At 41.8% G+C, this 141,721-nt stretch overlaps 1 protein-coding gene across 1 annotated transcript; it reads right to left on the bottom strand.

The window, feature by feature from the left end:
• Nucleotides 1–28,908: 28,908 nt before the first annotated feature.
• LOC132827405 (protein HIRA) lies at nt 28,909–140,743 on the bottom strand. Its single transcript, XM_060844073.1, has 25 exons — nt 140,290–140,743; nt 128,529–128,591; nt 127,480–127,590; nt 126,395–126,485; nt 125,261–125,355; nt 123,221–123,316; nt 122,067–122,227; nt 116,976–117,143; nt 106,333–106,446; nt 102,712–102,782; nt 91,717–91,822; nt 90,053–90,265; nt 81,309–81,394; nt 75,950–76,141; nt 60,440–60,610; nt 58,147–58,351; nt 55,868–55,966; nt 55,186–55,334; nt 49,038–49,199; nt 45,785–45,843; nt 40,355–40,460; nt 35,057–35,179; nt 32,733–32,896; nt 32,559–32,647; nt 28,909–29,791 (listed from the first exon to the last, which is right to left on the bottom strand). The coding sequence occupies exons 1-25, from the start codon at nt 140,324–140,326 to the stop codon at nt 29,675–29,677; spliced, it is 3,048 nt and encodes a 1,015-aa protein (XP_060700056.1). The 5' UTR covers nt 140,327–140,743; the 3' UTR covers nt 28,909–29,674.
• Between the last annotated feature and the right edge of the window lie 978 nt (nt 140,744–141,721).

Genomic DNA, 141,721 nt, shown 5'->3' with positions numbered 1-141,721 from the left:
AATTTGGTTCTGTAAATGTGTAACGCCAGTTGAAACGAATCCACGGTCAAGTTTATATTTCACATGATTTATATCATTTCATAAACTGTCAATTTTAATCTCTACAGCTGTTGAATTGCTATTTAACTGCTTCTGCCACGTCCCCTGGCACTCCGTTCCAGATACCTACCACTCTGTAAAAACAATCCTGTCACACCTCCTTTAAACTTCTCTCTTCTCATCTTAAACGAGTTCCCCGTGTATTTGACGTGTCCACCCTGGGAAATCGATTGCAACAATCCACCCTCTTTTAATTGTATAGACTTATGACAGGTCACCTCTCAGCCTGCAATGGTTTAGCAAAATTAGTTCATGTTTGCCCAATACCTAATACATTCCAATCCAGGCAACAACCTGATAAACCTCTTTATTCCACCCCCCCCCCCCCCTCCAAAATCTCCACATCCTGTAGTGTGGTGACAATAGCTTACAATACTCCAAACATGGTCGAACTAAAACTTCAAACATTTGCAACATGACTTGTGAACTTTTATAATTAATGCCCTGACCAATGAAGGCAAGCATGCAGTATGCCTTCCTTATCACTTTATCCACTTATATTGCCACTTTCAAGGAGCAATGGACTTGCACTCCAAGATACCTCTGGAAATCAATGTTACTGTACAGTTTTCTCTTGCATTTGACCTCCCAAAATGCATCACCTCACAGTATTTCACAGAACATTAGAACATTGAACATCACAGCACAGTACAGGCACTTCGGCCCTCAATGTTGCACCGACCTGTCATACCAATCTGAAGTCCCTCTAACCTACTCTATTCCATGTACGTCCATATGCTTGTCCAACGATGACTTAACGTACTTAAAGTTGGCGAATCTACTACCGTTGCAGGCAAAGCATTCCATATCCTTACTACTCTCTGAGTAAAGAAACTACCTCTGACATCTGCCCTATATCTATCACCCCTCAATTTAAAGCTATTACCTCTCATGCTCACCATCACCATACTTGGAAAAAGGCTCTCCCTGTCCACCCTATCTAACCTTCTGATTATCTTATATGTCTCTATTAAGTCACCTCTTAACCTTCTCTCTCACGAAAACAGGCTCAACTCACTCAGCCTTTCCTCATAAGACATTCCCTCCATAACAGGCAACATCCTAGTAAATCTCCTCTGCACCCTTTCCAAAGCTTCCACGTCCTTCTTATAATGCAGTGACCAAAACTATACACAATACTTCCAAGTGCGGCCGCGCCAGAGTTTTATAAAACTTAGCATAACCTCATGGTTTCAGAACTCGATCCCTCTATTAATAAAAGCTAAAACACTGTATGCCTTCTTAACAACCCTATCAACTTGGGTGGCAACTTTCAGGGATCTGTGTACCTGAACACTGAGATCTCTCTGCTCATCTACACTACCAAGAATCGTACCATTAGCCCAGTACTTTGCATTCTGGTTACTCCAACCAAAGTGAATCACCTCACACTTGTCCGCATTAAACTCCATTTGCTACCTCTCAGCCCAGCTCTGCAGCTTATCTATGTCCCTCTGTAACCTACAACATTCTTCGTCACTATTCCCAACTCCACTAACCTTAGTGTCATCTGCAAATTTACTAACCCACCCTTTATACGCCCTCATCCAGATCATTGATAAAAATGACGAACAGCAGTGGACCCAACACTGACCCTTGCGGTACACCATTAGGAACTTAACTCCAGGATGAACATTTCCCATCAACCACCACCCTCTGTCTTCTTTCAGCAAACCAATTGCTGATTCAAACTGCTATATCTCCCACAATCACATTCCTCCACATTTTGTACAATAGCCTACTGTGGGGAACCTTATTGAATGCCTTGCTGAAATCCATATACACCACATCAACCAGTTTACTCTCATCTATCGTTTGGTCACCTTCTCAAAGAACCCAATAAGGTTTGTGAGGCACGACCTACCCTTCACAAAACTGTGCTGACTATCCCTAATCAAATTATTCTTTTCTAGATGATTATAAATCCTATCTCTTATAACCTTTTCAAATACTTTACCAACAACTGAAGTAAGACTCACTGGTCTATAATTACTGGTCTATACTCCCCTTCTTGAATAAGGGAACAACATTTGCTAACCTCCAGTCTTCTGGCACTATTCCTGTAGGCAATATAATTTAAAGATCAATGCCAGAGGATCCTAGGATAAATCCCATCCGGCACAGGGGACTTATCTATTTTCACACTCTGCAGGATTTCTAATACCTCTTCCTTGTGAACCTCAATTCCACTTAGTCTAGTAGCCTGTATCTCAGTATTCTCCTTAACAACATTGTCGTTTTCTAGAGTGAATACTGTCGAAAAATATTCATTCAGTGCTTCCCCTATCTCCTCTGACTCCACACACAATTTCCCAGTACTATCCTTGATTGGTCCTACTCTTACACTCATCATTCTTTTTATTCCTTAAATATCTATAGAAAGCCTTAGAGTTTACCCTGATCCTATCCGCCAATAACTTCTCATGTCTCCTCCTGGCTCTTCTGAGCTCTCTCTTTAGGTCTTTCCTGGTTACCTTGTAACCCTCAAGCACCCTGAGCCTTCACATCTCATCCTAACATAAGCCTTCTTCTTCCTCTTGACCAGAAATTCCACTTCCTTCGTAAACCACGGCTCCCGCGCTTTACAGCTTCCTCCCTGCCTGACAGGTACATACTTATCTAGGACACTCAGGAGCTTTTCCTTGAATAAGCTCCACATTTCTAATGTGCCCCTCCTCTGCAGTTTTCTTCCCCATCCTATGCTTCCTAAATCTTGCCTAATCGCATCGTAATTGTCTATTCCTTTCTATCAGGAAAAGGTGAGGTCTGCAGATGCTGGAGATCAGAGCTGAAAATGTATTGCTGGAAAAGCGCAGCAGGTCAGGCAGCATCCCTTTCTATCACTAAAGTAAACATAACAGAATTGTGATTGCTATCACCAAAGTGCTCACCTACTTCCAAGTCTAACACCTGGTCAGGCTCACTACCTAGTACCAAATCTAATGTGGCTTTGCCCCTTGTTGGCCTGTCTACATACTGTGTCAGGAAGCCCTCCTGCACACACTGGACAAAACTGCCCCATCTATAGTTCTCGTACTATAGTGTTCCCAGTCAGTATTTGGAAAGTTGAAGTCCCCCATGACAACTATCCTGTCTCTCTCACTCCTATCGAGAATCATCTTTGCTATCCTTTCCTCTACATCTCTGGAATTATTCGGAGGCCTATAGAAAACTCCCAACAGGGTGACCTCTCCTTTCCTGTTACTAACCTCAGCCCATACTACCGCAGTTGATGAGTCCCCAAATATCCTTTCTGCAACTGTAGTACTGTCCTTGACCAACAATTACCTCCCCCTCTTTTACCATCTTCTCTGTTCTTACTGAAACATCTAAATCCTGGAACCTGCAATGACCATCCTGTCCCTGCTCTATCCATGTCTCCGAAATGGCCACATCATTGAAGTCCCAGGTACCAACCCATGTTGCAGGTTCACCCACCTTATTCTGGATGCTCCTGGCATTGAAGTAGATTAAACTTCATCTGACATTTCTCTATCCAACGTTCCAACTGATTCATATCCTACTATATGCTTTGACAACCTTGTTCACTATTCACAACTTCACTAATTTTCATGTGACCTGCAACTTACTAATCAAACCACCCACATTTTCATCCAAATTGTTCTTTACATACATTTGATTTATATATACTGGCTTACAGAGATCCCAGCACTTATCTTTGTAGAACACCACAGAATCACGGATCTCCAATCAGAAAAACTTCTCTCTACAACTACCTAAGTCACCTATGAACATGCCAATTTTGTATCCAACTTACCAACTGATCATGGATCCAATGTTACTTAATCTTTTGGATAGTCCATCATGATGGGCCTTGTCAAATGCTTTAGTAAAGTCCATATAGACAGTATCCACTGCCCTAACCATATCAATTATCTTTGTGACTTCCTCAAAAACCTCAATCAAATTTGTGAGACCAGATCTCCCATGCACAAAGTGATACTGACTATCCATAATAAGTCTATTATTTTCCAAATGTGCACAAATCCTATCTCTAAGAACCTTCTCCAATAATTTCCCAAACACTGATGTAAGGGTCACCATCCTATAATTTTCTGGATTGTCCCTCATCCCTTCTTAAAAAAAAGGAACAACATTGGTTATTCTTCAGTGTTCTGTGGCTAAAGGGGAATACAAAGATCTCTGTCAACCCCCCAGCAATATCCTCCCTTTCCTCCCTCAGTAACCTGTAATAGATCTCAACAGGACCTAATGACCTATCTACCTTAATGGTTTTCAAGACCTCCTCCTTCTTAATTATAAGATGCCCTAAAATATCAACATACCTCTCCCTAATCTTACTATTATCCTTGCTTTTCCTTGGTGAATATTGATATGAAGAAATCATTAAGGACATCACCCATTTACCCTGACTCACACACAAATTCTTTCCTTGGTTTTTGATCTACTCATTGCCTAGCTGCCTTCTTGTTCCTAATATACATATAAAATACCTTGGGATTCTCATTATATAGATTCAATTTACATTTAATTAGAGAATGCAATCCATGACTACTTTGTAAGTGTGAATTGAATTCCTGCTCTCAATAAAATTGGCAAATCCAATATAGTTTACTTTCCTTCACCATAATTGAGCCGCATCTGTAGAATGGGACAAAGTCTTTCGCTGTCACTGTGCAACCTGTCTCTCTTCCCTTCACCAAGTCCCATAACACTCTTAATAGAGTCATAGAGATGTACAGCATGGAAACAGACCCTTTGATCCAACCTGTTCATGCCAACCAGATATTCCCACCCATCCAGTCCCACCAGCCCATATTCCTCCAAACCCTTCCTATTCATATACCCATCCAAATGCCTTTTAAATGTTGCAATTGTACTAGCCTCCACCATTTCCTCTGGCAGCTCATTCCATACATGTAACATCCTCTGCGTGAAATGTTGCCCCTTAGGTCTCTTCTTTATCTTTCCCCTCTCATCCTAAATGTATGCCCTCTAGTTCTGGACTTGCCCACTCCAGGGAAAAGACCCTATTCATGCCCCTCATAATATTGTAAACCTCTATAATGTCACCGCTCAGCCTCCGGTGCTCCAGGGAAAACAGCCCCAGCCTGTTCAGCCTCTCCATATAGCTCAAATCCTCCAACCCTAGCAACATCTTTGTAAATCTTTTCTGAACCCTTTCAAGTTTCACAACATCTTTCCAATAGTTAGGAGCCCAGAATTGCACACAATATTCCAACAGTGGCCTATCCAATGTCCTGTAAAAGTGCAACATGACCTCCCAATTCCTGTACTCGATACTCTAATCAATAAAGAAAAGCATACCAAATACCTTCTTCACTATCCTATCTACCTGTGACTCCATTTTCAAGGAGTTATGAACCTGCACTTCAAGGTCTCTTTGTTCAGCAACACTCCCTAGGACCTTACCATAAAGTGTATAAGTCCTGCTAAGATTTGCTTTCCCAAAGTACAGCACCTCGCATTTATCTGAATTAAACTCCATTTGCCACTTCTCAGCCTACTGGCCCATTTGATCAAGATCCTGTTGTAATCTGAGGTAACCTTCTTCGCTATCCACTACCCCTCTAAATTTGGTGTCATCTGCAAACTTACTAACTATACCTTTTATGCTCATATCCAAATAATTTATATAAATGATGAAAAGTAGTGGACCCAGCAACTACTCCTTGTTGCACTTCACTGGTTACAGGCCTCCACCACCACCCTCTGTCCTCTACCTTTGAACCAGTTCTGTATCCAAATGGCTAGTTCTCCCTGTATTCCATGAGATCTACCCTTGCTAACCAGTCTCCCATGGGGAACCCTATTGAATGCCTTACTGAAGTCCATATAGATCACATCTATCATTCTGCCCTCATCAATCCTTTTTTGTTACTTCTTCAAAAAACTCAATCAAGTTTGTGAGATACGATCTCCCACACACTAAGCCATGTTGATTATTCCTAATCAGTCCTTGTCTTTCCAAATACATGTCCATCCTGTCCCTCAGGAATCCGTCCAACAACCTGCCCACCACCAACATCGGGCTCACCGGTCTATAGTTCCTTGGCGTGTCATTAGCACCTATTCTTAAACCATGTTAGCCAATCTCCAAGTCTTCTGGCATCTCACTTGTGACTATTGATGATACAGATAACTCAGCAAGAGGCCAAGCAGTCACTTCCCTAGCTTCCCACAGAGTTCTAGGGTACACCTGATTAGGTCCTGGGAGTTTATCCACCTTTATGCATTTCAAGACATCCAGCACTTCCTACTGTTAAAAAAAAGCATCTAATTTTGTACAACTTAGTAAATAGTAACAATAACATTGGAAATAACAATAATTCCCTCCCCATGTACACACAAAAGGAAACAGTAAAAACACAAATTGTATGAGGGTGGGTAATACTCAGTGGAACACACTTGTGTATCACCAGTCAAAATCACAAAACTAAATGAAATGGTTTCAGGATCCTGTTGCATTTCTCCATGATGCCTTGAGGTTCTCTCCGCGGTGATGACTAGTGTTTACTTCACTAGTTGCTTAGTCTTTCTTATCCCTTTGGGTTTTGAAATGTTTTCTTTCAGAAACTCTGAATATAGTTAATCCCTGCTCTTTCAATAGTGAGTTGGAGTTTTATAGTGCAAGAGAATAGAATGATGGAAAGGTGATGATGCAAACCTCTATGCCTTCTGACCTGCTTGGTGTGCATTCCCCCTTATAGATTCTGTGCTGAACTGCAGCTATTCCGAGCTTGTTACTATTACCAAGCTCTCCTGAATCCACAAGTAGTGTCAGTTGGAAAGCTGATCAAATGACTGTCCCTAGGCAGATTTACCCTGAACAGGTTTATCTGGACAAAATATCCCAAAGGCACTGTTGTTTCATCTGTAGCAGTCAGCTTCACTTATTTATCCAAAGCTGCAAACATTCCTTGTATTTTATGTCCTTTATAAAGGACATAAAATAGATTAGATTACTTACAGTGTGGAAACAGGCCCTTTGGCCCAACAAGTCCACACCGACCTGCCGAAGCGCAACCCACACCATACCCCTACATTTACCCCTTACCTAATACTACGGGCGATTTAGCATGGCCAATTCACCTAACCCATACATCTTTGGACTGTGGGAGGAAACCGGAGCACCCGGAGGAAACCCACGCAGACACGGGGAGAACATGCAAACTCCACACAGTCAGTCACCTGAGTCAGGAATTGAACCCGGGTCTCAGGCGCTGTGAGACAGCAGTGCTAACCACTGTGCCACTGTGCCGCCCACAAAAACTTCATATGTTTGTTTTTTTCATTTACAGTGCATAGTTCAAACAAAAAGAGATTTGATTTCTTGCAAGTGGAATTTACATCCTTTCATTGCAAATCAATTTATGCATCTGAAAATTCATATTACTGAAGCCAATCTGCAAAAGTGGGCGTTCACTCATTTGTGTTGGTAATTTCTGAAATTTCTAAGCTGATGATCTCTAGAAGATAGGAAATTTGCTTTGCAGAGAAGATTTCATTTCATATTATTTTTCATTAGTTCAGGTTGTACAATTGAGTTCTGTCATTATAGGGTAGATTTGTAGAATACAGAACACATGATAGTGCTTCTTATGGTTGATAAAAAGGCAACAGGAGGGATTGGATAATTCATCCATTTTATGCGGCTATCTGAATTAGTCTATTGGTTCTCATCGCAGTCTTCACAATGTCTGATATTTTTAATGTTAGGTAAATCATTCTCCAATGTTTTATATTTAGGTGAGTTGTAGTGAGTAACAATTTATTTTACATTTTGGAAGCTTTGAATGTCTTCCTTCATGCACAAGCCAAAGGCAAATATTCTTCTGAACAAACCAGAGCCTCTTCCCATTGCCCTGGGCAAAAGTATTGAAATAAATTGCTCATTGACCGGGGTCGACCTGGCTGTCTCCTGGTACCAGTGAAAATCTGAGAATGCCACTCTGTACATAGCCCTCAAACTATGAGCAGGTATTCCAGCTAGAATCTCCAGAAGGAGTATATCATTAAGTAACACTGGATATTTAACCATCAGTCAACTATAGTTGGATGATGAGACCATCTATGACTTTGGGTTGCAGACTGACCCTGCCAGTGTGTATCTGTTTGGGACAGGGACCAAATTGCCCTCAGTAACTAATAGGAAGAGTGCACAAACATAATTTCTTCCTTCAGTCAATAAAATGCTAAACATTGAGAAGAGATGGCACAGATTGAGAAAGTCTATCGCATGTATCCAAATAGCATTGAAACCAATGGAATGTTGGGCTGGCAATAAATGTTGGCCAGCCAGCAACAAATGAATAAAAAAAAATGCATGTCCAAAATCTGGGTCTTGTGGTGCGGTAGTAGTGTCTTTACCTCTGGATTAGAAGGTTCATATTCAAAGCCTACCTACCAAAGAGGAACGTGGTAACGTGACCCAACAGGTTGGTTAAAAGTCCTTACATTTACTAACAGTTGCAGAAACTTACTGGTGTGATTGAGGGATTCAATATGTTCTGCCATATCTTACTCCTTGGTCAATAAAAATAAAAGGCAGTCACACTGTTCAAAAGGACTGCTCTCACATTAGAGAGACCGGTGGTGAGTTTAAGATGATGGTTACCATGCTCAGGCCAGAGGCAAGGTTGAGATGTAGAGTCCTTCATGGTAATCTCAGTCTGCAAACGAATTGAACCCAAGCTTAATTGACACTGCAAACCAGCCATCCAGCCAGTCGAACAGAATATTGCTGTTTCTTCACTATAGTCGGGTCAAAATCTTGAAACTCCTTCCCAGCCTTCACATTATGCCAAATGTGCAGCAGTTCAACAAGACAGCTTACCACTGCCTTCTCAAGGGCAATGACAGGGGGGAAATAAGTATTGGCCTAAGTAGTGTAGCCCACATCGCTTGAATGATGTTGTAAAAAATGGATGGGGGAACAGCAAGGTAAAGAAATAGGATCACAGGAAGATCAACCCAGCATTAGCCCTTTGTTTTGGTGTTTAATCCACCTCTTTCAGGTATGCCCACCTTGAAGAAGTCTTACTCCTCTCTCCAACAGGATTTTGTTTTAATCTTTCTTCTTGTTCACCATAATTATTTTTGTTTTTGTTTATTCCTGACTTACTATCAACAATCCCTTTGTCTGCCTACCTTCTTTTGTCTCTCTCTATCTATCTATCTCTCTGGGCTCAATCCCCACTCACTCCTTTAATGAAGGAGGGTCACCGAAACTCAGATGTTAACTCTGCCTTCTCTCCACAACGCCTCATGTTCTCTACAACCCTGTTGACTTGTTTCAGCAATTTCAGATGTTGTTGTGCAAGAATGTCATTGTGCTCTGTAGCTTGGGAAAAAGCATCAACGTTTAGTGATCTAAACATGTGCACCAAGTTTGAAACTGATATTAATGGAACCTGCTGTCCAGTTGGTAGCAGAAGATCTAGAATTGTTGGAGAGAGACCAGAGATGAAGTACCAGATGGAGTATCATAAGCCAAACCAGAAAGCAAGAACTCATAGTAATTCCATAAAGCCACTACCATGCTTTGATAAGTATTATTTCATAAATTCAAAAAACATTTATTTAGCTGCCCCAACAAGCTGTTAAATGGCAATACTGAACAAATCAATACTGGGATTTGGATTTAAATTCTAACCTAAAGCTTACATAGATCCTAACTTATTTCTGCATCTAAAAGTTTTTCTAATATTGTGTTTCCCTCTTTTGGAAATTACATTAAATCTGTACCTCTTGTTCATGATTCATTCATGAGTGGGAACAACTTAATCCTAGCTTTTCTGCCCAGACTCCTCATGAATTAGAAAATATCTATCAGATTTCCTAGTAGCCTTCTCCTCTTGAAGGAAAACAATCCCAACTTTTCCAATCTGTTTTATACTGATACCAAAAATTCAAATCCACACAACCATTCTAATAAACCTCTTTTGCACCTTTTCCAATATGTTCGAAGCCTTCCTGAATATTGATCACAGGGATGAAGAGCTTGTCATATGAGGACTGATTGAGGGCTCTGGGTCTGTACTTCATAGAGCTTAGAAGGATGAGAGGGGGTCTGATTGAAATGTGCAGGATACCAAGACATTTAGACAGAGTGGACATGGAGAAGATATTTCCACTCAAACGAGAGACCAGGACCTGAGGGCACAATCTCAGGGTTACAGATGACCCTTTAGAATTGAAATGAGGAGGAATCTCTTCAGCTAGAAGGTGGTTAATCTGTGGAACTAATTGAGTGTATTTAAGGCAGAGGAAGAGAAGTTCTTGATTGGTAAAAGGGATCAAGGATTGTCAGGGGGAAGGAGGGAGACTGGGGTTCAGAAGCATATCAGTCATGATCGAATGGTGGAGCAGACCTGATGGGCTGAATGGCCTAATTTTGCTCCTGTGTCTTATGGTTTTATGGGTGTTGTCGGAGGATTGGAGAATTCCAAACATTACATCCTTGTTCAAACAAAAATGTAGATTTAAGTGTGCAATTACAGATCAGTCGATTTTGCTTTTGTGGATGAGTAAGCTTTCAGAAACAGCAAATTGGGATGGAATTAACAGTCACATTGACTTGTAGATGTTTGGTTGTCAGGAGTGAGTTATGTACCGTAGAATTCCCAGCCACTCATTGAGTTCAGTTTCTGGTCAATGATAAACCCTCAGAATGTGAAGGATTCCTGGATAGATATGCCATTGTAAGTCAAGGGAAGTGATTAGATCATTCCTTCTTTGAGGGGGTCATTACCCAACACTTGTGTGATGTGAATGCTGTTTTAACTTAGCCCAAGCCTAAATCTTATTCAGGTTTTGTTGTTATAGACATGAACTGCTTCCATGTCTCCAAGCCTATTCAGGTCCTCTGCAGCCTCCCCACTTCCTCAACACTACCTGTCCCTCCATCTTTATGCCATCTGCAAACTTAATAACAATGCCCTCAGTTCCTTAGGCTCGAGCTAAGGGAAATTGAAAGCTGTGGACAGTGCCTCTGCAATTTCAGCCTCGCTGATATATCCTCCTTACCAATTTTGAACATTTCTCGGGACTTCATTTTTACCTCTGTTGCAATGGCAAAACATTTGTTAATACCTTTGTCATGCCCCCATCTCATAGGTAAATCCATTTTTTTTTGTCCCTAATTGACCCTACTCCTCTTTTTACCACCTTTTTAATATTTATGTGCCTACAGGTTAGCTGCCTGCCTCTTTTAATGATTAGATTAGATTAGATTACTTACAGTGTGGAAACAGGCCCTTTGGCCTAACAAGTCCACACCGACCCGCCGAAGCGCAACCCACCCATACCCCTACATTACCCCTTTACCTAACACTATGGGCAATTTGGAATGGCCAATTCACCTGACCTGCACATCTTTGGACTGTGGGAGGAAACCGGAGCACCTGGAGGAAACCCACGCAGACACAGGGAGAATGTGCAAACTCCACACAGTCAGTCGCCTGAGTCGGGAATTGAACCCAGGTCTCCGGCGCTGTGAGGCAGCAGTGCTAACCACTGTGCCACTGTGCCACCCACTGTTGATAACAGTTCAACCAAACCAACAGCACTCTCAAAACACCAGCAAGGAATGCTGTTCTTGCTCTGTTTCAGTGTAATTTGTCTGGCTTGAAAAGGTGGCAACTCTCCCAGAGCCAGCCCCAGGAATCTGAAGCCTTCCCTGTTGCCATGTCTTTTCAGCCATTCATTCATCTGCTTTATTTTCCCATTTCTGTTCTCACTGAGATGTGGCATTGGGAATAATCTGACAATGACTATATTTAGGATAATTATTGCAGCTATTCTACTGGAGACCCTAAATTCTGACTGCAGATCTGCATACATCTGCCTAGCTATGCAATTGGTACCAATGTGCACCAAGACCTCTGCATAAATACCTTCCCCAGAAAAATGCTCTGGAGCCACTCTGTGACATCCTTGACCATCGAGAGCAAGATATCGCCCTAGATTCACATTGCAGACAGCCTGTTGCTCGTGAAGTAACAAATTCTCTATCACTAAGTCTTTTCCACTCTGCTCCCTTTATTCCTGTGTAGTTGAGATGCCTGTAGGGCCGTGGACTTGGTCATTGCTGTATTCCTCTGAGGAACTACATCTTCATGGAAATCTGTTTACCAAGCAAAATAAACTCAGGAGACACCTATAATATTTGCCAGCTTCTCTTGGACTGCCTGGTGTTCACTCATTCGTTATCTGCCTGCACATCCCTATTTTGTGGTGTGACCACATCCCAAAGTGTGCTATGCATGTCATTCTCTGCCTCTAAAATGTGCAATAGTAACTTCAGGAACAGCTCAAGGTCTGAAACCAGACCTCAGGTTTTGAAGCTGGTAACATAATCTGCACTTCTCCTCATCTACGTTATGTGAAGTGTCTAAGACTCTCCATGTGCTGCAGGATGGGTAATCCACATGACTGAGCTGTCCTGCCATATTTTGCCACAGAATTCCAGCTGTAGCCTGACGAGTACCTTGTATATTTTTAGCAACCCCATCTACCCCCTTTCTTTTATAGTCCATCCCCTGTAAAACAAGGGACAACACTCTAGTTGCATAAATGCAATACTGTATACGGTGGATGCTGGAAATCTGAAACAAACACAGAAAATGCTGGAGAAACTCAGGAGGTCTGGAAGCATCTGTGGAGAGAGAAACAGGCAAATATTTCAAGTCGGATATCACTTTTCTTACAACTGAAAAGTGTTAGAAAATAGGTTCTTGTTTATACTTTTGACAGGCAGGGAGGAGCAGAGGGCAAGTGCTACAGAAATCTAGTGCAAAGGACAAAGGGTTTGTTAAAAGTGAAGAAAGGGATATAATATGGGTGTAAATTAAGATGTGAAATGGACAAGGTTAATCCTCTCTCCTAAATGCAAAGTAAACAAGACATAAATATGACATGGCTGAGGAGGAGGAGAGAGAGAATATAAGAAAAATGGAGAACAGACATGATGTGATTAGTTTCTGAACTTATTGAACTGAATATTGTGACCCTGAGTCTGGAACGTACCTAAGTGGAAAATGAGGTGCTGTTCTTCAAGCTTGTGTTGTGCTTCATTGGAATATTTTAGCAGGCCCAGGACAGAAATGTTAGTGAGAGAAAGGTTGTTTATTGAAGTGGCAAGCAACTGAGAGTTCAGGGTCAATCTTACAGACAGAATAGAGATCTTCTGCAAAACTGTCACGCAGTCTGTGTTTGTTCTTGCCAGTGTAAAGGAAACCACATTGTGAGCAGCGAATGCAATAGACTGGATTGAACAATGTACAAATGAAATGTTGCTTCACATAGTAGGTGTGTTTGTGGCCATGGACAGTGTGGAATTGAATTCAGAAGAACAGACAAACCAGACATAAAATAATTGAATCTGTTTCTGCCTCCACAGATGCTACCAAACCTACTGTGTTTATTTTGCATTCTCTATATTTGTTTTAAAACATTTTATTTGCCTTCTTTATAACTCACTGAACCTGGATGTTAACTTCTCGTGATTCATGGATGAGGATTACCAAATTTAATGTGGCTCAGTGGTTAGTGCTGCTGCCTCACAGCGCCGGGGAGGGGAGGAGAAGGGTCGATCAATTCCAGACTCGGGTGACTGTGTCCGTTTGCACATTCTCACTGTGTGTGGGTTTCCTCTGGGTGCTCTGTTTTCCTCCTGCAGTCGAAAGATGTGCATGTTAGGTGATTTGGCTATGTTAAGTTGCCCATAGTGTTCAGGTTAGGTACATTAGTCATGGCAAATGTCGAATAATAGGGTAGGGGGATGGGTCTGAGTGGGATACTCTTTGGAGATTTGGTGTGGACTGTTGGGCCAAATGGTCTGTTTCCACACTTTAGGGACTCTATGAAATGCATCTGTTCAATAGCTTTCTGCAGTCTTTCTCCATTTCAATAATATTCACCTCTTTTGTTCTTCTTGCCAAATACTACACTTCCTCACATGATATTCAATCTATCAATTTCACACACTTAATTAACTATAATACTTTGCAGACTCTGTTATCTTCACCACTTGCCTCCCCACCTATTTTTGTACCATCTGCAAACTTGGCTAAAGATTATTTACTTTCCTCATTCAAATCATTTACATAATGACCCTTATTCAAATAATTGCGGGTCAAGCACTGAGTTTTGTGCCACACACAAGTTACAAGTTGCCATCCTGAAAAGGCCCCCTTATCCTAACTTTGTGTTTTATTGGTCAGTCAATCTTCTATCCATGCTGTTGTAATACCTCAAACACCAAGGACTCTTAGCTTATGAAGTAGCCAAAAGTTCATTACCTGCCTTCTGTAAATCCAAATATATTCTATCCATTGCTTCTCCTTTATCCTGTTTGTTACTTCCTCAAAGGATTCTAGAAAGTTTTCAGATATGTTTCCCTTTAATACTGTCTGTTCTTGGTCACATTGTGTATTTCTAAATGCTCTGCTGTTGCACTCTTTGTAACAGATTTTAGTATTTTTCCAATCACAAATATTAAGCTAAGTGGCCTATAGTTACCTATTATTTTGTCCCCTTGTACTTTTAAATAAAAGTGTTACTTGGCAGTTTTCCAGCCCTCTGGGTCTTTTCCAAAATCTAAGGATCCCTGCAAGATTACTATCAGCATATAAACTAACTCTTATTATCCTAGAATGCATTCCATCAGTTCCAGCAGTCTTAACGGCCTTTAGCCGCATTAGTTTCTTAGCATTTTTTCTTGAGTGACTGTTATTTTATTTCTTCGCCTCCTTTGAATATTTAGTAATTTTGAAATATCATTATTGTCTTCTACTATGAAGGCTGACCAAGTATTTGTTCAACTACTCTGTCATATCTTCCTTCACCATGAATATTTCCACAACCTTATTCTCGAACTGGCCCATGTTCACATTGGCTCCTTGCTTCTTTCTCCATATTTAAAGAAGGTGCCATCCATCTTGATATTCCTTGCAGATTTACTCTCAAAAGTTTATTTTCTCCTTTTTTTTAAAAGTAGTTTTTGGTTGTTTTTTTCAAACTTTCCCAATCCTCTGGCTTACTATTAATATTTGCCACATTGTACAATTTTACTTTCAATCTGATCCTGAACCTCCCTAGTAAACCGTGGTTGGCTTAACACCCTCCTACAATCCTTTTTCCTTATTGAAATACATCTTGCTGTTGAATCCAATAGACATCATCCTCGGATCTTAATAACAGTAGCTCCTGAATAAGTAGAATCATTGATGCTAATGTTCCAAAATTTGCATGTTTTCTGTAAGGGAAATCTATCTAAATAGAATCCCTACAATGTGGAAGAAGGCCATTTGGCCCATCGAGTCCACCCAGACTCACCCCCTACCATATCCCCATAACCCTGCATTCTCCATGGCTAATCCGCCTAACCTACACATCCCTGGACACTACAGGCAATTTAGTGTAGTGGATCAACCTAACCTGCATGTTTTTGGACAGTGAGTATGTACAAACACCACAGCGATGCTCACCCGAGGGTAGAATCGAATCCAGGTTCTTGGCGCTGTGATGCAGCAGTGCTAACCACTCAGCATCATGTCACCAAACTGTGGGTCTAATTTATTGATATTCTTTCAAAGAATTACATGCCATGTAAAAGGGAAGTGCATCGATACACAGTACTTGAATTTTCAGGAGGTATTTGACAAGGTTCTACAAAAAAAGCTAATTTTGCAAAGTAAGAGCTCATAGTATAGGCAGTAAGATACTACTGTGGATAGAGGATTGGCTGGCTGGTAGAAAACAAAGGATATGCATAAATGTTTTTTTTTAATTGGCAAAGTGGGTCTGGACTGGACTTTCGACATTTTACAATGCTTACCAATGACATAGTTAAGGGGATCAAAGACACGGTGGCCAAATTTGCAAATGCTACAAAGACAAGTCGAAAAGTACATTATGAAGGTGACATAATGCGGACTCAGCCTGATCACTAGGTTGACTAAGTGGGAAAATATCCAGCAGACAGCATAAATATGGTAACTATGCTGGAAGAATAAATAACCAAACTACTACTTAAACAGTAAACTACAGAATTCAGAGGTAGAGAGTTAGGTGTTCAGATGCACGAGTCACAAAAATTTAGTATGCAGGTATGGCAAATATTACAAAGACAAATGGAATGCTATCCTTTATTATGAGAGGAATTGAACGTAAGGATATTATACTTCATTGTCTAAGTGCGATAAGGCGAAGAATGGAAGTCAGCCTGAGATTCTCAGCCGGGATCTTCATTTTTCATTCATTCAGATGGTTTGGATGCTGGAGTAATGCACACATTTATTGCTTATCCTGAAATATCTTTGGGCACGTGACGATTTGTTGCCAACTTTAACTGCTAAAGGCTGTGCATGAAATGTACTCTTATGGTTCTATTATATAGGAAGTTCCAGGATTTTGACTCAACGATGATGAACAAATGCTGATATATGTCCAGTTCAGTAGTGTGTGATCTTGTTTATCAGACTCTCATTTGGAATGTCTGGATTGAGGCCTTAGAAGGCTGAAATGGAACCAGAAATTGGATTTAAAAGAACACAAGATCAAATTTTCAGTTGAAGTGGACTAATCTACCATGTAAAGAAATTTGAGACTGATTGGAGAGTCCATGTCAGTGCACTGTTATTCACACTCGGTGAGGTACACCAAAGAAAACTTTTAATAGTATCTTCCTTCCCTTATTTTGGAAAAGTGTTTCTTTTCCTTTAAGATAATTGAACTTGCTTTGCTTTTGCTAATGATTGAACAATGATCATTTCATAAAAATGTTCTTAAAATACTTAGAGTCATGGATCCTTGTTATGTCCAAAATGCAGCTTGTAGCCCAATTGAAACTTTACACGAGGCTTAGCTAACATAACTGAGATACAGGAGAATAGAGGATGAAAATATCTGTTAAATGCAAATCCAAAATCTGAGAAGAGATGGCTGTTCATGAGAATGGAAAATTCTTCTTTTGAAATGGGCTGAGAAGTGGCAGATGGAGTTTAATTTAGAGAAATGTGAGGTGCTGCATTTTGGGAAAGCAAATCTTAGCAGGACTTATACACTTAATGGTAAAGTCCGAGGGAGTGTTGCTGAACAAAGAGACCTTGGAGTGCAGGTTCATAGCTTCTTGAAAGTGGAGTCACAGGTAGATCGGATAGTGAAGAAGGCATTTGGTATGCTTTCCTTTATTGGTCAGATTATTGAGTACAGGAGTTAGGAGGTCTTGTTGCGGCTGTACGGGATATTGGTTAGGCCACAGTTGGAATATTGAATGCAATTCTGGTCTCCTGCATATCAGAAAGATGTTGCAAAACTTGAAAAGGTTCAGAAAAGATATACAAGGATGTTGCCAGTGTTGGAGGAGGATTTGAGCTGTAGGGAGAGGCTGAACAGGCTGGGGCTGTTTTCCCTGGAGCGTTGGAGGCTGAGGGAGATGACTTCATAGAGGTTTATAAAATCATGAAGGGCATGGATAGGATAAATAGATAAGTATTTTCCCTGGGATGGGGGAGTCCAGAACTAGAGGGCATAGGTTTAGGGTGAGAGGGGAAAGATATAAAAGAGATCTAAGAGGCAACATTTTCATTCAGAGGGTGGTATATGTATGGAATGAGCTGCCAGAGCAAGTGGTGGAGGCTAGTACAATTGCAACATTTAAAAGGCATCTGGGTGGATATATGAATAGGAAGGGTTTGGAGGGATATGGGCCAAGTGCTGGCTGGTGGGACTAGATTGGGTTGGGATATCTAGTCAGCATGGAGTAGTTGGACCGAAGAGTCTGTTTCCGAGCTGTACATCTCCATGATTTTATGAGTCTAAAAGGAAAAATAGGATGTGGGAACTATACCAGGGAATAAGACAGTGAAGATGGAGAGAGTTCAGCCTTTAACACTTCTCCCTAAGTTTTCAGCCTGTACAGTAATCAGCATATCAAATTTCCCAAGGAAAATCTTGTATTGCTCCTCAGTGTTAAAATTTATCAAAAATTCACAAATAATCAAGGCTCTATTACAGAACATAAATTCCCTGGAGAACATGATTGCGGCTCTTTTTGTTCTCCTGAAAGCTTGGAGGGAAAAAAGTATAAACCATGAGAGACCAGTAGGTACAGGTTAAACCTATTTAATCAGATTTTTTCTTGTAAAATGGTTAGGAATGAAATTTTTTTTAAAAAATATTAATTCCTACCGTAAACTCAATTTTTGTTTTGGTCAGTGGCAAAAAGAAAGTTTCCCTGAACCTGACATTTTAAAAATCTGAACTATCCCCAGGCTTCACAAATTGAATGGGCAATGAGAAGATGTCACATTCGTGACAGTATCGGTGTGCTCCATGATTAAAAGTGACATGCAATTTTTTTGGTGACTTCATGCATAAATCTGAATGAAATTTTCAAAATCAATTTACTGTCCTTCAAAAGGATTTCTAAAGGTTGAAAATTTGAGGTAAATTCAACAGTGAGAATCGCTTACATGGTTAGCAATGAGTTAATAGTCAGTAATAATTAATAATCTGATTTTTCCAGTAAGCAACAATGCAAAACAATAGAGACTACAATAGAATAAAGTTAAAAATCACACAACACCAGGTTATAGTCCTACAGGTTTCATTGGAAGCACACTAGCTTTCAGAGCGACGCTCCTTCATCAGGTGCTCCGAAAGCTAGTGTGCTTCCGATTAAATCTGTTGGACTATAACCTGGTGTTGTGTAATTTTTAACTTTGCACATCCTAGTCCAAGCTGAAAACGTGTTGCTGGTTAAAGCACAGCAGGTCAGGCAGCATCCAAGGAACAGGAAATTCGACGTTTCGGGCCAGAGCCCTTCATCAGGAATGAGGAGAGGGTGCCAGGCAGGCTAAGATAAAAGGTAGGGAGGAGGGACTTGGGGGAGGGGCGATGGAGATGTGATAGGTGGAAGGAGGTCAAGGTGAGGATGATAGGCCGGAGTGGGGTGGGGGCGGAGAGGTCAGGAAGAGGATTGCAGGTTAGGAAGGCTGTGCTGAGTTCAAGGGAATCGACTGAGACAAGGTGGGGGGAGGGGAAATGAAACTGGAGAAATCTGAGTTCATCCCTTGTGGTTGGAGGGTTTCCAGGCGGAAGATGAGGCGCTCTTCCTCCAACTGTCGTGGTGTTATGTTCTGGCGATGGAGGAGTCCAAGGATCTGCATGTCTTCGGTGGAGTGGGAGGGAGAGTTAAAGTGTTGAGCCACGGGGTGATTGGGTTGGTTGGTCCGGGCGTCCCAGAGGTGTTCCCTGAAGCGTTCCACAAGTAGGCGGCCAGTCTCCCCAATATAGAGGAGGCCACATCGGGTGCAGCGGATGCAATAGATGATGTGTGTGGAGGTGCAGGTGAATTTGTGGCGGATCCTTCGTGATGGGGGATGGAGGTGTACAGGGACTGGATGTCCATCGTGAAGATAAGGAGTCGGGGACCGGGGAAGCGAAAATCATGGAGGAGGTGGAGGGTGTGGGTGGTGTCCCGAACGTAGGTGGGGAGTTCTTGGACTAAAGGGGACAGAACCGTGTCGAGATACGCGGAGATGAGTTCGGTGGGGCAGGAGCAGGCTGAGACAATGGGTCGGCCGGGGCAGTCAGGTTTGTGGATTTTGGGCAGGAGGTAGAAACGGGCAGTGCGGGGTTGTGGCACTATGAGGTTGGAGGCGGTAGATGGGAGATCCTCTGTTTCCAAATTTTGTTGGTTGGAATGTAGTCCGGAGTCTGTGTGGGATCAGTTGGTTCCGTAGGCAGGTGCTGAGGAAGGAGATGTGGCTGTGGTAACGAGTCTGTTTGAGAACGCGGCTGAAGATTTCCAAATTTTGTTGGTTGGAATGTAGTCCGGAGTCCGTGTGGGATCAGTCGGTTCCGTAGGCAGGTGTTTCCAAATTTTGTTGGTTGGAATGTAGTTTCCAAATTTTGTTTCCAACCCCAACCTCACCATCAAACCGGCAGATCCAACCCCAACCTTACCATCAAACCGGCAGACTCCACTCCCTCCGCTCCAACCCCAACCTCACCATCAAACCGGCAGACTCCACTCCCTCTGCTCCAACCCCAACCTCACCATCAAACCGGCAGACAAGGTAGGCGCGGTAGTAGTTTGGCACCGACCTTTATACCGCTGAGGCCAAACGCCAGCTCGCGGACGCCTCCTCCTATTGCCCCCTTAACCTTGACCCCACCTCCCACCACCAAACCATCATCTCCCAGACCATCCATAACCTCAGGGGATCTCCCATCCACCGCCTCCAACCTCATAGTGCCACAACCCCGCACCGCCCGTTTCTACCTCCTGCCCAAAATCCACAAACCTGACTGCCCCGGCCGACCCATTGTCTCAGCCTGCTCCTGCCCCATCGAACTCATCTCCGCGTATCTCGACACGGTTCTGTCCCCTTTAGTCCAAGAACTCCCCACCTACATTCGGGACACCACCCACGCCCTCCGCGATTTTCGCTTCCCCGGTCCCAATGCCTTATCTTCACGATGGACACCTCCATCCCCCATCACAAAGGACTCAAAGCCCTCCGCTTCTTCCTTTCCCGCCACACCAACCGGTATCCTTCCACTGACACCCTCCTTCGACTGACTGAACTGGTCCTCACCCTGAATAACTTCTCTTTCCAATCCTCCCACTTCCTCCAAATTAAAGGAGTTGCCATGGGCACCCGCATGGGCCCCAGCTATGCCTGTCTCTTTGTAGGATATGTGGAACAGTCCATCTTCCGCAACTACACTGGCACCACCCCCCACCTTTTCCTCCGCTACATCGATGACTGTATCGGCGCTGCCTCGTGCTCCCACGAGGAGGTTGAACAGTTCATCAACTTTACCAACACCTTCCATCCCGACCTCAAATTCACCTGGACTGCCTCAGACTCCTCCCTCCCCTTCCTAGACCTTTCCATTTCTATCTCGGGCGACCGACTCAACACAGACATCTACTATAAACCGACTGACTCCCACAGCTACCTGGACTACACCTCCTCCCACCCTGCCCCCTGTAAAAACTCCATCCCATATTCCCAATTCCTTCGTCTCCGCCGCATCTGCTCCCAGGAGGACCAGTTCCAATACCGTACAGCCCAGATGGCCTCCTTCTTCAAGGACCGCAGATTCCCCCCAGACGTGATCGACGATGGCCTCCACCGCATCTCCTCCACTTCCTGCTCCTCCGCCCTTGAGCCCCGCCCCTCCAACCGCCACCAAGACAGAACCCCACTGGTTCTCACCTACCACCCCACCAACCTCCGTATACAGCGTATCATCCACCGTCATTTCCGCCAACTCCAAACGGACCCCACCACCAGGGATATATTTCCCTCCCCTCCCCTATCAGCGTTCCGCAAAGACCACTCCCTTTGTGACTCCCTCGTCAGGTCCACACCCCCCACCAACCCAACCTCCACTCCATGCACCTTCCCCTGCAACCACAGGAAATGCAAAACTTGCATCCACACCTCCTCCCTTATTTCTCTCCAAGGCCCCAAGGGATCCTTCCAGATCCGCCACAAATTCACCTGCACCTCCACACACATCATCTATTGCGTCCGCTGCACCCGATGTGGCCTCCTCTATATTGGGGAGACTGGCCGCCTACTTGCGGAACGTTTCAGGGAACACCTCTGGGACGCCCGGACCAACCAACCCAATCACCCCGTGGCTCAACATTTTAACTCTCCCTCCCACTCCACCGAAGACATGCAGATCCTTGGACTCCTCCATTGCCAGAACATAACAACACGACGGTTGGAGGAAGAGCGCCTCATCTTCCGCCTGGGAACCCTCCAACCACAAGGGATGAACTCAGATTTCTCCAGTTTCACTTCCCCTCCCCCCACCTTGTCTCAGTCGATTCCCTTGAACTCAGCACCGCCTTCCTAACCTGCAATCCTCTTCCTGACCTCTCCGCCCCCACCCCACTCCGGCCTATCACCCTCACCTTGACCTCCTTCCACCTATCACATCTCCATCGCCCCTCCCCCAAGTCCCTCCTCCCTACCTTTTATCTTAGCCTGCTTGGCACCCTCTCCTCATTCCTGATGAAGGGCTCTGGTCCGAAACATCAAATTTCCTGTTCCTTGGATGCTGCCTGACCTGCTGTGCTTTAACCAGCAACACATTTTCAGCTCTGATCTCCAGCATCTGCAGACCTCACTTTTTACATCCTAGTCCAACACTGGCATCTCCAAATCATGACCACAATAGAATAGGCATTTGTAAAATAGAAGCTGGCATAAAGGATTACTTTGGGGTTGGCAATACTAATTCTATAAAATCTGATTGAAGATTTGTAGCTCGGGTATCCGTTGTTGTGGTTCTGCTCTATCTAATGTTAGAATAGAGTTTTACCACGTAGAAGTCCATTCTTAAACTTTTCAATCAAAAGTTATTGCATTGACGATCTCCCCGTCCAAAACTTATTATGTGGTGTTTAAAAGGTGGGGAGAAATGGAAACGGAGAACTGAATTTAAAAATGAAAAAGGTCTGTAAAGGGCTTGGGTGCTTTTATTTTATTAAACTTACAGGCCGTGCTCTCTTTTAAAAAAGGGTTTCCTTTGAATGTAGAGGTGTCTTTTTATAAACATTGCCCCCCCAATTTTCCAGGCTATTTAAAAAAAATACAATCAACCTTAAAAATGCTTTCATATGAACAAAGACATTATTCTTGGAAATAAAATGTCAAGCTAAAGTATGGTGAGAAGGTAATGCACCAAAATAGGCAAATTGGTCTGTTTAAAAGGAGAAAGCAACAAAATCTTTGCACTTTTTCCTCACCAGGTTTTTGTAAACACATGGAAAAAGTGAGGCCTGCAGATGCTGGAGATCAGAGTCAAAAGGTGTGGTGTTGGGAAAGCACAGCTGGTCAGGCAGCATCCGAGGTGCAGGAGAGTCAACATTTCACGCATATACTCTTCATCAGAAGAGCTCATACTCAAAACTTCAACTCCTTTGCTCCTAGAATGCTGCCTGACCGGCTGTGCTTTCCAGCACGACACATTTTGACTCCTGTAAATACAACCTTTGTTTGTAAGATACAAAAAATGGAACCTTGTAGAATTCTTCCCAGCATGTGCTAGTAACTAATCAAGAGAATGGAAGACTGTCTAAGTCAGAAGATGCCCCCTTTTTTTTGAAGATTCAATATCAATGTTTAACTGATCAGATAAATGATGAACCATTCTAAACTTCAGCAGAGGTGATGAGATCTCCACCTTAAGTGTTTATATTATATTTGACGAAGACTAGAAAGCATATTGCCATCTGTGAAAATACTAACATTTTAATAAAACTTGACCTTACCCACCACCTTTATAATGCAGTAAAACATGCTGAGGAACTTCACTGCAACATCATCTGACAAGAAAGAATAACATTGTGACATAAGGTACTACTGGCCGGAAACTTGAGGCTTGGTAAAATAGGATGATGTGGAGTTGCAGGTGAATAATAAGACAAACTTAGTGAATCTTTTAACAAGACACCTTTCCTAATGACTTAGTAATTTCCATCTTGACGCTTATTAAAAAGGCCATCTTCATTCCAATGGTTGTGATTGGAAAATGTTGTTTCCGTTACAATGTGAAGTTCAAATGTGAAAGTGACTCCAAAGTGGACAAGGCAAGTGGAATCTTAGCAAGGGTTGGAGGAAGATGGCCTTGGAAACGGCATGGGGGGAAACTGGTAAGCAAAAGGGTAGAAAGGTTGACATTAGCGAGGGAACTTTCATCTGTGTCTAACCTGATTTGCAGTATTTGGGATTAAAGTTTTGTGGATGAGCGTCTTTTTTCTAAACCAGAAAAAACTGATTCCATCCCTGAGATAAAGAAGCATACAGTCAGAAGTTTAATGTACTGTAAACAGAAATTTACTCTTGGCTTGATTGCTGAGGAACTGAAACCTACGTCTCTGCCACACCAGATAGCTGCGGTCTTGCAAAGATATGTTGGCTACTGCTGCCCTCTGGTGGAAAATGTGTCAAGATGCTCCACTGCCAACATTCAGGTCCACTTTCAGGCTTGTGCAAGTGAGGGAAATAATCGACAGAAGCCAACTGTAAAAAAAACTTCCCAAATGAGAGAAATTGAACTGACTTTCTCTTACTGGCTGATGTCAACCACAAAGGTCCTGCCTTCTTGACCTCTCTCCTTGCCTGATGCGTGGTGACCCTCAGGTTAAACCACCATCAGTCCTCTCTCTCTCTCACATCAGACAGCTGCTCTATGGTCCTCAGACTGTGGCAATAATTTTGCTTATGTAGCTCATGGAGGTTCTCAGCAAAGTAAAGAGAAATGTCACTGATGATGCTATGAAGAAGTACTGATTCAATAACAATTTGCTCACTGATACTCAGTAAGAATGTCAGGGTCACTACTCTCTACTGCCCATCAAAGCTTTGATCCCAATATAGCCAACGGTGCTAAATTCAAGAGGTGTGATAATGACTCCCCAACACACCAAGGCAGCATTTACCAAGCACAGAAGTAATGATATCTAGCAAACGTGAAGTCAGTGGGACCGGGGCAATATTCACCAGTTGGAGGCTTACCTCAAAGAAAGGAAAGTAGTTGCTCAAGATCAGTTATTTCAGTCTACATAGAGCCTGCAAGGATTTCTCATGCTTCTGTTCCAGGCCCATGCATGTTGACCTGCTTTTTTAGTAACCTTCCCTCTAACACTGAGAATCTCTAATAAGAGACAATTTAACCACTGCCCTTGACATTCAACAATGTTACCAAAGAATCCCCCACTATCGACACCATTGACCAAAAGTTCAACTGGACTCACTGTATAAATACAGCAGCTACAAGAGCAGGTCAGAGGCTAGAAATACTGTTGCGAATAACTCACTTTCTGATTTCCCAATATCTGTCCACCACTTGAAGGCACAAGTTAGGACTGTGATAGAATATTCCCCCACTTACTGGGGTTGACTGCAGCTCCAACAACACTCAAGAAGCTTGACACCATCCAGACCAAAGCAGCCCACTAGATTGCTCCACCCAGACATACATCCATTCCTTCCACCACCAATGCTCAGTAGCAGCAGTGTGTACTATTGATGATGCACTTCAGAAATCAACCAAGCATTTTTAGACAGCACCTTTTAAACTCACAAACAATTCCATCTAGAAGGACAAGGACCACAGACACATGGGAGCACCACCACCTACAAGTTCCCCTCCAAGCCATTCACCATCCTGACTTGGAAATATATCACCATTCCTTCAGCGCTATTCAGTTTCTTCAAAATCTTGGAATTTCCTCCCTAACATTATTGTGGATCTACCTACAGCACAGACTTCAGCGGTTCAAAAGGGAACTCACCAACACCTTCTCAACGGCAACTCGGGACAAGCAATTAAAACTAGCCCAGCCAGCAACACACGTGCCACAATTGAATAATAAAAGCATAAGATCACTGACCATCGCAGTCTTCAAGACTGTCGCTTCCGATACTAAAGCAACCATAATGCCTAATAGCAAGCCCTCGATAACACTCAGGCGTAGGTTGATAAATCAAATTATACTTGCATTACACATGCACCAAGCAATAACTAACCCCAACAAGGGAGAATCCATCCAGGTCCCCTTGACACTCAATTGACAGCCATTGCTGAATTGCTCTACCAGCAGCATCCTGGGGTTACCATGAATGGTAAACTTTACTGGATTCACCGACTGCACGAGCAAGTCAGAGGCTGGCAATTCTTCTGCAAGTAATTCACCCCCAAACCAATGTCCAGCATCTACAAATCTCAAGGCAAGAGACTGATGGAATACTTCCCATTTGCCAAGGATGGGTGTAAATCCAGCAACACTTAAGAAACTCAGTACCAATCTGAGGCAAAGTACACAGCATCCATCACTTTAAACATCAATGCCACCCCCCTCCCCCCACCACCACCATGGCTGCAGTCTGGATCATCCACAAGAAGAACTGCAGCACCGCACCAAGGCTCCCTTGACAGTGTCTTCTGAATCCATGCCTCTATCACTTCGAAGGACGAGAGTGGTAGACATGAGACAATCACCACCTGCAAATAACCCTCCAAGTCACATACCAACCTGGCGCTGCTCCTTCGCTGGGTCAAATTCCTGGAACATCCTCCCTAAGTGTAACTGCAGCAGTTCAAGATGGTGGCTTACCAATTAGAGATGGGCAATAAATGCTGAGCTTGTGACATTCACATCACTGAAACAAATTAAGAGAACTATAATAGGGCATATCACTTTGGAAATGTGAAGCTGAATGCGATTTACATGGAGTTCAAACAACTTAGGGACACAGAAAAAGGAGGCTATTCAGGGCCTCAAGCCTGCTCCAGTAAACCCTCCTTTAACTACAGATACAGAGTGATATTTCACTCAATATTGGAAAGACCAACCTTTTCAAAAATGCAAGGTATTTCTGTCAGGATCAATACCATTTACATCACAACTTTATGATTTGATTTACTGTCACTGAAAAAGATGGTAAAATATAGTGAATAGCTTCAACTGTCGCCACAATCTGTCACCATTCGAATACTTCACGAATACAAAGATAAAGTGTAAAGGAACTCCATCTTCACTCCGCTGCCTCCACCATGAGTCGTAAGCTGGCTGACCAATGGCACCCAGGCCGGACCCACCCACAGAATCACCACTCTTCAGGCGTCATCTCTTCATCGCTGGGCCCACCCCACTGATGTTGGTTCATGTGCAAGACCCACAACAAGGACCCATCACCCCTAGTCTGTTGCCGCTGCTGCCTCACAGACAACCAGGATACCCCGGCTCTGGGCCTACCACAACCAGGAGTTGCTGCCATTGCCATGCTGATAACCAGGAGTCCCTACTTCAGGCCAACTGCAACCAGGAGACCCTAGCTCCGCTTCAGTTGCCTCCTCGCTGATAATCAGGAGTCTCCACTCCAGGCCTACTGCAACCATAAGTCCCAGGCTTTGCTGCCAGGCCAGGCTGCCACCTTGCGAAGAGTCCCACTCCAGCTGTTCCCCCCTGTGATGTGACCGCCAACAGGAAGACAGCAAAGTAAAAGGAAAACAAAAATGAAAGATAACAAAAAGGTAAGGAAAGAAGGGAGGAAGCGGATGCCTGGAGCAGACAGGCCCAAGAGCCTGAACCCTGCCAATGCTGCCATGGAATATTTAGAGCGTGCTCAACAAAAAAAAAGTTATCCAGTCAATTTCACTTTACAATATAGCACATTACAGTGATCAAGTTATCAATCGCTATCTCGCCTGACTTTAATTCTCAAATCTGAGGAAGATTAGACCTCGCGTAAAAGGGTTGACAGTTTGTCCAGTGTCCCCTAATGGGCCTTATTTATAGGACAGCCTGGGTATACTCTTACTTCTGTCCTTTTCTCTGTGAGTGCCTTAGCCATCGGGGGAGAAATGATGATCATCCCAACACCCTCACGAATCCACCCACCGAAGCATTGTCACTAGCAATATCCCATTCTCTCCATTATTTTTCTTCCATAATCTCCCGGATTAGAAATCAGCAGTACCAACAGACAGATATTGTATTCAGATAATTTAGCTTCATGTAGTGTGATGCTGCCCAACTTAGAAATATACCCACACAAGACTGTACGCAGTGCAGGGACTTCTGCAAACAAAGCGAATAATGCTACTGAAGTCCATTCTGAGTACAGTGTCTCAACTTACTCCAGCAGTACGAGCTGAGTGGGAAGATAATAGTGGTGCCAGAGAAAGCACTTGACCAGCACTGGAGGGAGAGAGAGAGCACACACGCGCTAAGTGAGAACAGGGCAAGACAAAGCATAACAAGGCAAAGCCAGGAGCAAGTGCTGACCGATACCCAGGGGCAGTGATGAAGGAGTATGATAATGAGTACATCGATTCCAAGCAGATTGCATCAGGCAGTTGGATTAAAAGAAAAATCAAAGTGTAACATCACAATGATCCAAGCGATTACTTGGTAAATATTTCTCATTATCTCAAACTAGGAGCCAAGAAACTAAAAACTTCAATCATGGCAAATAAATTAATCCTATGAGCAGTAACACTCAACACATCTAGAATCATTAAAGTTAAAATTAAATAAGGTACAACTAGATTGTAAAAAGAAAAACTATGTTTTTTCAAGACTCTGATGAATAGATAAGACCTACTGTTTGTTATTACTGCATCACATTGGAAGTCAAGATATTGCATGTGTCTTGGGAACCCAAATGTCCTTGGAGAAGGTCTATTACTGAATTCAGTGTTTCTGAGCTTGAGGGGCAGCTGGAGTCACAATGGAGCTTTGTGAAGGACGTATTTCTTGGATCATACATTCCAGGAGGTTGTCACACCACAAGGTGTTGAGAACTCAGGATTGCAGAAGGGTGGCCATCCACAAGAGGTATGTGCGATGCAGTCAGTGGTCTGTAGCTTAGGGTTGAAACTTCAGAGTTCTGCTTTTAAGAATTAGGAAAGAGGGCGCTGTTGCTACGTTGCAATACACAGATCATAGCTGCTGACTTGATAAGACATTCAGGATATTGAAAAGTCAAATGTGAATCCTTGAGGTGCTTGTGGTTTCAAGACTGGGTTGCGGCTGCTCAATTGTAAACAATTCAATTTGAGTTCCATTCAAAACTCAGATAGCTTTACTGTGATTTCAGTGTTGGTGTATTTACCATAATTTTAATTATTGTTCGAGTCAGCAGTATAATCTGTATTGTTTACCTAACCCAGTAACACAAAAAACAGACTTATTCCTACGTGGGAGATACCTTCTCGGTGCCTTGTCTGGAATTCTGGAAATCTAACAGGGAAAAACAGACATACAATATTCTATCTTTATTTTATAAAAATGAACAAAAAATTTGCCTGTATAAAGTTAAAAGGTACCAAAGGGCGGATTAGGTTTCTGTACAACTTTGCCATGTTCATGGTCACTCATTAGAATTTCTCTTTCTCGCATTCATACTTTTAACAATGACAGACAGTAAACAGATGTGTAACTTAGTACATCAGGCAAAATGAAAACTACACTGTTAAAAGTCTGAACTCAGCGGCTCATCCTCTAACTGAGAAGACTCGAAGCCTGATGGCTTTCACATCGGTGTTGCCCTTTCTTTTCCGTGGAAAGGAACAACCAGTAAACGGCTGAGTGTCATACAGCATTGGACTTGGTAGCTTATTGTGGGCACAGGGTGCGAAGTCACTATCTGGTAAGTAAGGGGGCCAGTGTACATTACAAGTTGGGCAGAGTCATCAATCTTGGTCAACTCCAACCAAACACTGGGTGGAGCACTAGCCCCCTGGTCACCCACGTCCTGCAGTACCACTGCAAGTCAACTGTGTGTGTGCGTGGACTGCACAGCCGCTAGTTGTGAAGTGATGCATTCAGACCAGCAACGCCGTTTCCATGAGAATGTCACAACCTGGAGTAAGCCAACTTGGTGGAACTAAACGCAGACGCCTCTCCCAGGCCGAACCCCAAATCCTCAAGTCCATCTCTCCCAAACGGGTCACCAGCTGACCACAGCAAGTCTCCCCGAGAACTAGCACAGTCAGATCCTCAAACAAAAACAACTACAGGGTAGCGCTACTTGTCTTTCAGAAGGTCCAGCTGGTCCTGATACTCTGTGAAGAGTCTCTGGAATCGGAGGTTCTGTCCAATCACAGGAAGCATCTCCTTTAGCAGCTCTCTTTTCCGCAGTCCCTGCATTTGGAATGAAAAGACCTTTCACATAAATGCTCAATATCTGCAGCAGCTTTAATTTTTGCATCACTGGTTGGGAAAGCAACCAATCCCACACAGTCGCAGTACAGACTGCAATCCACAATCTCTTACTCACATATATAAAACAAAAACAACTGGAAAAACATAGAATGCAGGAGCACGAACAGGCCATTTGGAATTTAAACCTGCTCTGCCATTCACTATGATCGTGACAGATTACACTATTCAGTATCCTGTTCCCACTTTCTCCCTTCACCCTTTGATCCCTTTAGCCCTAAGAACTACAACAAATATTGAATGTTTCCTTCTTGGAAATATTCAATATTTTGGCCTCAACTGCTTTCTGCAGTTCACCCCTTTGGAGGTCTCATCTCCAAAGACCTACATCTTATCCTTAGACTGTTACCCCTGGTTTTGGATTCCTGGACCCTGTTCAATCCACCTCGTCGTTCGGAACTGAGTGGATTATATTCCTAACTGATTCAATCTCTCCCCATAGCCAGTCTCACGACCCCAGCAATCAGGCAGTAAAACTTTGTTGCACTCTCTCCATAGTCAGAACATCTTCCCTCAGATAAGGAGACTAAAACTGTACACGATACGCCACATGTAGTCTTACCAAGGCTCCCAACAGTTGCAGCAAGATATCCCTGTTCCTGTACTCAAATCCTCTTGGTATGAAGGCTGACATACCATTTGCCTGCTACACCTGCATGGTCACTTTCAGTGACTGGTGTACAAGTACACCCAGATCTGATTGCACCTCTCCCTTTCCCAATCTATCATCATTCTGTTTGTCCAAATCACACTGAAGCATCTTTGCAATCTTCACAGCATACACTCCCACCCAGTTTTGAGTGATCTGCAAATTTGGAAATCTGATAATTTCCTCATCTAAATCAATAATACATATGTTATGAATAGCTGGGATCTAAACACTGAACCCTGCGCCAGCCAGTCAGAAAAAGACCCCTCTATTCTTTGTTTCCTGTCTGCCAAACAACTTCTGGGAAAGAAATGGTTGGTGTTGAGATCAGCAGGACTTTTCTTTGGAACAATTCCAATGAAGAGTCATATCAGACTGAAATGTAACTCTCTCTCTCTCTCCCACTCTACACAGCTGCTGCCAGACCTGCTAGATTTCTCTAGTAGTTTCTGTTTGTACATCAGATTTCCAGCGTCCGCATCTTGCTTTTAATCTGGAACACAGTCACAGGGCAGACTGCAGCACACAATCCCCGACACACAGTCACAGGACACACTGCAGCACACAATCCCCCCAGCCCACCCGCCACCCCCCCCCCACCCCACCCCCCCCTCCACCACCACCACCACCCACCCACACACACACACACAGGACAGACTGCAGCACACAATCCCCCAAATAAACAGTCACAGGGCCGAATGCAGCACACAATCCCCCAAACACAGTCACAGGGCCGACTGCAGCACACAATCCCCCAAACACAGTCACAGGACAGACTGCAGCACACAATCCCCCACATACACAGACACAAGACAGACTGCAGCACATAATCCCCCAAATAAACAGTCACAGGGCCGATTGCAGCACACAATCCCCCAAACACAGTCACAGGACAGACTGCAGCACACAATCCCCCACATACACAGTCACAGGACAGAGTACAGCACACAATCCCCCACACACAGTCACAGGGCCAACTGTGGCACACAATCCCCCACATACACAGTCACAGGGCCGACTGTGGCACACAATCCCCCAAACACAGTCACAGGACAGACTGCAGCACACAATCCCCCACATACACAGTCACAGAGCCGACTGCAGCACACAATCCCCCACATACACAGTCACAGGACAGAGTACAGCACACAATCCCCCACACACAGTCACAGGGCCAACTGTGGCACACAATCCCCCACATACACAGTCACAGGACAGACTGCAGCACACAATCCCCCACACACAGTCACAGGGCTGACTGCAGCACACAATCCCTGACACACAGTCACATGTTTCAGTCCTACATCTGCCTTTCCCTCTTAAACAAAGACTACGCATCTTGACACAGCAAATTTTGCTGAGATTAAGATAAATAGAAGAACGTATTTAACACCTAATTTTTAATGCAAAAATATTTCCTGATATGCATTTGAAGTAGGATGGACAGTGAAGAAAGGCAAATGACATGTCCTAGTCCATTTGGGAACTGGTTAAAATTGAACCTTTACCTTCCCTATTTTCTCCCTCCATACAAAACCACATTTTCAGCTGAAGATACCTAGCTAGAATATGGTTGCACTAACACTTACAACTCCTCAGTGATAAGTTATGTTTGGCTCCTTCACAGGGAGTTTTAACTTTGTGAACATGTTTTGTTCTCAATGCTAGTACTTTCAGGAGAGTAACCATCAGAAATAGGAAGTCTCCAAGTTTCCTCCTGGCCAAAGGTGATCGAGCTAATTTTTCAATCTATAACACATAACCTTGTTGAGATCAGCTACCTCCATGTGGGGGTTTCCTGGTTTTGTTCCAATGAATACCTGAAGAGTGCAATTGCTTACTGAGCAAAACAAAGTAAAAACCCAGCAGAACACACAGCAGTATTTCTGAAATTATGCAGACCTAACAACTGTCTTGCTTTAAAAGTACTGGCCACCTTATGACGATATACATAATAACTGCACTACATACCACTGTTTTACTACTGTTATCACACAGTGGGAATCTCTGCCTGATGTGTTAAATGATCCTAGTGCTTACCAAGACAGTTGACTCCCACTGGCTACTGGAAGAGCTGTGAACAGGGCCCAGCAAATCTTTGCACAGCTCCCTTAAGCGAGGCTCATATCCTGCAATTAGACACAATTGTTAGCAGAGTACCTGTGTAAAAAAAATCAACGAAACCTAGGCAAAGCACTTGAGAAACAAGTCTACCTTCATTTACTAAATAGCGGGTGTAGATGAGAAGCCAGTGACGGTATTCCTGGCTAGATTTTAGTGTCATTGCAGCTGCCACCTGATTTTCCAGATAAGCCAGCGTCGTCCCTCGCTGTAAGACATGAGGCATCGAGGAGAGTCTGGCAGCCTGGCGTCCAGCACTAGAAAATACAGAGATTGACTTTACAGCTCACCAACAATGAAATCACATCCTTGGCACAATCTGAGTTGTGGACATTGTTGTCCTTATCCTTCCACATAAAGATCACAGGGCCCAGAATTTTACTTTCCACGGGAGGGTTTTCTTGGGGGATAACCTGCAGAATTTTCCAGATGACCCTCCCATTGCCCTCTAGTCTGGCCCTGACTGCTTTGTACATTTATGGGATGGAAGTGAAGCCATTGTCAGCTTCAAATTTAAGGCCGGTAGAAGGAGACTGGCGAGGCCACTTGCAAGCGAAGTAACCTGCTCAGGCCACATGCTGAAAAGTGAAGCTGTGCCTTTTCCATGGTCAAATCTTCCGAATTCGCTAACTGCCTTTCAATGTCTGCTTCCCGTTCCTAGGGAAGAAGGGTAGCAATGTTCTGTTCAAGGAAGAACATCCATCGGTATTCCCACAATAATCAGTGAGAACAGACCTTGTTGCACCATTTGACTTACAGTGAAGGAACACAAATTGCAGTACCACCAATGCATATTCCTTTGTATCGCCTTGCAGACATCTTGAGCTGCAAGGTCACTTCAGGAAGTTGATGGTAACTTCCCTGTTTCAGAAAATGCTCGCTCAAGTGCACAACCACATAGATTACTAAACTTAGTGATGTTGGACTAAGCCCATTCTCCACAATTGGATCCTCAATTTCCTGACCCACAAGTCGCAATCAGCGAACATTGAGGACAATATTTCATCATCACTAACACTAAACACTGGAGCCCCCCAGCGGTGCATCCTCAGCCCCCTAATGTACTCACTGTATACCCATGACTGCATTGCCAAATACCAGACTAATGTCATTTACATGACCTGTCCCACCTGTCAATCTTCCTTCCCACCTATCTGCTCCACCCTCCTCTCTGACCTATCACTTTTACCCCTTCCTCCATCCACCTCTTGCACTCTCAACTAACTTCTCGCCAGCCCCACCCCCTCCCATTTATCTCTCCATCCCCGAGGCTTCCAGCCTCATTCCTGCTGAAGGGCTTCTGCCTGAAACGTCAATTTTCCTGCTCTTCGGATGCTGCCTGACCTGCTGTGCTTTTCCAGCACCACTCTAATCTTGACTATAATGCCATTTACAAGTTCACTGATGATACCACCAGTCGATTGAATCTCAGATGACTACAAAACAGACTACAGACGGGAAGTGGAAGACCTGGAAAAATGGGGCATTGAGAACAACCTATCTTTCAATGCCGGCAAAATCAAGGAACTAATTATTGACTTTCAGCAGCATGTCACTCATGCACCCCTACATATTAACAGCACAGAGGTGGAACGAGTGGAGAGTGTCACGGTCCTGTTAGTGGTCATCCATAACAAGCTTTGTTGGACTCTTCATGTGGATGCACTGGTTACAAAGGCCCAACAATGTCTCCTCTTCCTCAGGCAATTGAGGAAAGTTGGCATGATGGCGAATACCCTTGCCAACTTTTATAGGTGAACCATCGAGAGCGTTCTGTCTGGATGTATCACCACCTGGTATGGCAACTGTACCATTCAAGATTGGAGATGGTTACACAGACTAGTGAACTCGGCCTGCCAACCTCCCATCTACAGAATCCATCTACCAGGCCCACTGTCAAGGAAAGGCCGCCAGCAATCTCAAAGATCCATCCCACCCCGGCAATGTTTTTCTACAACCTCTACCATTGGGGAGAAGGTACAGAAGCCTGAACACACGCACCAGCCAGTTTCGAAACAGTTTCTAGCCTACTGTTGTTAAAATACTGAATGGACTCTCAAACTCTTAACAGTCACCTGTATCTGTGTTTTAGTTCTGGCCACAGTTTACCTGTTATTTACTTATCTATGCTATTTAACTATGTGATCTGCCTGTATTGCTCGCAAGATAAAGCTTTTCTCTGTGCCTTGGTACATGTGACAATAAATAAACTCAAATTCATTCAAATCAAACTGGAAATCAGTACAATCTCAATGCAGAAGTTCACGGGGAATAAATACGACCACTACTATAGAAAATATATTGGACGAATGTTTCTAATCAAAAACTTTGGAAAAATTAACAAATAAATTCAAATAACATTGTGCTAGTTGTCTCTTTACTGTATTGATGGACAAATCAGCAATGCGGCCACTTACTTTATCCCGCAGCCTTGTACTGTGGCCAATGGACCTGAGCACAACATGGCCTCCTGAGAAGTTAAACAGCTGCGGTAATCTGCACACTGAACCAGTGAGTCCTGTTTGTCCGAGATCAAATTCCTGAGAAGTAAGGCAATGCAAATAAGACAAAAGCCCTGAAGGTGAATAACACAAGTTGATTTTATTGGACTGTATCACCCCTGGTTTGGTATCAGATCATTCACAAAGGTTGTGAAACATAACCTAATAAAAAAAGATCAGTCACACAAATAGATAAGGGGCCTACTCTTCCATCTATACCATGGTGATATCTTTTCCCAGGAAGGAATAACTGGACACTTACTTTGTCCTCTTACTGGTTCTTATTGTTCAGTGCAGCTGAGTTGAACTGAGTTGCATTTGTACTTATTGAAGTATAGAAGTATTAAAATTTGCTAGTGCTCTTGGGGTCGGTTTAAACTAATTCAGCAGGAGGATGAGAACTGAAATTGTAGTTCACGTATACCGAAGGTTGAAAGTAGTGAAGTCAGAATTAAGACTTCAAGATCGCAAGAAGGCACCGGCAAGCAAGAAGCTGGTTTGAAATGTGTGTCTACTTCAACGCCAAGAACATTCAGAATAAGATGGGCGAAATTGCAGTTTGGGTTAGTACCTGAGATTTTGATGTTGTGGCCATTTCAGAAACACGGGTAGAGCAGGGACAGAAATGATTATTGTAGCTTCTGGGATTTAGATTCATTAAGAATAGAGAATATGATAAAAGAGGGGGTGGTGTGGCACTGTTAGTCGAGGACAGTATTACACTTGCAGAAAGGACATTTGAGGACTCTACTGAGGTAGTATGGGCTGAGATTAGAAACAGGAAAGGAGAGGTTACTCCATTGGGAGTTTTCTATAGGCCTTCAAATAATTCAAGGGATGTAGCGAATAGAAAAGCAAAGATGATCCTCAATAGGAGTGAGAGTGACAGGGTAGTTGTTTTGAGAGACTTTAACTTTCCAAATATCGACTGGGAATACTACAGTTTAAGTACTTTAGATGGGTCAGCTTTTGTCCAATGCGTGCAGGAGGGTTTCCTGACACACTATGTAGACAGGCCAACAAAGGACGAGGTCATGTTAGATTTGGTCCTGGGTAATGAGCCTGGCCAGGTTTTAGATTTGGAGGCAGGTGAGCACTTTGGTGATCGTGGCCACTATTCTGTTTTGTTTACTTTAGTGATGGAAAGGGATAGGCACATACCACTGGGCAAGAGTTATTGCTGGGAGAAAGGCAATTATGATGTGATTAGGCACATTTTAGCATGCATAGGATGAGGAATGAGACTGCAGGGGATGGGCACAATTGAAATGTGGAGCTTATTCAAGGAAAGCTACTGCGGGTCCTTGATAAGTATGTACCGGTCAGGCAAGGAAGTTGTCGAGTGCAGGAGTCTAGAGGAAGAAGGGTTATGTTAGGATGAAATGTGATGGCTCAGTTAGGGCGCTTGAGAGTTACAAGTTAGCCAGGAAAGACCTAAAGACAGAAATAAGAGGAGCCAGGAGGAGATACAAGTTGTTGTTGATGGATAGGAAAACCTAAGGCTTTCTATAGGTATATCAGGAATAAAAGAATGACTAGAGTAACAGTAGGCCAATCAAACATAGTAGTGGGAAGGTGTGCATGAGTCAGAGGAGATAGGAGAAGCGCTAAATGAATATTTTTCATCAGTATTCACACTAGAGAAAGACAATGTGGTCGAGGAGAACACGGATATACAGGCTACTAGACTAGATGGGATTGAGGTACATAAGGAGAAGGTGTTAGCAATTCTGGAATGTGTAAAATGTTAAAAAAAAAGAATCCACTGGGTCGGATGGGATTTATCCTAGGATTCTCTGGGAAGCCAGGGAGGACATTGCCGAGCCTTTGGCTTTGATCTTTATGTTGTCTTTGTCTACAGGAAAAGTGCCAGAAGACTGGAGGTTAGCAAATGTTGTTCCCTTATTCAAGGGGTGTAGAGACAACCCTGGAAATTATAAACTTGTAAGCCTTACTTCGGTTGTGGGTAAGGTGTTGGAAAGTGTTAAAAGAGATAGGATTTATAATAATCTAGAAAGGAATAAGTTGATTAGGGATCGTCAACACAGTTTTGTGAAGGGAAGGTCATGCCTCACAAACCTTTTTGAGAAGGTGATCGAACAGGTGGAAGAGGGTAAAAGTGGTTAATGTGGTATGTATGGTTTCAGTAAGGTGTTTGATAAGGTTCCCCAAGATAGGCTATTGCACAAAATACCGAGGCATAGGATCGAGGGTGATTTAGCAGTTTGGATCAGAAATCAGCTCACTGAAAGAAGACAGTGTGGCGGTTGATGGGAAATGTTCAGCCTAGAATTCAGTGTACTGCAAGGATTTATTTTGAGTCCATTGTTGTTTGCCATTTTTATGAGGGCATAGAAGGATGCGCTAGTGAATTTGCGGATGACACCAAAGTCAGTAGAGTTGTGGATAGTGACAAAGGATGTTGTAGATTACACAGGGACATAGATAAGCTGCAGATCTGGGCTGAGAAGTGGCAAATCGAGTTTAATGTGAAAAAGTGTGAGGTGATTCACATTGAAAGAAGTAACAGGAATGCAGGTTACTGGGCTAATGGTAAGATTTGTGGTAGTATAGATGAACAGAGAGATCTTGGTGACCAGGTACATAGATCCTTGAAAGTTGCTGCCCAGATTTGTATTTGTGTCTGTAGACTTCGACATATATGCAGTGACACATTCACTGGTCATTCCCCTGTAAGGATCCAGTGTAGTGCAACTACACAGAAAGGCCAATCTGTTATCTTTACAAACAGCACCAATGTGCTGGCCGCAAAACATACTGTTTTTAGTAAGGGAAACTCCCAGGCATACAAGGTATTTAAATCTGATTCAAATAAATACTCCAGTGTGCTATTTATGATGCTCGACTGCTGTGTTTGGTCTATTTGAAAGTACAGTTCAGTTACACTTCCCCAGTTACTCAAATCAGATCGGTGGTTTCAGTCAGATATTTTCAGATCTGCTTCGGATCATTCATCACAAGATTCAATTTAAAATGATTAATGGCATTTTAAAAATGCTATTAAAAATCCCCATCAAAGCAAATAGATGAACAAAAAGATTCTGGAAGTACTTAGCTGCACTCTTATAACAAAAATGACATGTTCTGACCATCCTGATACCACTTGTGGAGTTGGGCTGTGTTCTCATAGCAGTTACACATGGATTGGTTAAAAAAAAACACAACTATCTCAAGGCGTTGACTCAAAAGGATTGAGTTGTATGCATTTTGTTATCAAGGAGGGGACCTTCCTCCTAACAAAATGGTCATGGGCACAATCAACAATCATCATTCCAAGACCCATGAGCACGGAGAACAGCTGTTTTGCACCAATCTGCATCAAGACTTTGAATCCAAATCAGTGATCACCAGGGAATTGGGTATTACTTGGTAGGAAAGTATTTGCAGGAATATGCAGAACTAATTGGGTAATCCTTCAAAGAATGAACATTGGCACATAATGCTAAAGAACTTCTTTCTATACTGTAGACCCTCTGATGCATGTAAGAAAGCATAGAGATCCCAACAACATAATTAGTTTGCCACACTATTTCTCCACCTCTACCCTATTATAACTCCAAGTTATAATGTTAATGTCCCTATTCACTGAAGTATCAATCTATTCACTGCCCAACATAGGGGCAGCACAGTGGCTCAGTGGTTAACACTGCTGCCTCACCGCGCCAGGGACCTGGATTCAATTCCAGCCTCGGTCAACTGTCTGCGTCAAGTTTGCACATTTAGATTCCCTACAGTGTGGAAACAGGCCATTTGGCCCTGCAACTCCACACCGAACCATCAATGAGTGACCCATCCAGACTCATTTCCCTACATTTTACCCCTGACTAATGCACCTAACACTACGGGCAATTTAGCATGGCCAATTCACCTAACCTGCACATCTTTGTATTGAGGGAGGAAACGCAAGCAGACACGGGGAGAATGTGCAAACTCCACAAGGGCAGTTGCCCAAGGCAGGAATCAAACCCGGATCCCTGGTGCCGAGAGACAGCAGTGCTAACCACTGAGCCACTGTGCCGCTCATTCCCTGTGTTTGTGTGGGTTTCTTCTGGGTGCTCCAGTATCCTCCCACTATCCAAAAAATGTGCAGGTTAGGTGAATTGGCCATACTAAATTGCCCAGTGTTCAGGGGTGTGTAGGTTAGGTGCATTATTCAGGGGTAAATGTAGAGGAGAATGGGTTTGGGTGGGATGCTCTTCAAGGGGTTGGTGTGGATTTGTTGGACCTGTTTCAACATTGTGGGGATTTGATGATTCTATAATTAGGGGTTACCCTTTTAGAGCAGAGATAGAGATGGAGATGCTATCTCTCATAAGGTTAAGCAAATTTGGAACTCTGCCTCAGAATGAGATTGAGGAATATTATTAAGGTGGGGTAGATAGTCTTGGATTCTTGGGAAGCAAGGGGATATATCGGGGTAGATAGAAATATTAAATTCAATATACAAACAGATCAGCCATGACCTTCAAGGGGTTCAATTCTGATCTTCCTGCTATAGGAAAGATGTTGTTAAACTTGAAAGGGTGCAGGAAAGATTGGGGAGTTTGAGCTGTAGGGAGAGGTTGAATAGGTTGGAGCTTTTATTCCCTGGAGCATCAAAGGCTCATAGAAGTTTATAAAATCATGAGGGGATGGGTGATGTGAATTGCCAGGATCTTTTTCCCAGGATGGGGAGTCTAAAACTTGAGGACATAGGTTGAAGCTAAGAGGTGAAAGATTTAAAAGGGATCTGAGGACAATTGTTTCATGCAGAGGATGTATTTATGGAATGAACTGCCAGCGGTGGTGCTGGAGGTTTGTAAAACTACAACATATGGGCCAAATGCTGACAAATGGGACTAGAATAATTTAGGATATCTGGTCGGTATGGACAGTTGGATCAAAGGATCCATTTCCATGCTGAATGATTGAATGGCCCACTCCTGCCCCATATCATATATTATTATGTGATAATGAGTACTCAGTATACACAGTATGTAAATGATGAATGATGAGATCCAGTTTACTAAAAATAAATTGATAGTGCCATACATTGATTACCAAAATGTCTTTTACAATACCCACCCTCCCAGCCATGCAAAATCCCCATTGAACAAGCAGTATTTATCTCTAAACTTAATCTTAAGTGCAAAGGTTGCCTATCATCAAAATATCAAAATTCAACTTGAGACCAATCAAACCATTCCTCCTTACCATGTGCATAGGGAAGTGTTAAAGCAGTATGACTTGCCATTGGATAGGGTGACCACTGGGACACCATGGTGAGTAAGCAGCGATTGTGTTATAGTGGTATCGTTACCTGCAGACAAAAGGTCAGATACATCAAAGCTTAGCCACAATCTTAATAAAACACAGTTTTCAAAATCAAGAGACTACATCAGTGGGGCTCACACAACATGCATTCATCATTCAGTAAACTGGGCCACATTCTCTAATACATGGTCAGGGGTGGCAATGCACTCAGGAATATTTTGTACTAAGTCCTGATGTATAACATCTTATTTTAAGGATTACTGTACATTCCACAATATAGCACCTTTGGTGCTGGCCTGACAGTATAGTAAATTTTGTAATGCTTTTGCCTGCTTTGATTATGCATTCCATAGTATAGCAAATCTTTCTTGTTTAGTCCAATCTATTTTGTATTAAAACCATTCTGCCTCATGAATTCCACAGTCTAGAAGCAGAACATCATAAATGTGATACACTCACATAGATTCATTTATCCTTCCTACATTTAGCCAACACTCCTTATTGAGCACAAGGGTTCAAATTTACACATTGTCCACTATCAGTTCTCCACCACAGTGTTTGACAGGCACCTACAAGATACTTCACTTTAATAGCCAGTGCTGATTTTGGAAGCAATTCCCATTCCAGTAAACAAAAGGAATCACAAAAACTAGGTTTTTCTCATGGATAAGATTGTGGCAGTTACGTCTAAGTTGCAAGTGAAACTTGTTATTGGTAATACACCATAACACTGACGCAGTCATAAGTATTGTCAAATTTTGCAACTTAAGAGAGTACCTATTGACACAGTTATGACTATGGCAGCTCTTTGAAGGACCTATGCTGTTTCTCTATAGATTGAATTTATGGGCAATGACACCACTAGATGGAGCATTGCAGTCCACAAGTGCAAAAAAGAGAGGGAGACAAAGCTGTGCTTGAGTAATTGGGACAGAAACAGTTGGGGTCGCACCAAAAATCATTCCAACCAGCAAACAAATAGCCAGATTACATTACATTTCTTACATTAAATTCTAAATTAGTAATATGGTGGAAAACACAGCAACAGTTTGTAAATGTCTTTGCAGATCAGCACTTCTGCTGACTGTTAAATAGCCTAGACTCTGTACAGGTGCAGTACAATGTTGTCTGACAATTAAGTCTTTTCATTGAAACTACAGACTCTTGTTGCAACAACATTTGCAAACTAATTACTATCATTACTGTGTTTTTACCAAATGTGACCACTGGTTCAAAATTTAATATAATTTTGGCATCACTTCACCGGTGCAACTGCACATGTGCATATGGATCATGGAACAGAGATCATTCCTTTTAATGCCATAACTTTGTTACCAAGCATATTTCCAATTCTCTTTTGAATATTAATATGGAATCTACTTCCACCACCCTGTCAGGCAGTTCGTTGCAGATGATACAACTTTTTTTTTAGCATAACAAGTGCATCCCCACTCTGGCCATTAACAATTACCATAAATTTGATATTCACTGTCAAGTACAGATGGCTTTGCCTGCAACGTTTTTTTTCAAACTGTCAATGTTCTCCAGCCAGCAATGGTCACGTTTTGAGAACAAATTTTTCAAAATTATTGATTGAACCATTGCAAATCACCAAAGGCAACTGACAATTTCCTCATTTGCCGATGTTAATTAGATCAGTCTATCGTGGGGACATTCCTTGGTAATTTGCAGCATTGTTTCTATCTCTCCACTAGTGCAAACACAGTTTGTAAGTGAGGTCCTGGATTGTCTTGAACCTGTTTAGCAAGGACTATTTTCACTGTGGGTAAACCAGTTGGTGAGTTAGTGTTCCCCAATCCTTGATCCAAAGGATATTGGCTGGTGGATGTCGCTCAGGAAATGTGCTCTATACAGGGTGTCAAGATGGAAGGTGGGGAAAATGGAAGATTGCATTTCATCCAGCCTCTTTCATGACAGCAGGACATCTAAAGCACTTCGTAGCCAACAAAATACTTTAAATTCAGTCGTCACTGTAATTTGGCAAAGGCAATAGCCAGTTTGGGATTTCACAGACAACAAAGTAATCATCAGAAACTGATTATTATCACTGATATGCTCCTTGCTCTGCTGTAATGCAGTGTTGTTGGATCTTTTATTTATTTATATATATATATATATATATATATATATATATATATATAGCGCGCGTGTGCAGGGAGTTCGGGGGAGCATTTAAAAGCCAGCAGCATCTCTGACACAGATTCTATACTTCTATGCTCAAGTCATGTAGAGGAAATGGAAAACAACAAACTCCTGACTCAGAGATGTGATTAATGAGCCACCGTGATGGAGGAGAACACAATGTCTCTAATCTTGTCATAACATTTATATTTTTGACAGTAACACTTTGGGTCCATAATACTCAATGTAAGATTGGGTTTTTCACTGAATGTGCCAAATTATGGAAAATGCCAAATATGTAATTTATCAAATACAAAACAAAATCTTTTCTTGAACTAATATCTTACATCTAATAATATGTTCCAGAATGTATTTCGTCCCATGGTATAAATTCAACTGAAGAATACAGACAACTGAAATTATGAGTCCAGGATTTACCCGCAAGATCACTCCAAATACTAAAAGCTGTCAGGGCAGGTGATCAAAGGTCCTTAGATTCCTGTTATACCAGGGAACCTCAATGACTTGCGCGAGAATGTTTGAGTGGAACTGTTCTCCTCATGTGAAGATTTAAGTCCTTTATTTCATTGTACAGAGTTACTGACTGCTCCAAACACTGGCATTTTGTTTGTTAGGTTATGTAGTTGTTGCTGTAATGTAAGAAATAGGATAGCTAGCTTGCATACAGAAATGTTCCTCAAATACAGCAATAAAGTAATCACCAGCTAATTTGTTTGGTCAGGATTTGATGGAAACCTGCTATTTAGCTGGATTTGTCTTGGCTTGGAGTGTTTCTGCTCTTCTTTATTTGGAAATGGGTTGTTAGGATGCCTCAGTTAAACCTGCTTGTAAAACTGCCAGGCTAGAAAACTCTGGGAACAGGACGCCATATGGGGTGATGGAGAACCAGAGGGCTTGGCCTGTAAACCTGGGTATAAATGTCAACAATTCAATGTCTGCTAGTTATCGGTGATGTGGTGCCTTGGTACTGGTTGGGGGAAAGGTGGTGATGATGTGGAGGAGAATATTAAGAACAGTGTTTGTTTTCCTCAAGCTTAATTTGATTGCTGAGAAACAGATGCACAGGAAATGCACAGGAAAATACAAAAAAGAACTGAAACTGCACTGGCAAAAAAAGACAGTCATTTTATTTTGAGTAATCAAAGCAGCTTGCTGGGTGTCATTACAAACCAGGTGTAATTGACAAACAGCCCAGTGAGGTCTCACTTAACTGAGATTATCCAAGGTTAAGGGAAAGGAACTAAAGATATAGCCTTGTCCAATCCATTCCATAGAAAGAGTTATTAATAAGGGCAAACATGCCTACTCTTGCGAATATAGAAATTGCTGTCATTTGGTTAGCATGAAGACTGCCTTCTCACTAAAATAAGTGAGAGACAAGCCCTCAGGAAAAGTGGCTAGTGAAAAGAAATTGTGAATGTTAACCTTTATACCATCTGAATATTGAAGGAAGCTTTATTCCTGAATTGAACTGTTTCAGACTCCATAATTTCCCAATATAAATACCACTCACCTTTACCTCTGTATACTGTCCACATTTGACCTACCACAGCATTTATTTGCCCTTAAACACAGAGTACACTTAGAGCCATAGAGGTGTACAGCATGGAAACAAACCCTTCGGTCCAACTCGTCTCTGGCATCTCAACAACCGATTACTTCAATGATCTTCCACACTGACTCTAACTTGGGCAAAACTCCGGTACTTGCATCCTATTCAAGATCTACTTTAAACAGTCATTAAACTCAAAATAGTAACTGTTTCTCGTCACAGATTTTCTCCAGCACCTTCTATTTTTATTTCAGATTTGCAGCATCTGCAATATTTTACTTCTTTTTGACCTTTCCAAGTTGAATCCCGCTTGCCCATCATTTCTGCTATGCCAACCAAACTCCTCCAACTCCCCAACACATTAAGTTTAAACTCCCAGTCTTGATTTTGATTTTTCTTTAAAAAAATGGTCTTACCCACTCTCTAGCTCAGAAATTGCTTTAGTCACATTTTCCATATATCAAATGTGCTTCTGATTGAGATCACTTTTTTTGCTTCATTACCTTTAGCTGCATAGGACCTATTTTCTGTAGTTCCCTCCACAAATCCTTCATCATCTTCACCTTTTTCCTCCATTAAAATCCATCCTTCAACTATGATTTTGGTGACTTCCAATTGCTCCCCTTTCTGGCTCAATTCCCATATCCTTTACTGTGAAGGACTATACGAAATGCTTTATATTCAAGACACTTTATGAAAACACATTATAACATCAGTTGTTGATGACTACTTATGAAAACTGCTGTCCAGCTGTAAAGACAAAAAGTATTGAAATGAGCCCAAATAGTACATTATATAAAATGTACTTTCGCCCCACCCCCACCCTCCTCTCATTCATCTCTCCAACTTTCAGGCACTCTGCCTGTATTCCTGATGAAGGGCTTTTGCCCGAAACATCGATTTTACTGCTCCTCGGATGCTGTCTGAACTGCTGTGATTTTCCAGCACCACTAATCCAGAATCTGGTTTCCAGCATCTGCAGTCATTGTTTTTACCTATTATATAACATGGAAGGGTGTTACATGATACAGGGAAATGGAAAAGAAATTGGCTATAACAGAAGAGCAAGACTGATGGATTGAATAGTTGACCCTTATGCCATAGTGAAGCTGCAACTTTTGCAACTTTACAATATTAACTGGAAAAGCTTTATGAACAGAAAGCATTAATATACTGTCCAGGAGTCTGAGTTGGTGGTTGGAACCATTTTCCTGAATTCTGCCCCTGAATTCAGAAGTTGCACTAGGAAGTTCTTGAGTCCACGTATCTGAATTCAGCACAATGCTCAAGACAGCAAGGACTCAGGTTGAAACAGAATAGTAAAATGGACTAACCCAACCGTGAGAATGTGTCACATATGATCAGATGAAAAACCGAAGTTTCCGAACATGAGATCATTGCAGGGAAACAGAAGATGGTTGAGGAAGAAAAATGGGAGGAGTTTCTACTTAAATCTTTGTCACAAATGTCATTCCTAAAACAAAGAACCGCAGATGCTGGAAATCTGAATTAAAACGATTTTGGAGAAACTCAGCAGGTCTGAGAGAACAGAGTTAATGTCTTGAGTCCAGTGACTCCCTATTAGAGAGGTATCATACCTACATTTAAAGTTAAGAGCACAAAATATGAATAAATAGAAATCAAAGCTGAAGTACCTGATAATATAGTGATTAGAGACTCATCTTTCACCAATACACTCTGCTTCTTTGCATCCCTGCAAGAACAATAAAACAAAATTCAATTGAAGATTCTGAAACACACCCAACAGGTTGAAGAGTGGCAAAGTATAATCTCATTATTTTAAAAAAGGGAGAGGAAAAATTAGCAATTACAGATCAGCTGGCCTAACATGGATAGTCAGAAAGATACTGAAGTCTATTACAAATAATGTAATAACAACACTTAGAAAACAGCAATGAAGTTACATAAAGCCAAAATGCATTTATGTAAAAGAAATGATATTTAACAATAGAAGGTTTTGAGCAGAATTGATAAGGGAGAACCAATGAATGTGGTGTATCTGGGTTTTCAGAAAGCTCTTGATGTAGTAGCATTTTAAAAGTTATTGTGCAAAATCAAAGCACACAGAATTGGTGCAATATGATAGTATGGCCTGAGAAATGGTTAGCACACAGGAAACAGAGTTGGAATGTACAGAAACAGACGTTTTGGTACAACTCGTCCATTCCGACCAGATATCACAGCCTAATCTAGTCTCATTTGCCAGCTCAGGGACGGACAGAACTGGCAGCTTAATGTTCCAGAATATAAATGCTACAGGAAGGATAGAAAAGGTTAAGGGGGGGGTGTGAGGTCACAAGAGAGGAGGGGGAGTAGCATTTTTGATAATGGATAGCATTATGGCTTTACTTAGGGAGGATATTCCTGTGAATAATTGCTATGATATCTCAGTCCCATGTTCCTAACCATGCCCTGAGTTCATCCGCCTTCCCTATTAGGCCTCTTGCACTGAAATAAATGCCGTTTAATTTATCAGTCCTACCTTGTTCTCTGCTTTGTTCCTGCCTGCCCTGACTGTTTGACTTGCTCCTTTTCCCAACTGTATCAGTCTCAGATTGATCTCTTTCCTCACCATCTCCTTGGGTCCCACTCACCCAAGTTTAAATCCTTCCGAGCAGCTCTCGAAAATCTCTCTGCCAAAATATTAGCCCGCTTCCAATTCAGGTGCTTCTTGCACAGGTCACTTCTACCTTAGAATCGATTGCAATGATCCAAATATGTAAACCGTTCTCCCATGCATCAGCTCTTCAGGCACATATTCATCTGCTCTATCCTCCTATTGCTACTGTCACCTGTTCACAGCACTGGGAGTAATCCAGATATTACTCCCCTCATGCACCTCCTTTTAAATTCCTGCCTAAGTTCTCTATTCTCCCTTCAGAATTTCATCCTTTTCCCTTCCTATGTTATTAGTTCCAACATATACAATGACCTCCTGTTGGTCTCTCTCCCTTTTGAAAACAATCTACACCAACTCAGATATCCTTGACCCTGGCACCAGGGAGGCAACACATCATTCTGATTGTTTGTGCCTGTGACTCGCGAGTTCCTATCACAATCAATCGCTTGGACCCCAATGTAGCCCTCATTAGAGCCATTCTCAGTACCAGAAATTTGGCGGTTTGTGCTACATTTCCGAGAGTGCAATACCCCTTACATTTTCCATAGCAGCACACTTGTTGAGATGGGAATAGCCATAGGAGACTCCTGCACTACCTGCCCACCCCTCTTACCTTTTCTGGAGTTGACTCATTTGCCTGACTGTACCTGCAGCTTTTCTCTTTTCCTATAATTGCCATCCATCACACCCCCTAACTCTTGTATATTCGTTATTGCTTCTAACTGCTGCTCCAACTAATCCATGCTATCTGAAAGGATTCAAAACCAAAAACACTTCTATTGCTCATTTTTGGAGTGGAAGGCAGTGCCGATTCGGATACCCCAGGAGTCAGGGCTCATCGACACATAATCAATGATTTGGATGAGAGATTCAACCATAATATTTCCACAGCTGTTGATGACATAAAGCTAGATGGGATGTAAGTGGTGAGGAGGATGCAAAGAGACTTCAGTGATTTAGACAAATTGATTGAGTAGGAAAATGCTTGGAAGATGCTGTATAATGAGGACAATATGAAATTATCCACCTCAATAGGGAAAAAAAAACAAAGGCAGGATACTAATGAAATGGTAATAGTTTGAGAAATGCAGATATACAAAGGCAATTGGGTGTCCTGGTCATCATCTGGTCACAGAATGCAAGTATGCAGGTACCGCAAGTAATTAGGAAACTAATTGGCCTATATTTCAAGAAGATTTGCATAGAGGACCAAGGAAGTCTTACTGCAGCTGTACAGGGCCTTGCTGAGACCATACTTAGAATAGAGTAATGTGTGCAGTTTTGGTCTCTTGACCCAAGAAAAGGTGTACTGGCCAAGAAGGAGTGCGGCAAAGGTTCACGATTCCCGGGTTGGCAGATTTGGCATAGGAGAAGAGTTTAGGTTAACTGGGCATGTAACTTGTTTTGAAGATTGAGAGGGGTTCTCATAGAAATATGGAAATTTCTGACAAGGCTGGATAGACTGGACGAAGGATGATTCCTCTGGTCAGAGGGCCCAGAATAAAGGGGTTACAGTCTCAGGATACATCTTAATCCTATCACAGGCCATTTGAGACTGAGATGAGGAGAAATTTCTTCATTCAGAGGATGGCGAATCTGTGGAATTCTCTATCACAGAAGGCTGTGGATGCTAAGTCACTGAAAACATTTAAGAAAGAAATTGATAGATTTCATAGAATGGCTACAGTGTGGAAAAATGCAATTTGGCCCAACAAGTCCATACCGACCTCCCGAAGAGTAACCCACCCAGACCCATTCCCCTACCTTATTACTCGACATTTACCCCTGACTAATGCACCTAACCTACACATTTCTGATCACTATGGTCAATTTAGCATGGTCAATTAGCATGGCCAATTCACCTAACCTGCACATTTTTGGACTGTGGGAGGAAACCGGAGCACCCCAAGGAAACCCATGTAGGTACAAGGCAGCATGTGCAAACTCCACACAGACAGACAGTCACCTGAGGCTGGAATCGAACCAAGGTCTCTGGCGCTATGAGGCAGCAGTGCTAACCACTGAGCCACGGAAGGATGGAAAGAGGGAGGGAAGGAAAAAAAAGAAAGCATGCAAGAGAAAGAGAAAGCGAGAGATAAATCCACCCCCCCCCCCACTCCACACGCACTATTTTATAATCTTCAGAACAATTTACATGCCCAAACCATTGATTGATTCCATACCACATATATCTTCACACTCTTTTATTCTGTGATCAATTTAGATGGACATTTTTGTTGTTATTTTTTCCAGTGGTAAGCACTTACCAGACAGAAAGTGTAGCAGTAGCCAACAGAGCCATCACAAAGTGGCTTGCACAATGCAGTGTAGAAATGGGCGACTGTAGAAGGATAGCAGGGAGCAGCCGTCGCCCACTTGCTGAAAACACAGAGACTGTCCGCTCCTCACAAGCCACACTGACAAGGTCACTACAAAAGGGGCAAAATGGGTCAGGATGAGATCTATTGAAACTCTTCATCAATTAGAGTTAACAGCATCAAGGTTAGAGTGGGAGTAGGGAGACATACAGAAACCACAGCTCACCAACAGAGGGCTGTGGAGAAATTGCACTGATGGGGAGAAACCACAGCCTGACACCAACAGGGTGGATTTTGTTTGAGAGAGGAGTTTCTCCATCCATCAGAATTTCCAATAAAGAAACTGACTTTGGTTAAACACCACAATAATCCATTACTGTGAGGGACATAATCTGTAATGTTGCAGTGTAACCAACAGCTGCAGGGAGCTGGGTGGCTGAACCAAAGCACTCTATCTCAAGACTATGGCTCCAAGTCAACATTGAGGAAAAAAACATTTTAATAAACCTCTACCCACTTCCAATGTTGCCCAGAATTCAGCAATTTCAATCTGAGAGAGGAAGCAATGGCTGGTACGGGAGCTGCTACAATAATAGACACACTCCTCAGTTGAGAAACTGACCTCGGACATTGTAGAGAATGGGAATTGCCCCCAAATTTGCATAGGAAAGGGCAGGTGCAGAGTAAGTAATTTCCTCTTCTGTCCCATAAACATCCCCTCCCACATCTGGATCAGTTTCAGAATTCAGCTCTCTTCATTGACACTGGGCTGCAAAAGCTGAATAGCTGCACTTCACTTCCATAAGCACAGAAAAACATATTCAATTTTTCAAAGTACAGATAATTTTTAAAAAATTCTCCAAATAAAAAAAACAAGGTACTATGCAGCTGATTAACAATGAAAATGGAAATCATCCTGTGGAAGCAGAGGGCACGACTGAGGGATTAATTAAGTACTTTAAATCTGCATTCATTATCAAAGAAGATAATTAAGTTAATGTCACAATAGGAGCCAGCGATAACAGATACTGGAAAGAAAGGTAATGCTAAAAATATTGGCATCATTATAGTTTAATAAGCTTTTATCTAATTGGGATGCCCCCTACGGCACTGAAGTAAACTCATGTTAGATAACTGAAACAGGACCACAACACTGAGAGGTGACCTTATAGAGGTTTACAAAATTATGAGGGGCATGGTTGGGGTAAATAGGCAAAGTCTTTTCCCTGGGGTCGGGGAGTCCAGAACTAGAGGGCATAGGTTTAGAGTGAGAGGAGAAAGATATAAAAGAGACCTAACGGGCAATTTTTTCACACAGAGGGTGGTACAGGTATGGAATGAATTGCCAGAGGAAGTGGTGGAGGCTGGTACAATTGCAATATTTAAGAGGCATTTGAATGGGAAAATGAATAGGTACGGTTTGGAGGGATATGGGCCAGGTGCCGGCAGGTGGGACTAGATTGGGTTGGGATATCTGATCAGCATGGACAGGTTGGACCGAAGGGTCTGTTTCCATGCTGTACATCTCTGTGACTCTGTGTAACTGATCACAGTCTTTCAATCCTCCTTGGATAACAGAGTGGTGCCAGATGACTGGGGTGGGGTGCAAATTGTATACACCGCTCAATTGCAGGTCAATCAATCTAACATCAATATTGGCAAAATCATCCAGAGTAACATCAATTCTTCCTTTGAGAAGCAGCCATTCAAAGGGTCAGCCAGCACAGCTAAGGCAAACCATATCTGATAAGCGACTTCAAGGTTCAGGTCTCTGAATACAGGAGCCACCTACACTGAACAATGTTGGCATCAGTGTGCCAATTTGTTTGTTACTCAGTAGCATTTTCACTACTTGTAACTGTTTGTAAAATGATGAGTCAAATAGTACATCACATCATAGTTAATTAGAGAATTAAGGGCCAGGACTTTCAACGAAATGTCACAAAAATCAACAAAATTAGTTGTCTTTGACATCGTTAAACGTGAAGCATGTCATCAAGAAACTCAGCAGATCTGGCAGCAACTGTACAGAGAGAAACAGAGTTAACATTTCAAGCCTGGAATGACTTCTTCAGAACCAATATCCTGTTTCTCTCTCCACACATGCTGCCAGACCTGTTGATTTCCTCTAGCGTTCTCTGCATTTCTTTCACATTTCTAGCATTCGCAATATTGTGTTTTTATTAAAATCTGTTATCTATGGCTCATTGTATGTATATGCTCCAGAGTGATATTCACAGTAGCATTCTATTTTCCCTCCTGTAAATGTTGTTAGTTCAGGTGTAGGATGTGGGAGTTGCTGGCTGGACCAGCATTTATTGCCTATGATTAGTTGCCCTTGAGAATGTGATGAGGAGCTACCTTTGTGAACCACTGGAGTCAATGTTCTGTCGGTAGATCCACAAAGCATTTAGTACAGGATGCCACGATTTTGACCCAGCAGCCGTGAAGGAACAAGCAATATGTTCCTAAGTCAGGATGGTGAGCAACTTGGAAGGGCATCTTCCGGCCAAAGTATGTGCTGCCCATGTCCTTCTAGATTAAAAGTGGTCATGAGTTTGGAAGATAGTGCCGAAGTGATTCTGGTGAATTTCTGCAGTGAATCTGTGATGAGTGTTGGTGGTGGAAGGATTGGATGTTTGTAGATGTTTTTCCAATCAAATGGGTTGCTTTGTCCTGAATGGAGTCAAATTTGAGTGTCATTACAGTTGTACGCATTGAGGCAAATGGTGAGTGTTCCATCACACTCCTGACTTGGGTCTTGTAGATGGTGTATAGGATGAGAGCCATGTGGTGAGATACTTACTGGAGTATCCCTAGCTTCTGTAACTAGCTTTTATACCACTTTATTTGTGGGTAGACAAGCAGGAGGCTGGAAGAACACAACAAGCCAGGCAGCATCAGGAGGTGGAGAAGTCAACGTTTAAGGCGTAACCCTTCTTCAGGAGTGTGGGTTGGTGTAAGGGGAGTTGCAAATAAAGGGGGTGGGGGGGACAGCAGGGTGGTGAAGCGAGGATAGGTGAAGACAGGTAGAGGGTACAAGTTGGTTGGTCGATGGAAGGAATGAGTCCGGTTGGTGGTTACTATGAAGGGTCGATGACAGGAATGGAAGGTGGGTGAAAAGGGAGTCAGGTGATGGGATGGGAGGTTATTTGAAATTGGAGAACTCAATGTTGAGTCTTCCAGGCTGTAGGCTGCCCAAGCGGAAGGTAAGGTATTGTTCCTCCAATTTGCGGTTTGATTTGTTGTGGCAATGAAGGAGATCACGGGTGGTCATGTCAGAAAGGGAATGGGAAGGGCAATTAAAATGGGTGATGATTGGGAGGTCAGGTCGGCCCCTGCAATCCTGGCTGAGAAGCTCAGCAAAACATTCCCTTAGTTTACATTCGATCTCCCCAATGTAGAGAAGACCACACCGCGTGCACCAAATACAGTAAACTAGGTTGGACGTGAGGCAGGTTGGGGCCCTGGATGCAGGTGTGCCAGCAGGTTTTGCCTCTTTTACAGTTGCAGGGGAAGGTACCTGGGAGTTGGAGGGTTTGGTGAGGAGAATGGTACAACAAAGGATTGACGATGGGAATGGTCCTTGCGGAAGGCAGACCAGGGGTGGGTGTTGGGGTGGGGGGGGGGGGGGGGGGGGGAAGGGAGGAAAGATGTTCTTGGTGATGGCATCTGGTTGAGTTGGCGGAAATGTTTAAGGATGATACTTTGGATGTGGGTTGGTATGTGAGGACAAGAGGGAGACCCTTGCACTTGTTGGGGGTGGGGGTTAGAGCAGAGGAACGGGGAATGGAGACGGTGCCGTGGAGGGCTGTCTGGATGACAATGGGAGGAAAAGCACCTTGTTCAAAATAGGTGGACATCTGGGATGCTTGGGAATAGAATGTCTCCTTGTCCAAGCAGATGCGGTGAAAGAGTTGGGAGAACGGGATGAACTTCTTGCAGGATACCGGGTGGGAGGAGGTGCAGTCCAGGTAGTTATCGGAGTCTGTGGGTTTGGAGTAAACATCCATCCGGAGATTGTCGCCAGCCATGGAATGGGAGAGGTCAAGAAAGGGGAAGGGGGTGTCTGAGATCGACCAAATGAATTTAAGGGTGGGGTGGAAGTTGTGAGCTGTTCCAGTTCAGCCTGGGTGTAGGATGCTGCACAGATGCAGTCATCAATGAAACGGCGAAGAGTTGGGGTACAGTGCCTGTGTTGGTACCGAAGAGGGACTGTTTGACATAGCCAACAAAGAGGCAGGCGTAGCTGAGGCCCATCCAAGTGCCCATGGCCACCCCGTATTTGGAGGAAATGGGAGGAGTTAAAGGAAAAGTTATTAAGGGTAAGGACTAGTTAGGCGAGAAGGAGGAGGGTATCGGTGAAGGGGACTGGATGGGTCTATTGGAGAGGAAGAAGCTGAGGGCCGGAAAGCTATCCTTGTGGGGTATGGATGCGTAGAAGGACTGCACATTATTTATTTGTAGGGCAAGTCAAGTGTTTTTGCTTCAAATGATTTGCACAGCTTGGTGCATTATCATATGCCCATTTATATCTATCATTCAAAGCTTGAGTTCGAGAGAGCAAGTGTTATATTTCTTTGCTCATGATGTAAAACATTGAGGATGAAAGAATAGAAAGCAGTCAGTTGCAAACCCTAATCTTAAAGATAATACAACAGTTGTATGTGTGAACGATCATAGAAATGGTCAATATGAAACATGCATTTAGCCCTGCAGATTTCAACACATTTGTAATGGATCGCTGCATGCTGACCAAAATATTTACTGCAAAGTTTTCTGGAAGATTCCACCTGCTGAATAACATTCTCTTAAATTATTCTGGACCTCTAAGAAACTCCACACAGTGAATCCGTTTTTCTCTTTAAAATTCTACAGCTTCAAAGTCAGTACGCATTTCGATACCATTTTGACTATTTATCACAGAATCATAAAACGAGAATATGTCCAATCAGCCCTTCAGCATGAAAGAGTCTGTCAAATGGGGAGTCAGGTTAGAGACACGAATGCTAAATTATCTTTGTTCTAAATTGAAAACATTTTCCTTCCTTAAATGAGCTCTTTCCACCTCATGCAAGTACCTTGAAGTATTACAGTAAATAACTTCTCAACTTGAGTTGCAGTTGAAAAGCCTTGAAGTTCAACTCCCCCACTCTCTAGCTCCTGATGTGGCACTCAGCTCTATTCAAATGAAGTGTTTCAGATTGAAACCCATGCTTAATATAGCAGTGAGACAGAAAACCATGTGTCTGAGAACAAGATAACTATTTGAATACCTGGCTTTTGGCAAGAGGTTTTACAAGTTAAATCTCTTTCCCAAAGCTGTATGTCACAAAAACGGTCAAGGAATGAGGAAAGAAAACCTACACACTTCTATGGGAAAAATTACCGAAACGTGGAGAGGCTGGAAAGGTGCCTGGTGGCAAACCACAGTCGCAAGTTATTTTTCTGCAATACATCATGGTAGACCTAGGCTAAATCACTTTGTGGCTGTCAACATTTACAATCAAGAGACAATTCACCACTTCTGTCCTCTCCACACACATCTTAAATGCATTAATAAGTTCCAGTATCAGTCACGTGGAAACAGCTTTTTTTTTCAAAATACCCTCTCAAAAAGAAATCTGAAACTAGCTACTATCCCCATTAATGGTCGTGCTAGTCACCCACAGTCTTAAAATTGTAAACCCCATATCATTACACCAATGGTACATGGTAATAGCAGTTTCATGGAAGTAACCGCAACTGACAAGATGAAAGAGCAACATTCATACATAGTTACACTATTGAAACAAATGAATAAGGATTAGGAGCTTTACATATAGACACGCACAGGGAGCCTATTACACTGCAACTCTTAACAATATACATAAAGACCAGATATGTATATGTAACAAATCTAAAACTTCACTAATTTAAGCAGAACTATTAGATCAACAGTTACTCCTGCAACCATCATCAAGAAGTTTAATAGTGAATTAACCTGATGAATAACAAGACCAGTATTAGAATCAGCAACTTCCAGAATTCAACACCTACCAGTTCTATAAATCAATTCTCACAATTACAATCAGGCTTTTGTGAAGCTTATACTCACCAGCTTCCTGCAGCAGTGAGGATTCGACTGGTTAGTAGTGTGTCCCACTGCTTCCCTTCTCTCATGCACTTTAACCGGCTTAATTTCCACCCCGTTACTGTTGGAACTTCATTTTCCACCTCTATGTACATAGCTGGTTCAGTGCTTACCTTAAATCAAGCAAGGAAAAGGGACTTAGACGGCACACTCCACACAATTTCTCTCAAGTCATTCATTTATGCATTCTTAATCATGATTTCAACTGAACACCTCATCATTGATTTAACTTTTATAATTATGGAACAAATTTCATATGGAGGAATACAAGTAGAATGTGATATTGTTCACCTATTGCAAATAACTTTAAGGCTTTATACAATTTCCTTATCAATAAGTACAGAGTTTACTGCGAGATGAATCAGACATTATCCTTTCACCTCCTGGACAGATACTCAAATTCAGTTTTGACTGATAAGGAAAGAGAAAGTTGCGTATACCTGCTGAGAGAGGTTTTCCCTAAGTAAGATAAATTTGGACAGCACAGCGTTAGCTCCATGATGATGGCATGCACTGCAATATCTGTAGTCTAGTCTTGATATTGCAATCTCATTCAGAGACCTTGTCCTGAAATGCTGTGCAGACCTGGCTCAGGGACACTCTAGAAAGTTGATGAAAGAATGCTGTTGCCAATGCTATTTCTTACCTGTATGTTAAAGGCTTTCTTTGGTGCCGGTGTTGGGAGTTTAAATACAACGAGGGGAGCTGAGACACGAGACACCTCCTTTTCTATTGACGGGATAGCCTGAAAAGAAAGAACGTTGAAATCATCTAAGTTAACATTCTCCACCTCCTGGAAAATATCAGGAACGTAAATTCATTTTTGCCTTAATGGACTTAATTGAGGGTAGCACATTGGCTCAGTAGTTAGCACTACTACCTAACAGTACTAGGGATCCAGGTTTGATTCTATCCTCGGACAACTGACTGTGTCAAGTTTGTACATTCTCCCCAAGTCTGCGTGGGTTTCCTCTGGGTGCTCTAGTTTCCTCCAGTGGTCCAAAGAAATGTAGGTTAGATGGATTGGCCATGCAAAATTGCCCATAGTGTCAGAGAAATGCAGGTGAATTAGCCATGGGGAATGCAGGGACACAGGGATAGGGTAAGACATGGTAGGTGTAGGTGGGATATTCTTTGGAGGGTTGGTGTGGACTCAATGGGCCTTGCCTGCTTCCATATGATAGGGATGTACGACTAATAGAATGGATCATTTTGTGTTTCCTGAACATTCTTAGGTCGGGTCTGTCCAGTGCAGAGTAAACCTCTCTTTAAATTGTCCAAACATAACTCAATATTAACTGCAAAAAAAGTACACCCACAGCACACAATTGGTTCTGTGTGCCAAAATGTGCCAGATTGTGCTATCAACCTACACCCAGCGAGAAATGGAATGAAATAAAACAAAGAACGGTGGATATTGGCAATCTGGAACAAACAGAAACAGAAACTGCCAGAGAAACTCAGCAAGTATGGCAACTTCTGTGGAGATGTTCCGAGAATGGATCACAGGACCCAAAACAGGAATGACACACTGGCCTCATTCCTGATGAAGGGCTTATGCCCGAAACATCAATTCTCCTGCTCCTTGAATGCTACCTGACTGGCTGTGCTTTTCCTGCACCACACTCTTCGACTCAAAACATTACCTCTGTTTTCTTTTGACTGATGCTGTCAGACCTGCCGAGTTTCTCCAAGCAACTTATGTTCAAGAATTGGACTGACAAGATTAACACATTTACATTTGGCGCACAGGAAACATTTGCCTGAGGCACGGCACGCTTGAGTCAAACTCGGAGCGAACAATGCATGTCCAATCCCTCTGGACATCCTACTGCATACAATTGAGGCATAAGTATTTCCTGGCACTCATTAAACAAATTCAAACCATGACAAATAGTACCATTGTCTTGGGGATGCCTCAGGTGAGTTAAAGACTTAGGGAGCAAATCCTGACCAAAAAAAAAGGAGCAGAGTTCAAAGCAGACTGATGTACAAACCTCAGCTTTCTCGCAACCAAGTCAATATATTGCTTTGTGTTCCTTTGGGCCCCATCAGGGAAGTTCAGAGGGGGCAAGCTGAACATCTAGGTAGCCCAGAGTGTCACAAATTCTGTCTAGGCAAAGTGCAACAGAGGAGGATGATGTTATGAAAGTACCAAGACTACTTGCTTAGCACAAAGGACAGATGATGTAGGCTATTTACTTTTGGCGGCAGGGATCAAAAATTGCACTGAGATATAGTTCCTCTTTATCACTGGGCCTGTGCTGAAGTAGCCATTCTGTAAATATAAACAGCGATAGCTATTGTGGGATAATTGGCCTTGGGATTTCACAAGTTCAATCTCGAACCCTTCCCTCTGACCAACACAGATGCCATTCAGCAGGGAGTATAACCAGGGAAGGGAGAGCTCTCATGACTCAGTGGTAGCATCCCTAATTCTGAGCCAGGAAGCCTGTGTTCAAGTGATGCAGACACAACAGCAATGTTTAAGAGACCTTAAGCTAGACACATGAACATATAGGGAATACAGGGATACGGACCATGTGCAAGGAGATGGGATACATTTAGAATGGCATTATGGTTAGCAGGGACATACAAGTCCAAAGGACCTGTTCATGTGCTGTACTGCTCTATGTCCCACCTGCTGCAGTGGTGTACAGCAACATCTCTGAACAGGTTAATCACAAAATACCTACTTACAAGAGAGATAGTTCCATTTCCTCATCAAGAAGTAATGAAGTCAAATTTAGCATCTCCACAGGCACCTTGACTAAGATCAGTTAGTTCAACAAAGATCTGGGACTGAATTTGTGTTAAGAATTACACTACACATGTGAAGCTAGACAGACAGTCACAGTGAAGAGGGTGCATTTGCCCACAGAGTGAAGAATTATTGAGTTTTATTAGAGATTATCAGACCCATACCTGAGATGCTGTGGTTACTGGCGTGTGCTTTGTTTCTTTCCTTGGTCGGCCTTTCTTTTTCTTTTCCACAACTTCTCCCTCAGTGTCGTTCTTACGTTTAGACAGCGATGAGATTTTGGAAGCTGGAATCTTCTCTTCACTGTCACTGCTGCTCTCCTGAACCTCTCTAAGCTTCAAGTCTTTGGAGAGTACTTGCTCTTTATTCCTACACAGAGGGAACAGTGAGTTTTGAGAAGAGGGAATCATACCAGCTTTACCTTATTGTTGTGGTTCTGTTCGCTGAGCTGGGAATTTGTGTTGCAGACGTTTCATCGCCTGTCTTGGTGACATCCTCAGTGCTTGGGAGCCTCCTGTGAAGCACTTCTGTGATGTTTCCTCCGGCATTTATAGTGATTTGTATCTACCGCTTCCGGTTGTCAGTTCCAGCTGTCCGCTGCAGTGGCCGGTATATTGGGTCCAGGTCAATGTGCTATTGATTGAATCTGTGGATGAGTGCCATGCCTCTAGGAATTCCCTGGCTGTTCTCTGTTCACTATTATAGGACAAGCCAAATGCCGGAGGAAACATCACAGAAGCGCTTCACAGGAGGCTCCCAAGAACTGAGGATGTCACCAAGACAGGCGATGAAACGTCTGCAACACAAATTCCCAGCTCGGCGAACAGAACCACAGCAACGAGCACCCGAGCTACAAATCTTCTCCCAAACTTTACCTTATTGTTTCACAAATGCTAAGTAATTCTCATTCCACACCACAGCATGTTTTACTAGAAAGCAACGTCAATTTCACAGAAACTCCATCAACTGCCCATCCTGTCCAATATCAACTACAACTCAGGGTAAAGCCGTTGGCATTATATTAACCTGGTGCTGGACAGGTACAATGAAGGAAAATGTAGTTTGGAATGAAGCCAATAGAGCTCAGTGTCACAAACTTTCTCGGAGAGTCCCAGGCAACCGAAACCAGCTAGAATACACCTGCTTGACAATTTACACCCCTGCGCACACCTCCAAAGGTTCGTGATATACATCTCCCAACTCAGGTCCAATCTTCAAGAATCTGGATCAGCATTCCAAATACATGGGCATGATGGACAAGCCCATGCTCAAAAATCCACAACATACCCAGGAGCACCCACTTATCAATCAGCGAAAAAGTCTCCCCATTGAATGAGTGGAAGTGAATGGTAAGGATCCCCTCATCCAATCACAGGCTGGTTCACTCTTGGGTGTGCTGATGATAGACTCTCTAGTGTAGTGACCTAATGGCAACAAATACAGGAGAGAAGCTTTGACTAGAGGAGTAATGGACAGTTAGAAAACCGAATGCTGACGGAGAGTGGAGGCCATAAGCTGGCCTCTTTCACCAAGGCTACAGTGGTGATGGTGGCCAAGTGTTGCTTTACTTCAGCAGATCCACGACTGAAGAGCGGAAAGATGGTGGTAGCAAGGGTCGAGGGGAAATAAGTGGTTGGGGAAAAGGGAGACTGCGAAGACTTCAGTTTCAAACTGTCAACAAAAGGAATACACAGCCAAGTAGCAGCTGGAAAAACGAATTATCATTGAAATAATTAATTATCTGCAAATGAATGTGGACTCTCTAGCTTTTGGCTCCTATTTCAGGAGCTACTCCATGAGAAAAATCTATAGTGAATTGCTGTTATAATGAACATTGTGTCAACTGTCAAATTTAAATCAGAGGTGCAGACAGTGCAGCACCTGGTTAAAACATTCCAGCTTTGTGACTATGTAATCTTATCAGAAAGTGATTTTTTGTGTTGAATTGTGTGTTGGTTATTTTGAAACAAAAAGCTACTGCTAATTTATGGCTGTTGTCTTATGCTATTTTAAATACCACGGTGCCAAGAAAAATAGTCGCTTTCCTTGTGTGTTGTGGCTTTAAGTTAAATGGACGGTTAATAATTACTGAGGATACTAATTAATTCTTCTGGCTCTGCTTTTTGGAACCCAAATACTGAAAGCAATGATAGTACCATGGCTGCAGCACCTAATAAGAGATAGCAAGAATGAACACATAGTCCCAGTAAAACCAAAACGTAGCATCGAGAAAATCTCAACAGGAGCCCCCAAAAATTACTTTGGGCCCTGATGCAGATATTGGAAGTTCTGGGCCACTACATACAGATATATCTGTCCATATAAACGAAGCTGCGATAAGTCACAACAACACAGCCCTTATTGTACCAATTTGTCACCCATGAATACATTTTCATTCCTCCCTTCGCTGCTTGAACTGGACCCATGCAATACACATCCATGTTGCCTTGGCCATACCTTTCCAAGTCACTCTGTCTAGCGGCAGAAGAGATGGGAGCTGTTCCCGGAGTTGCTTTGGATCTTTCAGTGAACCTTGAATCTAGAGCTTTCATTGGTTCAATCCGTGAAGGTGAGGTCAGTAGTTGTGTGCTTGTAGGTATGGCAGTGGACGTACTCGTAATTGCAGGCCTGAGAAACAAAGACAAGACTGTACTGTGCAGGTGTTGCTCTCAACTCTATTACAGCTCAATAATTTACCGATACCCTTCTTCATTTACAGGATTATTTGTCATGAACAGATGCTATTTCCTCCTGCAATATATCATTAAATATAATATATTAGAATATGATAAGCACCACCAGAACCAAGTGTCTGAAATGAAAGAAATTACTAAAGACTGCTTAAAATATGGCAAGATTTTAAAAATAGTACAAGGTTTTAGCATTATCATTTTACACTATTTCGCATTTGATCACCATTTTAGGTTCACTGTTGTTTTAACTTTCATTCTCGCTCCTACATCCTGAAGGGGTTAAATTATGTTGTGACAACACATTTCTTCACCCAAATGAGTATCCATCACATGCAAGTCCAGATAGCTAGTGTTAATAAGTTGTTTGATTATAATTCCCAGTAGGTATCATTATATATTAATCAAGACTTGGCCTTCCTGCACCCAGCTCAGGGATACCAAGGACAATCAGAAACCACTGGTAGAGATGAGCAAGGGCATTTGGCTCAGTTGCATATTCCAAAGTACAAGACTACCTGCTGAGGGATGCACTAAAGCTGGAGACTGAGGTCTTCCTGTAGAAGTTAATTGAGGGTCTGTTCAGTTATCAGACCCTCCTTGTGCCTCAAGTGCATTTAAATATAGTATTGTACATGTAAGAGAAGTCTTTGTATTGTTTGGTTAGAGTCTAACGATAATTTTTGTTTGTTTCCTTGATACTGTACGTACAGAACCGAACTGCATTTGTGACTGAGTATACGTCAAGATTTTTTTATTAATAAAGCATATTTTGAAGTTTAAAAAAAGCGTGACTCATCCTCACTCACCAATCCATAAAAGATACTACAAACAAACTTTTGTACAAATTTGGGCTGGTCTCCATTATCAGCAACTTGTTTAATGTCACCTTAAGGTAGGTTACTAGAGTAAAAGAACAATGTATTTGGATACAGCTAGTTATAGTTGCACGAAACCATACGTGTGCAAAGAACTTCTGACATTCGGGTTAAACGTATTCTCTCAGAATTGAGTCTTTTGTTAGTACTTAACTTGAATCTTATCATTTATCTCAAATCCCACTTTGAAGGCACCTAAGAGTGACCTACAATGATGGAACATGGAACATGACGTTTGACTGTCTCCACAGACACTAGAAAACATCACACTAGTGCCTTCATTGCCCAGCTGCAACAATGCAAGATGTTTCGACCTTCCAATTCATAATGAGGCAGAGAACAGGCTTAGCATCAATGGTAGTACTCTAAACAAATCAGATGCTTGACAGGATTGGGCACATAGTCCAAACTATTACTCTAGAGCAGTGCACAATGTATTGCAATATGAGAAGTGTCATGTGAGATGTTGAACCATCTTCCCTCTCAAATGGATATGGAAAAATCCACACCATTATGTCAACAAAAACAGAAGCATGGCAGTTTTTAAAAAATTCCTTAATGATCATTTGCTTTGAGCAATGGTAATGTATTTCATTGCCACAAATGGGATCTGCGTCCAGTCAGTTCCATATTTCTGAAAATATAACCAGAACTTTCAAAAGTACTTCATTGGTGGTAAAATATATTGGGACAAGCAAATTTTGTGAAGGGTTCTTTGGAAGTGTGTATAATTTCTTTTAGAAAATATTTTGGACAACACAGTAGCTCAGTGGTTAGCACTGCTGGCTCTCAGCACCAGGGACATGAGTTTGACCGCACCCTTGGGCGACCGTCTGTGAGTAGTTTGCACTTTCTTCCCATGTCTGCATGGGTTTCCTCCAGATGCTCTAGTTTCTTCCCACAGTCCAAAGATGTACAGGTTATGTGGAGTTCTCTCGTAGTGTCCAGTGGTGCGCAGTTTAGGTAGATAAGCCACGGAAAACGCAGGGTTACAGGGATAGGGGTAGGGGCTGGGGCACAGTGGGATGCTCTTTGAAGGGATGGCATGGACTCAATGGGCCAAACTGCCTGCTTCCACACTGTGGGGATTCAATGATTTTGGCTATGACCTTTGGTTTCAACAATAAAGAATGATGTGGAAACAGTAAAAGAGTTTAAAGCCAAGATTATGATGACCTATTTATAGAGGGTATTTGTGTTCTAACTTAAATGTCAATTACAATTAACTGGATATTACAGTCAGACATTTTCTTTCAGACTTCACAAAATATCTTGCTTTTTCTATTAGCTGTTGAGCTATGGCTGACATGTATTAAACAAAAGCATGATCCAAATATGCCAAACAATTACATGGAAAAGATATAAAAGCAACAAAATAACTTGTATACATTTTGAAAAATGTACAAGAAAAGAGAACCAAGCTGAACTTAAACGCATTTGAAAAAGTAATAAATGATTAGACTGCCACCTAGTGTAACTCAGATAAAGTCAGTTAAAAGTGTTCAAAATGTATACTTGATGCAAGGCTAAGGACCTTGGTTTTCAGTTTGTAAAGCATGTAGGAATTTATGGATTGAATCTTGTTTGCCAAGCAAGTGCAGCACAATGTGACTTGTGCAGAAAATTGTAGTTTGAAAATACTGATAAACAGCATAAGCACAGAAAGGACATAGTCATAGTTTAATACGCAAAAGAATGTCACAAAGTAGAGAGAGGTTTTGAGAATTCTCAGTAATCTAAAAGCTCCTTGGATCAATTTGCATTCTATTAAGCATTGATAAAACAGTAATGTTAGACATCGGAGTAGTGATAATGTTACTGAACTTGTAATCCCGAACACTGGGCTCACCAACACCTACTCAAGGACAATCAGGGATGGGCAGTAAATGCTCGCCCATATACCATGAATTAATAATTTTTTTTTAAAAGTTCAAATCACACCATAGTGACTGGTGAAATTTTAACTCAATAAAAATCAGAGATAGAAAAATGCTGGTGGAATGGTGATCACATAGTCAACTGTCATTTTTTTAAAAAGCAGGTGCACTATTGCCCACTAAGGAAGGAAACCTACCATCTTTACCTGGTCTGGCATACATGTGACTCCAAACCAATAGCAATGCAATTGTCTCTGAACTGCCCTCTGGGAAATTTGGAATGAGTAATAAACACTGGCCCAGTCAACCACATTGAAATCGCATGAAGTGCAGTTAACTGTAATGGCTGACTGCTTAACTTGTACATTCACTGTACCCTTTCCTACCATTGCACTCTCTTATCATACCAAATCTACAAAAAGAACTGACAACATGAAACACAGGAACTCAACTGTGCTGCTGCTGATTAAAAACAATACATCTTCCTCCTCAACTAAGAAAATAAAATATTAAACTGGAAGCCAAGTATCACAGTTGCTGGAAATCTGAAATAAAAATAAAATGCTGGAGAAAAATCAGCAGATCTGCAGAGAGAGAAAAGCAGAATTACTCTCTAAGGTCCAATAAGCTGCTCACTGACAGTCACCTTGGGTTCTGCCAAGGCCCACACAGCTCCTAACATCTTTACAGCTTTGGTTCAAACAAGGATGAAAGAGCTGAATTCCAAAGCAAGATGAGAATAATTAACCTTGACATCAAGGCCAGTGGCATCAAGAAGTCCTGACAAATCTCAAGACAATGGGAATCGAGGGGAAAACGCTTTGCTGGTCAGAGTCATAGCTGACAGAAACCAGTCCAGATTGATGGAATGGCAAAACTCAAAACTGTAGACCTGACAGGGCATTGCATTGTTGGAGATACCACCTTCCAAACCAAGACCCCAATTTACCTGAAAGATCACCCAGACTCAACACATAAATGGTGTTTTCTCTCCACAGGTGCTGCCATACCTGATTTGTTTTGACAGCAATTTCTGTTTTTGTGTGTTTTCCCCATTCTACCTGCTATGATGCATTTAAAAGGTTCCATAGCATTATTTTAAAGAGCAGGGAAATCCTGCAAAACATTACACAAATAGGTTATCAGATCCTCAAGACATGAATGTTTGTGGAAGATTGCTGCACAAAAATTGTCTACTGCATCGTTTTTATATTAGAACAATGGCTACAATTCAAGAAGCACTTCATTGACTAAAATAATTTAAGACAGCAAGTGGGTGTGAAAAGGGCTCTTTAACAGAGTCCATAAAACGTATGGAAATTAACTATAGAGTTTTGTGCTGTGTTCTGCAATAATAACCTTACCCTGACTCAGACTTATGGTGAAACATTATTTGAGGTTTAGTTAAAAACAGAAAGTGCTGGAGAAACTCACAGTATTTACATGGCTAATCCTTCAGCTTATAGTTAAGGATAACGCCCAGAATGTTGATATTGGGGGATTCCGTGATGGTGTCACCACTGAATGTAATGGGGTGGTGGTTAGATTCTTGTTGGAGATGGATCATTGCCTGGCACTTGTTTGGCAGAATGTTACCTGCCACTTGGCGACCCAAACCTGGATACTGTCCAGGTCTTCCTGCATTTGGACAAGAAATGCTTCGGTATCTGAGGAATCATGAATGATGCTGAACATTGTGCAATCAGCGAACATCACCACTTCTGTCCTTAGGATGGAGGAAAGGTCACTGATGAAGAAGATTGGACTGATGGCATTACCCTGAGGTGTTTGTGATGCAGTGGTAGTGTCCCTACCTCAGTCAAGAGACTTGGGATCAAGTCCCACATGCTGCAGAGGTTTCATGATTGGTCTGATCAAGTTGATTGAAATATCTGCCCTGAGGAACTCCAGTAGAGATTTCCTGAGCGGAGACAATTGCCATCCAACATTTAATATCATGTTCTTTTCTGTCAGCATGGTCTGCATGGACGAGTTGGACCGAAGGGTCTGTTTCCATGCTGTACATCTCTATAACTCTATGCTTAATTATCTCATCTCTGATCAACTGCACTTTGTTGTTGTAGTGTTGATTGTTTGTCATTAGATGGCAATGCTGTTCTATTATAACTACCGCAGCCGAATGGCACCTGTTGTGAATCATGCATCTGTCCATTTGAGTGGGGGAGGGGAACAAAAATAACTTCACTGATAGCACAGAGATGTTGCTTAGAAACTAAACAGCTCTCAACGACCACAAAAATCAGTCAAATCAATTGAAAAGCATTCTAATAATTAACAGAATATTTTGTGCAGTTAATACACATGGTCAACTGCTTAATTTATTCATTCACAGTATCCCATTTTGGATCAATCTTCTGTTATTCCAGTATTACATAAATGGGAACGACTGAGAGCTAAAATCTGCAAAGGATTCAAGACCAGGCAAAACACTGGAACTTGAACTGCATGATGCAGTTTGTTAAAAGTCCAGCACTTATCAAAGATAATACTTTGTTATTTAGCATTGAGAAACAGTACCAAAATACAGTTTAACCAGAAAAGATCTGGGCCAGAATAAGGTAAAACCTTCAGGAAGAAGGCACCATAATTTCTTTGGTGTTTTGTTTGGAACACCTGTGTTTGTGGGCTGAAGATTTACATAGCAACATAGTGAAACAAATTCAGAAAATGCTGCAGAAACTATGTAGGTCTGGCAGCATTTGCAGAGAGAAGCCGCAGATAATGCCTAGAGTCTGGGTGACCCTTTTCCAGGTAGATTGGGGCCTTGGTTTAATGTCTCATTTGAAAGGTGGTATCTCCAGCAATGCAGCACTCTGTCAGGTCTTCAGCTTTGATTTTTGAAGTCAAACCTGGAGTGGTACTTTTACCCAGAACTTACTGGCTCAAGTCAAGACTGTAGCCAACCCACAAACTTTAACAGGACGAGAAAGGATAAAAGAAGGAAGGATGTTTCCGATGTCTGGGAAGTCCAGAACCAAGGGTCAAAGCAGCATAAGGATATAAACTGAAATATTTAGGACAGAGGTGGAGAAATTTGTTCAGGTGAGCCTGTGGAACCTGCTACCACAGAAAGCAGTCGAGGCTAAAACATTGTATGATTGCAGGAAGGAATTGGATACAGCATCAAGACTAAAGGGATCAAAGGAAATGAAAAAATAGAAGACTATTGAGTTGAATGATCATAATGAATGGCAGAGTAGGCTCAGAAAGGGCAAATAGCCAACTTGGCTCCTATTTTATGTGTTTCTATGAACCTGCTTTTACAGCAGCAACAAAGGGAACCAAACTTGGTACGCTGCTCTATTTCAAGACTTCAAATTACAGCTGTCTTAACTTCCGTTGGCTAATGCTTGTACTTGTGTTATTACTTGCAATCACGAAGTCCCACTGCCAACACTGAGCATCCTGGTCATAAATGCTAAAGAGTAGCAATCTTTCTGTGCTGTTCCTGTAACAGAAAGGTGCCTCTATACTGCACCAATATGACACATCTAGCTCCCACCTGGAGGTCAACAGAGACCAATAATATTTGCAACAAATTAGATGTTGGTCTTGTATTGTATTTAACTCATGATGTGATCTAAATACTTTAAATCATTAGACAAGTTTTCCATTCTATCAATCAATCTGGACTGGTTTCAAACTCAGGTCACAAACCATGGTACCAGATATTCTTTCACCTCCATTTGAGTGGAATGTTTCTACTGAAAGATCTCTACCTGAAACATTAATTGTTTCTCTCTCCACAGATACTGCCAAATCTGCCTGAACATTTCTAGTATTGGCTGTTGCTATTTCAGCATTGACAGTATTTCGCTTTGTTTAATTATCTCATCTGTGATCAGTTGCACTGTGTTGTTGTAGTCATAGAGATGTACAGCATGGAAACCGACCCTTTGGTCCAACCCGTCCATGCCGACTAGGTGGACCTACTAGAGAAGGTGCAAAACTTCACCTACTCTTGGGAAATAAGGCAGTGCAGGTGACTGAGGTGTCAGTGGGGGAGCACTTTGGGGCCAGCAACCATAATTCTATTCGTTTTAAAATAGTGATGGAAAAGGATAGACCAGATCCAAAAGCTGAAGTTCTAAATTGGAGAAAGGCCAATTTTGACGGTATTCGGCAAAAACTTTCAAAAGCTGATTGGAGGCAGATGTTTGCAGGTAAAGGGATGGCTGGAAAATGGGAAGCCTTCAGAAATGAGATAACAAGAATCCAGAGAAAGTATATTCCTGTCAGGGTGAAAGGGAAGGCTGGTAGGTATAGGGAATGTTGGATGACTAAAGAAATTGAGGGTTTGGTTAAGAAAAAGAAGGAAGCATATGTCAGTTATAGGTCAGGATAAACTGAGTGGATCCTTAGAAGAGTATAAAGAAAGTAGGAGTATACTTAAGAGGGAAATCAGGAGGGCAAAACGGGGACATGAGATAGCTTTCGCAAATAGAATTAAGGAAAATACAAAGGGTTTTTACAAATATATTAAGGACAAAAGGGTAACTAGGGAGAGAATAGGGCCCCTCAAAGATCAGAAAGGTGGCCTTTGTGTGGAGCCACAAAAAAATGGGGGAGATACTAAATGAATATTTTGCATCAGTATTTGCTGTGGAAAAGGATATGGAAGATATAGACTGTAGGGAAATAGATGGTGACATCTTGCAAAATGTCCAGACTACAGAGGAGGAAGTGCTGGATGTCTTGAAACGGTTAAAAGTGGATAAATCCCCAGGACCTGATCAGGTGTACCCAAGAACTCTGTGGGAAGCTAAAGAAGTGATTGTTGGATCTCTTGCTGAGATATTTGTATCATCGATAGTCACAGGTGAGATGCCGGAAGACTGGAGGTTGGCAAACGTGGCAAAAGGGTGGTAAAGACAAGCCAGGGAACGATAGACCGGTGAGCCTGACCTCGATGGTGGGCAAATTGTTGGAGGGAATCCTGAGGGACAGGATGTACATGTATTTGGAAAGGCAAGGACTAATTAGGGATAGTTAACATGGCTTTGTGCATGGGAAATCATGTCTCACAAACTTGATTGAGTTTTTGGAAGACATAACAAAGAAGATTGATGAGGACAGAGCAGTAGATGTGATCTACGTGGATTTCAGTAAGGCGTTCGACAAGGTTCCCCATGGGAGACTGATTAGCAAGGTTAGATCTCACGGAATACAGGGAGAACTAGCCATTTGGATACAGAACTGGCTCAAAGGTAGAAGACAGAGGGTGGTGGTGGAGGGTTGTTTTTCAGACTGGAGGCCTGTGACCAGTGGAGTGCCACAAGGATCAGTGCTGGGCCCTCTACTTTTTGTCAGATACATAAATGATTTGGATGCAAGCATAAGAGGTACAGTTAGTAAGTTTGCAGATCACACCAAAATTGGAGGTGTAGTGGACAGCGAAGAGAGTTACCTCAGATTACAACAGGATCTGGGCCAGATGGGCCAATGGGCTAAGTGGCAGATGGAGTTTAATTCAGATAAATGCGAGGTGCTACATTTTAGGAAAGCAAATCTTAGCAGGACTTATATGCTTAATGGTAAGGTCCTAGGGAGTGTTGCTGAACAAAGAGACCTTGGAGTGCAGCTTCATAGTACCTTGAAAGTGGAGTCACAGGTAGATAGGATGGTGAAGAAGGCGTTTGGTATGGTTTCCTTTATTGGTCAGAGTATTGAGTACAGGAGTTGGGAGGTCATGTTGTGGCTGTACAGGACATTGGTTCGGCCACTGTTGGAATATTGCTTGCAATTCTGGTCTCGGAAAGATTTTGTGAAACTTGAAAGGGTTCAGAAAAGATTTTCAAGGATGTTGCCAGGGTTGGAGGGTCTGAACTACAGGGAGAGGCTGAACAGGCTGGGGCTGTTTTCCCTGGAATGTCGGAGGCTGAGGGGTGACCTTTTAGAGGTTTACAAAATTATGAGGGACATGGATAGGATAAATAGACAAAGTCTTTTCCCTGAGGTCAGGGAGTCCAGAACTAGAGAGCATAGGTTTAAGGTGAGAGGGGAAAGATATAAAAGAGACCTAAGGGGCAACTTTTTCATGCAGAGGGTGATAAGTGTATGGAATGAGCTGCCAGAGGATGTGGTGGAGGCTGGTACAATTGCAACATTTAAGAGGCATTTGGTTGGGTATTGAATAGGAAGGGTTAGGAGGGATATGGGCCAGTGCTGGCAGGTGGTGCTGTTTGCCATTAGATGGCAATGTTGTTCTACTATAATCGCCACAACCTAATAGCATCAATTTAGATCACACTCTGTCCCTTTGAGTGGGGGAAGGGGGAACAAAAGTAACTTCACAGACATGTTGCTTGGATTCTAACAGTGCTGAAAATGTGTTGCTGGTTAAAGCACAGCAGGTTAGGCAGCATCCAAGGAACAGGAAATTCGACATTTCGGGCCAGAGCCCTTCCTTGGATGCTGCCTAACCTGCTGTGCTTTAACCAGCAACACATTTTCAGCTCTGATCTCCAGCGTCTGCAGACCTCACTTTTTACTCGTAGAATCTAACAGTCCCCAATGACCTCAAAAATCAATTGAATCAATTGAAAAGCATTCTAATAATTAACAGAATATTTTGTGCAGCTAACACACATGGTCAACTGCTTAATTTACTCATTCACAGTATCCCATTTTGGATCAATCTTCTGTTATTCCAGTATTACATAAATGGGAACGACTGAGAGTCAAATTCCACAAAAGATTCAAGACCAGGCAAAACACAGGAACTTTAACTATGTGCTGCAGTTGGTTAAAAGTCTAGCATGTAGAAGAGAATATTTTGTTATTTAACATTGAGAAACAGTATCGAAATAAAGTTTCACCATAAAAGATCTGGGCCAGAATAAGGTTGTAACTTCAGGAAGGTGGCACCAGAATGTGTTTGGCAATTTGTTTGGAACACTGCAGCTTGTGAGCTGAAGATTTACACAGCAACATAGTGAAGGAAAGACAGAAATTTCTGGAGAAACTCAGCAAGTCTGGCAGCAACTGTGGGAAGAAAAACAATTAATGTTTTGAGCCAGGTGTCTCTCAGAAGTGAGGCAAACTTGGTAAACCCCTCCATTTTAAGACTTGAAAATCCCAGCTGCTTTTATTTCCATTTGTTTCTTTTGGCTTTTATGTTATTATTGAACAATTACAGCACTAAACATCCCCAAGTGATAAATGCTAGGGAGTAAAAAAAATCTTTCTATACTATTCCTGTAACAGAAAAGATGCCATCCTATTGCACTAATGTGACATGCTCAGTTCCCACTTGGAAGTCCGATAGAGACCAAGAATATTGGCAAGAATTTCAAAGTTGGTCTTACACTGTGATTCATTTATGACCTGAACCTTTAAAGTCATTAGGCATTTCCATTCCATCAATATGGACTGGATTCAAAACCAGGTCCCAAACAATGACACCAAATAAACTTTCACTTCCCTTCAAGTGGAGTGTTTCTGCTTTAAGGTCTCGACCTGAAATGTTCATTGTTTCTCTCTCCAGAGATGCTGCCTGAACATTTCCAGCATTTGCTATTTCTATTTCAGTATTCACAGTATTTTGCTTTCGGAACATGGGACTGGGATATCATAGCAATTGCAGAGACGTGGCTCAGGATGGACAGGACTGGCAGCTTAATGTTCCAGGGTACAAATGCTATAGGAAGGATAGAAAGGGGGACAAGAGGAGAGGAGGGGGAGTGTTGTTTTTGATAAGGGATAACATTGCAGCTATACTTAGGGAGGATATTCTTGGGAATATGTCCAGGGAAGTTATTTGGGTGGAACAGAGATTGGACCACTGACCGCACCTCCCCCCCCCCTAAAAAAGTCAGCATGAAATAAGAAACAAATTTGTAAGGAGATCTCAATTACCTTAATGAATAATAAGATGGTTATGGTAGGGTATTTTAACTTTCCAAACATAGACTGGGACTGAGCTTAAAAATGTGCTGCTGGAAAAGCGCAGCAGGTCAGGTAGCATCAAAGGAACAGGAGAATCAACGTTTCGGGCATAAGCCCTTCTTCAGGAATTCCAGCAATACATTTTTAAGCTTTGATCTCCAGCATCTGCAGTCTTCATTTTCTCCATAGACTGGGACTGCCATAGTGTTAAGAGTTTAGATGTAGAGGAACTTGTTAAGTGTGTACAAGACAATTTTCTGATTCAGTATGTGGATGCACCTACGAGAGAATGTGCAAAACTTGACTTGCTCTTGAGAAATAAGGCAGGGCAGGTGACTGAGGTGTCAGTGGGAAGCACTTTGGGGCCAGCGACCATAATTCTATTAGTTTTAAAATAGTGTTGGAAAAAGATAGACCAGATCTAAAAGTTAAAGTTCGAAATAGGAGGAAGGCTAATTTTGATGGTATTAGGCAAGAACTTTCAAAAGCTGATTGAGGGCAGATGTTTGCAGGCAAAGAGACAGCTGGAAAATGGGAAGCCTTCAGAAATGTGATAACAAGAATCCAGAAAAAGTATATTCCTAATAGGCTGAATGCAAGGCTGGGAGTTGTAGGGAATGCCAGATTAATAGAGAAATTGAGAGCTTGTTCAAGAAAAAGAAGGAAGCATGTGTCAGGCATAGACAGCAGAGATCAAGTAAATCCTTAGAAGAATACAAAGATACTACAAGTATGCTTAAGAGGGAAATCAGAAGGACAAAAAGGGGAAATAAGATAGCTTTAGCAAATAGGTTGAAGGAGAATGCAAAGGGATTTTATAAATACATTAAAGACAAAAGGGTAACTAGGGAGAGAATAGGGCCCCTCATAAGGCAGTCTATGTATGGAACTGCAGGAGATTGGGGAGATACTAAACGAGTAATGTGCATCAGTGTTTACTGTGGCTAAGGACATGGACCATATAAAATGTGAGGAAATAGATGGTGACATCTTGAAAAATGTTCAAATTGCAAAGGTGGTGGTGCTGGATGTCTTAAAATACATAAAAGTGGATAAATCCCCAGGACCCGATCAAGGTGTACCCTAAAACTCTGTGGGAAGCTAGGGAAGTAATTGCTGGGCTGCTTGCGGAGGTATTTGAATCATCGATAATCACAGATGAGATGCTGGAAGACTGGAGACTGGCTAACGTGGTGCCACTAGTTCCCTGGCTTATCCTTACCACCTTTCTTAAATATAGATCAGTGAGCCTGACATCAGTGGTGGGCAAGTTGTTGGAGGGAATCCTGAGGGACAGGATTCACATGCACTTGGAAAAGCAAGGACTGATTAGGGATAGTCAACATGACTTTATGTGTGGGAAATCATGTCTCAGGAACGTGATTGAATTTTTGAGGAAGTAACAAAGAGGGCAGAGTGGTGGACATGATCCATATGGACTTTGGTACGGCATTTGGCAAGGTTCCTCATGATAGACTGGTTAGCAAGGCTGGATCTCATGGAACGCAAGGAGAACTAGCCATTTGGATACAGAACTGGCTCAAAAGCAGAAGATAGAGGGTGGTGGTGGAGGGCTGCTCTTCAGACTGGAGGCCTGTGACCAGTAGAGTGCCATATGGATCGATGCTGGATTCTACTGCTTTTGTTCATTTATATAAATGATTTGGGTAAAGCAGGTATAGTTAGTATGTTTGCAGATGACACCAAAATTGGAGGTGTAGTGGACATCAAAGAAGGTTACCACAGAGTACAACAGGATCTTGGTCAGATGGACAATGGAGTTTAAGTTAGCTGCATTTTGGAAAGACAAATCAGTGCAGGACTTATTCACTTAATGGTAAGGTCCTGGAGAGCGTTGCGAGCAAAGAGACCTTGGAGTTCAGGTTCATAGCTCCTTGAAAGTAGAGTTGCAGATAGATAGGATAGTGAAGGCGGCATTTGGGGTGCTTTCCTTTATTAGACAGAGAATTGAGTATAGAAGTTGGAGGTCATATCGTGGCTGTACAGGATGGTGGTTAGGGCATTTTTGGAATATTGTGTGCAATTCTGGTCTCCCTCCTATCAGAAGGATGTTGTGAAACTTGAAAAGGTTCAGAAAAGATTTACAAGAATGTTGCCAGGTTTGGAGGATTTGAGCTATTGGGACAGGCTGAATAGGCTGGGGTTGTTTTCCCTGGAGCGTCGGAGGCTGAGGGGTGACCTTATAGAGGTTTATAAAATTATGAAGGGGCATGGATAAGGTAAACAGACGGGTCTTTTCGCTGGGGTTGAGGAGTCCAGAATTAGAAGGCATAGATTTAGGTTGAAAGGGGAAAAATTTACAAGGGATCTGAGGAGCAACCTTTTCACGCAGAGAGTGGTGCGTGTACGGAATGAGCTGCCAGAGGAAGTGTTGAAGGCTGGTACATTTACAAAATTTTAAAGTTAAAAATCACACAACACCAGGTTAAAGTTCAACAGGTTTATATGGAAGCATTAGCTTTCGGAGTGCAGCTCTTTCATCAGATGGTCGTGGAGAATAAGATTGTAAGACACAGAATTTACAGTGCAATGTAACTGAAATTATATATTGGAAAAGGTCTGGATTGTTTGTTAAATCTCTCATCTTTTAGAATGACCATGTTGGTTTCAGTTCTTTCATATGTAAATCGCAAATTTTTTTTAAAAAGTTACATTCTCAAGTGAATTTTAACAATTGGTGTCGTGTCGGCCCAGACAATGTATTGAAGGTGTGAGTTTCCCTGTGTAAGGCTGTCTGTGCCACAATGGTCAATTTGATTCTAAACTGATTTATGGAATCTTATATGGATTCATGCAGTTTTTGAGCAAAGTAAAATATAATTCTGCGAGTACAAATTCACCCCACAAACTTGTGTGTGTGGCGCAGGGTGGGGTTATGAGTTTCTGTGGGAGTGTGTGTGTGTATGTGTGAGAGTGTAAAGGGGTATAAGTCTGTGAGAGGGTGTGTGTTTAGGAGTGTACGTGTGAGCGTATGAGAGAGGGTCTGCCTGAGTGTGTATCTGTATGGGGGTGTGTGGGTGGTGCAATGGGGTCACCTGTAGTGTGACATGAACCCAAAGTCCTGGTTGAGGCCATCCCCATGGGTACCGAACTTGGCTATCAGCCTCTACTCGGTCATTTATCGTTGTTGCTTGTCCTCAAGTCCGCCTTGGAGGACGGTCACCCGAAGGACTGAGATCCGAAGCTACTCATGCAACTCAGCCAACGTTGTCTATCTCCTGTGCAGGCAAGGATGCCCTGAGGCATGGTACATTGGCGCAACCAAGCGGAGGTGACAGCAATGGATGAATGGACAATGCACAACAAACAACAGACGGGAGTGTTCCCTTCCAGCTGGAGAACATTTCAGCGGTCCGGGACATTTGACCTCGGACCTTCGCGTGACCGTCCTCCAAGACGGATTTCAGGACAGTAACAATGAAAAAAGTGGCCGAGCAGAGGTTGATAGCTAAGTTCGGTACCCATTGGGAGGGCCTCAACTGGGACCTTGGGTTCATATGTCACACTACAGCTGACGCCATTGCACTATACGCACTCACATAGACAGACGGACACACACACACACTCCTTCACACACTCACACTCATAGGTTTGTGGGGTGAATTTGTACTTGCAGAATTATATTTTACTTTGCTCAAAAACTGCATGAATCCATGTAAGATTCTATAAATCCATTTTTTAGATTAGAATCAGTCTGACCATGGTGATACAGACAGCCTCACACAGGGAAACTCACATCTTCAATACATTATCGGGGCTGACATGACAGCAATTGTTAAAGTTCACTTGAGAATGTAACTTTTAAAAAAAAACGTTTGCGATTTACAGTATGAAAGAACTGAAATCAACATGGTCATTCTAAAAGATGAGAGACTTAACAAATAATCCAGATCTTTTTCAATATATAATTTCAGTTACATCACACTGTAAACTTTTGCTATAAATTCTGTGTTTTACAACTACTAGACAACGGAGCAGCGCTCCAAAAGCTAGTGCTTCCAAATAAACCTGTTGGACTATAACCTGGTGTTGTGTGATTTATAACTTTGTACACCCCAGTCCAACTCTGGTGTCTCCAAATGATAACATTTTAAAGGCATCTGGAATGGTATTTGAATAGGAAGCATTTAGAAGGATATGGGCCAAGTGTTGGCAAATGTGACCAAAGTAGTTTAAGATATCTGGTCTACATGGATGAGTTGGATTGAAGGGTATGTTTCTGTGCTGTACATCACTAAGACTTCTTAATATCTCTGATCAGTTGCACTTTGTTGTTGTAGTGTTGATTTCTTGCCATTAGATGGCAATGTTGCTCTACTATAGCCACCATAACAGAATAGCACCTGTTGCGGTTTATGCTCTGTCCTTCCGAGTGGAGGAGGGGAATGAGAAGAGTCCTGTTTTGCTTCTCAATACTTCTTGCAGTACAGTCTACATTAGAAACTCACTACACATGGAACTTCATTTATCTTTGTTGAGCTCTAATCAGTTCTGGTTAACAGGACTTCCTCCCTGAAGAATACATAAAAATGGCATTGTGCTATTTGTATGTCACTATTCCAATCCAGTTGTAGTCAGTGTTGTGCGCCTTACCCGTCTTTATTGGGGATGTCCTCAGCTGATTTTGCAGTGGCTGGTGCAGGGTCCTGAGTTAGTTTGCTGGAGACAGACTTGGCAGCATTAGAGTCTGAAGAGGGCTGTGGCTGGTTGATATGTGAAGACAGCACCGAACTTGGAAGTGCCCCCGTGATGGGCACACTGTTAAAAAAAGCAGTCGAAAAATCCCTGATAACAGAATAAAACAAAAGGCAGCTCATGAGAGAAGTGTTATCGCGGCATTGGTATTTACTTAAACAATGATTCTTGGGTAGTAAAATATTGTACTAAAATGATTAAAATAACAGCAATCACAATAATTCAGAAGATTATTTTCTTTCGTAGCTACAGTCTAGTACTCAGTCATATTTTATTTGTAGATATCAAGTTCTGGAATCTTCAATTCATATAATCATAGAATCCTGACAGTGTAGAAGCTGGCCATTCAGCCCTTTCCAATCCACACCAACCCTCCAAACAGCACCATGCCCAAATCCATTTCCCTACATAACCCCTGCATATCCCATGGCTAATCCCCCTAGCCTACACATCCCTGGACACCGTGGGCAATTTGGCTTAGCCAATCCACCTAACCTGCATATCTTTGGACTGTGGAAGGAAACCAGAGCACCCGGAGGAAATGCTGACACGGGGAGAATGTGCAAACTTCACATAAGACAATCCCCCAAGACAGGAATCAAACCTGGGTCCCAGGTGCTGAGGCAGCTGTGCTAACCACGGAGGTATCATGCCGCCGCCCCTTGCTTTATTCTGAAACAGCCATTCTGGTCTACGCTCCATAACAATACAGCTCTACAGGGCTAGACATATAGCACATGACCATAACACTACGAAGGACACTTGGTGGCCTTATAAATTCTTCAAACAATGTAGCTATGGCCTGAACGTTCTAAAGTTGCACAGCACAAGAGTGGCAAAGGGGAACCAAGAGTCACTTGAAGTATACTAGGTGGTAGAGGTAAACATTTTGCACATAATGTTTTTTGCTGCAACTGTCAAAGCAAATGCTGCAGATAGGATTGTAGAGTCCCTGTAAACAATGATTATGTGATGAAATGTAGGAAATACAATAGCAATGCCAGTGTAGACAATCAAAAAGACACCTGTTTCTCTTTCTGGAGAGAGACTGAATTGAAGAAAATTATGAAGCAGAGACCATAATGTGTTTTGTCTAGAATGTTTAAAAAACATTCTGATTTCATCTCAGCTGAGAATGTTTGCACATAATAATACCTTCAGCCACACTACAATTCCAAACCTAAACTTCTCTGACACAATCTGCTGCTTCAAACTCCTTTTGGTCCTAATTCTGATCAGACACTGATCCACACAGCATTTTTTTTTAAAGAAGTGACCAGTGGGAAATAAACAGAAGTGAAAATGCCATCATATATTCTGTAATTAGCACATCACTTGTATATTTTCACATGCTTATTGGAGTATGCTAGGTGGCACAGTTAAAAATTCTTTGTTTGCATATTGAAATATCTTAAAGCATCATACAATGAGTCAGTTTAAAAGCATGTGACCATTTCAGCCATTGACTAGCAGCACCTCACAAACAGTAAATAGATGGAATGAGTATTGAATGATCTTCCAATAGTGTCTGACAGGAATGTTGGGACACATTTTCATGACTCTCTGTTCTTATTGAAGTATTATCATGGACCTTTAACACCCATGGGAAGAGGTCACAATTTAATATTTCATCCCAAGGGGGAAGTTACTTTGGCAATGTAGCACTTCTTCATTTTTTTGTTACTGCATTGTGCATTTACATCTTGGCACTGACTTGAACCCACAAACTTTCTGACCCAGAGTTGAATGTTCATCAACTATCTCAAGGAGAAAAATAATTTACAAAAACATTGGCCTCAAATCTCATTTTACTTTATAAAATTCCACAACATATACTTTTGAAGCTAGAGGAATATTAGGGCACTATTATGAAGGAGCCCCAATGGAGAACAGCATCCAACTATGAACCCATCTTACAATGTAGTGACAGACTTCACAGTTGCTAAAGGTAAGGGTCCTCTACTTAAATGCTTGTTATTGTTTCAGACACTCTGCCACCCGTCGAAGTTATTGTTTTGTGCTTGCATTAAAAAGGTCTTGGTGTATTATGTCCCAATGCCTTGAGTAAACATCTCTCACTATTTCAGTCAGCAATACTTCCTCCATATTGAACTCTTGCAGACATCATGTGGAAAATACAATTGAAAACCAGGCTAAATATACAAAGTCCAGGGAGAAAATGAAAAACGATCGAAGAGAAGCAAAGAAGACTGGCAGCTAATAGAAATGGGAATCTAAAAATTTTCTTGAGGCATATTAGTAGTAGAAAGATGGTTAAAGGAAAAGTGAACCAATTAAGGAACAAAATACCATTTATGCAGGAAGGCAGTGGAGGTTTAACCGAATATTTTGCACCTCTCTTTATCAAGAAAGGAAGGTGCTGTGATATTCAAAGAGGCGGCAGTGGACGTGATTTTCTGGTTCTCATTAGACAATGAGCCAAGCACATGCCAGGGAGGGCCAGTGTGGTATGGAAACCTGTGGACTAGTTGGACATAAGGGTCTGTTTCTATGCTGTATGACCCTGTAACTCAGGGGTATGTAAGAGAACTGGAAAATCGCACATGTTACACTCTTCTATAGAAAAAAAAAAGGCATAACAATAAGTGCAGTAACCAGAAGCCAGTTAGTTTAACCTTGGTGTTTGGGAAGCTTCAAGGGAATAAATCAATGAAGGTTTCAGGACAGATTGAGAAAGAGTGGTTAATAAATTATAGTGCATTCTAACATAACACAGGCATTGTTAATTGGGACAGAGCACAAAGCAAGAAGGTTAAAATAAAACTTCAGCCTCAATTGGTGTGGCATGTCCAGTTCTGGGTACTGCTCGTTAAAAATGTTGTGAAAGCATTGGAGAAGAGGCAGAAAATATTCAACAGAATAGTTTCAAGTATGAGGAACTACAGTTAAGTAGACGGACAGAAGACATTGGGGCTGTTCATGCTTGGAGAAGGGTGAGGAACGAACTGTTCCCATTGAATTCAGGATCATGAATCTGAGGCACATCTTTACGTAAATGAAAAAGAGTGACCGTGATTACAATATTAAACGGTGTCTCACACAATAAGTGCCTCGGATGTAGAATGGTGCACATGTGTAATGGTGCAAAAGGATGTGCGTGCTCGTGTGTAACGGTATGTGTGCGTGCACATATGTGTTTGGGTGGGGAATGGTGTCTATACATACAGAGACAGAGACAGAGACAGAGAGAGAGAGAGAGAGAGAGAGAGAGAGAGAGACAGACAGACAGACAGAAAGAGACAGAGGCAGAGACAGACAGACACAGACAGAGAGAATGTTCAGTCAAAGCATTTAAGAGGTGACTGATTGGGAAGTTGTGCATGGCTATTGAAAGAAGTGGTGAATTGGCACTAGATAAATTGCTTTCTAAGAGCCAGCACAGAGGTGGAGGGGCCAAATGGCCTCACTCCATGCTGTGACCATTCCATTAACTTTCCCACTAACCTGCAATCAAATCAGGGCATTGTTTTTTCACAGACATTTATGAGAAAAGCCATTCTGGAACTCAAATCAGAACTGAACCAAAATAGACACACCAGTGCAAATTGAAGTTGGAAGCAGAATGCAATTCTGATTAACAAAGAAACAGTTTGGGAGAATTTACAAGTCCCTCATCAACCTGGTTATTCATAAAGAACACATCCAAACTGAATTCTAAATTTTAAGTTGAAGCTAAATGATTCAGGGTGACATCAGAAAGTCCCAACTCCTCCAAATTTCACCTGATCCCCCAACCTCCACATTTACGGCTCAACATTCCTAATTTCAAAACAACTTGTGATTTGCTCATTCTTCCTACAAAATATAATAGACCTCTCAACACTAAAATAATCAAGTCCTAGTCATCTGCTCATTTGGCCAAGCTTAGCAATGTTTTCCTGTAATTTGTTTCAGTCTCCTCAGCAGTGCCCATCACCCTGCATCATCCACAGTTGTGTTTTTGATTCTCAAGTCTGAAGCTTCAATACAAATTGTGAACAACAGCAGTCTTAGCACTGAACCTTCTGGAATCCCCCTTCCCACCTTCTGCCACTGAATAGCTACCAATTAACCCTATTCTCTGCATTCAGTCTTTCACCATTCTCTTCTTGTGCTAACTCTGCATACTCTGACATGATTAGTCCATGACAGGTTGGTCAAAGGGAGGGAGTGTGAGCAAGACACACAAAGAGAGAGAGACAGTTGGTGTGTGTGTGCGCGCATTTATGTGTTGGGGGAAGAAAGAGGACAGGGAAAAAGAGAAAGCATGAGAAAACAGGAAAGTGAGAGAATACATGAGAGATGTAGATGTCCTATGTACATGCTCAGTAGAAGTACTTTTCTTATCTTCATTTTATCTTGATATCTTTATTCATTTATTCATTAGTGTTTAGGCAGCTATTATTTAACCGCACACATTTGTTGTGGTCTCTGTTGCACGTATTTCCCATTGCTGGTCTGCATCATATTATTTGGCAGATCAGGCTAGAAGGGTCCAGACAGTATCTACCTGCTCCTTATTTCTCATTCTCTTAGGAATATGCTCCCCAAGTTCAGAACATTCCAACTCACTGTAAATACAGTCAGGTTACTACTGCAGCATGTTTCCCCCCTTTTATCCAGTAGTCAAAGAACATACTCTGCTATAACAGACCTGAACGCAAACCTGCAACACCGAGAGATCATAAGCCTTTCTACTGCTGCCATCTTACACTCCCGAGGATTGCTGGAAAATCAAATCAAGTTAAGCAGAATCCTAGGTAGAACACTTCCTGTTGCCAGTGTTCAGTGACACTGTCATAGCTCCAAATCATCCAGACAAAACAACTGCAAGACACTCTGACGGCACTATTTAGTTAAAAAATATCAGCACATGTATATACAGTGTAACAAAGCTGGCATGAAGCAAGATTCCCTCCATATCATAGCAATCTTAACAGTGACGTGCTGAGTTTAAGCCTTCCTGCTTGCACAGTTAATACAACTGAGCTGGCCATAATACATGTTAAAGTGATACCAAAGTTACTATCTGTAATTGATTAACAGGATTGAAACAACATCAAGCCCTCAGGATGCTGTTTTCTGAAAAATCAACTGAAAAAGACAGATTGAAGTCACTGCCTTTTACTCACACTCGATTATGTATTTAGCACATGATACAAATGCATCTTAGAATCAAACTTTCTTGAAGGGATTCTTCATGAGTTCTTAACTCTGCACCACACATTTTTCAAAGGGGATTGATATGACCTCTTACCCAGTGTCTAACTGAGCAATGCAAAACGGCGTGATTCTTCTCCGACCGTCAGCTGTCCTAGTTTCGATCTGCTTCTTTAATAAATTCTACAAAGGAAGGGAGAGAGAGAGAGAGAGAGAGAGAGAAAGAAAAATTCAGATGCTATTATCCAGTAAACCGTTTCCTTCCACTGTAATGGGCCAAGGCTCTCAATTAGCTTTCTTAAACTTCTCAGTTTATTCAAATTGGTCTTTTAATCTCCCAGATCAGAGAAAAAACACTGCACTTTTGAGAATTTGCCAAAACTGAACGCTAAAATGACAAGAGTAAAATACCTTTCAGAAAAACATGACTGTCGTACATAAAAATTCTGCTGATGAGCAGTCTTACCACACCTTTCAAGAGATGTTTGAAACACAATACCTCCTGGAAACAAGATGCATCATATTACACCAGTTAGCTTCATAGCAGTGACCAGGACAACATATTCTTTTGTGGCAAAGAGGTAAATCTGTCATCAAATAATATGCAATAGTTCGTCCATTACGAAAATTCTTGTTCCACTGGACAGCCTGTTAATGACTTTCTTCGTATAATATTCTCATTCATTAGGCTTCACAATTGTTTAAAGTATTATACCAACTTACAACACAGTTTAAAAACAAAGGATCATCCCATAACCATAATTAATTTTATTTGTTCCTAGTAGTCAGTAACAAGTAGTTTCTTCACATGTTGGAACAACATTCACATCAAAGCAAATGCCTATTTTAGGACAGAGTTAAATAAAATGAACCCGCCAACATCTCTTCCAGAGAATACAATCTGTTTAGCAATAAATATTTATAGGATAAAAAACCAGCAGGCTTTTTGTTTTTCACATCTTGGAGAACATAAACAAAAGGATTGGCAAGTTAATTGACAGCCTAACAGAAACTTACCCTTTATTGGCTGCGACTTTTTTTATACCAGTGAGGTGAAGGCTTTATGGGTTCCCACAAGCAATACAATTTGGAGGTACTGGATGAAGGGGAGGAGCAATGGTGCTGAGGGCACCCAGTAGATATGAGGATTCTAAAAGATGTCACCTCTATCACTAATGCTAACAATACTGCCTTAAAGTCAATCTTCACTGCTCTTCACTCTAGTGACTCGAAGATGTCACCCTGAGAAGAAATACACTAACCAATCTGGAACACCATTTGGAGCAACTAACTTGCAAGACTAACTAACATCTCCATTGAGTGCCATTCTGTAATTGCTTTCTCTTTTTGATTCAAACAGTGACAGACTCAGGTACTGTTTGAATCAAAAAGAGAAAGCAATTACAGAATGGCAACTCAATAGAGAAAAATGCTAGAACTTGAAATTATACGGTGCCTTACCTCATCTCAGGATGTTCCAAAACACTTCACAAAACAAACAATTATCAATGAAGTGCAAAGATTGTTGGCAAAGTCACATTATTTTCACCCCAGTAATGAGAGGGAGACAAAGAGAGGGAACAAAGACTAGGCATGGTCAGAGATTGCATCATACAGCAGTTACACAAATAAACAGATAACTTAGGCACAGTCCGTGATCTGTTGGACTGGATTCAATTGCTTGAGGAAATCCAAAAGAAAATTTCAAGAATTTTGCTGTTTCCATCTCCCAGGAAGGATTTATAGCAATTGGGTCAGGATGGAGTTGCCTGAGAGGTGGGTCTAACCATGATATTCCAGACATCGTGAATGGTGGATAGCCTTCTTGACCTAGCTGGACTCTAAACATGATGCTGCACTTTGTTCTCTCTTCCAGATTATGTACATTACAAAACAATTATGAAGAAAGGCTGGACCTCAAGTCTTCAGTAACCAACTGCCTGAGCTTTATGCCAGTTCCACTGACCATATATCAGGAATACTCCATAGTGTTGCTGATTGTCAAGTTGACACTTGGATGGGACCTGGAGAACTTCTGTTTTCTGAGAGGTTTGAATTCTTCCAATTGAATCCTAGATGACACCCACTGGTGAATCAATAGGTGACACCCATTGGTGAATCAATGTTATTATAAATAGTGTGGCTCCAGTTGAACAAACAAACAGAAGCTTACCTGTGCTTGTACTGACATGATGCAAATTTTAAACGACTGAACCTCAGCGGTGACCCTAGACGTAGACGTGGGTCCCTAAACCTTGGCTCTTTGTAATCTGCACTCTAGATGTCTAAGATAGAGTGCTGTGTGTCCCTATAAAGAGGAATTATACCTTGTACAGGAAAACACCATTCCTTTATCAGCGTACTTCTCATGGTGATGGTTTTGAATAAAGCTGAGCCAAAACCAAAAGGAAAGTTAACCGCAGAGCTCCAGCACTTCAATTGTTCAGTCTATGCATAAGAGTAGCTCATTTCAATCAGCATCAGTCCTTGCAAACATTTGAGAGGAAAGTTTTTACAAATTTACTTTAGAGAGGGTACTACAGGCCTTCAAAGAAAAAGGGGACATGAGTTAGCTTTAGCAAATAGGGTTAAGGAGAATCCAAAGGGGTGTGATAAATACATTAAGGACAAAAGGGTAATTAGGCAGAGTATAGGGATCCTTAAAAATCAGCAAGGCAGCCTGTGTGTGGAACGACAGGAGATGGGGGAAGATACCAAATGAGTAATTTGCATCAGTGTTTATTGTGGACAAGGATATGGAAGATACAGAATGTGGGGAAATACATGGCGACATCTTGAAAAAAAGTGTCCATATTGCAGAGATGGTGGTGCTGGATGTCTTGAAAAGCATTAAAGTGAATAAATCCCCAGGATCGGATCAGGTGTACCCTAGAATTCTGTGGAAGCTAGGCAAGTGATTGCTGGGCCCCTTGCTGAGTTGTATCAGTTGTATCATCTATAGTCACAGTTGAGGTGCCAGAAGACTAGAGGTTGGCTATAGTTGTGTCACCATTTAAGAAAGGTGTTAAGGAAAAGCCAGGTAACTATAAAGTAGTGAGCCTGACATTGATGGTGGGCAAGTTCTTGGAAGGAATCCTGAGGGACTGGATGTACATGTATTTGGAAAGGCAAGGACTGATTAGGGATAGTCAACATGGCTTTGTGCATGGGAAATAATGTGTCACGATCTTGGTTGAGTTTTTGAAGAAGTAACAAAGAGGTTTGTTGAGGGTAGCGTTATGGACGTGATCCATATGGACTTCAGTAAGGCGTTTGACAAAGTTCCTCACAGTAGACTGGATAGCAATGTTAGATCTCATGAAATACAGGGAGAGCTAGCCATTTGGATACAGAACTGGCTCAAACGTAGAAGACAGAGGGTGATGGTGGAGGGTTGCTTTTCAGATTGGAGGCCTGTGACCAGTGGAGTGCCACAAGAATCAATGCTGGGTCCACTACTTTTCGTCATTTATATAAATGATTTGGATATGAAGGTAGAACGCATAGCGTAGTTAGTAAATTTGCTGATGACACCAAAATTGGAAGTGTAGTGGACAGCGAAGGTTACCTCAAAGTACAACAGGATCTTGATCATACCAATGGGCGAGGTGTGGCAGGTGGAGTTTAATTTAGATAAATGTGAAGTACTGCATTCTGGAAAGGCAAATCAGAACAGGGCTTATACACTTAATGGTAAAGTCCTGGGAAGTTTTGCTGAACAAAGAGACCTTGGAGTGCAGGTTCATAGCTCCTTGAAAGTGGAGTCGCAGGTAGATAGGATAGTGAAGGCGGCATTTGGTATGCTTTCCTTTGTTGGGCAAAGCATTGAGTACAGGATTTGGGAGGTCATGTTGTAGCTGTACAGGATGTTGATTAAGCCACTTTTGGACTATTATGTGCAATTCTGGTCTCCTTCCTATTGGAAGGATACTGTGAAACTTGACAAGATTCAGAAGAAATTTACAAGGATGTTACCAGGGTTGGAGGCTTTGAGCTATAGGGAGAGGCTGAATCAGCTGCTTCTTTCCCTGGAGTGTCAGAGGCTGACGGGTGACCTTATAGAAGTTTATAAAATGAAGAGGGGCATGGTAGAGTAAGTAAACAGGGTCTTTTCCCTGGGGTGGTGAAGTCCAGAACTAGAGAGCATAGGTTTATGGTGAAGGGAAAAAATTTAATAGGGACCTAAGGGGCAGCTTGTTCACACAGAGTGGTGAGTGTATGGAATGAGCTGCCAGAGGAAGTGGTGTAGGCTGATACAATTACAACATTTAAAAGACATCTGGATGGGCATATGAATAGGAAGGGTTTAGAGGGATATGGAGCAAGTGCTGGCAAATGGGACTAGATCCAATTAGGATATCTGGTCGGCATGGATGAGTTAGACTGAAGGGTCTGTTTCTGTGCTGTACATCTCTGTGGCTGTAAATACTAGTAAAATGTTATAGACTGAACTGTGGAGGAGGAAACAAAAAGCATATTTCATAAGAACTAGGAGCAGGAGTAGGTCATCTGGCCCTTCGAGTTTGCTCCGCCATTCAATAAGATCATGGCTGATCTTTTTGTGGACTCAGCTCCACTTACCCACTTACTGAAGTCAACTACTTCACTGGGCAGGGAATTCCATAGATTAACAACCCTCTGGATGAAAAAGTTCCTTCTCAATTCAGTCCTAAATCTGCTCCCTCTAATTTTGAGGCCAAGTGGAGTAGGAGAGGCAGAGTAGGCTGCGATTATATTCACTGGAATTTAGAAAAATGAGGGGGTGTCTTATAAAAACATATAAAATTATGAAGGGAATATATAAGATAAAAATAGAGAGAATGTTCTAAGCCTCTCTATTTCTTATATATTCCCATCATAATTTTATACATTTCTATAAGACACCCCCTCATTTTTCTAAATTCCAATGAATATAATCCCAGTTTACTCAGTCTCTCCTCATAGCCAACCCCCTTAACTCCAGAATCAACCAAGAGAATCCCCCTGCATCCCCTCTCTTGCCATTAAGGAGACCAAAACCCGAAGTAGTACTCCAGGTGTGGCCCACCAGCACCCTGTACACCCTACAACATAAGCTCCCTGCTTTTAGACTCAACCCCTTTAGCAATGAAGGACAAAATTCCACATGCCTTCCTAATTACTTGTACCTGCAGCCCAACGCTCTACGATACAGAAGCATACCTTTGACTGTGGAAGTACATAAGTTTATATGGGACAAAATATGAATTCCGTGCCAGGATTCAACATTAGTCACTTCAACTATTAGAATTTAATAACTTCTCCAACAGGCTTTCCTGAGCTAAAATACAAAATATTTTGACTAAAAGTTACAGCTACAAATAGGTTTGGTGTCCTATAAAGAGGTGTCGATGGTACCTCATGCAAAAATAAGCATGAGTTATGATCAGGACTACATTTGGGCGGTTAGACATTGATCTTACAGTTCTATGACTTAAGCCAAATGCAGCTTACAATAATGAGATGAAAACATCTCTAAAGGAATTCATCGTAAAATCTGTTTGAGTGGTTTCAAATTTATGCCCAGTGGATTGGAACCCACTGCATAATACGGACCTTCAGTTGGCATGAATTGGGAACTTTCTCTGAAGATGTTACAGAATGCCTAGTTTGCCGGATGAAAACGTACCATTCCAGAGCTCTTCAATTGTTCTGCGAGGGGCTGAGGGACTTGATTGGGCCACAGAGGGAGGAGTAGCTCTCCTTATCTTTAAGTACTATTTTCACTTTTATTTTAAGCAATTAATTAAATATGAAGCCTCACATGACATCTGAGGGGTTATTGGACAAACACAACAGGAGGATATCTAGCCAAGTCAACTCTGCAAGGACTGCCTCACTTGTGCCTTAATTGGGACAGCTGTCTCAAAAGATTAGCTAAACAACAACACTGGCACCTTGCCTCTCACACAACAGGCCTTTATCTTACTCAGTAGTCTCCTATGCAGCACCTTGTCAAAGGTTTTCTTGAAGTCCAAGTAGATAACATCCATTGGCTCTGTTTGGTCTAACCTGCTCATTACTTCCTCAAAGAATTCTAGCAGATTTGTCAGGCATGACCTCCCCATGATGAAACCACACTGACTTTGCCCTATTTTAACATACATTTTCAAGTATTCAGAAATCCCAGCCTTCACAATGGAGAATGGAAGGTCTTAAGGAGGGTAGTGGAACAGAGGGACTTCGGAGTTCAGGTGCGCAGTTATTTGAAAGTGGAGTGACAGGTAGACAAGGTAGTGAAGACGGCTTTTGGCACACTGGCCCTCATCAAGCAGGGCATTGAGTATAGAAGTTGCGAAGTTATGTTGCAGTTATATAGGACGTTGGTGAGGCCGTACTTGGAGTATTGTGTGCAGTTTTGCTCACCTTGCTATAGGAAGGATGACATTAAACTGGAAAGAGTGCAGAAGAAATTTACAAGAATGTTGCAAGGACTCAACGGTGTGTGTTATAGGGAGAGGTTGGACAAGCTAGGAAATTTTTCTTTCGATGTAGGAGATTAAGGCATGATCTTACAGAAGTATATCAAATAGTGTACAAAATCCCATGCAAGGACTGCACAAAACACTACATAGGACAAACAGGAAGACAGCTAACGATCCGCATCCATGAACACCAACTAGCCATGAAAAGACACAACCAACTATCCTTAGTAGCCACACACGTAGATGACAAGCAACAGGAGTTCAACTGGGACAACACTACTATTATAGGACAAGCCAAACAGAGAACAGCCAGGGAATTCCTAGAGACATGGCATTCATCCACAGATTCAAATCAATAAGCACATCGACCTGGACCCAATATACCGACCACTGCAGCGGACAGCTGGAACTGACAACTGGAAGTGGCAGATTCAAACCACTACAAATGCCGGAGGAAAGATCACAGAAGCGCTTCACAGGAGGCTCCCAAGCACTGAAGATGTCACCTAGACAGGAACGAAACATCTGCAACGCAAATTCCCAGCTCGGGGAACAGAACCACAACAACAGTATATCAAATCATGAGAGCCATGGATAGATGAATTCATTCAGTCTTTTTCCCAGTGTTGGAGAATCAAGGACTAATAGAGGACATCAGGTTAAGGTTACAGGGGAAAGAATTAAAGGGAACCTGAGGGGCAACTCCTTTTTTTACACTGAGGGTGGTACGCATATGGAATAAGCTGCCAGTGGAAGTGGTTGAGGCGGGTACATTAACAACATTTAACAGCATTTGGACAAATCTTTGGATAGGAAAGGTTTAGAAAGATATAGGCCAACTGCAGGGAAATGGGGTTAGCATGGATGGACATTTTAGTCAGTATGAAACAGTATGGGCCAAAGAGCCTGTCTCCGTGCTGTAGGACTCTATGCCTATAACTCAGTACCTTTGAGACAGGCCTGAAAATTCCTCCAATTGGCTGGAAAGAACCAAAGTCGGACAGTGTTCTCTAAGTGACTTCAAACTACTCGCAGTCTCATGATATCAGGGAAAACATTGGCAAAGCAGCCTCCTCCTACCCACCATCAACTGATGACTCAGTACTCCTTCATGTTCAACGCTAGTTAGAAAAAGTGAGATCAATAAACAGCCACGCACACTGGGCACATCAAATGCTCTGTGCACTGACAGCATCCCAGCTATGGCAGTGAAGAAGAGTTCTTCAGAATCACTGTCGCTTCCAGCCAAACTGTTCCATTACAACTACAACACTGGCATTGATTTTACAAAGTGCACAGATGTACTCTGCTTACAAAAAAATGAAATGCAGGACAAATCCATTTGACAAATTATCACTCCATCATAAGTATCTCTTAATTATCAAAATAATAGAAGACATTACTGATCATGCATTCAAGAGGCACTTACTCACCAATAGCATGCTTACTTATTCTCAGTTGCATCCTACCAAGACCACTCAGCTCCAACCCCCTATCGTCATGCTCCATACATAGACAAAGGACCTCAGTCCCATAGGTATGGTGAGAATGACACCTTTTAAATTAAGACTGTATTTGATCAAGTGGAGTGGCAAAGTGCCCTAATAAAATTGAACTCAATGGGAAAAGGGGGAAAACACTCCTCTAGCTAGAGTCATACCTAGTACAAAAGAAGATGGTTCTGACAGCTAGTGGTCAATGATTTGACCTCAAGACAGTACTGAAAAAGGTTTTTCTAGGAGTGTCCAAGACCCAATCACCTTCAGCAGTTTCATCAAAGATCTTCCTTCTTTCATAAGGTGAAAAGTGGGGACTTTTCACTGACAATTATAACGTTCAGTTCCATCCAACTCTTCAGAGTCAAATAGCAAATTATGGCAAATGGAACCAGACTGCTTTGTGTTATATATTATAAATATTTGTGTTACAAATTTAATAAAATTTTAAAATTAAAGCACATTTACAAATTTAAATGTGATAAAACTAAGCTATTACCACAAAGCCCATTGGAAGAAACTCTCATATAATCTTAAGAACAAGACCAGTAAGAGGTATGTTACTTGGATTTAATTTCCCCGATATATTCAAAGCAATGGTCTGCTTCTGCTCCTATAGACAAACAGTATTTGAAAATGGACACTCGTGTGTCTTAACCATGGATTCTGATTCTGCTTTTTTAATGCCCCTGGTCCATATTTATATCTGTTTCATACACAAACAAATTCTATAATCCGGAACTGCTCCCAACATTCCAGTTTTAGGCTCCTGAAATCACAAGTGCTTTAACCGTGAATTCTGACACACTCACTGAGGTTATGTTCCATTCTACAATGCTGTTTTATTTAACCCTTGATCGAACAGCAATACTTTGAGTTTTGCTTAAAATCCAATCTATTACCTTTCGAATATCCTCAAGGCTCTCTCCGTTCAGCATATTTGCCACTTTGGGGGGCATCAGCTCCCTGGAACCTACAGCATTCTTCTGCTCCTGCAATTCTTTCTGTTGCTGTTGGTACTTCAGCATCTCTGGATTTTCAATAATGGTGGTGGATAGTTGCTGCTCAGTTGTAATTGCTAGGCTTTTGCCGTAGGTCTTCTGATGAATCATGTTCTGCAAGACAAAAGTAAAACCAATGGATAGTTGAAACTTTCCACAGAAAAGCCAGGTAAGGATGTTGTTCTCAAAGGAAACGTTCAATGTTATCATAACCAGATTTTCCTTTGCCTACATTGCGAATGCTCTCTACAACATGTCACATTGTAGTGCATGATTTGCATACATTAATAGATTTCGACACTTCACAAAACATTTTGAGACTCTTATAGCAAGAATTGTCAAAATAAAAGCTAAACTTTGCAGTTTAATTCATTCCACGCCTTGGATAAATATAACAAAATCAAACAACACTCGAAAACCCACAGCAGCTTTCTCTGTACAGACTGAACTCAAATGCAGATGAAAGGGGGTGAAAGACAGCATGTAAAAGACATATTAAACAATAATGAGATTGATTTTGATGGGTTCCTATTATAGTGAAATGAAAACGCAGTTAACAAAATCAGTGAGTATAACGGAGGTCACCTGCTCAGAGAGCAGAAAATCTATACATTGCTGAACTCAGATGAATTTTTTTTTGTTAGAAATATCCACATCTCCAGAGAACATGTCAACAAATATGTTTATAATAATTATGTGTAGAAGGTACTAGAGACAGCTAACTTGGATCAAGACCCAAAGTTATTCAGAACACAACGCACATTTTAATGCTAAAAATGCAAGTTTAAGTGGCATTGATTAGTGACTGCTATGACACAGATTTCTCATTTGGACAACATGGAACTGATTAACTCCATCCCTATACACATTTATTTCTTACCCTTCCTCAAAACACTGTTGAGCGAGATATTTAATGCAATGCAATTCTCCTGGATGCTGTGAATCCCTGCGAAATACTGTGTAAGTTGGTGGAAAACACTACGCTTCTTACCTCTGAGGAAGGGCTGTTACACCAAAATGGAGCACTGCACCCCTGGAGCCCCAAGTCTCGATACCCTACACGACCTAATCCCTTTGGACTTCCAGTGAATCATTGTATGACACTTCACATCAAACAATTAAACGCATCTTAGAAGTTGACGTACAATTATTTTTTGGAGAAGTTTCACCATTATCTCTTCTCAGAGGTTCTACCTGTGCATCTATTTCTCCCTTAGAAATAAGAATAAATTAGATGTTTCATTCAGTTGTGGAATCTAGTGGAAAGATGGGATTCATGGCTTACATCATTTTCCTTTCTTGTATTTCACCCCCTTATAAGCACATTAGCTAATGAGAAAACCATTATACCTGGGAGACTCAGGCCCTAGAAAACTGATGACATACCACTCACTTGGTGAAATACATTTTTTTGTGCTGTAAGCAGACCAATTCTACAAGCAACTTGGGAACAGGCATGCAATTGAGGTCAATTGATAGTGTGTTGACTGCTTTTGTAATTCTAGGTACAGTATATCTTTCAATGCAGTCAGAGAACCAGTAAGCCAGGCACAATTCTGCATTACCTTCTCCTCCTCAGTTAGTGGATCGCCCAACTCTTCCTGTGAGAAATCCAGGAACGCCACCGTCCCATCCATGGAGCACACTAGCAATCCCAACCCTGTCAAAGTCCTGGTGCAGAGACCACAAAAACAAATGCACATTTAACATCTTCACAGTCCTCACTTTTCATTCCATCTGCCATCCATTATACAAGTGACCTAAATCAGTGGTAGAACGAAGAAATAGACAAGGAATTCCAAGAGCTCAGGAAGTTGTGTGTAGGCCTCTTGAAAGGCTATTGAGTGGCGACTTATTACTGAGAAAAGACATGCATGGAGAAAAGACAGTGACTTTAATGGGAAATCTTAACATTTCTATTGATAAACAGACTAACAAAGTCAAAATGTAGCGAAATTCAAGAGTGTGTATGGAATGACATTTTTGCAATAATGTGCCCTGGCACTAACAAAGGGGGAATTCAATAGTGAATTTTGTAAGGAACAATTTAGTTCAGAGCCTATTAGTACATAAACATTTATCTATAAACAATCGCAATGCCGTTGAGTTCAACAAAGATTGAAGGGAAAGTCACTGAAATTTGAGATTTAGATTAGATTGACTTCAATGGGATGAGACAGAGACTGCCCACAGAAAACTGGGTAAATCTGTTAAAGAAAAAAGCTTAAACAAAGGCAATTAACAAAGAAACAGATAATGTAAAACTGAAAAAAGACATTTAAAAAAAGCACACAACCTGCTGAATCACAAGGAAACATAGAACAGTAAAGTGTAACAAAGCAGGTAGTAGGAGCTGCAACAAGGAACTATTCCAAGCAGCTTGTAAGGGATAACAAGGTGAACATAAACATTTTTACAATTATTCTAGGAAGAAAAACTGGCAGAAATGTGGAGCCCCCTAAAAGCAAGTCATGTTGCAATGAAAATAAGGAAATGGTAGACATGAGCTGAAAATGTGTTGCTGGAAATGCGCAGCAGATCAGGCAGCATCCAAGGAGCAGGAGAATCGACGTTTCAGGCATGAGCCCTTCTTTAGAAGAAGGGCTCATGCCTGAAACGTCGATTCTCCTGCTCCTCGGATGCTGCCTGACCTACTGCGCTTTTCCAGCAACACATTTTCAGCTCTGATCTCCAGCATCAGCAGTCCTCACTTTCTCCTAAATGGTAGACATGCTCAATAATTACTCTAAAATCAGTATTTATTCTTGAAGAGGTGGTCAGCTTGTCAAATTACCCAACGAAATTGTAATTGAATTAGGAACAGGGACTGGGAGTCTGACTTCTCACAATTAATACAGGCAAGATGGAGAAATTAATGGCAGTAAAAATGACAAATACCCAGGATCAGATGCTGCTCCACCTAGGGATTTTTTGTTTAAAAGTTGAAAATATTGCTGATGCCCTAGCATAATCCTCCAAAGTTTGCTTGATACAGGAGCCACTACTAAAGATGGGAATATTGTACATACCAGTCTGCGATTTAAGAAAGTTAACCAGTTGGCCTAACATCTGTCATCGGAAAATTACAAAAGCTGATAAATAAGGATAAGGAGACTGAACACTCCAAACGCATCAACTATCAGAGACAACCAGAACAGATTGCACAGGGTAGATTAGGTCGGTCAAGTATATTTGAACTTTTGGAAGTGGTAACAAATGTAATGGGCAGGGGAATGCCAATGGATTTTACTTACATGTGCTTTTAAAGGATACGTGATAAAGTTCCTCATAAAAGGTTCTTAGCTAGAGTGGAAGATTGTGGAACTTAAGGCAAATTGTGAGTAAATTAATTAGACTAGGAGAAAGACAGTTAAGGTAATGAGCAGATATTTTATTTGTAATTAGGGGTGCCCTAGAGAATCAATATTGAGCACAAACCCTGAACAGAGGCATTAATGGCACTGATGATAGGATAGATAGCTCCAAATGTAAGTTTCTCAAAGACATTAAAATAGGAGGTGGCATAAGCACTGTGAACAAAATTGTAAAATTACAAAGCAAAATAGATAAGGTTAAGTCACTAGGCAAAATTATGCCAATGGATTTAATATAAGCAAGTGAGAAGTCATCCATTGTGTATTTAAACAATGACAGAACAGGACACCTTCTAAATGGGGAAAAGCTAGAAATAGTGGAGGCCCAGAAAGACAGATCATTTAAAATGTCATGAAAGGGGACAGAAAATAATCAAAAAGGCTGATTTATAGAACTCAAGGACAAGAACACACGGAGCTAAAGGTCATGCCTCACCTACTTGTCAAGGATAGTATTACAGCGGTGGAAAGGACGATAGAGGAAGACTTGCCATCTGAGGTAGTTTGGGCTGAGGTTGGGAATAGGAAAGGTGAGGTCACCCTGTTAGGAGTTTTCTACAGGCCTCCTAATAGTCCGAGAGACGTAGAGGAAAGTATTGCGAGGATGATTCAGGAGAAGAGTGAAAGTAGCAGGGTGGTTGTTACGGGGGACTTTAACTCCCCAGATATTGACTGGGAAAGCGATAGCTCGAGTTCGTTAGATGGGTCGGTGTTTGTCCAATGTGTGCAGGAGGGTTTCCTGACACAATATGTAGACAGGCCAACAAGAGGTGAGGCTATACTGGATTTGGTTCTAGGTAATGAACCAGGCCAGGTGTTAGACTTGGAGGTAGGTGAGCACTTCGGGGACAGTGACCACAACTCGGTGACTTTTACTATAGTGATGGAGAGAGATACGTGTGCACTGCAGGGCAAGAGTTATAGCTGGGGGCAGGGAAATTATGATGCGGTGAGGCATGGCTTAGGATGCATGGATTGGAAAAATAGGCTTCAAGGGAAGAACACAAATGATATGTGGAGCTTGTTCAAGGAGCAGCTATTGGGTGTCCTTGATAAGTGTGTACCAGTCAGGCAGGGAGGAAAGGGTCTTGTGAGGGAGCCGTGGTTTAAAAAGGAATTGGAATCCCTTGTGAAAGGGAAGAGGGCGGCCTATGTAAAGGTGAGGCGTGAAGGTTCAGTTGGGGCGATTGAGAGTTAGAAGGTAGCCAGGAAGGATCTAAAGAGAGAGCTAAGAGCAGCGAGAAGGGGACATGAAAAGTCCTTAGTTGGTAGGATTAGGGAAAACCCAAAGGCTTTCTATAGGTATGTCAGGAAGAAAAGGATGACTAGGGTAGGTATCGGTCCAGTCAAGGATAGTAGTGGGAAGTTGTGTGTGGAGGCGGAGGAGATTGGAGAGACACTAAATCAATACTTTTCGTCAGTATTCACTCAGGAACAGGACATTGTTGCTGATGTGAATATTGAGTCACAAGCGATTAGAATGGATGGCCTCGAGGTATGTAGGGAAGAGGTCTGGGGAATACTGGAAAGGATGAAAATAGATAAATCCCATCTATTTAACTATTTAATAGATAAATAGATAAATTTCATGTCCCCTTCTCGCCTGATGGCATTTATCCTAGGATCCTCTGGGAAGCTAGGGAGGAAATAGCAGAGCCATTGGCCTTGATTTTTATGTCGTCGTCATCTACAGGAATAGTGCCAGAAGACTGGAGGATAGCGAATGTGGTCCCCTTGTTCAAGAAGGGGAGTAGGGATATCCCTGGTAACTATAGGCCAGTGAGTCTCACTTCTGTTGTGGGCAAAGTCTTAGAGGGAATTGTAAGGGATAGGATTTATGAACATCTGGATAGGAATATGATCAAGGATAGTCAGCATGGTTTTGTGAAGGGCAGGTCATGCCTCACAAACCTTATTGAGTTCTTTGAGAAGGTGACCAAGGAAGTGGACGAGGGTAAAGCAGTAGATGTGGTGTATATGGATTTTAGCAAGGCGTTCGATAAGGTACCCCATGCAGGCTACTGCAAAAATTACGGAGGTATGGCACTGAGGGTGCATTAGAGGTTTGGATTAGGAATTGGCTGGCTGGAAGGAGACAGAGGGTAGTAGTTGATGGTACAGGTTCATCTTGGAGAGCAGTTACTAGCGGTGTTCCACAAGGATCTGTTTTGGGACCATTGCTGTTTGTCATTTTTATAAATGACCTGGAAGAGGGGGTTGAAGGCTGGGTGAGAAAGTTTGCGGATGATACGAAAGTCGGTGGAGTTGTGGACAGCGAAGAAGGATGTGGCAGGTTACAGCAGGCTATAGATAAGTTGCAGAGCTGGGCAGAAATGTGGCAAATGGAGTTCAATGTAGCTAAGTGTGAAGTCATTCACTTTGGTAGGAGTAACAAGAAGATGGATTACTGGGCTAATGGTAGGCTACTTGGTAGTGTGGATGAGCAGAGAGATCTTGGTGTCAATGTACACAGATCTCTGAAAGTTGCCACCCAGGTAAATAGTGCTGTGAAGAAGGCATATGGTGTACTGGGCTTTATTGGTAGAGGAATGGAGTTCCGGAGTCCTGAGGTCATGTTGCAGTTGTATAAGACTCTGGTGCGGCCTCATCTGGAGTATTGTGTGCAGTTTTGGTCGCCATACTATAGGAAGGATGTGGAGGCATTGGAACGGGTGCAGAGGAGGTTTACCAGGATGTTGCCTGGCATGGTAGGAAGATCGTATGAGGAATGGCTGAGGCACTTGGGGCTGTTCTCGTTGGAGAAAAGAAGGTTTAGGGGAGATTTGATAGAGGTGTACAAGATGATTAGGGGTTTAGATAGGGTTGACAGTGAGAACCTTTTTCCGCTAATGGAGTCAGCTGTTACTAGGGGACACAGCTTTAAATTAAGGGGTGGTAGGTATAGGACAGATGTTAGGGGTAGATTCTTTACTCAGCGGGTTGAGAGTTCATGGAATGCCCTGCCAGTAGCAGTGGTGGACTCTCCCTCTTTATGGTCATTTAAGCGGGCATTGGATAAGCATATGGAGGTTATTGGGCTAGTGTAGGTTAGGTAGGCTTCGGTCGGCGCAACATCGAGGGCCAAAGGGCCTGTACTGCGCTGTATTTTTTATGTTCTATGTTCTACTGAAAATCCTGTTTCTACCATGTCTGGAGTACCAAGAGTACTTCTGGGCATTACAGCCTAGAGTGAATAAACTGGCTTTGAGAAGAATCTAGCATAGATTTTCTGGAATGATACCTGGAGTTTAAAGGGTTAAAGAGGGAGCAAACAGCAAACAAACTAGGGATGTGTTCTATGGAATTTCAATCAAATCATCCCTTAAGCTTCCAGGTTTTCCAAGACAGTAGGGAAAACAGATATGATAGATTGGGTGGAGCTATTTCTAATTGTAGGGGAGATTAGGACTAGGGAACAATACCAAAATACTAAAGCTAGATCATTTCAGTGTAAAATTAGGAAACAATTCTCCACATAAATGATGAGATTAGTTTGGAACTTTCAACAGCAAATGGAAATTGATGCTCGAACAATTCCGAATTCTCAAAAAGAGATTGACAAAATTTGGTCAGCCAATACTATAAGGAATATAGGACAAAGGCTAGGTCCCAATTCAGCCGTGAACACATTCAGTGATGGACCAGCCTCACCTTACTTTGCTCTGTTCCAATACAAATTATCTCAAGAAGAAAAAATACTCTAACAGATAGGTCAGCCCCAAATTCTGGACAAAATCAAAAGAGGCTGTTTTTACCAAATTGAGTCGCTAAACAATTACTGTGAAATTCAATTCAAGATGCACAGAAACATAGTGCTGCAGTAAGAGGAACTAAACAAAGAAACAGCATGAAACCCAGTGAAGGGAATAGATGGGATCACTTGAAGATAGTACATGTCACTGAACTGTTGTAAGTGCACAAGTCATAGTGTGAGTCTCTAAACAGGAAAAGCAGGGCAGGATCAACTCATAAAAGAACCTATGCAGCAAAAAAGCAAGGACGGAACAAAACAGTAACAAGAATGCACTTTCTTTTAAAAACAAAATCATTCACTCAATGCCCACATTTATTGACCACAGTTACTTGCCCTGAAAAAGATCGTGTTGGACGACCTTCCATCACTACTGGTCAGTTTACACAATTGAGAGAGATTAAGTTAATTGCACTGGAGTGATATATCAACTAAACCAGAGAAGAATAGCCAATTTCCTTTCATACAGAACGTTAGAAAGATACAATTATAGAATGGCTACAGCAGAGAAGGAGACTGCTCAGCTACTCAAACCTCTGAAGGACCTCTGTAAAATGAATTAGTTTCTTTCCTATCTACTCTGCCCATAACATTCATGAATAGTTCATCAAGCGTCTTCTCAATCTTTTCTTCTCTAAAGAGAATATTAGCTTCGCCAATCTATTCACATAACCAAAGTCGCTCATTGCTGGAACCATTTTCAACATTACCTGCAGTAATGTTTTTGCTACAGCCCTCAAATTCGTCCTGAAATGCAATGCCCAGAATTGGACCAATGTCTCACTGGCAGAGATCCAACTGGCATTTTATAAATTCCCATAACTTCCTAGAATTTATCTTCTATTTATAAAACCTAGGAAAACCCAAATGTCTATTTAATCACTTTCTCAACCTGCTCCTGCCACCTTTAAAATTTGTGCAACGTATGGCCCCAGGTCTCTGTTACCATGTCCTTTTTAGAATTCTACTCTTCATTTTATATTTCCTCACCTTGTTCTTCCTACAAAAAATGTATCACTTCACATTTCTGCATTAAATTTCAAGAGCCATTTTCCCCCATTCTGCCAGTTCACATCCTCAAGTCTAATGCTCTCCTCCACACTTTGGATACAAAGTTTTAGATTATCCACAAATGTTGAAATCTGTAACCCTGTAAATCTTGTCATTGATATATACCAAGAAAAGCAATAGTCCCAGTAAATTATTACAAGCTTTCTCTTAGAATGAAAAAAATCAATAATTTCTACTGCTTGATGTCACTCAGCCATACGATCAGTCAGAGAAATTTTTAAGACAATCCAGCAATTATCTGATTATTTTTACAGATACCACTTCTGCGCATTTCCAACCGTTTTAAATTAAAATACATGGTGTCAAATTGCCATGGTGGGACATAACTTGCTTTCACTTGGTTATTAAACCAGACGTCCAAATTACTCATCTAGTAACATAATCACAATACTAGTGCACAAAGAGTGGAATGGAGTCTAACTACCAGAGATGGCAGTCAGCATCTATTGGGAGATGTCCCCTGACCAGCAAATAAAGGTGAGGGAGAGCATACACCACATTACAGAATGTGGTAAGGTATTGCAACTGGAGAAGGATTCCAGTGTAGGCAGTCCCCATGAGACATCCATCTAAGCTGCTAACACTGCACCACTCCAAATTAAGCAATTGACTGACTCTCCACACTCTCAAGTAAATGTACTGCCATCTTTCAAGAATATACCTCGAAAGCAAGGCTATTTTCCCTCCCATGCCTGCTGCCCCTTTCCAGCCAGTAAACAGCAGCAGCACCTGAGCCACTCCATTTGCACCTTGCTGTGGCTCAATGAGTAGCCCTGTAACCTCTGAATCAAAAGATTGCGGGTTCAAATCCCACCCAAGGGACCCATAAAATATAGGAGTAGAATTAGGTCATTAAGCTAAATGAGTCTGCTTTGCCATTCAATCGTGGCTAAAACTGCTTCTCAACTCCATTCTCCTGCCTTCTCCCTGCAATACTTGATCCCCTTACCAATCAAGAACCTATCGGCCTCCACAGGCAGTAATGAATTCCACAGAGTCACCACCTTCTAGCTGAAGAAATTCTTCCTCATCTCAGTTCTAAAGAATCATTCCCTTCACGGAGGTTGTGCCTTCATGTCTATTCATGATACAACTCTCCAAGTCTACTGTTCCAGGCCTCTCAACTTTCAATGAGATTCCCCTTCACTCTTCTAAATTCCATCAAGTACAGGCCCAGAGTCCTTAAATGCTCCTTGTATGACAAGCCCTTCATCCCAGTATCACTCTTGTAAACCTCCTTTTCAATCTCCTTCAATGCCAGCACATTGTTCTTTAGATAAGGGGCCCAAAACAGCTTACAATATTCCAAATGCAGTCTGACTAGAGCCTCATACAGCCTCAGCACTACATCTCTGCTCTTGTCTTCTAGCCCTCTTGAAATGAATGCTGACATTGCATTTGCCTTCCTAACTGCTAACTAAGCCTGCATGTTAACCTTAAGAGAATCCTAAACTAGGATTCCCTAGTCACTTTGTGCTTCAGATTTCCAAAGCCTGTCCTCACTTAGAAAATAGTCTACGCCTCTATTCTACCTAACAAAGTGCATTACCTCACACTTTCCCACACTGTATTGCATCGTTCACTTTTCTCACTCTCCTTGCCTGTCCAAGTCCTTATGCTGCTCTTCTTCCTCAACATTACCTCCCCCTCCAACCAGCTTTGGGACATCTGTAAACTTAGCACCAATGCCCTCAGTTCCTTCATGCAGATCGTTAATGGACAACTTGAATAGTTGTGTTCCTAACACTGATGTCGGTGGAACTCCACTAGTCACCAGCTGCCATCCTGAAAAAGACCCCTTTATCCCCACACTCTGTCTTCTCTCAGTCAGCTAATCCTTTATCCATTCCAGTACTTCACCCCTCCTCAATAATGTGCAGACAGAGGTCAGGCTAACTGGCCGATAACTTTCTGTCTTTTGCCTCCCTCCCTTCTTAAACGGGAGTGTTACATTAGCCATTTTCCTGTCCTGTGACCCTCCCTGACTCCAGTGATTCCTGAAAAGATCCTCACCAATGCCTCCACAATCTCTTCAGAGCCCCAAGGTGTAATCCAGCTGGTCAGAGTGATTTGTGCACTTTCAGACCTTTCAGCTTCCCCAATACCTTCTCCTTAGTGATGGCCACTACATCCCTGCCCCCGACCTTTTGAAATTCTGGTATGCTACGGATGTCTTCAACGTGAGCAAATGCGAGGTCTTGCACTTTGGCAAAAAGAATAAAAGCATAGACTACTTTCTAAATGGTGAGAAAATTAGTAAAGCCAAAGTACAAAGGGATCTGGGAGTGCTAGTCGAGGATTCTCTAAAGGTAAACATGCAGGTTGAGTCCGTGATTAAGAAAGCAAATGCAATGTTGTCACTTATCTCAAGAGGGTTGGAATATAAAAGCAGAGACGTGCTACTGAGACTTTATAAAGCTCTGGTTAGGCCCCATTTGGAGTACTGTGTCCAGTTTTGGTCCTCACACCTCAGGAAGGACGTACTGGCACTGGAATGTGTCCAGCGGAGATTCACACGGATGATCCCTGGAATGGTAGGTCTAACATATGAGGAATGGCTGAGGATCCTGGGATTGTATTCATTGGAGTTTAGAAGATTAAGGGGAGACTTAATGGAGACATACAAGATAATACATGGCTTGGAAAGGGTGGACGCTAGGAAATTGTTTCCATTAGGCGAGGAGACTAGGACCCGTGGACACAGCCCTAGAATTAGAGGGGGTCAATTCAGAACAGAAATACGGAGACATTTCTTCAGCCAGAGGGTGGTGGGCCTGTGGAATTCATTGCCACGGAGTGCAGTGGAGGCTGGGACGCTAAATGCCTTCAAGGCAGAGATTGATAGATTCTTGTTGTCTCGAGGAATTAAGGGCTACGGAGAGAACGCTGGTAAGTGGAGTTGAAATGCCCAGCCATGATTGAATGGCGGAGTGGACTCGATGGGCCGAATGGCCTTACTTCCACTCCTATGTCTTATGGTCTTCTACCATATTCTATTCAGCTCTCCCACCATTTCTTTGTTTCCCAGTACGATTTCTCCAGCCTTATGTTCCAGTGGTTCAATGTTCACTCTTGGCTCTCTTATGTTTTGTATATCTAAAAAACTCTTACCATCTTTATCTTTATTACTGGTTAGCTTATCATTATACTTTCATCTTCCACCCCCGCCCCCCAACCCTTTCACTGAGTTTTTGTTTATCCTCTGCTGTTCTTTTTTTAAAAAGGCATCGCATTGACTTTCACCATATCGCAAGTTTTTTCTTTTGCTTTTATATTGTCCCTGACTTCCCTTGTCAGTAATGGTTACTTGATCCTCCCCACACAATGTTTCTTCTTCCTTGGGATGAGTGTCTGTTTTGCCTCCTAGCTTACCCCCAGAAACTCCTGCCATTGCTGCTCCGTCTTCCCTGCTAGACTCCCCTTCCAATCAACTCTGGCCAGTTCCTCCCTCATGTTCCTATAGTCACCTTCATTTAATTATAATACAATTACATCCGAGTCCAGCTTCTCCCTCTCAAACTGCAGGGTGAGTGCTGCCATGTTATGGTCACTGCCCCCAGGAGTTCCTTCACCTTAAGCTCCCAAATCAAGTTTACCTCATTACACAAATCAAAAATCAAGCTCACTCTCAAGTGAAACACTGAAGGACTACTGCACGGTTGGAGGTATTATTGTCAGATGAACCCTTATCGCAAGATCCCGCCTGGAGGTGATAAAAGATTCTTTGACATTATTTTTGAAGAAGAGCAAAGGAGAAGTCCCCAACCATCTGCCAATCTATGTTGTGACCAAACAATAATTTTACAATCACACTTTTTGAGTAATGCGGCTGCCTATGTTATATCTGTGACCACACTTTGAAGTACTTGATTAAATGTATTGAGGTTGGAGTTTGTGTAGGGTGCGATATACATACAAATCCCCATCTATCGTCTGCCACAATGATGATTAAAGCAGTGTAGTTGAAAGAAGGAATTCGAAACAGGATATCAGTTAAAATCGCATTCCAGACCAAATCTCTTGCGAAAATAAATTAAGATTGGAAGTCACAGCAAATTTGCAAACTACTAAATTAAATCGTTGAGATGACGAATGCAGTATCAGTTTCTAGTTTATGCCACATGGATCCTAAAACATCCTAATCTCTGTCCCTCACTCATCCTGTTCCTATACAAAGCAAATTTAATCTACATTGCACAAGGAAAACAATAATCTTTTCTGAATTATAATTTCAAAATACTGACAAAGCAATTTTTCAGATTAATATTGACCTTATTTCAGAGATAAAATTTCTAATGTAATTACAATATTATTCAGTCTATTCTGTGTACCCAACTTGCAGATTAATGTAACACAGTCCTTACCAGGAGATATCCATGATTGACTTATCGAATAATTCATGAATTACCACTAGTGGGCGCTTCAAGCAGGTCAGCTGTGAAAATAGAAAGCAACCATTAAATCAAAATGACAAAGCTTCAAGCTTGTGGCTGACTGCCAGAAGATGTTCTTTTTGAATTTCAAAGACCACTGAAAATTATAGGGTGGCACACACAAAAACAAAACCAACTAGCTGCTGTCTAACCAGAAAAGCTTAAGCCATTATGCGATGAAAGCGACAATTTCCAATGCTAGAATCTTCATGAAAGAGGCATAATCAGTTGAAGAATAACAAACTTAAAAGGTTAACTGCAATGCAATTAGAGAGAATTAATTAAAATTAGTAATGGGAAAACATTCAAGAGGATTTGAAAGGATGCTATAATTGGGTACTAAAGCAATTAAGATTAACTAAAAAGGTTCATATACACAAAAACTGAAAGAACTGTGGATGCTGTATATCAGAAACAAAAGCAGAAGATACTGGAAAAACTCAGGAGGTCTGGCAGCATTTGTGAAAAGAAATCAGAGTTATGGTGACCTTACCTCAGAATTTCAAGGGTCACTGGACCTGAAACATTAACTCTGTTTTCTCTGCACAGATGCTGCCAGACCTGCTGAGCTCTTCCAACAACTTCTGCTTTTGTCAGGATCATATAATATCTGACAAGTCATCAACCAGAATTATTTGAGATCATTAATTACTGCAACTCAATGGAATTTACTAACTCAATGGTTTCATTTCAATTCTTCAGACGGCATTTAATAAAACTCTACATGCAAGCAGTTTAAGATCATAAGGTCTTTCCAACTAAATTAGTTGCATAATTAAGAAGTAGACAATGGAAAGCCAAAGGGATAATAAAATGGAAAGGGTTATTGAAGGGCAATTGAGATTGACAGTAGTTGGTTGCTAGCTAATCACAAAGAAAGTAAAAGAGGGGTTGAGTAAATAAACTTGTATCTCAAATAATTTTCATTGCAAGTAGTAATTTATGTTTATAGTTTGCAGTTTATTTTAACAAAATAAACTAAAACTTGCCCAGTGAAGCAAGATGTGCCATTTTCCTACATTAAGACCTCATACAATTACAAGTTGTTTTGCCATAGAATTCCTGTATGTTGGAAATCCAATATAAATAAACTTTAACTACAAGTACAGGCTAAATGGCATCCAACTGTACCTATCATGCCTGCCCTGCCATTCAATTAGATCATGGCTGACCTTCTACTTCAATGCCACTTTTATGCACTTAGACCATAAGACATAGGAGTGGAAGTAAGGCCATTCGGCCCATCGAGTCCACTCCGCCATTCAAATCATGGCTGATGGGCATTTCAACTCCACTTCCCAGAGTTCTCCCCGTAGCCCTTAGATTCTTGTTGTCTCGAGGAATTATCAATCTCGGCCTTGAAGACATTTAGCGTCCCGGCCTCCACTGCACTCCGTGGCAATGAATTCCACAGGCCCACCACCCTCTGGATGAAGAAATGTCTCCGCATTTCTGTTCTGAATTGACCCCCTCTAATTCTAAGGCTGTGTCCATGGGTCCTAGTCTCCTCACCTAATGGAAACAATTTCCTAGCGTCTACCCTTTCCAAGCCATGTATTATCTTATACGTCTCTATTAAGTCTCCCCTTAATCTTCCAAACTCCAATGAATACAATCCCAGGATCCTCAGCCGTTCCTCATATGTTAGACCTGCCATTCCAGGGATCATCCGTGTGAATCTCCGCTGGACACGTTCCAGTGCCAGTACGTCCTTCCTGAGGTGTGGGGACCAAAACTGGACACAGTACTCCAAATGGGGCCTAACCAGAGCTTTATAAAGTCTCAGTAGCACGTCTCTGCTTTTATATTCCAACCCTCGAGATAAGAGACAACATTGCATTTGCTTTCTTAATCACGGACTCAACCTGCATGTTTACCTTTAGAGAATCCTCAACTAGCACTCCCAGATCCCTTTGTACTTTGGCTTTACTAATTTTCTCATCATTTAGAAAGTAGTCTATGCTTTTATTCTTTTTGCCAAAGTGCAAGACCTCGCACTTGCTCACGTTAAATTCCATCAACCATTTCCTGGACCACTCTCCCAACCTGTCTAGATCCTTCTGTAGCCTCCCCACTTCCTCAGTACTACCTGCCTGTCCACCTGACTTCGTATCATCCACAAACTTCGCTAGAATGCCCCCAGTCCCCTCATCCAAATCATTAATATATAATGTGAATAGCTGTGGCCCAACACTGAACCCTGCGGGACACCGCTCGTCACCGGCTGCCATTCCGAAAAAGAACCTTTTATCCCAACTCTCTGCCTTCTGTTAGACAGCCAATCCTCAATCCATCCCAGCAGCTCATCTCGAACACCATGGGCCCTCACCTTGCTCAGCAGCCTCCCGTATGGCACCTTATCAAAGGCCTTTTGAAAGTATAGATAGACCACATCCACTGGGTTTCCCTGGTCTAACCTACTTGTCACCTCTTCAAAGAATCTTCTGCCATGTCTTGAGGTCATGAGGCTCCAGATGTCTGTCTTCAGCATGCCCAACTTCCACAGGCCTCTAGAGTACAGAATTCCCTCTTGAGCGAAGAAATTCTTCCTTACTTCAATCTCAATTTAAAGATAGACTATTTAAGTCTATGCTCTCTGGCTCTCGAATCAGCAGCTAGGGGAAACATCTACATCTACCCAATTAGGCCCTGTAAAACTTTTATAAGCTGCAATGAGATCACACTCATTCTTTGAAACTCTAAATAGTGCAACACTGGCTTCATGCAGACTGGAAGTAACGGGCAAATACAAGCATTTTTAGCAGCAGGTGGATGGATGCAGGGTGGATATGGGACATGTTACAGAATTGAAAATGGGCTGTCATTCCGATAGAGTGAATGCAGGTTTGCAAGCTCAGCTCAAAATCAAATCTAACATCAGGGGAGCAAACAATCTGATTCAACTTGAAGGGTTGAAGAGATAGAATTCACAGTGCAGGTGCAGACTAAAGCCTAACTGGAGAGAAGTTCAGGTTCTATAGGCCCAAATATGGGAGTAAATGATTCAGGAAAAAGAGCTAGTGCAAAAGTGAGAGAGATGGCATCAAGTAGAAGCTAGACAGCATTAAAGACAAAGAAAAGCACTTTGTTTGTTTATGGTACAATTCCTGGATGGCAGGAGCTTAAGGATTTGGGCAAGAAATACTGAGGGCAGCAGGAATAGTTCTCCTTTTTTTACATAGCAAGTGGGAATGACCTGGAAGTCACTGCCTAACAGGGTGGTAAAAGCATGGTAATCAACTACTTTGAGATGAATTTAGATGGGCACTTAAAGGAATTAAACTTAGGTGGACCACAGGGATATGGGGAATGGGACTGCCTGAATTGCCCTGCAGGCAGCCAGCATGAATCCAGAGGGTCAAATTGCCTCTTTCTGTGCTTTAATAATGCTATGACTCTGTACAAGATGGACGATGGATTTTCCATCCTCTGAATATATAACTTGCACAAGTAGTCGTGAAATAACTATCTATAAAGAAAATTGCAATGCAAAGCAAATACATTTCATTAGTTTTGAAATGTCATTTAAGAAAAAAGCTGCTTAGAACTTACCCAAACAGAGAGAGACCGGTCCTTGCTCCCAACTGCACAACAACAATAAGGACAACTTGGCTTATTGGAGCTCCCATTGCGTGGCTTTTTCTTGAAAATTTTGGGATTAAATTTCTGAAAATGGTAATAGAGGAGGAAAACTCTTAGCATCAGATCAACAAGAGGCATCTCAACATTTAAAGTAAAAGCAAGCTGTCAATTCCTCACATTATCGCCCAAGGCCTGGTGAAAAGGACCACTGGTCAGCAACATTCCCAGACACACCAGCAGCTCAGCTGCACATGCACTTCACCACTGTTGCATCTATGTTCATACTTCATTCTATAGTACAATTAAAAACAAGCAGGGAAGCTTGGGCACAGAGTAAAATCCGCACCTCCTAATGATCTCCCACGAGTGTTTTATATATTATGCTGACAACACAAAAAACTACAACCAACCACATTTGTTAGTTTAAATTTTTACAACAACTTATAGAACATTTTGTAACGATTAAAAGTTGGATCGGCTACATTTATTCCCAAATCACTGTCTCCCTATTTAGAATTACAGGCAGCCTGTAGTTAACAAGTGATTGTTCATTCTACTCATTACTTTTGATAAGTTACAGAATAGTCAAAACACTGTATGTTGTTTAATGCGTCACTGAATAACCAGTTCCCAGTTACTCTGCCATCAGGACCTTGCATATCCGCAAGAATAGCAAAATCACTGCCATTAGAACTAATGCTTCAAGAAAGTTCACTTCCAACAATCACCAGATAAACACTCCATCATTCCCATGACAACAATGTCAATCTATCACCCAAATATATTACAAGCAAGAAGGAAAACAGTCTACAAAAGATTATTGCAGAAGCATAAAGAAATGTAAACTATTCAATGCACAACACTGGAAATTACAATGTCTTTCAGAATATTAGTGCTGTCTTTATAACCATTGCGTTCTCTTTGCCTGCATGAAAGAGTGCGGTAATATTATGATAGACTCCTCCCATTCTTCACCAGCACTGCCCAGAATCAAGTCATAAGTCTAACACCAGTAGCAGCACTTGTGGATTTAGGCCCGACTTCAGAATCTTGAGCGTGTAATGTCATTTGATATTCTGATGCAGCACCCAGGGAGTATTATCTATCTGATGAGGTGAAACTGAAGCTTCATCTACTCCCTTGGGTGGGAATTAAAAGCTGGAATTTCACTCTCTTTCAAAGATGAATACAGGGATTCTCTGTCGTGGCCTGCTATATAGGGAGCCGTAGATCAACATCAGTTCATCATCACATTGTCCTCGAAGTCCCTTAGACAGTAAGTTACCCATTTCCTATGTTAAATGGCGACTACACTATGGAGATATATAATTGGTTGAAGACACCAAACAAAAAAGCTCAAATCTTCCTGATATCTTCACCTTTTCCTCCCATCCCCTTTAATAGCACCCAAATGCAAGTCAGATTGCTGACCAAATCTGCAAAATGGAGTTCAAAAGTCCAGCTAATTGCCATTACCATCTTTCTGACTGGAAGTAAATTTAATCGATGATATTCATGAAGTAGTAACTATTGTGTGATGATTTCAACACCTTGAAGCAACCACGCGAAGACGTTGCAGAGCTGCACATTGCTGAATATAAATAGAACAGTGCAGGTGAATCATTGAATCCCTAGAGTGTGGAAGCAGGCCATTCAGCCCATCGAGTCCACAAACTGTATCCAACCCAGACCCACCCAGTCCACGTAACCCTATATTAGCCATGGCTTATGTCCTTAGCCTGCCATCCGCAGACACCACGGGCAATTTAGCATGCCTTGCATATCTTTGGACAATGGGAGAAAACCAGAGCACCTGGAGAAAACCCCCACAGACAAGAGGGAGAATGTGCAAACTCCACACAGGCAGTCGCCAGAGGGTGGAATTAAACCTGAATCCCTGGCGCTGTGAGGTAGCAGTGCTAACTGCTGAGCCACCGTGCCACCCAACTGGATGTTGGAGCACACTAGAACTTGAGAGTTTAAAGAGCATGTAGATATTTGAATAAAATAGTGTAATTATAAGTCAGAGCATTATTTCCTACAAAAGTATAATAAATAGCGTTACTTCAAAATCTAAGTCTGAAGACGGCTCTTGACTTCATCTTAGCTTTCACCAGTCCATCTTGAAATCAAATTTAAAGCATGACACGAGAGTGATACAGTTATCTGATATTTTTATGATTTCTAACAACCGAATCCTGGTTTTCAAAGGCAGTATGCTAGTAGACTAGGTTACAAACATGCAATCTATCTGATTTAAAAAACACATACACAATAGAAAGAGATCCAATTAACATGAAATGTTATACAGAATGACCTTCATTTTTCTCCCCCAAGTGTTTAGTTCAGTGGACTTCGATAATTCTAGCAGAATAAACCACTGCTGCACTTGCCTGGAAAGGTTTTTCAGGAACTAACAGCAAACAAGGTGTCCATAAAATGGTTAAGCAAGGGAATTGACAGAACGATTAAATAATTGTTTTGGGGATGGATTACTCAGCCAATGTCGAAGTGGGAAAGAGTAATGAAGTTACGAGACAGGAAGAAAGATCATTTTGTGTGATGCTATAAATAAGAAAGAAACCAAAAGGGTAGTTCCAATTTAGAATTTTACTGAGGCTGCTTACATGAAAGGCACACCAATCTATTCGCTAGTCTAACCTCAGAATAATTTTAAAACACCCTGAATAAAATGCACTGATCTTTATTTGATCTTCCTGATGTTATATTCAGCTGACATTTATAAATGCAAAGGGCAAGCCGTATTTTCACTGGAATGAGGTAGCAGCTGGGAAGGACAATAAAGGCATTTTGAAACACAACGACTCCAAAGAATCCAATTCTACACATAATCTTCTTTACAGGACGTGAAGAGGTTATTAAATCACCACATTATCTCCTTAAAAAAAAGAGACCATACACTCATCATGTCAGTGCTTTGACATCGCTGTTCCTTTTCTAAAGTGCTGCATTTTGTTTTCCCTTCAAGTGTTTATTCAAATAATTTGTCTTCTGAGCATTACATCACTCTTGGAGGCAATGTATTCCAGATCGTAACTCACTGTCTAAAGTAACTTTTGTCTTTCATATCATCTCTGGCCAATTACTATACTTAATGTTGTGACCTCTAGTTACTGACCTTTCTGCTTTTGGAAACAACTTTGCTTCAGTTACATATCAAAATCAAAATCGAACATCCAACCAGTCAGTCAGTAACCTCCTTGGCTTAAAAGGTTAACAACGCAAACTTCTCTAGCCTCTCCCTGTAACTAAAGTCTTTCTGCTCTGTTACCATTCAGCCCAAGCATTAATCAGCTTCTTTTCATAACCATGCGTGTGCAACATACATTAATATTTAAAACGGCCTGTATGCAAAAATAAAAATGAAGAGAAACGGCTCCAGGTGTCAATCTTCTTAAAGCTGTGAAATCCTTCCTGAAACATGGTGCCCAGAATTCACAATTCTCCAGCTGAAGCCCACCCAGTGTCCTATACATTTTCCCCATAACACCTTTGCTTTTACATTCTAAAACCAAAGCTCCATTTTGCCTTAACAATTGTCTTCTCTCCTTGGTTTTCCACCCTCAAACATTTGTTCCTACACCCTCTTTAAATGCATTAGCTCTTTTATAATGCACCTCCTTGTTCCTCCAGCCAAACTAATTCATTTTAATATCATTGCATTAAATTTCACCTGCCACGTGTCTACCATTCCACTCATTCATGTCTACTTATAGTCCATTGTTAGTTCCTCATTGTTTCATAAATTGCCAAATTTTGGCTCATCTACAAACTTTAAAATTATGCCCTATAGCCTAAGTTTATGTTACTAATATACACCAAGAGGAAGAATTAGCCCAACTTTGACCAGTTAAAGACACTACTGCGACATTATCTCTAGTGCAAAATAGAATACTTTATCAGTGCTCCCTTTCCTGGCCTGCAGACAACTTTGCAAACATTAATTCTGCAAATATTAATTTTGCTTTTAATCCCATGGGTTTTAAATTTGCTAATAAGGCTATTTGCACTTTACCATTTGAAAGTTTGCATGTGCTGCTCCAATTGTATTGCCCTCACCATCCCTCTCAATTACCTCATTGAAGTAGCTGATGAAGTTAAAAGAAAAGACTTGCCTTTCACAAATCCATGCTGACTTCCATTTGTAATCCATATTAAATAATTTTGTCTCTTTTCCTGTTGTGTACGGAAATCTTCTGGTTTCTCTTTTGTTACCCATAAATATATTCTCTTATACTTTATCATAACTCTTATTTCCCTCTATACTTCCACTGCAGAACAGAGTTGAATAAAGAATTTTAAATATGGCACTTATGAACCTCAGTTTTTTCTGAGGGATATCATTCTCCAAACAATTTGTCATGCAAGTAGTTCTAGCTTTGGAAGCATTTCCCTACCCGCCTGTGGAAATGTATCCACTCCATAGTTAAATATCCCAGAGCTTCAAAGACACCAGCGAACTGACTACTGCAGTGCAGTTGGGGAATAACTTGGAGTTATCACCATATCCAAGCAGGATGCACGAGAAATGAAACCAATTCTAAAAGTTTATAAAAGGTTAGATCTATTGAAACACGTCCAATGTGGAGTCAGGGAGGAAGAAGTGCTTGAGCTGTTCATTACACTTAGGTTGCCCTCAGTCCACCAAGGTCAGGGTTTGGAAGGCGATAGGTGAAAAGGTGGTGGAATGCGATTTCAGAAATTATCTTGAAAAAGAATCAGGATCTTTAGGATCAGCAACTTAATGGAATACAGACAAAGCATGACCACTACATCAAGTAGGCAGCTAAAACAGTAAAGACTGATGACAGACTCTACCTATCCTGTAATGAATGCACAGTAAAGGGCATTAGGAAGACTCAACTTTTCCATGAGAATTAGGATAATTATTGCTAAATAGAAGTCAAACCAATCCGCACCAATCCTCAGTGAGTAAATAAATCACAGGATGTTGAGCCAGATGATCTCAAACTCACTTCTTGGCATGTGGTGAGAGTTGACCTTAACAGATGCAACTTAACAAGAGTGAGTGATGCTGAATATAGGATGAGGAAACTCCATTAGAATAAAAGACCAATAGCTAGGACTTTTAATTGAACATGAAAACATAGTTAGGACTGCAGACTATCTAATCTATGACTGAGAAATGGGATTAGAAAGAACAGAGACACAAGGTAGAAAGATTTCCATGAAGACAGAAGCAAGGGCAGGAGATATTGAAAGGGGACAGTGAAGCCAGAGGAAAAAGGGAAGGTGAACTGGACATTAAAATTACCAAAGCTGATAAAACGCTTGGTGTCAAGATGGGGGAGAAATGGTGAGCTAGGCAACTAGGGGTGGGATTTGGTGAGCAACAGAGAATGAATATTTTCAAAGCATGGGTCTGAGAGGTGAGCTAGGAGAAAGAGAAAAATTGGAAGGAGAGAGATGAGACTATGAGTTGGTGAGAAGGCCCACACTAATACCAAGACTGCTGAGGTGGAGTACATGGTGCACTGTAGCAGAGACATGAGGAGCAAGGCAGCACCATCCTCTGGCTTAGATTCTACCAAAATCATGACAACAATGAAAGAATCTACTAATAAACTATCAACATTCACTATCCAGGCCTGCACTTGAACAGTAGCTGTTAACGGAACTTAACCCACACAATCATATTGAAGTACATAGGAATACAAACTCGGGTCCTAAAACCAAAGTGTTTTTGAGGGCACAAGATTCCTCAGTTTCTTCATTGATTGATTATTTCAATTACTGTGTCAGAAATACACATTTTTGGGAATGAGCGTGATTTTGTGTGAGGGAAATCATGTCTCACAAACTCAATTGAGCCTTTTGAGGAAACAACCAAAAAAAGACCGATGAAAGCAGAACGGTAGACGTAGTTTATTTAAACTTTAGAAAAGCCTTCGATAAGGTTCCACATGGTGACTAATCACTAAAGTTAGATCACATGGGATTCAGGGTGAGTTTGGAAGACAGAGTGGTGATGGAAGGTTGCTTTTTGGACTGGAGGCCTGAGATCAGCATTGTTCCACAAGGATCGGTCCTGGGTTCACTTTTGTTTGCGACTTATGTAAGTTGAAAATGTATTGCTGGAAAAGCGCAGCAGGTCAGGCAGCATCCAAGGAACAGGAAATTCGATGTTTCGGGCATAAGCCCTTCATCATGCTTCATCCTGATGAAGGGCTTATGCCCAAAACGTCGAATTTCCTGTTCCTTGGATGCTGCCTGAACTGCTGCGCTTTTCCAGCAACACATTTTCAGCTCTGATAATTCAGCATCAGCAGACCTCACTTTCTCCTCGACTTATGTAAGTTATTTGGATGAGAATATAGGAGGTATGGTTGGGAAGTTTGTAGATGACACCAAAATTGGTGGGATAGTGGAAAGTGAAGGACGTTATCTAAGATTACAAAGGGATCTTGATCAATTGGGTCAATGGGTTGAGGAGCAGCAGATCGAGTTTAATTTTGATAAATGTGAGGTATTGCATTTTGATAAAACAAACAAGGGCAGGACTTACACAATTAATGGTGAAACAGAGATTCCTAGGGGTTCAGGTACATTATTCTTTGAAATGTTCATCACAGGTAGTCAGGGTAGTTAAAAAGGCTTTTAGTACCCTTGCCTTCGTTGCCCAGACCTTTAAGTATAGGGGTTGGGAAGTCATGTTGAGGTTGGAAAGATGTTGTGAAACTTGAAAGGGTTCAGAAAAGATTTACAAGAATGTTTCCAGGGTTGGAGGATTTGAGCTATAGGGAGAGGCTGAATAGGCTGCGGCTGTTTTCCCTGTAGCGTCGGAGGCTGAGGAGTTATCTTATAGAGGTTTACAAAATTATGAGGGGCATGGTATATGAATAGGAAGGGTTTGGAGGGATATGGGCCGGGTGCTGGCAGATGGGACTAGATTGGGTTGGGATATCTGGTCGGCATGGATGGGTTGGACTGAAGGGTTTGTTTCCATGCTGTACATCTCTATGACTATATACAGGATATTATTGAGGCTTCTTCTGGAGTACCGAGTGCAGTTCAGATCACCCTGTTATAGGAGGCATTTTATTAAATTGGAGAGGATTCAGAAAAAGATTTGCCAGGAATGGAGGGCTCGAGTTACAAAAACAGGCTGGACCTTCTTCACTGCAACGTAGGAGATTGAGAGATGACATAATAGAGGTTTACAAAATCATGAGGGGTATAGATAAGGTAAATAGCAATGGTCTTTTTCCCTACCGTGGGGGTCGTTCAAAATTAGAGGGCATATTTTTAAACAGAGACGAGGAGAATGTTTAAAAAGGACATTAGGAGCAACTTTTTTTACGCAAGGAGTGGTTAGTGTTAGGAATGAACAGCCAAAGCAAGCGATGGATGGAGTTAAACATTTTTTGGAATGAGCATGGTTTTGTGTGAGGGAAATCATGTCTCACAAACAAGATTTGATCATTTCCTCAAAATGCTCAAAAGATTGTTGAAGGCAGAGCAGTAGGCATTGTTTACTTAGACTTTAGGAAAGCCTTCGATAAGGTTCCACATGGTGACTAATCAATAAAGTTAGACCACATGGGATTCAGGGTGAACTTGTCAATTTGGATACAAAAATATCTTTACATTGGGAGACGAGAGAGTGTGGTAGAAGGTTGCTTTTTTGGACTTGAGGCCTGGTGACCAGCGTGTTCCTCAGGGATCGGTACTGAGTCCAGTGTTTTTTGATATTTATATAAATTATTTGGAAGAGAATATAGGAGGTATGGTTAGGAAGTTTGTAGATGACACCAAAATTGGTGATAAAGTGGACAGTGAAGGAGGTTATCTAAGATTACAAATGGGATCTTGATCAATTGGGTCAATGGGCTAAGTACATGGACGAGTACATGAACAGAAAAGGTTTGGAGGGATATGGGCCAAACAGATAGGTGGGACTTGTTTAGTTTGGGAACATGGTCGGCATGGACCAGTTGGACTGAAGGGTCTGTTTCCACGCTGTATGACTCTGTGATTTTCTTTCTGCAGTTGACATCACCTTCTTAATCAGATTCTGGATCAGTGGTGCTGGAAGAGCACAGCAGTTCAGGCAGCATCCAACAGGCAGCGAAATCGATGTTTCGGGCAAAAGCCCTTCATCAGGAATAAAGGCAGTGAGCTGGAAGCGTGGAGAGATAAGCATGGGGAGGGTGGGGGTGGGGAGAGAGTAGCATGGAGTACAATGGGTGAGTGGGGGAGGAGATGAAGGTGATAGGTCAGGGAGGAGAGGGTGGAGTGGATAGGTGGAAAAGGAGCTAGGCAGGTCAGACAAGTCCGGACAAGTCATGGGTTCAGTGCTGAGCTGGAAGTTTGAAACTAGGATGAGGTGGGGGAAGGGGAAATGAGGAAGCTGTTGAAATCTACATTGATGCCCTGGGGTTGAAGTGTTCTGAGGCGGAAGATGAGGCGTTCTTCCTCCAGGCGTCTGGTGGTGAGGGAGCGGCGATGAAGGAGGCCCAGGACCTCCATGTCCTCGGCAGAGTGGGAGGGGGAGGTGAAATGTTGGGCCACGGGGCAGCGTGGTTGATTGGTGCAGGTGTCTCAGAAATGTTCCCTAAAGCGCTCTGCTAGGAGGCGTCCAGTCTCCCCAATGTAGAGGAAACCGCATCGGGAACAACGGATACAATAAATGATATTAGTGGATGTGCAGGTAAAACTTTGATGGATGTGGAAGGCTCATTTAGGGCCTTGGATAGAGGTGAGGGAGGAGGTAAGGGCACAGGTTTTGCAGTTCCTGCGGTGGCAGGGGAAGGCGCCAGGATGGGAGGGTGGGTTGTAGGGTTGGGTGTGGACCTGACCAGGTAGTCACGGAGGGAACGGTCTTTGCGGAAGGCGGAAAGGGGTGGGGAGGGAAATATATCCCTGGTAGTGGGGTCTTTTTGGAGGTGGCGGAAATGTCGGCGGATGATTTGGTTTATGCAAAGGTTTGTAGGGTGGAAGGTGAGCATCAGGGGCGTTCTGTCAGGAATTTCCAGGAAGGTGACAATATTTGCAAACATTTGTAGGGAACGGTTTGATAACCACCATTCTAGCATAAACTATCTATTCCAGGGAACTAAGGGAATAGCTAGTAAATGAGAAGTAACTTTATAGGATCAAAATAACAAGTCTGCGTTTCTTAGCTCAGTTTTTGATAGAGATACAAATCAAACCATAAAACCCGACTCTTACAAAATGGATCACTCCTGCTTTTACCTCACGTTGGTTCCATACTGGGCCAGGGATCTGAAGTAGCTAACGAACAAATGGCATCCAGTCCTTGGCCTTTTTAATTTGTCTTTGCCCACTGAAGGACTTGCAGAACAAATGACTGTATTTGGAAGATCACAGAAATGCAGCACCCCTCACAGGGCTTTGGGGAAATTTGGGCACTGGCAAGCAACTGTGCATCTCTTTAATCATTTAAATTGAAGTAGCATGGACAGCATAAAAATATGACCAGAAAATACAACTTACAATTCCATGAAAGTAAAAGATTGATTATATTTTCTCTTGCTTTCTCTCTCTCAATGCAAAGTTGAAAAAAATCAGCTTTTTTTTAAGATTAGATTAGATTACTTACAGTGTGGAAACAGGCCTTTCGGCTCAACAAGTCCACACCGACCCTCCGAAGAGCAACCCACCCAGACCCATTCCCCTACATTTACCCCTTCACCTAACACTACGGGCAATTTAGCATGGCCAATTCACTTAACCTGCACACTTTTGGACTGTGGGAGGAAACCAGAGCACCCGGAGGAAACTCACGCAGACACGGGGAGAATGTGCAAACTCCACACAGACAGTTGCCAGAGGCAGGAATTGAACCCGGTTCTCTGGCGCTGTGAGGCAGCAGTGCTAACCATTGTGCCACCAATTTTAAAATTTTCCCCTCTCACCCTATGCCCTCTAGTTCTGGATTTCTCTACTCTGGGGAAATGACTTTTGATTATTTAGCCCAGCCAATCCACCCTAACCTGCATATCTTTGAACCATGGGAGGAAGCCCATATAGATACAAGGAGAATGTGCAAACTCCACACAGTCACCCAAGGCTGGGATAGAACCCAGGTCCCTGGCACTGTGCGGCAGCAGAGCTAACCACTGAGCCACCGTGCCACAGAATAGGCCACCACCCTTTTAAAAGACAACATTCAGGTCCAGAGAGGTTGTTTGGTGATGGTCAAAACTTATACATTTTCAAAACTGGTATCTTGAATGAAGGTAGATCAAGCTCTAACTCAACAGCAACTTTCATTTATATTTGCCATCGAAATCCAGGAGTTTCACATCCAACAGTGCCTCAAACAGGAATATGCCATTTCAAAGAAGCTGACAACAAAACAACTTACTGATTTTCTTGATTACCATACCACTGTATTTGTCTCAAGTTGCTGCGCAATTTGCGCATCAACAACCAAGTATCATTAGCCTCTCAAAGACAGTCAGTAAACTCTGGTCCAAAACCATTGTTTCTAAACTTACTGTCTTCTTCACTGCAAACTAAAATACACAATTGTACACAACAAAGACTTGCAACTTACACTTTTCTAAAGGAATTACTGCAAGATTCAAAAGATCAGCAAAACTTACCACTACAGTCACTGCCTTCCGGTGGCCAACAAAGTCCATGTTTGTTTTCCAGCCATCTCGCTCAATAATCTGTGCAGTGGGGCCAGAGTTGTTCATTGCATGGGCAGATACGAGGTAATGGCCATCTGGGGACCAACTTAAGCGCAGGACGTGTGTTGTGCCTGCACACTGTAGTAAGATGCAGCAAAGATATGGACAATAACTCTTTTTGGTCAGATAAACCATGCTATCAAGACATTTTACAACAATTATCATGAGATAATAGAGCAATAACAACTGTTGTTATATTTCCAACTTTTGCTGAAACACTAGCACACAGGTTATCCTTCTGTAATGCTCACAAGGCAGCATTAATTGATTTAGAATTTGGCCAACACATGTTTTCCGATACAAATTTAAAAGTCAATTTGGCTTGAGCTTAGGACAAAAATGAGTGCAATTACATTGCTCAGTGAATGTCTATAGATGGCCAACTATGGGAAGATTGTAGAGAAGCAAATCTGCAGGGATATTACAGAGAAATGCCAACATTACAATATACAATTACAGCAGGTGTAATGAGGGACTTTAACTACCCAAATCTAGACTGGAATATTGGGAATGTAAAGGACAGAAGGGCAAACGTTCCTAGATTGTGTTCAAGAGAATTTCCTACTGCCGTCTGCATATAATTCAAAAAGAAAGTATGCAGTGTTGGATCTAATTCATGAAAATGAAATAAGTCAAGCATCAGTAGAGGATATTTAGCAGAGAGGGGTTTCGGATGACAGTGGAGAATGTCAACGGTCAATCCACAGTTTTAAAAAAAAATCAATTGGTTGAGAGCCAACTTTGATGGGCTAAGCACAGAGCTGGGCTGTCCGACTAGAATGAAAGGTTAGCAGGAATTGTTATAACTAAGCAATGGGCTACTTTTGAAGAGGAGATATTTTGGATCCAATCAAGAGATATTGTCTCATAAAGAAAAAGGCTTAACAAACAAATCCAGACGTCTCTGGATGACAAAGGAGATAGAATTACATTAAAGAAGAAGAAAATGCGTTTAGGACAGTCAAGTAGAAAATACAATAGGAAACCAAGAGGAACATTGAAATGTCAATGGGGAGGAGAAAAATCATATTAGAGAAGCAAAGAGAAATTATGAGAAAAGACTGGCAGCTGAAATAAAAGGAAATCCTAAAATATTCTATGAGTGGTGCCAACTGCAGACAAAAAAGGGAGGGAACATGGCTAAGGTATTAAATGAATACTTGCGACAGTCTTCAGAGAGGTAGAAGCTACCAGACCTTGGTGACAGAAGGATTTAAAATTGTTAATGAAGTAGTGTTAGGTGGACCATTGCTAATCAAAGTTGACAAGGCACCAGGACTGGGTGAGATGCATCCAAGCGTACTGGAGGATGTAACAGTGGAAATCGCAGGGGCACTGTTCATAAACTTTCAGTCTGTCCCAGGCTCAAGCGAAGTGCCAGATGACAGGAGAAGTGAAGACATCATAGGTTTTTAAGGATAAACCCTTCAATTTCAAATCAGTCAGTTTAACTTTTGTTAAAGTATCTCAAAACATTTATTCAGGATGGAATTAATAATCACACAGAGAAAGGTGGTTGATTAGAAAAAGTCAACATGGATTTCTAACGGGGAAACCAAATTACTGAAGAGGTAATAGAAAGGGTCAATGAGGGTAATGCTGTTGATGTGGTGTACATGAAGCTACAGATTTCATTTGAAATAGTGCCACTTAGACTTTTAAGAAAGGTTTTGCTCAAGGAATAGATCAGACAATAGCAACTTGGAAACAAAAATGACTGAGTGATAGGAAACAGGGTAATGATCAATATTTTTTCTGTAGCTGGGGGACAGTATTGGAACCCTTGTTTTTCCTGATATACATCATTGAGTTAGATATTGATGTGCAAGGGTCAACTTCAAAGGTCATGGAAGATATGAAGCTTGGAAGCATTGTAACTGCGAAGACAGTGTAGAACCTTGAAAAAACACAGACTAATTAGGGGAGTGGGCAGATAAATGGCAGATGCAATTCAATGCAAGAGAAATGGTGCATTTTGGGAGGAAAATTGCTTGCTTTCATCTTTCAGAGAACGGAGTATGAGTTGGGACGTCTGTTGCAGCTGTACAATACATTTGGAGGCCACATTTGGAGTACTGCGTGCAGTTCTGCTCACCCTACTATTGAAAGGACATTAATAAACTAATAAAAGTGCAGAAAAGATTGACTAGGATGCCACCTAAGAAGGTTTGAGTTATAAGGAGAGACTGGATAGACTAGGACTGGAGTGTAGGAGACTGAGGGGTGATCTTATAGAGGTCAATCAAATCCTGAGAGACATAGCTAAGGTGGATAGTCAACAGTTTCTCCCCCATCATAGGGGAATCTAAAACTAGAAGGCATAGGGTTAAGGTGAGAGGCGAGAGATACAAAAGTGTCCCGAGGGATAACTTTTACAACAGGTGATGAGTGTCTGGGACATACTACCTGCACCAATTGTGCAGGTGAGTACAATTTTGTTATGTATAAAGCTTTGGACAGGTACCTGGATGGGATAGGTGCGAAGGGATATGGACCAAATACAGGCAAATGGAACTCGAATAATTGTGAAAACTGGGCAGCATAGAAAAGTTGAGCCCAAGGGCTGTTCCCATGCTGGAAACCTTTATGGCTCTAATCTAGTGCTGTAAACCTCTATGGATTTCAGTAAGGTGTTTGATAAGGTTCTCCACAGTAGGCTATTGCACAAAATACAGAGGCATGGGACTCAGGGTGATTTAGTGGTTTGGATCAGAAATTGGCTAACAGAAAGAAGACAGAGGATGGTGGTTGATGGGAAATGTTCATCCTAGAGTTCAGTTACTAGTGGTGTACCACAAGGATCTGTTTTGGGGCCACTGCTATTTGTATTTTTATAAATGACCTGGTTGAGGGCATAGAAGGATGGGTTAGTAAATTTGCGGACAACACCAAGGTCGGTACAGTTGTGGATAGTGCTGAAGGATATTGTAGGTCACAAAGGGACGTAGATAAGCTGCAGAGCTGGGCTGAGAGATGGAGAACGTAGTTTAATACGGAAAAGTGTGAGGTGATTCACTTTGGAAGGAGTAATAGGAGTGCAGAGTACTGGGGTAATGACAAGATTCTTGGTAGCGTAGACGAACAGGGATCCATGTACACAGATCCCTGAAAGTTGCCTCCCAAGTTGATAGGGTTGTTAAGAAGCCATACGATGTGCTGGCTTTTATTAATAGAGGGATTGAGTTTTGGAACCATGAGGTCATGCTGCAGCTGTACAAAATTCTGGTGAGGTCACATTTGGAGTATTGCGTGCAGTTCTGGTCACCACATTACAGGAAGGATGTGGAAGCTTTGGATAGGGTTCAGAGGAGATTTACTAGGATGCTGCCTGGTACAGAGGGACGGTCTTACGAGGAAAGGCTGAGGGCGGTTAATGTCAGCCTTTTCCCTTGGATGGCAACATCTAGCACGAGCTTTAAGTTGAGGGATAATAGATATAGGACAGATGTCAGAGGTAGTTTCTTTACTCAGAAAATAGTAGAGGTGTGGAACAGCCTGCTTGCAACAGTAGTAGACTCGCCCATATTAATGGCATTTAAATGGACACTGGATAGACATATGGATGAAAATGCAATAGTGTAGGTTAGATAGGCTTCAGATTTATTTCACAGGTCAGTGCAACATCGAGGGCCAAAGGGCCTGTACTGTGCTGTAATGTTCTATGTTCTATGATTCTGACTCTAAAAGCACAAAAATGAGGGATGCAATTCTAAAGAGGGCGCAGGAGGAGAGGAATTTGGATGCATATGTGCGGAGCATTGAAGGTGGCAGGACAGGTGAAGAGAGCAGTTAATAAACCATACAGTACCTCAGCTTTACCAATCGGCATAGATTCCAAGAGGAAGGAGGTGATGAACTTGTGTAAGACACTTGTTAGACCTCAGCTGAAGTACTGACTGTTATTCATTTCACCACTCGACCAGAAAGATGTGCTCACATTACAGACAATGCAGCAAGATGTAGAAGAATGGTCACAGGGATAAGAAACTTTACAATGAGGATAGACTGGAGAAAAGAGGCTCAGAGGAGTTCTGATCGAGGGTTTTTAAATTATGAGGGGGCTGGAAAAAGTAGGGAGAAACTGTTCATTTTTTTAAAAGATCAAGAAGAGGACGCAATGATCTGCAAAAATGGCAAATGTGATGTGGGATAAAGCTTTCTCACACAATGTATTGTTCAAGTCTGTAATGCACTGCATGGAAATATGTTAGAGGCAGGCTCAATTGAGGACTTCATGGGACATTATACAACCATTTAAATAAAAATAAGGCAGGAGAATGGCAAAAACCGCGGTGCACATTGGATTGCCAGTGCAGTCATGGTGGGCCTTCATCTACACTATAATACTTCTGTGATTCAATATAATCAGAGGCACAAGCAATGCACACAATTGTGTGCAATTTCCAAATCACTACAAGTTTTCTCGATCTTGAGTATCTCAGTAAATAGATCGAACAGAATCGGAGGGTCTGCTAAGCAGCCCAGCTGGTGAGGCAAGTTGGCAAAGTAGGAGATAATCATGAGGAAGGTTCAATTTTTAAGAGCTACCAGGAGCGTTAGGTGCCGCTTGATCCAGAGAGAATTGTTTCTAAAATTCAAAATATGCCCATTTTAGAGCGCTCTTTAAGGATCGCTGGTCAGCCCACTCAGTCTCATACAGAACAATGAGTAGCATGCTGTGGTCTAATGTAAAAATAAGATTACCATCAGTTTAAGCTGGGAGTACCTACCATTTATTTAGAAGTGCAAGTGTAAAACAGAGTCTCAGGGCACCAAACAAAGTGGCATCTACCAATTGTCCCCACCTTTGACACAACTGAGACAGCATGGGAGAGAAAAAAGGATCAGGGTAAAAACTTGTATGATGACTGTCCAGAGGGCTGCATTCCAGTTTGCTACAGGGAAATTTTACCACCGGGCTTCCCAGAGGTATCAAAAATCAACAGCGAACTGAAACACTGCAGAAGAAGAGGAAATCAGACATTTGCTGAAACCACGTACTTCATCGAACGGTTTCGTGATGTTCGTCTCCAACTGCCAGTCCATGGTCCTCCATACTTTTAAACTCCGGTCATCTGCTTGGGATGCAATATATTTCCCAACAGGATCCCAGGTGAGGCCCTTCACCAGGCCAGAGTGACCCCGTAACGTTGCAATGATTTCTAAAAGGAGAGAGAGTTGAAAGATACAGTTGTCTATGAAGCTCAGAAGTCGAGTGTGGTGCTAAAAAAACACAGCAGGTCAGGCAGCATCCAAGGAGCAGGAGAATTGACGTTTGGGCAAGAGGCCTTCATCAGGAAAGTGTGAGGTGATTCACTTTGGAAGGAGTAACAGGAATGCAGAGTACTGGGCGAATGGTAAGATTCTTGGTAGTATAGATGAACAGAGAGATCATGGTGTCCATGTACATAGGTCTCTGAAAGTTGCTACTTAGGTTGATAGGATTGTTAAGAAGCCATACGCTATGTTGGCTTTCATTAGTAGGGGGATTGAGTTTTGGAACTATGAGTCATATTGAAGCTGTACAAAACTCTGGTGCAGCCACATTTGAAGTATTGTGTACAGTTCTGGTCACTGCATCATAGGGAGTATGTGGAAGTTTTGGAAAGGGTTCAGAGGAGATTTACTAGGATGTTGCCTGGTATGGAATGAAGGTCTTACGAGGAAAGGCTGAGGGACTTGAGGCTGTTTTCATTAGAAAGAAGAAGGTTGAGAGGTGACTTAATTGAGACATATAAGGTAATCAGAGGGTTAGATAGCGTGGACAGTGAGAGCCTTCTTCCAAGGATGGTGATGGCTAGCACAAGGGGACACAGCTTTAAATTGAGGCGTGCTCATTCTCCTGCTCCTCAGATGCTGCCTGAGCTGCTGTGCTTTCCAGCACCACACTCTCAACTCTGATCTCCAGCATTTGCTGTCTTCACTGTCTCTTATGAAAATAAGAATCTTTCCAATGCACGGAGGTCTGCTCTGCATGCATAACATATGAGCAGTAGCTTTTTATGATTTCAACAAAATCACAGGAAATAAATCCTGTATGGTTTTAATACAAAGGATATCTGTGCTAAAACTGAATTTTCAACACTGCTTTTTGACAGATTCCTATTCATACTTCTAGAACTTGCTCATGAACGTAAGACCATTTCCAATCTCACCTGGGAACTTCAGAGCATTCCAAATAACAACAGTGTTGTCTATACTGCAGGAGGAGAGCCAAGCATCATGCGGCGACCAAGCAAGGTCCATCACATCTAAAACATAGACAGAATCCTCATCAGTATCCTGCACCACAGTCTAACATAAAGTGAAGAAAGGAAACCTCAGACACACAAATGACCCTTTAACATAGGAGAATCTAATAATCTCCTCTATGCATTCAATAGTATAACAAATGAAATCCTTACAATTAATGTTCTAGCACTTACCATTGTTCAGAAACCTGAACTGGATGAGCCACACAAATACTGTGGCTAGAAGAGCAGATCAGACCCTGGGAATTCTGTGTCATGTAACTCACCTCCTGAAGCTTGTCCAGCATCTGCAAAGTACAAGTCAGGAATGTGGTAGAATACTCTCCACTTGCTTGGATGAGTGCAGTCACAACAGCACTCATGAAGCTCAACGCCATCCAAGACAAAGAAGCTCATTTGATTGGTATCCCATCCGTCACCAGTGCACTGTGGTAGCAGTGTCTATCTCCACAGCAACTCACTAGGCACTTGCTCACAGCACTGGCCAAATGTGGACCATCCAACACTCACTAGAACAGCAGCAGCAGACTAATAAGCATCAACACCTGCAAGGTCCTTTCCAAGTCACACCGTATCCTGAAGTTGGAACTAGAGTATTGTTCCTTCACTGTCACTGGGTTAAAATCCTGAACTTTCTTCCAAAACAGCAATGTGGGTGGATCTACATTATGTGGACTGCAATGATCCAAGAAGGTAACTCATCGTTATTTTCTCAAGTAATTATGGAAGAGCAATAAATGCTGGCCTTGCCAGTGAGAAAAAAAATGTCATTACAATCTTGATAATGTTCATACATTAGAAAATTTTACTGCTCAATAAGCTGAGGGATGCCAATGCTAGAACAAAGTCTTCCACATCACGTGCATCCAAAGTCAATTTGAAGTGCTCTAAAATCAAATGACCAAGATGCAAAATGAAGCTCTGCATATTTTTTATTTATGTGAGGGAGCCTGGAGAGGAATGACAAAGTAGAGGTGGTCACCATTTGGCAAAGATAGCGAGATGAAGGAGGACTTGAGTAATGCTATACAGGAAATGCCTGGAAATGTAAAACATGTTCACACTGCCCCCCCAATGTCAAATATTTGTATTACAGACATGGATAGCAATACAGGCACAAAATTACAAAAGGCATCAAAGCATGGCCTGCGGAGAATGAGAAATGAAAATGGAGCTCCAAATATGTCACATATCAATCATATGAAATGCACATAATTCATCTTGTGACTGGCAGAGCCCAGAGTACAAGTCAAAATGGAAGGGGTGGAGCTAATGCTGAAAAGCAGATAAGCAACCAAATCACATCTATCACTGAAACCAATATCATTAGGAAAGACCAGGGTGAAGGTGTTGCAATTAGAGTTTAAAGAATTAGATTTTTAAAAAGTCACAAACTAACAAAAAATATTGGAGAAACTCAGCAGGTCTGGCAGCATCTGTGGAGAGAGAAATAGAATTAAGGTTTTGAGTCCAATGAATGTTCGGTCTGTTCAAAAAACGGCAACAGACTCAAAATATCAACTGTTTCTCTCTCCATATCTGCTGAGTTTCTCCAGCTATTCATTTCAGATTTCTATCACCTGCAATATTTTGCTTTCATTTAAGGAATTAATTTATTTATTTGGTAGCAGTCCGAGGGCAACATGGTCCGGTTAAAGCTTGCTACCATTCTCACCGGTGTGTACTTGGACAGCTACTTGAAGAGAAGGAAGGTCGAAGTCCAAAGACATAACCTGTACCATTGAGTATATCTTCTAACTTAGTACAGAATGAAAGTTAATGTAGAGGGCTTTCCAGTTTTCATAGTACTTGCTAAATAAGTTCATTAAATTGGGAAGCCCAACTGCATTTCATTACATTATGAAAAGCTGTTTGAAAAACAAAAGACTCTCATGAAAGGGGGCAGTGAAGGAGAATGGACAGAACAGAACCTTCAACTCCTACCTCCTGTATGACTTCGGAGGATAGATACACATCTCCACTGTTCCACGTTAGCTAGTTTGCTGCTGGAACCAAAGACATTGCTTGGCCCAATATACCTTTAAAAAGTAATCATACAATTACCATATATCTCATTATAATTAGTCACCAACAATGAGGCTGCAGGCTACCAAACAAGCACATATTATTTATTGTATATTGTTTGGAACCAGACTTATGTTTTAAAATGTCTCATTTAACTTTAGTAAAGTTAGAATTTTGGAATCACCCCAACTTGAAAAACACTTGTGTATTGAACTCAAACAGAAACTGAGCACAAGGTAGGTCACAGTTGGGAAATGGTTCCTTTGAGAGACTCGGGGGAGACAGAGAGCAAGCAGGACTGACAGCACACAAGATAGATAGCTAAACAGATAGATATTTTGTATTCAAAAGAAAGGGATCAGAACAGACAAGATCTTTGGAGATTTTAGGAACAAGTCGCCAAGGCAGGTCTCGCAAGAGTCTGAAGTACTATCCAAAAGGCTCTGAGTGGAATGATTTTCAATGGATATTGGAACTTGCAAATCTAATGTGGCAGTGAGCAGCTAGCCCTTAGTAATGTCAGACATCGGCTAGAAGTGTAGTGCAATGTAAACAAACAGTCATAAAACATATCTCAATTGTGTTAGTTAATTAATGCAAAATACTTATGATAGCACAATGCTAAGCAATGTTTGACTTATATTAATTTTAGTTTGTTGTTGCAATAAAAATCTTAAAATATTAAGTCTTGTCTTTTGGTTTATCATATGGAAGTCATCTCTTTTTAAAAGTTATTGATCTCTTTGTGGAACATAAATTTGCTACAAAATAATAGCTGTCGTCTTTTTTTCTCATAATTTTTGACAGCTTTGAATTACTTATGTATTGCCAATATTTGAGGTACTGGCTGTCATCAGTGGTAGAATGTGGATGTACTGGACATGCCTGTTATAAAAGCATTTAACGAGAAAGCAAATCTAATAAAGTAAAAATTGCATAATTCCTGGACATTATAAATGCATATGTTTTAGTTTGAAACAGAACCAAGAAAGTCACTTAATGGGTGTATATGCCCAAACAGCTTACAGTCACCAGACTGCACAAGGTACTTACGCAGCTCTCTTCCACAGCATGATCAATTTGTCATCTCCACCCGATGCCAGATACAATCCATTATTAGACCAGCGCACACAATTGACACAGGCTGCAAGGAACCAGAGACAAACAACAGCCATGTTCTGATTACTGAGATTCCAAAATGAACCTTTCTTTTAAATAAAAAAGAATCAGCAGTTTACACAATAAGTAGCTCCATTTGTAGACCAAAGTTCAATTACAAGTATATGTTGAGTTATGTGTGATGGAAGAGGTATTCCAAATAAGCCTTTACACCAAAGCTAGGAAGAGAAAATAGGCCAAAATATTTATATATATTCAATTACTGCACAGAAACACAAGCTGCAAGTGTGCAGGTGAGGACAAGCTGACCTGGCCCAACAGTCAAATAGCCTGTTACTAACAATGATCAAAACTCACACAAGAACAGGCAATCGAGCATTTGGTCAGCACATATAGGACCATACTCCAACGCTAACTCAACTTTCTCTCCAAAAGATGTGGGAAAGTCTAAAAAACACTTTTAAAATTGCTTTCATGATCAGTGAATAACATTAAATGTGTCAACTCAGCTGAGTTAATAGATCAATGTGGTACCATAAACTGAAGATGTCATAGTCTATATTTTTTATCTTCGGTCTTTGCATGTAAAATAATTGGCTGAGGAAAAAGAACAGTCTCAGAGAAAAGTCAACTCTACATGCTTGAAGAGTATAGCTGTGGGGGAGAAGGATTAATAGTATTTTAATTTTAATAGTATTTTAATTTTGTTAAGCTAACAAGATATCAACTTTGGAACAAAAAAAATGGAAATTATGGGCAATCTGCCTGAGTCAACTATGCTCCAATCTTTAAAAAGGTAGTGATATAGAGGATTAACAGGGAATACATTTAAACTCAATAGCTCTCAAAGATTGCCTTTACATAGGGGAAAACAGACCTTTACAGGATCCTCGAAACAAACATTTCTGAGGATGATATGTAAACAAATCAAAGATGACTGAAATATTGGAATATTATGTTCCTGGGCGACATATGGGTGTGTGTGTGTGTAATATACATTAAAAAAAAATCACAAATACCCAAGTGGTTATCCATTTGGCAGAGCATTTTGGGAATAGCCTCATTCTTTTCATCTTCCTCTCGAACAACTGGTGGCATGTTCCATATCACAACCTTCCCTGAATCCTCTCCTGTAGGTGGAAATTAAACATTGAGCAATTTTACTTGATTTAAAGTATAGATCTGTTTAAAATTATAACTCTCATAACAAGTTGCATATCGGTTTTATTTAGGGATGGGGAGCAAGGTGATGGGGGAAATTTCTAGCCAGTCCATCTCCGAAGCAAAACATTCACAATTACTTGATCGATAAGGAGTTGAAAATGGAGCTATCTGACCCAGTACAGAATGACACAGCAAGATCTGATCTCTCCAGGCAGGGAAGAACTGCTTCAGTGAGGACTAATGTTGAAAGAGCCCACCATATCAATTCCAAGTCTCAGAGCAGGAAGACTATTGAAAACCACAAAAGCTACTATTTCGCAAAGAAAGGAGCAGTGAATCTATCACTTGCAACCCTTGACACAAATAGCCAAATAGTACAACCCACACTGCTGCCCAAGTTGACAAATTCATTGTACAAAATATTTGACTGTAGTTAAGGACAGGTTATGGCCTTGTGATTATTGCTGGACTGTTAAATCCAGACACCCAATTAAAGTGCTGGGGTCCTGGTTCAAATTCTACCATGCTAGATGATGGAATTTGAAGGGAATTCTATAGAAGTCTGGAATTAAGATTCTTCTGATGACCATGAATCCATTGCCACTTATCAGAAAAACTAATGCCCTTTACAGGAGGAAACTGCCATACTTAGTTGGTCTGGCCTACATGTGACTCCAGACCCACAGCAATGCAGCTGACTCTTAACAGCCCTCTGGGCAAGGAATGGGCAATGAATGCTGGCTTAGCCAGTAACACCCTCAACCCGTGAATGAATACAGAAAAAAAAAGTTTTGTGGTTACAAGACAGACTATGAAAGGGAAAAGCAGCCTCCATGGCACTGAGGATTTCTAGATCCTGCTAACTCTAACTAAACAGTGAATCAGTTTACAACCTGCCACTTACCTTGTCCACCTGTTGCAAACTTGGTTCCATCAGGATGAATGTCCACAGAAAATATTGGCTTACCTGGAAGAAAACAATTATTTTTATTTCACAGAATCTCATATTCTCACTTCTAATTCCAAATGAAATGCAAGATAATATTCTTGTTATGGCGATTGATTGGGAAAAGGGAGGCTCCCAACAAGGTCCAAGTGTCCTTATTCATCAGTAACTGAAAGTAAGCATGCAGGAGCAGTGGGTGGTGAAAGAGGTAAATAGGATGCTGGTCTTCATAGTGTAGAATGAGTACAGGAACAGAGATGTCTTACTGCAACTGTACAGGGCATTGGTAAATCACACTTGGGTATTGTGGGCCACTTTGGTCGCCTTATCTGAGGAAGGATATTCTACTATTGAAACAGTGCCGAAGGTTTACCTGGCTGATACCTAGGATGGTAGAACTGACACGCAGGGAGAAACTCAATCGATTAGGACTATACTCACGTGAATTTAGAAGAATAGCCAGAGTGGGGTCATAGAAACCTATAAAATTCTAACAAAATTAGACAGGGTAGATTAAGTAATTGAATGAGAAATCATGCTGTTTTGATAAGAGAAGGCAAATGGAAGCATTTGGCAATTGGTCAGAAACTAGCAACTGCACGCCAGCAAAGGGGATTTGGGATCCAAATACACAAATCAATTAAATCTAGCAGACAGACCGCAACATTACTCACTGGAATGTTGTCATTTACTTCAAGTGGATGGGAATACTGCGCAGAAGAATGGAAGCAGAGCTTCAGTTGAATAGGGACATTTGACAGTAGCTGTAGTACTGCTTTTACATTTGCACCATAGCTTGAGAAGACTGAGCAAATTCAACCCATAAATGTCACAGCCTTCAGTAATAAATTAGGACTGAATAATTTTGCTTGTATTCCCAAAAGTCTAAGAGATTCAGAAGCTACCTAATCAGAAGTAGAGTAATAAAGTATCACAACATTGAAAGAGACCCTTCGTCTTGTTGTGTCCACACCAGTCATGGAGCACTTATTTATGCTAATCCCATTTCTCAGAACTTGAATAATTGCCTTGTATGTTATGGCGTTTCAAGTATTCATCTAAATACTTAGTTCCTACTTCTACCAAAACTTTCCAAAACTAACATCCAAGAACCAATCTCTGACTGAAATAATTTTTCCTACAATGCCCTTCAACTCTCCTGCTTCCTTACTTTAAATCTATGCCCACTATTTACTGACCCCTGCACTACGGGGAAAAGTTTCTTCCTATCCACCATATCTGTGTCCCTCATAACTTTGTAGTCCTTAGTCAGGTCCCCCTCTGCCTTATCCCGATTTTCATCATAAAACGCTCCATTTCAGGCAATGTCATAGTGAATCACCTCTGCAACCTCTCCAGGACAATCACAGTGCACACAATACTCCATCTGTCGCTGAAATAACATCTTATACAGCTCCATCATAACCTCCATGTTCTTGTATTCAATGCCTCAACTAATAAAGTTAAAAATCACATGACACCAGGTTACAGTCCAACAGGTTTATTTGGAAGTACGTCTAAATAAACCTGTTGGATTATTACCTGGTGTTGTGTGATTTTTAACTTTGCCCACACAGTCCAACACCAGCAACTCCACATTATCAACTAATACAGGCAAGCATCACATAAACCTTCTTAACCGCTTTCTCTACCTGTCCTGCTGCCTTCAAGGATCAATGGACTCGTACACTAACGTGTACTTCCTAGGATCTTACCATTCAATGTGTACCCCTTACCTTGTTTGCTTTTTGAAAACACACCATCTCACGTTTCAGGATTAAACTCCACCTGCCACTGTTCAATCATCTGACCAGCCAGTCTATAGCATCCTATAGTGTCAGGCTTTCCTCCATGATATTATGCTGCTATCTCCATACCACCAATATTTGTGTCATCTTATAAGTTACTGATCAAAGCTCCTACAGTCATGTACACATGTCACTAATGTACATTATAAACAGCTGAGGATAGAGTATAGAGCCCTGCAATATACCACTGGACACAGGCTTCCAGATGCAAAGACTACCTTTGACCATTACCCTCTGCTAGTAAGTAAATATTTGAATTTTGCGAAATTACCCTGGAGCACATGGGCTCTTGCCTTCTTGACAAGTCTCCCATTTAACACTTTGTCCATGTGAAGTCCATGTAGACTATATCAACTGCACTAACCTCATCCACACACCTAACAACTTCCTTGGCAAAATTCATTCATGTTTGCTCGATATGATCTTCCTCTGACAAAGCCTTGTTGACTATCCCCGACTCATCTTTGTCTCTCCCCATGAAGATTAATTCTGTCTCTCAGAATTAAAACAATAACAGAATGGAGGGATAAACTATTTCTTCTGAGTGGAGTATCAAGAACAATGGGAAATGGATTACAGCTAGATCATTTAGAAGGGAAATCAGGAAGCACTTTTTCATATAAATGATAATAGAAATGTGGAACTCTCAGCTTCTGCCAACACTGTCAAAGCTAATCCTCATCTTTCAGAACATTTTTCCTCACCCTGCAATAAGCTCTTCCACAGACATGTTGTGCTACATCTACATTTTGACCAATAGCTCAAAATATTTAAACTGCAACATAAATCCACATGTGCTTCATCCAGAGGCTCACTGATGATGTTATCCAGTACGATGACAAAACGTCTGAAACTGAACCTTCCAGCTCAACAAGCAAACCTACATTCAGAGCCTCAACCTGAGCCACAAATCTTCTCAAAACACACTAATAAATCCACAGTTTCAGAATACTAAAAAGTTCCCTTTTTTTTAAAACAGGCAGATGATGTTAGTGAGGGAATTGCTCCCTACACTGGTTTCAGACCAAACAATACAGCAGTCTCACCAAATCATACAAATCAATTATCACAAACAGTTCCCATTTCCAAGTTAGAATATGCATAGCAGCTAACAGAGTTTCTAAAGTTGAAGGGACAAATGATAAATTTCAGGTATAGAGCCTTTATAAACATAGACTTTTCATCACACCTAAAGCAGATCTGCTACATATTTTCTGGTACAAAATTCAGATCATTGATATTTACATCTTAGAAACAATATGGCAAAGCAAGAGGCCAATCTATCCACCCTTCCAGGACCAACATTATGCAATTCCTCCCACGTACACTGCTCATTACCCACAGCCCTACAAACTTTTCCACTTCAAATATCTAGCAAATCAGGTTGTAAGTTTGATCACTGAGCTGGTAGGTTTGTTCTCAGACATTTCGTCACCATGCTAGGTAACATCAGTGAAAGTGGGTCCTGATGAAGCGCTGGAGTTCTGACGCACTTACTATTTGTGTGCCTTGGTCTGTTGTGGTGGATGAGATCACCTCCGGTTGTTTTTTTTTGAGAGGTTGGTAAATGGGGTCCAAATCGATGTGTTTATTAATGGAGTTCCGGTTGAATGCCATGCCTCTAGAAATTCCCGTGCATGTCTTTGCTTAGCCTGTCCCAAGATGGATTAACTGTCAAACTGGTGTCCCTCTTTGTCTGTGCGTATGGATACTATTGATAGTTGGTCATGCTAGTTGGGCGCTCATGCATCCTGGTGGCTGGTTTCCTTCCCAACTGTCCAATGTAACATTTGTTGCAGTCATTGAGTTGTACAGCACAGAAACCATCCAACTCATCCATGCCGACCAGATATTCCAACCCAATCTAGTCCCACCTGCCAGCACCCGATCCATATTCCTCCAAACCCTTCCTAATCATATACCCATCCAGATGCCTTTTAAAATGTTGTAATTGTAGCAGCCTCCAAGTCCTTGCAGGGTATTTTGTATATGGCATTTGTTCTGCTGGCTGTTGGTACAGGATTCTTTAAATTCATCAGGAGCTGTTTCAATGTAGTGGTAGCTTTGTGGGCTACCATGATGCCTAGAGACCAGAGTAGTCTGGTCATCATCTCAGAGATACCTTTATTGTATGGCAGGGTGGCTAGAGTCTCAAGGCGTGTTATGTCTTCTTGTTTAGGTCTGTTGTGTAGGAAATCGGCGGACTGCGCTTAATCGGGTACCCATTGTCCAGGTGTTTTTTCCTCAGCTTCTCGTGGTTCCGGGGTGCTGCAGTGTGTTCGCTTACATAATGTTCCGATGCAGCTCCAGTTGTGGGTGTTTGTTGCTGTAACCAAGTATCTGGTCAGTGTGTGTGGCTTTCCTGTAGACACTGATCTGCAACTCTCCATTCGCTTTTCGTTCTACTGTGACATCTAGGAAGGGGAGTCTGTTGTTGTTCTCCTCCTCTTTGGTGAACTTTATACTGGTAAATATGTTGTTTGTGTGTTTGTGGGTTCTTCTAACTTGTTGCATTTTGTGGTGACAAAGGTGTCATTCATATAGAAGACCCAAAGCTTGGGATGGATCATGGGAAGGGCTGTTCGTTCTAAGCTCTGCTTAACTGCTTCTGATAAGAGTCCTGATATTGGTGATCCTATAAACAGATCCCATTGATTTGTTTGTAGATCCTGTCATCAATGGTGAAGTGGGTTGAGAGTCACAGGTCTACTATTTTGAGGATGATATCCTTGTTGATGGAGTTTTTGCGTGCTTGTGTCCTTGATTTGTCTAACAGTGAAGCCAGTGTTTCTTTGGCCTGGGTGAAGTTTATAGATGTGAATTGGGCCACCACATCAAAGGAAACTATGATCTCATCATCCTCTACCTTGGTGTCTTTGATGACGTTAAGGAATTCCTGGGTGGAGTGGATGGAGTGGCTGGAGTCTTCAACTAGGTGTTTCAGTTTACGTTGCAGTTCCTTTGCTAGTCTGTATGTCAGTGTACTGGTAAGTAAGACTATGGGTCTAAGGGTACCTTGTTTATATACCTTTGATAATCCATTGAAATGGATTGTGTTGGATCCTTCAGATTTCACTCTTTGGAGATCTGTCTTGTTAATTTCACCTCTATTGTGTAGTTTCCTCAGGGATACTGCAGTACGGTTTTCTAGCTGTGGGGTGGGGTCCATTGCCACCTGTTGGTAGGCGTCGGTATCTGCAAGGGGTGTGTTTGCTTTTTCAATGTATTGTGTTCTGTTCAGGTCATGACGGTCATGCGCTCTGTCTTCCAATAGGATTACATTATTTGTCTTTTCTGAGTCCTTCCATGGCTTTCCTTTCCAATGTTTTGAGGGTGTTCCCTTTTTTCCTTCTGTTAAGTGTGGGTGGTACTGTCTATCTGATGGCCTGCTGGATTTTTCTCTAAGTCATTGTCTTTCAGGGTTGATTCCAGTGCTGCTAGGATGTCCTTTTCGTCCGTGTCCCTATGGTTGAAGTTCATTCCTTCTACTAGGATGGCTTTTTCCATATCTGCGAGTGGTCGGTTCAACAGGTTCTTTATCCAAGTCTCTGAATTGTCAGTGTTATTGCTGTGCATGATCTTGGCCAGTTTTTCTTGTAGGGCTAGTCTTTTCTTTGTCTTGATCCGCTGTCGTTTAGTGTTAATGGCTCGTTCTAGCGCACTTGTCCATTCAAGGTCAGTCGCGTTAGTGTACAGAAATCTTTGGTACAAAACTTCTCGCTTGTATTTGTGGAGTCAGTTGAGCATGACTTATCATTTCTCGTAGCATCCTGTAGCTGTTCTGTTCTTCTGGCTTCTGGGATGTTCAGAGGTGGTTTGTATTTGACATATCATGGTAATACCTGTTTCCTGAGGCATTCATGTAGGAAGTACAGTTATTGGCAGGTGGCGCTCAGTCAGATGGGATTGGTTTCCCACCTTCGGGCTAATTTGAGCATATTGTGCCCAGAGGTGTTTGTGATTTTGGAAAGACAGACAGCAAACTGGCCACCAGGATATATGAGCACCAACTAACCACCAAAGACATGACCAACTATCACTAGTATCAATACACATATCACTAGTATCATATACACAGACGAAGAGGGACACTACATCCAGCCTGGGACAGGCTAAACAATAACAGGCATGGGAATTCCTAGAGGCCTGGCAATCAAACCGGAACTCCATTAACATATGAATTTGGACCCCCTTTACCAACCTATCAGATAAAGAACCAGAAGTGATATCACCCACCAAAACAGACCAAGACACATAAATAGCAATCAGAACAGAACACCAGTGCTGGATCAGAGGCTCACTGCTGATGTTAACTAGCATGGTGACAAAACCTCCGAGAACAAATCTACCAGCTCAGCGAGCAAACTTACAACCTGATTCACAACATGAACTACAAACCTTCTCCAAAATCTAGCAAGTTTCCTTCTGCCAGCTACTACTGAAGTTACCTCCACTGTTCCAACCTACAACAACTCAATGCAAAAATATGATGATTTCACATTGCTGGTCATTTTACATCTGGGTCCTCAAGTTACTAACCTCATTTTTTCGACCTAAACAAGTCATTTCACATAAGTTAAAATGATATTACATTTCCTCCTTTCCCCCAGAGGTCTGACACCTATGACACAAGAGGAAACTCCATGTGCTGAAAACACAGACAATGAAACACACATCTTCAACACCCTGGAGACTAAACCAGAAACTAGGCGTCGACATGAGATTAAAGACAGAGCAGGATAAAAGCGAGAACGTGAATATGTTGTAATGAACCAAACCCAACAAGAGTTTCAACATCAATCATAAGACTCAAGCTTACCTCCTTAGCCCCGGCCCCCAGATATACTGACCACCTGCAATCCTCCACCAGTCAAGGGTCATGTTGGTTAGCATTGTTAGGTTATGCTCACAAATGTCATCGAACCTGATAGTCTGTCAGATCCATCCAGTGGATAAGTTAATTAGAAACTCATCCCCCTTGTGCAGCATGGAATGATTACAGCATAGGAAGAGGCCATTTGGCTCATCATATCCATCTTGACATACTACAAGGGCAATCATCTAGTTTCACGTCTACATTTCTTCACTATAACCTTGCAAATTCCTCTTCAGGTGCTTATCAAATTCCCTTTTAGGGGACACAATTGAATCTGCTTTCACCGCTCCCTCAAGTCCCATTATATGATGAATTTCATTAAGTATTCTCTCACACTTCTTTCATAACATGATCGGGATTTACATTGACAGGTAAACTGTAACCACACCATTTAAACCATTCCCAAAAGATGTGAGAAGTACCACTAGTAAATGTCCATCCATCAACCTAGCAACAACAGGACCACATGAATTCACTCCACTGTGGTCAGTTCTCAGCTGCTTCAGCCATCTGCATTCCTATCAACCAGTTGCTCTTGACATTGCCTAACCAAAACTTAGTCTTCCTCTGTTTTTAAAGACTATAAATATAATAAGTTTCTTGGGCCAAAGAAAACCAAGTCAAACTATACTTATCTTCTTTCTGCTGAAATCAAATTAATAGGTGCATAAAACAAACAGTTTTAATTGAAAATAGACTAAGCAAATTTATAAGTAGAATGCATTTCATGTTTTAAAATTCAAAGCCATACAAACTGCTTCATGTATTTCAAAATATTTCGGATGTGTTTACCTTGACAATTACATAATCACCAAAAATATGGAAGCAACATTGCAAGACTTGAAAGCAGAAAGACTGGACTACTTTGGGCACATTTAGATGAATTTGCAATCATGCAACAGAGTGAGTCCATCCAAGACACTTCACAGGAACATTACAACAATTGATACAGAGCTAAAAGGAGGAGCTAAAAGTTTGGTTCATGACAACGTATTAAATTAGATATCCAAATATTGGTCAAAGAAGGTCAATGGGCCAAATGGCCTGCTTCTGCACTGAAGAGATTCTATGAAGAGGTAGATTTTTATGAACATCTTGAAGGGGAAAAAAAAGGACATGAAGAATATGCTTGCTAACAACTGTCTTATATTTGTAAAAGTTCCAGGTACTCTGACTGAATACAAATGGAATATCAGGGTAGTCTAATGAAAATGTCAATGCTAAACTTAAGGATGAAAGGATGTTTCTTTGCTAAATTAGGAGTTTGAATAGTTAACCAAAATGATTCCACAGGGCAAATGAAACCATACAGTTTGAACAAAAATGTATGTCAGTAGGAGAAACTTTTAAATTCATGGTTGATCTGCTGGATCTCATCTCAATCCCTTTGCTTCTGTTGGTGCTTGTGGTCACTGCCTCAACTCAAGCACTTTGAAGAAAGGAAACAATGTTTGGCCAATCTACAGTTTTGAGGATGTGATCAGCAGGGAATGTAAATGGCACCTAGCAGTTATAATATATTTGGACCTTTCAAAGGCATTCAATACAATGTCACACAAAATGTTGTTGCACAACACAAGGGCTCAGGGGTTGTAAGTTATATATATCTCATGGATAGAGGAATGATTCATGGATAGAAAAGAGATGAGGAATAGAAATGTAATTTTCAGCTTATAGACTCTAAGTGAGGTACTGAAAGAGTCAATGCTGGGCCTTTTCTTTTACAAACTACATAAATAATCTAGAAGAAGCAACTAACCAGACTGTATCCATATGATTGAAAGAAACAGCATGCTTAGAGCTCAGCAATCCCATGCCCAATGGGTCAAAGTGCAACAGTCCAGTTGCTGCCAGGTGGCAAACAATTAAGCAACTAATTGGAGCAGAATTATCCACATACATCCACATTCTCAATGATGGAGAGGCCAACACATCAGATTGGCACATCAGCCCGTTCTGAAGTCTTCAACCTATTCGATTCACTCCAAGTGATAGCAAGAAGAGGCTGAAGGCACTGGATACTGCAATGGCTATCAGCACTGACAAGGTTCCAGACTTACGCTTTAGAAATACTTTCACCCACAGATGAAGCTGCTCCAGTATGGTTGCAACACTGGCATCTACCTGACAATTTGGACATTTTTCCAGATATATCTTCTCTACAAAAAGACAAATCCAATCAAGCTAATTACATCTCCATCTGCAAAATGATGGAAAGTGTCATCAACCATTCTCTCAAATGGCACTTATTCAGCAATAAATTGCTCCCTGACATGCAATACGGAGCCTGCCAGAGCCACTCAATACAAAACCTCATTACAGCTTGGTCCAAACATGGTCAAAGTTTAGTTCAAATAGTAAGGTGAATATCGCATGAAGGTGTCTTTGTAAAATCGAAGCCAATGGGAATTGGGGAAAATTCTCCACTGCTGGGAGTCATACTAACAAAGGAAGTTGTTGGAGGCCAATCATTTCAGTCCAAGGCATCACTACAGTTTCTCAGGGCAACACCCCAACAATCTGAAATTGCTTCAATAATGACCTTCCTTCATCACAATTCAGATGTGAGGGCGTTTACTGATAATTGCATTGCATTCAGTATCATTCATGTCTCTGTAGGTACATGATAACATGCAGGAAAACCTAACATTCTTGAGCTAGGGTTGTTAAATTGTGAGTAATTCAACTCCTGGCTTCCCAAAATCTGTCCTCTAACTAAAAGCTGCAAGTGAGAACATACTTTGCGCTTGCTTGGATGAGTGTGGCTCCAACAGCATGCAATTACCTCAATCTTCCAAGGCAAAGTAGCCCACTTGGTAAATACCCCAACCAACAGACCAAATGTCCTCTCCTTCTGTCAATGATGCAGAGGAGCAGCAGTATGTACCATCTAGAAGGTGCACCGCAGCAACTTGCCAAGTGTCCTTCCACAACATTCCAAATCTGCCACATCTGCAATATAGGAGGACAAGAGCATGGGAACACCAAGAGCCGCACCTAAAAACACTCTATCCTGACTTGGAGATACATCATCATTCTTCACAGTCAGAGGGTCAGAAACCTGTAACTCACTTCCTAACAGCATTTTGAGTGTATTTAAACCATGTGGACTACAGTGTTTCAACCTTGTGGTTCAAAGGGCAATTTGGGGTGGAAAAATCGGGTGGTTAGCACTGCTGCTTCACAGCCTCAAGTATCTGGGTTCGACTTTGGTCTCAGGCAACTGTCTGTGTGGAGTTTGCACATTCTTCCCTTGTCTGCGTGGGTTTCCTCCTGGTGTTCCAGTTTCCTCCCAAGACCAATGATGTGCAGGTTAGGTGAATTGGCCATGCCAAATTGCCCAGAGTGTTCAGGGACATGTAAGTTAAGTGCATTAGTCATCAGAAATGTAGAGTTTTACGGTAGGAGAATGGGTCTGGGTGGGATACTCTTCAGAGGTTTGGTGTGGACTTGTTGGGCCAAATGGCCTGTTTCAACACTGTGGGGATTCTAAGAAAAATAGATGCTGTCTTTGACACATATGTTCATATTCATACGTGAAAATACTGAAGAAAGCTAGAAGAAAAAGTATGATAAAGACACAAAGATTAGAAATTTAGATAGCATAAGTGAGTGAGCAAACAGCCATCAGGGAAAAGAGAGGTTCACCTTGTTTTGTTGTGAAGAAAAACAATATTTTTAAATGCTGCAAATTTATTAAATGTTGGTGTTCAGAGGAATTTGGATGTCATTGTACAAGAAAGAGAAGGTTAACACGTTGGTAGTTTGAGCAAGCAGTTAAGATTCGTGTTAGTAGGTCATGACTGAAAGGGGTAAACTATGTCAGTCAAACTCTGATGGAAGCTACACAAGGCTTTCATGAGACATCTTTCAGAGTAGTGAATCTGTGTAATTCCTTACCGCAGAGAGCTGTAGAGGCTGGGTCGTTAAGTATGTTCAAGGATGGGATAGGTTTTCAATCAGAAAAGGGATTCAAAGATTATGGGAAAAGGCAGGAAAGTGCAGTCTATTAGCCACAATCTCATGGTAAGCAGACTCAATGGACCAAATGGGCTATTTCTACTCCCATGTCTTATAGTATTGTACAATTTTGGCCACCATATTTGAGGAAGACTATACTTTACTTAGAAGGGGTACAACACAAGTTCAAGAGATGACTCCTGGGGTGAGAGGACTGTTCTAACAGGAGAAATTAACTAGAATGGGTTTATAATCTCTGAAGAATCAATGGTGATCTTACTAAAACATGAAAGGTTCTTTGAAAGCACCAAATGTTAGATATTTAGAAACTATTTCCATAGTTGGAGTGTCTAGAATTACAGGAAATATCAGGTTAAGGAGACGTCATGTCAGACTGAGATGAGAAGTTGTTCACTCAATGGGTCAAAAGCCTTTAGAATTCTCTTTCCTGGATGCTATAGCTGCTTAATTGTTGAGTATATTCAAGGTCAAGATCAACAGATTTTGAATGCGCAGGAAATCAGGGAAGTGGGTACAAAAGTGGGTTTGTAGATTGGTTAAAAGTTTTGAATGGCAAAGTGGGCTCCAGGAACTATGCAGTCTATTTCTGATCCGATTTCTTATTTTAAGACTGTTGTAGTTAGTTATCCCAAGTATATAGTCTCTGCGGTGACTGGTTCAGTCCCCATATCCCACTTCGCATTTGGTCCTCTAAATCCACCAATACATACACTGTGCATGCCTGGACCCTGAACCCCATCGCTCTGGGCATACAGATACCCAGGCAGAACTCTGGAACCTGGTACTCCTACCCATTCCCTCTTGGATTTCTCACTCATTCAAGGCTGCTGGGTCTCCTGGATCTCCAACTCTCCATTCAGGGCTCCAGCTTCCTTCCCATTCACCTCAGAGACTGACCAGGTGTTAAGTCCCTGCTATTAACTCCCATTCTGTGTGTGTGTGACAGATGTAGTCACCTTTGCTCTCCCCGGCTTCCTACCTCCCATTGCCAGAGGGGAGCTCGCCCGCTCCCCTGCACAGCTCCCCCCCCCCCCAACCCCGCGCACCCGCTCACCATTGTGATGGACCCAAGCGGGTTTCAGCAGCTTCATGCTGGGCCCTGATGCCTGGGACTCAAGCTGCTCCTCGCTCGGTCCTGGTGTCACCGTCCCCGGGGTGGCCCCGGTCTCTCACTCCGCTCCCGCCGGAAGGGAGCAACGCACTCAGCACTCCCCGGAAAGCCGCGAACCGCGGCCGCAACGCTCCGAGGAAAAGTCAAGGTCAGAATAAACGTTCCTGTGCGAAATGAACAACCCCCTCCCTCCCTCAAAAGATGATCCATTCGGTCAGTGCTCTGAGAGCAGGAATTATGACTTTCAAACATATCTGCAGCTCTTAACCTGAACACTTACCAATCTAACTGATTCATTTATTTATATATGTTGTAGAAGTTGGGTGAATGAATGGTGTTTGATGACCCAACAAACCTAAATCCCCATCCTATTTGTCTGTGACTAGTGTATTCAGCAACTGGTAAATCCTTCAGCGCCCTGCTGGAGAGAATGCAGTCCCAGTCACTACACGGAAGTGAAATCCAGTTACTCCCTAAGGTTTCCATTTATGGATAGAAGGTACTTGTATGGTTTCAGTGAATGAAGGAGTTTATTCAAGTAGATAAATTTGAAGATGTTGTTCTCTTCATTCCCAGAAGAGAACTGAAAAGAGATTTAGCAGATGAGCTCAAAATCTTGAGGCTGAGTAGACGGATTAGAGAGAAACTATTCCAGAAGGATTGAGATCCATCAATCCCAGAATAAAGATGACTGGCAAAATGACCAAAAAGTCGACATTTGGAAGAATATTCTCCAATGCGAGTGGCTATGGTCCAGAATTCACTATCTGAAAGAATACTGAAAGCAGATTGCAAATAATAAAACAATAACATATTGAAGGAAAAGATACTGCAGGACTGTATGGAAACTGTGGAGACAAACTAAATTACCTTTGCACAGAATTTATAAAACCATAAAAAATAGAAATAGGAGTAGTTCATTCAGCACCTATAGCTTGATACATCATTCAATAGGATAATGACTGATCCAACATTCCTCATTCACGTTCCTGCCATTTCCTTTCAACCCTCAATTACCCGACTGATCAAGAACCTATACAGCTCAGCCTTAAATGTACACAAGGACTCTGTCCCCACAGCTGTCTGTAGCAAGGAGTTCCAAAGACAACCCACAGAAATGATCCTACACTCTCTCATGGCCAGGCACTCGAAATAATGAACTTATGATGGACAATAATAAACTTATCATGGAGTTACAAAAGATGGACAATGGGAAATAGAACCCAGCCTTGATGAAAGTGACTGTGCTAATTCACATGCTGCACAATCCAGACAGCCTCCAGTTGCCCACAGATGATTTGCAAACAAACTTGACAGCTGTAGACCCTGCAATACACACCTGAAGTTGAACTTGAACAGGACCATGGAATGTTGC

This window comes from Hemiscyllium ocellatum, chromosome 24, assembly GCF_020745735.1.
Source record: "Hemiscyllium ocellatum isolate sHemOce1 chromosome 24, sHemOce1.pat.X.cur, whole genome shotgun sequence".
In the NCBI taxonomy this organism is placed as follows: domain Eukaryota; kingdom Metazoa; phylum Chordata; class Chondrichthyes; order Orectolobiformes; family Hemiscylliidae; genus Hemiscyllium; species Hemiscyllium ocellatum.
Note: the sequence above shows the minus strand (reverse complement) of the source record. Positions and strands in the feature narration are given on the sequence as shown.

What these genes read in the sequence shown, in the direction of transcription:
- LOC132827405 (XM_060844073.1), bottom strand. Translation starts at nt 140,326, where the DNA reads ATGAAGCTGCTGAAACCCGCTTGGGTCCATCACAATG. An exon ending in CGCTTGGGTCCATCACAATG is followed by an intron (nt 128,592 to 140,289) that starts GTGAGCGGGTGC and finishes GTTTTCTTCCAG; the next exon opens with GTAAGCCAATATTTTCTGTG. An exon ending in ATTGCTCAGTTAGACACTGG is followed by an intron (nt 76,142 to 81,308) that starts GTAAGAGGTCAT and finishes TTCTGTTATCAG; the next exon opens with GGATTTTTCGACTGCTTTTT.